This window comes from Choloepus didactylus, chromosome 5 (assembly GCF_015220235.1).
Source record: "Choloepus didactylus isolate mChoDid1 chromosome 5, mChoDid1.pri, whole genome shotgun sequence".
NCBI classification, from domain to species: domain Eukaryota; kingdom Metazoa; phylum Chordata; class Mammalia; order Pilosa; family Megalonychidae; genus Choloepus; species Choloepus didactylus.
In genome coordinates this window covers 40,335,209-40,437,743 of record NC_051311.1, presented here as the reverse complement: position 1 = coordinate 40,437,743, position 102,535 = coordinate 40,335,209, and the positions used below count along the sequence as shown (strand labels likewise).

The window sequence follows — 102,535 nt, the reverse complement described above, 5'->3', positions numbered from 1 at the left end:
AATCTTTTGAACTTTCCGTTTGGATCTTTTTTTCTGATGCCCAGGCCTCCTTGTCTTTTTTTTTTTTTTTTTTTTTTTTAAATCTTCATTTTATTGAGATATATTCACATACCACGCAGTCATACAAAACAAATCGTACTTTCGATTGTTTACAATACCATTACATAGTGGTACATTCAGCACCCAAATCAATCCCTGACACCTTCATTAGCACACACACAAAAATAACAAGAATAATAATTAGAGTGAAAAAGAGCAATTGAAGTAAAAAAGAACACTGGGTACCTTTGTCTGTTTGTTTCCTTCCCCTATTTTTCTACTCATCCATCCATAAACTAGACAAAGAGGAGTGTGGTCCTTATGGCTTTCCCAATCCCATTGTCACCCCTCATAAGCTACATTTTTATACAACTGTCTTCGAGATTCATGGGTTCTGGGTTGTAGTTTGATAGTTTCAGGTATCCACCACCAGCTACCCCAATTCTTTAGAACCTAAAAAGGGTTGTCTAAAGTGTGCATAAGAGTGCCCACCAGAGTGACCTCTCGGCTCCTTTTGGAATCTCTCTGCCACTGAAGCTTATTTCATTTCCTTTCACATCCCCCTTTTGGTCAAGAAGATGTTCTCCGTCCCACGATGCCAGGTCTGCATTCCTCCCCGGGAGTCATATTCCACGTTGCCAGGGAGATTCACTCCCCTGGGTGTCTGATCCCACGTAGGGGGGAGGGCAGTGATTTCACCTTTCAAGTTGGCTTAGCTAGAGAGACAGGGCCACATCTGAGCAACAAAGAGGCATTCGGGAGGAGGCTCTTAGGCACAACCATAGGGAGGCCTAGCCTCTCCTTTGCAGCAACCGTCTTCCCAAGGGTAAAACCTATGGTAGAGGGCTCAACCCATCAAACCACCAGTCCCCTATGTCTGTGGTCATGTTAGCAACCATGGAGGTGGAGTAGGCGAATACCCCTGCATTCTCCACAGGTTCCTCAAGGGGGCACTACATCTTTTTTTTTTCCTTGTTTTTCTTTCTTTTTTTTTTTTTTAACTTTCCCTTCTTTTTTAAATCAACTGTATGAAAAAAAAGTTAAAAAGAAAACAAACATACAATAAAAGAATATTTCAAAGAGACCATAACAAGGGAGTAAGAAAAAGACAACTAACCTAACTGCTTAAATTCCAACATGTTCCTACTTTACCCCAAGAAAGTTACATAATATAGCAACATTTCTGTGAACTTGTTCCTACTATATCCATCAGAAATTAACAGACCATAGTCATTCCTGGGCATCCCCAGAACGTTAAATAGCTTATCTGTTCTTCTTGGATTATTGTTCCCCCTTCTTAATTGCTCTCTATTGCTAGTTCCCCTACATTCTACATTATAAACCATTTGTTTTACATTTTTCAAAGTTCACATTAGTGGTAGCATATAATATTTCTCTTTTTGTGCCTGGCTTATTTCGCTCAGCATTATGTCTTCAAGGTTCATCCATGTTGTCATATGTTTCACGAGATCGTTCCTTCTTACTGCCGCGTAGTATTCCATCATGTGTATATACCACATTTTATTTATCCACTCATCTGTTGAAGGACATTTGGGTTGTTTCCATCTCTTGGCAATTGTGAATAATGCTGCTATGAACATTGGTGTGCAGATATCTGTTCGTGTCACTGCTTTCTGATCTTCCGGGTATATACCGAGAAGTGCAATCGCTGGATCGAATGGTAACTCTATATCTAGTTTTCTAAGGAACTGCCAGACTGACTTCCAGAGTGGCTGAAACATTATACAGTCCCACCAACAATGAATAAGAGTTCCAATTTCTCCACATCCCCTCCAGCATTTGTAGTTTCCTGTTTGTTTAATGGCAGCCATTCTAACTGGTGTTAGATGGTATCTCATTGTGGTCTTAATTTGCATCTCTCTAATAGCTAGTGAAGCTGAACATTTTTTCATGTGTTTCTTGGCCATTTGTATTTCCTCTTCAGAGAACTGTCTTTTCATATCTTTTGCCCATTTTATAATTGGGCCGACTGTACTACTGTCATTGAGTTGTAGGATTTCTTTATATATGCAAGATATCAGTCTTTTGTCAGATACATGGTTTCCAAAAATGTTTTCCCATTGAGTTGGCTGCCTCTTTACCTTTTTGAGAAATTCCTTTGAGGTGCAGAAACTTCTAAGCTTGAGGAGTTCCCATTTATCTATTTTCTCTCTTGTTGCTTGTGCTTTGGGTGTAAAGTCTAGGAAGTGGCCGCCTAATACAAGGTCTTGAAGATGTTTTCCTACATTATCTTCTAGGAGTTTTATGGTACTTTCTTTTTTTTTTTTTTTTTTTTATTGAGATATATTCACATACCACGCAGTCGTACAAAACAAATCGTACTTTCGATTGTTTACAGTACCATTACATAGTTGTACATTCATCACCTAAATCAATCCCTGACACCTTCATTAGCACACACACAAAAATAACAAGAATAATAATTAGAGTGAAAAAGAGCAATTGAAGTAAAAAAGAACACTGGGTACCTTTGTCTCTTTGTTTCCTTCCCCTATTTTTCTACTCATCCATCCATAAACTAGACAAAGTGGAGTGTGGTCCTTATGGCTTTCCCAATCCCATTGACACCCCTCATAAGCTACATTTTTATACAACTGTCTTCGAGATTCATGGGTTCTGGGTTGTAGTTTGATAGTTCCAGGTATCCACCACCAGCTATATGGTACTTTCTTTTATATTGAGATCTTTGGTCCATTTTGAGTTAATTTTTGTGTAGGAGGTGAGGTAGGGGTCCTCTTTCATTCTTTTGGATATGGATATCCAACTCTCCCAGCCCCATTTGTTGAAAAGACCATTATGACTCAGTTCAGTGACTTTGGGGGCCTTATCAAAGATCAGTCGGCCATAGATCTGAGGGTCTGTCTCCGAATTCTCAATTCGATTCCATTGATCTATATGTCTATCTTTGTGCCAGTACCATGCTGTTTTGGCAACTGTGGCTTTATAATAAGCTTCAAAGTCAGGGAGTGTAAGTCCTCCCACTTTGTTTTTCTTTTTTAGAGTGTCTTTAGCAATTCGAGGCATCTTCCTTTCCAAATAAATTTGATAACTAGCTTTTCCAAGTCTGCAAAGTAGGTTGTTGGAATTTTGATTGGGATTGCATTGAATCTGTAGATGAGTTTGGGTAGAATTGACATCTTAATGACATTTAGCCTTCCTATCCATGAACATGGAATATTTTTCCATCTTTTAAGGTCCCCTTCTATTTCTTTTAGTAGAGTTATGTAGTTTTCTTTGTATAGGTCTTTTACATCTTTGGTTAAGTTTATTCCTAGGTACTTGATTTTTTTAGTTGCTATTGAAAATGGTATCTTTTTCTTGAGTGTCTCTTCAGTTTGTTCATTTCTAGCATATAGAAACATTACTGACTTATGTGCATTAACCTTGTATCCCGCTACTTTGCTAAATTTGTTTATTAGCTCTAGTAGCTGTATCATCGATTTCTCAGGGTTTTCTAGATATAAGATCATATCATCTGCAAACAATGACAGTTTTACTTCTTCTTTTCCAATTTGGATGCCTTTTATTTCTTTGTCTTGCCGGATTGCCCTGGCTAGCACTTCCAGCACAATGTTGAATAACAGTGGTGACAGCGGGCATCCTTGTCTTGTTCCTGATCTTAGAGGGAAGGCTTTCAGTCTCTCACCATTGAGTACTATGCTGGCTGTGGGTTTTTCATATATGCTCTTTATCATGCTGAGGAAGTTTCCTTCAATTCCTACCTTTTGAAGTGTTTTTATCAAAAACAGATGTTGTATTTTGTCAAATGTTTTTTCAGCATCTATTGAGATGATCAATTGATTTTTCCCTTTTGACTTGTTAATGTGTTGTAATACATTGATTGATTTTCTTATGTTGAACCATCCTTGCATGCCTGGAATGAACCCCACTTGGTTATGGTGTATGATTTTTTTTAATGTGTCTTTGGATTTGATTTGCAAGTATTTTGTTGAGGATTTTTGCATCTATATTCATTAGGGAGATTGGCCGGTAGTTTTCCTTTTTTGTAGCATCTTTGCCTGGTTTTGGTATTAGATTGATGTTAGCTTCATAAAATGAGTTAGGTAGTGTTCCATTTTCTTCAATGTTTTGAAAGAGTTTGAGTAAGATTGGTGTCAGTTCTTTCTGGAAAGTTTGGTAGAATTCCCCTGTGAAGCCATCTGGCCCTGGGCATTTATTTGTGGGAAGATTTTTGATGACTGATTGGATCTCTTTGCTTGTGATGGGTTGGTTGAGGTCTTCTATTTCTTCTCTGGTCAGTCTAGGTTGTTCATATGTTTCCAGGAAATTGTCCACTTCCTCTACATTATCCAGTTTGTTGGCATACAGTTGTTCATAGTATCCTCTTATAATTTTTTTAATTTCTTCAGGATCTGCAGTTATGTCACCTTTTTCATTCATTATTTTGTTTATATGGCTCTTTTTGATTTTGTCAGTCTAGCTAGGGGCTTGTCAATCTTGTTGATCTTCTCAAAGAACCAACTTTTGGTCATATTTATCCTCTCTATTGTTTTTTTGTTCTCTATGTCATTTATTTCTGCTTTAATCCTTGTTATTTCTTTTCTTATACTTGGTTTAGGATTGGTTTGCTGTTCATTTTCTAGCTTCTTCAGTTGATCCATTAGTTCTTTGATTTTGGCTCTTTCTTCCTTTTTAATATATGCATTTAGTGCTATAAATTTCCCCCTTAGCACTGCTTTTGCTGCATCCCATAGGTTTTGGTATGTTGTGTTCTCATTTTCATTCGCCTCTATATATTTAGCAATTTCTCTTGCTATTTCTTCTTTAACCCACTGATTGTTTAGGAGTGTGTTGTTTAACCTCCAGGTATTTGTGAATTTTCTAAGTCTCTGATGGTTATTGACTTCTAATTGTATTCCATTGTGGTCAGAGAATGTGCTTTGAATAATTTCAATCTTTTTAAATTTATTGAGGCTTGTTTTATGTCCCAGCATATGATCTATTCTGGAGAAAGTTCCATGAGCACTAGAAAAGTATGTGTATCCTGGTGATTTGGGATGTAATGTCCTGTAGATGTCTGTTAAATCTAATTCATTTATCAGATTGTTTAGGTTTTCAATTTCCTTATTGGTCTTCTGTCTGGTTGATCTATCTATAGGAGAGAGTGATGTGTTGAAGTCTCCCACAATTATCGTGGAAAGATCAATTGCTTCCTTTAGTTTTTCCAGTGTTTCTCTCATGTATTTTGTGGCACCTTGGTTGGGTGCATAGACATTTACGATTGTTATCTCTTCTTGCTGAATTGCCCCTTTTATTAGTACGTAGTGGCCTTCTTTGTCTCTCAAAACATCCCTGCATTTGAAGTCTATTTTATCTGAGATTAATATTGCTACACCTGCTTTCTTTTGGCTGTAGCTTGCATGAAATATTTTTTTCCATCCTTTCACTTTCAGTTTCTTTGTGTCCCTGTGTCTAAGATGAGTCTCTTGTATGCAACATATTGATGGTTCATTTTTTTGGATCCATTCTGCGAATCTATTTCTTTTAATTGGGGAGTTTAATCCATTTACATTCAACGTTATAACCGTGAAGGCATTTCTTGAATCCGCCATCTTATCCTTTGGTTTATGTTTGTCATATTTTTCCCCTCTGTCTATTAATATCCTTTATTGTACCCATACCGAATCTCTTTAGTACTGAACCTTTCTCCAAGTCTCTCTGTCCTTTCTTTGTTTCTCTGTCTGTAGGGCTCCCTTGAGTATCTCCAGTAGGGCAGGTCTCTTGTTAGCAAATTCTCTCAGCATTTGTTTGTCTGTGAAAAATTTAAGCTCTCCCTCAAATTTGAAGGAGAGCTTTGCTGGATAAAGTATTCTTGGCTGGAAATTTTTCTCACTCAGAATTTTAAATATATCATGCCACTGCCTTCTCGCCTCCATGGTGGCTGCTGAGTAGTCACTACTTAGTCTTATGCTGTTTCCTTTGTGGTGAATTGCTTTTCTCTTGCTGCTTCCAGAACTTGCTCCTTCTCTTCTGTGTTTGACAGTGTGATCAGTATATGTCTCGGAGTGGGTTTATTTGGATTTATTCTATTTGGGGTTTGCTGAGCATTTATGATTTGTGTATTTATGTTGTTTAGAAGATTTGGGAAGTTTTCCCCAACAATTTCTTTGAATACTCTTCCTAGACCTTTACCCTTTTCTTCTCCTTCTGGGACACCAATGAGTCTTATATTTGGACGTTTCATATTATCTATCATATCCCTGAGGTCCATTTCGATTTTTTCAATTTTTTTCCCCATTCTTTCTTTTATGCTTTCATTTTCCATTCTGTCATCTTCGAGGTCACTGATTCGTTGTTCAACTTCCTCTAGTCTTGTACTATGAGTGTCCAGAATCTTTTTAATTTGGTCAACAGTTTCTTTAATTTCCATAAGATCATCCATTTTTTTATTTACTCTTGCAATGTCTTCTTTATGCTCTTCTAGGGTCTTCTTGATTTCCTTTGTCTCCCGTACTATGGTCTCATTGTTCATCTTTAGTTCTTTGAGTAGCTGCTCTAGGTGCTGTGTCTCTTCTGATGTTTTGATTTGGGTGCTTGGGCTTGGGTTATCCATATCGTCTGGTTTTTTCATATGCTTTATAATTTTCTGTTGTTTTTGGCCTCGTGGCATTTGCTGAACTTGATAGGGTTCTTTTAGGATTTGTAGACCAATTGAAGTCCTCATCTCTAATTTATCAGATCTACAGCTTCGTGGAGTACACTTTCTCTAACTAACCAGCAGGTGGCGTCCACGAGCCACCTGTTCTGCACAAGCCAGTTCTCCCCTGCTTAGCCTTTTTGGTGAGTGGGGGAGTGAGTCTTGTGGGGTCCAACTGGTGTACCAAGCTTGCGTGTGTAGTTGGTGTTGCCTGCCCTGTATATGGGGCATGTTTCTGGGCAGTCAGGGAGGGGGGGGTGGCTCTGACAATCAAATCTCCCTGGTGATCCTAGAGTTTTAAAGCTGCTGCAATAGTCTAATCCTTCAGTTCAGTCCTGCCACAGTTTGTCTCTGCCACTGACCCACAAGTCCTTGGTATTGGCGTATGGCTCCTGAGACTTGCAAGTGGGCCCCTCTTCCAGGCCGTGCACCCCGGGTCCTCTGTTGAGGGATGACTGTGCTATGTCACAGGTGAGTGCCGTCCCCCCAGGGCAGTTCTGGGCTGCTGGGCTGTGTAGGGAGGCTCCCAGTCTGCTGAAATGATGGCTGAATGGGGCTTTGTTAATTCACACTGCTCTACCTTCCCAACTCTGGGACAATCAGCTGAGGTTGCAGGGAAGGCTAATGTCCAAGCCCAGTTTTGTGGTGTGTGCCTGTTATTTGAAGCACTTCCGTCACACTGGGTTGTCTGGGGCAGTTCTGGGCTATGGGGCTGGCGATGGGCAGGAGTGTTTCCTGTCCACCAGGATGACGGCTGTGAGCGGACACCCCCCTTTTCTTGGGAAGTTGTGGTGTTTAGTGAATTTTCTCAGCCACTGGATTATTGCGTTTTGTCTCAGAGCTCTCCTAGTTGTGCTCTTGACTTGACCTGCCCAAATTGCAAGTCTTTGAAGCTTTCTGTATTGGGCTTCTTAGAGTAATTGTTTTAGAAAAAGAAAAAAGGATTAAAAAAAAAAAAAAAAAAAAAAAGGGCCCTCCTCAGAGATCTAATGGGTTATTGAAATGCTAAGAGACAAAGCAACCAGGGCCATTAAGGAAAGGTCCACAGGGCAGAGAGATCAGCTTTTCTTCGGGATTTGCATATGCGCCTCAGGGCCTGAGCTCGGGCCTGAGCTCTGCCCTTCCCCTTTCTATGTTCACCAGAACTCCAAAAATCCTCCGCTTTTATTTTGGAGTTTTTCGTGTTGTTTTTTTTCTATGCCTGTCTCCTCTCTGCTGGGCTGGCTGCTCTCAGATTCTCTGGTGTCTGGTCTCCGTCTATCTATGGTTGGAGTTTGGATCAGCAGAATGAGTTTCCGATAAGGGCTGCCACTGCAGTTCTCCCTTCTCCTTCCCGGAGCTGACAGCCCCTCTTCCCACGGGACTGAGCCTGGCAGGGAGGGGCGCGGGTACCCTGGCCACAAAAACTTACAGATTTCGCTGATCTCAGCAGTTCCACGTTTTCATGAGTGTTGTATGAAGTATGCCCAAAGTCAGATTGCTCTGTGGTGTCCAGTCCACGCAGTTCCTGGCTTTCTACCTACTTTCCTGGAGGAGTAACTAAAACATACATCTCACCAGTCTGCCATCTTGCCCCGCCTCCTCCTTGTCTTTTAATATTTACAGTTTTATTATTCCCTAGAGGGGTTCAATAGCAGATTGGAGCTGGCAAAAGAAGGAATCAGTAAATTGGAAGATAAGACAATTGAAGTCATACAGTCTGAGGAGCCAAAAGAGGAAAGAATAAAGAAAAGTAAACAGAGCTGGAGGAACCTGTGGGACTCTATCACAAGTAAGAAAGGGATAGCGAGAATATCTGAAGAAATAATGGCAGAAAACTTCCAAAATTTAATGAAAGAAATGAATATATACATCCAAGACACTCAGTGAGCTCCAAAGAGGACAAAACCAAACAGACCCACACTACACCGTGTGATAATCAAATGGTCAAATGCCAAAGATAAAGAGGGAAATCTGAAAGCCACAAGAGAAGCAATATGTCACATACAAGGGAGCCTCAATATAAGATTAAATGCTGATTTCTCATTGGAAATTAAGGAAACAAGAAGGCAGTGATGACATATTTAAAATGCTAAAAGGAAAAAATTGCCAGTTAAGAATTCCATATCTGGCAAAACTGTCTTAAAAATGAGGGAGGCAGGGGTGTAAATCTTCCTTGCAATGTGGGACATGACTCCCAGGGATGATCCTGGACCCGGCATTGTGGGGTTGAGAAAATCTTCCTGACCAAAAGGGGGAAGAGAAATGAAGCAAAGTTTCAGTGGCTGAGAGATTTCAAATGGAGTCAAGAGGTCATTCTGAAGGTTATTCTTATGCATTATATAGATATCCCTTTTTAGTTTTTAGTGTATCGGAAAAGCTAGAAGGAAATACCTGAATTTGTTGAACTACACCCCAGTAGCCTTGATTCTTGAAGACAATTGTATAACTATGTAGCTTACACAATGTGATTGTGTGACTGAAAACCTTGTGGCTCACACTCCCTTTACCCAGTGTATGGACAAAGGAATTGAAAAATGAGAGCAAATTTTAAATGAATAATAAGGGGGGATGGAGGGGGTGGGATGTTTTGGGGTTCTTCTTTACTTGTATTTTTATTATTTTTATTTTTTATTTTTGGAATAATGAAAATGTTCAAAAATTGATTTTGGTGATGAATGCACAACTAAATGATGGTACTGTGAATAACTGTACACTGTGAATGATTATAGGATATGTGAATATATCTCAATAAAAGAGAATTGGAAAAAAAAATGAGGGAGGAATTAAGACATTCCCAGATAAACAAAAACGGAGAGACTTTGTCAACACTAGAACAGTCCTACAAGAGAAGCTAAAGATTGTTCTGTAGTTTGAAAGGAAAGGGCACTAGACAAAAGACTGACAATAGATCTCTGTGAGTATAATGACATGGGTAAATATAAATGCCTATACTAATGTATTTTTTATTTGTAGCTCCATTTTTTACATCCTACAGGATCTAAAAGGCAACCATAAAATGTAATGATAAATCAGTGGTTTTGGACTAATATAAACAAGTAATTTGTGACAATAATTACATAAAAACGGGATGACAGGTTATAGAAACACAGCTTATGTATACTATTGAAGTTAATTTGGCATCTAAGCAAATGAGATTTTTATAGATTTAGGATGTTAAATTTAAGCCCCAAGGTTATCAGAAAGAAAATATCCATAGAATATGCAAGCTCATAAACACAGAAATTTAGAGTACAGATTAACAGGGGCAGGAGGCAGGATTTCTGTTTGGGAAGATGGGTAAGTTTTAGTAATAGAAGGTTGTGGATGTCATTAATCACACTGAATTGTGTGCTTGGTTGTTGTTGAGATGGAAAGTTTATGTTATATATATGTTCCCACAATTAAAAAGGAGAGAGAGAGACAGCAACTAAAGAGACAATGACAATTAAATGAAATACATGATCCTGAGCAGGATATAATAAGGGAGGAGAAAAAGTCTCAAAAGGATGTTATTGGGACATACGAAAAAATTAAAATATAGACTGTCAGTTTTATGTCAATGTTATATTTCTTGAACTTGATAACTGTACTTAAGGTGATTACATAAATGAATATCCTTGTTAGGAAATGTACATGACAGTATTAAGTGTTCAGGGAGCATGATGCATACAACCTATGCTCAATTGTTCAAAAATGGACTGATAGACAGATGGACAGAAAGATAGATGGATAGATATGCTACAGCAAATGTGGCAAAATGTTCAACTTGGTGGATCTGGGTAACTGGGGGCATAGGAGTATATTGGACTTCTCTCTATGGAGTTTGTATTATTTTTGTAACTGTCTGGTAAGTTTGAAAATATTTCAAAATTAAAAGTTTTTTTTTTTTTAAAGGGATATTTTTACTCATGCTTTTGTGAAAGTCTCTACCAGGCACTTTAAGGACACTGAGAAGTCTGAATAGATCATTTTCAAGGAGCTTGGAAGTGGAGATCAATTAAAAACACTTAACTAAGTAAATGTTTTTTGAACCCCTTTGAATTGGATGGCTAAACCCATAATTTTGTAGGGCAGAAAGACATTATGCAACTAACCTGACAAAGTATACACTGAGTGAATTATTACTGATCTAAGAATGTAGGACATCAAACAGTTCAAACATTTTAAAGAACCCTTCAAAAATATAGAACCTAGTCAGAATTTTTGCCTTTCTTGGTAGTTTCCTATGAGTCCTCATTAAATTGAGAGGAATGAGGACTCATTTTCCCAGATACGGGACAAGTACAACTGATTTCACAAAGGCCTTTCATTGATACACGGTATGGGAGGAAATCTCTCAAAATGTTGTATGTACGTATGTTATATATGTGCGTATGTTATATATATATGTATGTGTGTGTGTATGTAAGTATATACATATATATGAAACCAGTATTGTATTACTGAGGACCACTGTATTGAAGAGTCAATGGAGAGAGATGATACTTTTGTGACTATTTCCAAGTCCTCCATAAGTGGTTGTAAGCACAGAGAGCCTGACTGTTAAGAACTGGACACTAGCTTGGAAATTCATTCATATAAATGAACTTCCCTGTGGCTTATCCTCAGGTTTGAACATGTGTGTTCCTCTACTCCTACCATAGCACTTCCTGGAGAAGTGGCCTTTGGAGAGAGAATCCTCCCAATCTCGATAGTCTATAGATGGATCTTTGACAAGGTCATTATCAATCCTGGCACTTAGTAAGCCATCACAAGGAGAGAAAATATGGTCAGAAACCTGTCAACTGAGACCAGGCAGCCACGCAATCTGCTTGCTCTATGGGATTTTGAGGCTTTTGGGGAATTAGATTATGTGGGATGAAACTATTTCCTATATATTCTAGAGAAGTCAGGAATAGCCTGGACCACCTTCCCATGTTTCTGATATAGTTCAGGAGTTCATCATTAAGGGAAAGTACTGAAACCTTCAGAAATAAAGCAATTCCATTTCAGAAATCCCTGCCTCTTCAAGGCAAACATTATTATAGCCAGAGAGAGGTGTAATCAGGTGAAGATCTCTGCAAATAGAAGCCATTCCCCCCCCCCCCCCATCACTATCAGTCCTGCTCTGTTAGAAGAATGTTGGTTCCTCTCCCAGACTGTATGGTTCAAGAAATATGGCACTTCTGAAAGGACACAACCATTTGTTTTAGGAAATCTAGGAGTAGTACCATCATGTAAGTGATAACTGGGATAAGACGAGCCTAGTTCATCTGAATTGAGAAAAGTATGTCCAACCACAGTTCTTTGAGATGAGTAAAACAGCAGCGTTTCTCAGAATGAGCTCCTGTGGAGGGTCAGGGCTCCCTGTGAGAGAAGAATTACCGTACCTGGAGAAAGTCGTTCAACTGTGAGAAATAACCTGAAAGGGCAACCAAAGATCACAAATTTCTGGAGCTACGGGGCTCAATTTGGCCCCCAGACAAGTTGGGTTTGGCATGTATAGCTGCTTACCTGGGCAGTGGTTTCTTTCGGTTCTCTTGCTCATTTATCAGACTCCCAGATGCATCCCCATTTTGATTTCAAGTATAAGGTCCTCTAACAACTCCCTTAATCTCTTTGGCGTAGGCTAACCAGTGCTGTCATTTGTAGTCTTTCTCTATCTATGTAAGCACTCTATAATAAAATCTTTCTGTGCTTCTTCTCATCTATCTTTAGACTAGATGCACAGAATGTATATGAGCAGCTATTTATTGCTCCAAGGGCCAAGACTGATAGCTGTCAGCTGAGCTCACCCAGGGTAGGGCCCCCACTGATCAGCCTCAGGCCTGCCTTGGCTCACCTGTGCCAATTTGTAGGCTGTAGTTGGGAGCTCTGTAGCTCAGCCCCTGCAGCTGAAGTCTGGGCACTAGCAAAAACTATGGCTCCTGTCTGGCAGAACCTGAACGGGAAGCTTAGCTGCATGCTGCCCTCTCTAACCAAAAACAGGAAAAATATACCGGGCATTTCTTTGGGTTGATAAGAAGTTCCCCAGATTTCCTGCTAGACGGTAGCTGCTAGAAAGAGAAGCTACTTATTTTTCTAGTAATCTGAAAAATTAGTGTCAACCCCTAAGGATTGCCTGTTGAATGTTTAAGGGTCACCTTCCAACCCTTTTCTTCACAAAATATTGTTCTTTATAATTACAAATGTATAATTTCAATAAATTATATGTTCATTAAAGAAAATTTGGAAAGCAAAAAAAAGTAACGTTACTTCTAATACGGTTAGTAATGAATTTAATATTTACTATTATTAACTAAATACTGTATTTTAGTGTATTTATTTCCAGTATTTTTCCTACTGTAAAAGTATATGCATTTACAGATGCAAGCAAATTATAAATATCTTAAAATCTACATGTGATTTTATATATATTACATTTTTAACTTAATATCCCATTATAATCGTTTTCCCATGTTGTTACATGTTGTTACATGTCTTTTGATGGAACTTAGCTCTCTCTTGAAGAATCCACCTTGACTCATGAAGATGATTACAGACCAAAATAAGGTCCCAGGTCCAAACGCAGCACTCCTTCAGCAGCTCAGGCACCTGTCTACAAATGACTACCATCTTAAGGTAAAAATGGTAGGCGCTACAAAGAGGGGATAAAATAATGGGGACACTACATATATGAGTGCTCCATTTGGTCTACATTGTCTCTAATCCTTAGTATGGTCAGTGTTCTAGTTTGCTAATGCTGTGGGAATGCAAAACACCAGAAACGGATTGGCTTTTATAAAGGGAGTTTATTTGGTTACACAGTTACAGTCTTAAGGCCATAAAGCATCCAAGGTAAGTCATCAACAATTGGGTACCTTCACTGGAGTATGGCCAATGGCATTCGGAAAACCTCTGTTAGCTGGGAAGGCACGTGGCTGGCGTCTGCTCCAAAGATCCGGTTTCAAAATGGCTTTCTCCCAGGACATTCCTCCCTAGGATGCAGTTCATCAAAAATGCCACTCTTAGTTGCTCTTGGGGTGTTTGTCCTCTCTTAGCTTCTCTGGAGCAAGAGTCTGCTTTCAACAGCTGTCTTCAAACTGTCTCTCAGCTGCAGCTACTCTCAGCTTCTGTGCATTCTTCAAAGTGTCCCTCTTGGCTGTAGCTCCTCTTCAAAATGTCATTCTCAGTTGCTCATCAAAATGTCACTCACAGCTGTACTAAGTTCCTTCTGTTTGTCTGCTCATTTATATGGTTCCAATGATTTAATTTAGACTCACCCTGAATGGGTGGGGTAACACCTCCATGGAAATTATCCAATCAGAGTCATCACCCACAGTTGGGTGGGGTGCATTGCCATGGAAACACTTAAAGAATTACCATCTAATCAACACTGATATATCTGCCCACACAAGGTTACATCAAAGATAACGGTGGTTTGGGGGACATAATGCATTCAAACTGGCCCAGTCAGTATTTTTAATTTTAGGCATTTAAATAAATGTGTAGTGTTATCTCATAATAGTTTTAATCTGTGTTTCCCTAATAACTAACGATATTGAGCAACTTTTCATATGCCTTTTTACTATCTGCATATCTTCTTTGGTGATATGTCTGTTTGATCTTTTCTGTTTTTTTCACAAATTAATTTAGTTTTTAGGGTCCTCATTTTCTTATCATTGAATTTTACGAGTCCTCTATATATTCTGGACACAAGCTTTTCATCAGCTATGTGCCTTTCAAAGATTTTCTTCCAGTATGTGCCTTGTCTTTTCATTTGTCTTTTGAAGAGAAGTTTTTAATTTTTATGAAGTACACTTTATCTATTTGTTCTTTCATGGATCATGCTTTTGGTGCTATACCAAATTTTTGCCTAAGCCAAAGCCAGGCAAATTTTCTCCTATGTGGTCTTGAAGTTTTATAGTTTTATTTTACATATAGATCTATGACCCATTTTGAATTAATTTTTTATATGGTGTGAGGGAGCAAAGTTATTTTATTTTTTGCACATTGAAATTGAATTGTTCCAGCACCTTTTGTTGACCAGATGACTAGACTATCTTTTTTTACATGACACTTTTGTACCTTTGTCAAAAATCAATCGACCATATATGTGTGGATCTGTTTCTGGACTCTCAGTTTTGTTGCATGATATATTTGTCAATCTTTATGCCAATACCAAACTGGCTTGATCACAGTAGCTTTATAATATTGGTCATGAAGTCAGAAAGTGACTCCAACTTCATTCTTTTTCAAAGTCATTTTGGCTATTGTATATTTTTATTTCAATATTAATTTTAGAATCAGCTTGTCAATTTCTACAAAAAATTCTGTTAGGATTTTAATTGGTATCTCATTGAATCCATAAATCAATTTGGGGAGAACTGACAGACATCGTAACAATATTGTTAAGTCTTCTGATTTATGAAAATGGTATATATTTCCATTTATTTAGTGCTTTAATTTTTCTCAGCAATGTTTTATAGTTTTTGTTGTATAATTGTGCATATATTGTCATTTTATGCTATTTAAAGCTGTGTAAATTTCACATTCCCATTCATTGCAAGTATATGTGAGTATAATTGATTTTTGTATATTGCCCTTTTTTACTGCAGCTTTGCTAAACATAAATTTTAGTAGCTTTGTTTTATATCCCATTGGATTTTCTACATAAATCATGTCATCTGTGAATAAAGAAAGTGTACTTCTTTTCCATTCTGTATGCCTTTCATTTCCTTTTCTTTCCATTGTCCTGAACAGAACTTCCAGTACAATGTTGAAAAGAAGTGGTTAAGAGTGGATATCCTTGGCTCATTCTAATCTTAGGGGAAAGAATTCAGTCTTTCTCCATTATATATGATGTTAACTGTAGGTTTTTAGAAGATGCCCGTTATGAAAGTGAAGAAGTTTCCTCCTATTCCTAGTTTTCTGAGAGTTTTTTTTTTAAAGGAGGAGTGGATGTTGGATTTTATTAAGGCCTTTGTTTGAATCAATTGAAATGATCATCTGGTTTTTCTTTTTTAGTCTGTTAATAGGATTGACTGTATAGATTTATTTTTGAATGCTAACCCAACCTTGCATCCCTTACATAAACCCCACTTGGTCATGATGTGTCATACATTTTATATATGATGGAATTTGAATTGCTAAAACTTTGTTAAGAGTTTTGGCGTCTATTTTCACAAGGGATATTGGTCTTTAGTTTTCTTGTTATATCTTTGTTTGGTTTTGTTATTATAGAAATGCTGGCCTCATAGATTGTGTTGGGAAGTATTCTTTTTTAATCTTCTGGAAAAGTTGTGAATTGATATTTTTTTCCCTTAAATGTTTGGTAGAATTTTCTAGTGAAAATTTCATTATGGAAAATACTATAAATTCAATTTCTTTAAAAGATATAGGGCTATACAGCTTATCTATTTCTTCTTGAGTGAGCTTTGGTAGTTAGTGGGAATTTTCTCATTTCATGTAAGTTGTCAACTTTATCGGCATAAACTTGCTCATAATATTCTTTTATTACTTTGAATAACTGCAGACTGTAGTGATGTCCGTTTCTCCTTGTTGATACTGATAATTTATATCACCTATCTTTTTTTCTGATTAGTCTTTCTAGAGGTTTATACATTTTCTAGATCTTAAAAAAACCTAGCTTTTGGTTTCATTAATATTCTTTATTGTTTTCTGTTTTCTATTTTCATTGATTTCTGCTCTGATCTTTATTATTTACTTTCTTCTGCTTACTCTAGGTTTCATTTACTCTTTTTACTCCTAGTTTCTTAAAGAGAAGCTGAGGTAATTGATTTGTGACCTTTCTTCTGTTTATTCAGTGCTACAAACTTCCTTCAAAGTATGGCCTTAGACCTTGAATTAGGCGGGTGGAGGTGGTAGAGCCCATGCAAAAGGAATCCATGCAAAGAATTGGAATGTGGAGAATTCAGAGAAATGCAGGCTATTTAGTATAGGTGAGATATAGTAAAAGGAGGTGCAGCAAGGGATGAAGATAGAGAAGAAGGCACAGATACTAAAAGGCATTAGCCTAAGGGCAATAGGGAGTCAGTGAACTATTTTTTAAGCAGGCAAGTGACATGATACTATTTGCATCTATAAAGATCACTCTGTCTGCAGTGTGGAGGTGGAAGGTACTGGAGTCAGGAAGACCAGATAAAAGGTGGTCTCATTCTAATCTAGATAATAGATGGCAGTGGGGATGAAATAAAGTAGACAGACTAAAATAGTAAGAGCTAAAATCAATGTGGAAATTTGGTAATTGACAAACATGTGCCCCAAATTGGCAAATATATGGGGAACAGCAAAGAAATGTCAGTAGTGTAGCTAGTGGTGTCATTCAATGAGATAGGGAATACAAAAAGAGGTACACATTGGCATGCAGGGGATAGGGGAGGAGTAGGGTTGGGAACGATTTCAGTTTCGGGAATATTGAGTTCTGTGAGGCACCCAAGTGGAGACACATAAGCAGTTGGATGTGTGTTTGGAGCATATGAGAAATATCTAGTCAGGATATTTACAACCATCAATATATGAATGGCAAGTGAAGCTTTGTGAGTATGTTTGAGTGTGAAAGTGAAGAATGAAACTTTGGGAAACAACCTTTCAGAGCCTGATATAGGATGCAAGAGAGGTAGGAATGATAATTTCACCATGGAAAAGAAAAGTTTCATGAAAGAGAGATTAAGTAAGACAAGTAACAAAAACAACATCCATTAGATTTATCAACAGAGAACTACTATGAGCTTTTCTTGGAGTATTTAAAAATAGTAATACATGTTAACTGTAAAATATTTGGAAAATACAGAAAAGGATAAATAAATATAAGAAGAAAAAAGTCCATAGTCCCTGCATCCAAAGATGACTACCATTAATGTTAGGGATTATCTCTTTTTACTCTTTTTCCCCATATCTGTGTACATATCACACACACACACTTTATTTTTTTTAAAAGAAAACTGAGATACTCAGTATACAGTCTTGAGTACTGTTGTTGATTTTCTCCTATTAACATATTTTAAACATGTTCCAACTTTCATGGATACTTTAAAATAATTGGATATAATAGAAAAATAGGGACAAGATGTGATTTTCATTTTTGGAAAGGAAAAACAAAACAAAACAAATCTTCATTTTAAAGGAAAGCTTATTGAAAGATAAGATCCATCACCTTATCTTTATTTTATGGTGAATATCCATCTGAGTTAACCAGTCACTGACAGGATAGGAAGAGAACCTATGTGAGAATTCACACAATCATTTTCAATGAAGGGAAGCCTTTGGGAACTGGCAAAGCTAGATTTGAACCATTTGAATCCAGTAACGGGAGGTGTGCAATAAATTACTTGGCTTATTATGGTAGTATAAGAGCCACACATTTCTCTGAAATAGTGTGTGCAATCACACTAAGAAGAGTGTTTATTGAATGCCAACTGTGAGGCAGGCATTGAGTTAGGCCCAGGGATATAGTGGTGACCAAGTCAGTTATTGTCACTTCCCTTGTGAAATATGTAATCTTGGGAAATTAGTGACCCTTGAGTGTAGAAGGTGCACTTCCCAAATATGGGTTCCTTGCTCTGCATGGCCAACAGAAGTCACACAAGTAGGCTGAAGAAGAAAAGAGGGTTTTTATTTACCCCAGTGGGAGACAGAGGAAGTTTTCCCAAATCTGCCTCCCCGAGAAGTGTTTCTTCAATTGGTTTTCATATCCAGAGACAAAGAAAGTTAATTATTTAATTAACATGCAACAAGAGTGATAGAGGAAAGGCTTATCTATTTCTGGGAGGTTTCGGGCAATCTCCCCGAAATGATTCTTTAATTGGCTAAACCCATTAGAGACAAAGGGGGTTAATCATTTTAGTTAACATGTAACAGGTTTGGAGAACTTCAGTAATTTAGTTATTTCCTGTTTTTTTCAGGAACTAGGTGACACCTGTGAAAGGTGCAAACTTTACATTTTCATATTGGTGCAGACTTTACATCTTGCTCTTTTGTGAGACTAAAGGTCCTCACCCCCTGCCTACTTCCCGTTTTAAGATTACATTTAAAAGCTGCTTTAGGTTACATTTTAAGGTTAATTTACAATTTCCTGCTTGCTTACAATTTTAGATTATATTTAAAAGTCACTGTTACATGAGCACTATATGATAGGCACTCTGCTAAGAATTTCAATGTGCTTTTTATGCTTCTTTTTTTTTTTTCATTTTAACCCCACAACAATCCTTTAAAGTGAGCATTATCTATATCCTCATTTTACAGAGATCACACTGAGACCTGAGGAGCCTGATTAACTCTTCCTGGGTCCTACAGCTAGGAAATGAACCTTCCAACACCAGCACTCTTGTGTTTAACTTGAAACAAAGCAAAACAAAATAAAACAAAAAAGCCTTTCTGTGATTTCTGATACTTTTTAAATAAGTATGCCTAATCATCAACTTTGAAAATTTACAAAGATATCATGAAGAAACTTCAGTGTCAGTGTGCTGCACAACTCCAGGAAGGGAAGCACCCCTCACACTGGAATCCATGCGAATGGCAATCCCTGGATCACAACCACATAGAATACAACCTGAACCCTGTATTTTCTAAGATAAAGCAGAAAAGCAAGGCTCTCCATTAAAGGAACTGTTTTTGCAATCTTGGAGGCCATCTAGTGCTCAAACTTAATAATTGCATATTCTGTAGTCTGTATTTTTACATAATCCACAAAGAATTCCATTAAAAAATAAATTTATAGCCATGGATTTTGCAAACTAAACTTGCTCACTTGGGAATTAAATCCAACACCTTAATCTCATTACTTTGGTGAGATATCTAGTTAAGTATCCAGCTATTGATAGGAAATAAAGAAAACACATTTGAGGAACCCTTTTTGATGAGAGGAAGTCTAAGCATTTAGGTGAAATATATTAAATTGTCATAAAAGCCGACTTTATTACTATTGTTAGGAAAAGCCCTTAAAGGAGAGAAGGATTCTGTAGATTTAAGTTCTCTTGTGAATTATGTTTTCTCCAGTTGGTGAAGATGCTGTGAACATTGTTGAAAAAACAAACAAGAATTTAGAATGTTCCAGAAACTTAGTTGATAAAGCAGTGTTTGAGAGGATTGACTCCTGTTTTGAAAGAAGTTCTGTGGGTAAAATGCTTTTGCTAAAGGAAGAGTCAATCTATGCGGCAGACTTCATAGTTGTCTTATTTTAAGAAATTGCCACAGTCACCCCAACTTTCAGCAACCACCACCCTGGCCAGTCAGCAGGCATCAACATCAAGGCACAACCCTCTACCAGCAAAAAGATTACAACTCACTGAAGGTTCAGATGATGGTTAGAATCTTTTTAGCAATAAAGTATTTTTAATTAAGGTATACACATTGTTTTTTTAGACATAATACTATAGCACACTTAATAGACAACAGTATAGTATAAACATAACGTTTATATGCACTGGGCAATGAAAAAATTCACGTGACTTGCTTTTTGCAGTGGTCTAGAACCGAACCGGCAATATCCCTTCCAAGGTATGCCTATAGTTGATAATTTAACAGATTAGACTTCCTCCACTGCCTCATCTCCCCTGCAACTTACTGCAATGTGGTTTCTGCTCCCTACCAAACCTGAATTCTCAAAGATCACTAATGATATCTTTACCAAATTCATTGATCTCTTCTTTGATCTGTTATACAGGATGAGGGCTAACTGTGACCTATTACCTCACTGACTGCTAGAGAAGAGTTGACTAATCTGATTGTTTAGGCAGTTCTTTTCTTCTGAAAATGGTTCATGAACATTTCTCCTAAGTTTTGCGGCCATTTGAAGGAGACTTTCCTGGACGGAAGAGGTCAGTTCTGTGGTTAAGAGTTACTGAGTAGCCTTAACTCACCGAAAGTCTTCACATCCCTGACTTTGCAGCATCTACCACTACTACCCTCCTAACCCTTCTTTAAACTCTTATTTCCTTTGATTTTTGTAACATTTTCTCCTTCTTTCTTCCTGACTACATTTTTTTTTTTTCAGTCTTCTTCATTGGCTCCTCTTGTCCCTCAAAGTTTGTTGTACCTAAGCTCTGTTAGCAGTCATCTTTTTTTTCTCTAACCTCCGCACAGTTTCCACTATTTCCAAGTCTCTATTACCAGTTTCACCTTTTCTTCTGAGCTCTAGACTAGGGATCAACAAACGATGGCTTGTGGGCTAAAACCAGTACACTGCCTGTTTTGTATATCCTATGAATTTTTACATTTTAAAATGGTTGGGAAAAAAATAAAAAGAATATTTCTTGACATGTGAAAATTGTATAAATTTCAAATTTCAACATCCATAAATAAAGTTCTACTGGAACACAGCCATGCTCACTTGTTTACATAGTACCTGTGGCTGCTTTCATGCTATGATGGCCGAGTTGAGTAGTTGCAACAGAGACCGTGTGGCCCTCAGAGTCTAAAATATTACTTATCTAGCCCTTTACAGAAAGAGTTTGTTGACCCCTGTCTAGATCCATAGGTTCCCTTTCAAGACTGGTGTTTTGTAGAACATTCTTGGGAAAACACTGTCAAGAGTGCATTGTTCATATCCATTGTCTTTTTGAAAAGGTTTCTAAATTGGAGCTTTTGGCAGTCATCTTCCCCAGTTATATGGAAGAAACATTGTGCCGTAGGAGAAAATGAGACCAACACAGAAGGAAGTTAATCTATGAGGAGAGGGCATAAAGGGACCCTAAAACATGGACTGAGCCTCTGGACTTATATTGAACTTACAGATTTTTTTTTCCCTCAGCTTGTTGTACAACTCCTACAAATGACAATTTTCTGTCATTTGTAACCAAAAGAGCCCTAATAAAAGAAATATGTCTGTTAGTGGGTTATTTGCTCTTTGAGGAAAGGGACTATGTTTTTCTACTTACCCCTGAATCTGGCACATGGTAAGTATGCACTAAGTATTAATTGATTTATACTGACTTTTCTTGAATTAAATAAAGGAGTTAAAATTCTGAAAAGATGAGCAGTGATTTAATGGGCATCTACTCCTCTGACTCCTTTGTAGGTTGGGTTGAAAATTAATACAGCCAAGATGTAGAAATGCCAAGAATTGGTTGCAATAAAAGGGTTCATTTAACCCAAGGTATTGTAGACATGAACTGGGCACAGTATCAGGAAAATAATTTAAGTTTCACAGGGGATCCTACTGAGTCATATCAATAAAGAAGGCTGTTGTCTCTGTAAAGGCCAACCAAGCAGAAAACAGAAGGAATGGATGACTGTCCAAGACTTATCTTTAACTTTATGAATTACTGTCAAATTTTCAACAAAATCATATCCTACCTAAAGATATCAGAGTCTCATAAATATTCCAAATCACATACTTGTAAAGTTCCTTCTCCTGCATCCGGTATCCCACTCCTGTGCTAAGAAACAGATGGCCACATCATCAAGGGTCACAACAACTTGGAACCACAAATACATTTATTTGGTCTCAGAATGGCTTCACACCTGTCCTCATCAGTAATGTTCAAAAGCTCTTCTAACTTTGTTAGTATCAGAAAAGGAGTTTCTACACAGATCTAGAGAAGGCAGAATTTTCAATATGTAAGAGAGGCTTCTGCTTAGTTGATGTGACTCAAGGAAAAATTATTGGTTGCTCCTCTTTTCGAAATCTAACAAACGCTGCAAACAAAGCAGATTTATACCCTTACAGAGGCTGAACCTGAATACATAGGTTGTTGTTTTACAGGGATATTAGGGGGGAATCATAAAGGAGTCAGTCATTGTAACTGCTACAGACACTCATTTCTAACTGGAGAAAATGACACAAAACTAATAATTTGATTTAATTAATGAACATTTGAGTACTTACTATAAGACAGTCATGTAAACATACAGTGTGATAAAGTACACATAAAACCATTTCAACATTTTCTCTGACATGTCTTAAAAATACCCATGTGTCTATAAGCAAGAAATAGAGTTACATCTGCAGAGACTTCTACAATTGGTACTGTTTTGCTCCACTAAAGCTAAAAACCAGGAAACTGAGTTACTGTTACCCTTGGGGGCCTTTGAAAGACTTGAAACTAAAATAAGATTTGCAACCACTATTATACTTTTCTAAACAAGAATTGTACTTAAAATAACAGTCCCTATAATTAATTTTTACTAGTGTGCTTCCATATGTCCCCTTATGGAAATCCTTTCCTTTTTTCACTCTATTTCCTCTGGTCTTCTCTTTTTCCATTCTGTACCTCACCAAGAGAACTCCCAGCAGTTTCTTAGAATACAAACTTAGCTTCAGGAAACAGATACACTCAGAAAGCCATGGGTTGACAGTAAGATCAGTGACATATCTAGGACTCTTTCAGTCATTTATTCATTCGACAGCATTCATAGAGCCCCCACTTGGGGCCATACGCTGGCTTAACATAGATAAAAACCAAAGTATCTGCTTCAAGGAACTTCAGAGTCTAGTAGTGGGCCTAATGGATTCCCCATGGCCCTTCTCCAGACCCCACAGCTTGCGAGCTAGGGTTAGACTCCTGGCCTAGTGATGCAGATTTTACCATCTGCCCAAGTAACACCAGGACAGTGCCTCTTGCAGTCTTGCCTCCACTCCAGGCTGCAACAGCTTCCTGTGACCACAGACAGCCCCTCTTTCCCCACCTCCCGGCTGAGATGTCACCCCCTCATGCTCCAGCATCCTGTAGAACCAGCAGTTTCTGTGGATCCTGAGCAGTCGCGGGACTGCCCAGCCAGGGCCCGGAAACCCCGGCAGCCCTTTCTGGAGGCTGTGTGGTACCTAACTACCTGTATGGTTTTGATTTGCATTTCCCTAATGGCTAATGATGTTGAGCATCTTTTCATGGCTTACTGGCCATTTTTACACCTGCTTTGGAGAAATGTCTATCCAAGTCCTTTCCCCAATGTTTAACTGGTTTGTCTTTTTGTTGTTGAGTTGAGGAGTTCTTTATATATTCTGGACACTAAACCCTTATATGGTTTCCACTTAGTACCAAAGAGGTACTGAGTCTTTTTTGGGGAAGTCAAGGACACACTAAGTGGCTATCTCCCAGCCTTTGCCTATCTCCCTCCTTTTCACCTCTTGCTTGTTTGTGTGCAGCTGCAGCTGTTTTGTTACGCTTCCATTGATGTTTGCTTGCATGCAGGTGTTCTGTATGTTTCTACTTCACAAGAGATCGCAGACAGCTGGAGGAGATGTTAAACCTTAAACAGGCCTAGCTGCTTGTCAGGGCACAAAGGTTGCTCACTGGTAGAACTACCCTGCCCGCCAGTGTATAAAAATTGATCACTTAGTGCAAGTGTCCCTCATCTGTGACAGTAAGAGAGGTGTGCAAAGCTTCTGAGATATTGGTTTCCCTGGGAGATGGGCTGGGGGAGGATCTTTACCCCTGCTTTTTTGGACCCATTGTGCTGTGCAAGCAATAAAGCAGTCATTTGCTGGGAGTCTCTGTTGTTTAAGAGCCTGTGTTTCCATGATGCACTGTAGAGCAACTTGCTCCACACTCTCCTGTACAGGCAAATTGATGAGAGAGAACTCAGTTAGAAAAAGACTTACCTAATAGTCATTGAGTCCACATATGTGCAGTAGAGTTAGATATGACCAACTGATGCAACTGAGCTAAAACAACTGCCTTGCAACTGGGCCTGTTTAAGGTTTAACATCTCCTCATACGACTGTGAGGGACCCATGCAGCGAAGAACATATGCGTTTGACCCAAGCTTTTGTGTAGAGCTTTTGGGTGCCACTGGAGGCAGCCAGCTCTGAAAACAAGAATGTGAAGAAAGAAGGTCACCAAATCTCCCTCTGAAGAAGAGCAAGCCTCTCCATTTCTACATGTGTATGTGAGCGTCTCATTGCCAACAAGTTTTGGAAGCTCCTTTTTCACAGCCAGCCATTTGGTTCCTTTCCACAGAGGCATTCAAGACAGGGGAATGATGCATGTAACCATGTGGTCCTTACCTTGGAGAGGATCCAGCTAAACTACTCTGACCCACAAAGTCAGTGTACCCACAAGGTTAATTCTACAGCTGCCGGGGTGTCTAAGGAAACCCATAAAGCAGCACCCACGGTTTGGGAAACTTTGCTCCTTAATACTCCTAAGGCATTAGTCTTCTATTTTTAGGTAACTCAATCTCATAACTAAACAAAAGAACCCCTCTTCTTCTCAAGTAGTTACCACTGTACCCAGATTCTTATCTTTTCTTAGCTTAAATTATTTATTATTTTGAAATACACAGAAACTTATAGGACAGTTACAAAAATGATACAAGCCCCATACAGAGATTTGCAACATACTCGTATTACCCCAGATACCGAGATCTACCAATTTTAACATTTTGCCACTTTCCTCATATCATTCTATCTGTCTATCTACCTACCTACCTACCTACCTATCCATCTGTCTACTTATTTGTCTATCAATCTATTTTCTTAACATATGAGTGTAGGCTGTACACATCACGCTCCTTGAACACTTAATACTGCCATGTACATTTCCTAAGAAGGATATTCATCATATACCTAGTTTAAGTGCAGTTATCAAGTTCAAGAAATTTAACATTAGTATAAACTTACAGTCTATATTCCAATTTTTTTTATATGCCCCAGTGATGTCCGTTTGAGCCTTCTCTCCTCTCTTGTTAAATTCTGCTCAGGGTCATGAATTGCCTTTAATTATCTTTACCTCTTTACCTACCTGCCCTCCTTCCCTTCTTTCCTTCCTTTCATTTCTTCCCTCTCTTCCCTTCCCTCTCTCTCCTCCCTCCCTTCTTCCCTCTCCTCCCTTCGTTCCCTTCTTTCTTCCTTCCTTACAGTCCATAATCCAATTTTTAAAATACATACCAACAATGTCCCTTTAAGCCTTCTCTCCTCCCTTGTTAGATCCTGTCCAGGATCATGACTTGCCTTTAATTATCATTATCTCTTTACTTGTCCTTCCTTCCTTCCTCCCTCTCTACTCCCTCCCTTCCAACCTATCGCTCCCTCCCTTCTTTCATTCCCTCTTTGCTTCCTCCTTTCCTTTCTCCCTTCCTCTCTTTTTCACAAATAAAATAAATTTTCCCATATCAAACACTTCCAAGCATAGCATTCCATGGGATTAATCACATTTACTACATTGTCATACCTTCACCACCTTCCATTATTGAAACCTTGTCATCTCCCCAAACAGAAACTCTATACCCATTTTGCATTAATCCATATCCACCCCTCCCCCCACCACCCTTGGCATTCTGTACTCTAATTTCTGTCTCTATGAGCTTGCATATTCTCCAACATTTTCTTTGTAGCTACCATGAGGCTTAAATTTGACATCCTCAATCTATAACAATGTCATTCGCATTGATACCAAATTAACTTTGATAGTATACATAAACTATATTCCTATACCTTTCCATTCCCCCACCTTTATGTAGTTTTTGTCACAAGGTACATGTTTATACATTGAGCCACAAACCTCCAATTCATCATTGCATTTTATGCATTTGCCTTTTAAATCCTGCAGGAAATTAAAAATGGAGTTACACACCAAAAATACAATAATACTGGCAATTATATTTATCCCTGTCATTACCCTTACTGGAGATCTTTACTTCTTCACGCAGCTTCCGTCTGTTGTCTATTATCCTTTCCTTTCAACCTGTAGAACTTTGTGTAGCATCTCTTATAGGGCCACTCTACTGGTGACTAACTCACTTAGCTTTTGTAGATCTGAGAATGTCTTAATCATCCCCTCATTTTTGAAAGACAGTTTCGCCGGATAAAGAATTCTTGGTTGGAATGTATTTGCTTTCAGTACTTTAAATATGTCATCTTACTGCCTTCTTTCTTCTGCCAGCTACAATCTGCTCTTGAATCCCATTTCCTCATTCTTGAACTCCCAGCTACAATCTGTTCTTGAATCCCATTTCCTTATTCTTGAACTCCCTTCACCCTTGGTTCCCTTGACATCATGTATTGTACTTCTTCTCTGATTATTCTTCCTACTGTCTTGAATTAATTTTTATCCCAGACTCTTTAAGTGCTCACATGATTGGAATCTTCATACCAGCCTTGGTTTCTCCTATTCTGAGTATCAGGATTCTCTAGGACCAGGACCCTTCATTGCCCCCAAAAGGGTCCTAGAGCCACTCAAGGTGAAGATGTTAAGATCTGGGGAGGAGTGAAAGATGTAATCAGGCAGTTCTTATCTCAGGAAGAAGTCTTCATATGTGGGATCTTGTTGAGTACTCCATTAGATCTTTCAAAGGTGATAAATACCAAAGGCTTAAATGAATGAATCTGACATTGTAAGACTTCCTCTGACCACCAACACCCCTTGGCATTCCACACACAAACAAAATGAGGATGGCTTTGATTTCAGACAACTTATACAATAATGGCTCTAATTATATCCAGATGGTTCAGTTACCTTTTCTTTTTCTTGCAAGGTAAATATCTAGCTGGCAGACATTCTTCCTGGTGGTGGTGGTCTTAGTGGTAGTAGCAGTGGATGGAGTGGGGATTGTTTATTCAGTGTAGTAGACTTTCAGTTAATTGCCCTGTTTGCAGCCCTCCGTCCTACTTAGATTCCCCAAGTTTAGGTTCTACTGAGCATATTAATACCCTCCTCAGCTTTAGTTCCCTTCCTGCTTCTTCCAGGTTGTGGCTAATTCTGCTCCACTTCATTAGGTATCATTCTTCTAATAACTTTCCTTTTTTTTGAAATCTGTTGAAAGTTCTCACCTGCTGATGGCCCCCTCTGAATTCCTTACATTGTCATGTCTTATTATAATTTTAATGTGATATTGAAAGGTAGAAGGGACAGATATGTGCAAGTGCTTAGTTTTTAAACTGTTTTAGCTCCTATGTTGAATCAGATAGTAACTTTACTTTTGAGAACTGGATTTTATTTGCTACTTATAATATTTGTTAATTCTTGCTATGTTCCAGGAATACACTAATGTACTATAATCCATCCCATGTTAAATAATGACTCAAGCAGAGACCACTGTTTTCTTAACTTTAATGAAGTTCAGAGATTTCACCATAATATCTCAGAACTGGTTTTTCTTTTCAGAAATTTTGGAAAAGATAGGAAAGGAAGTTTGAGGAATCTGTGCTTATGACACCTTCTTTTCCAGAAGTCCCTCTAATCTTTAAACATTGCTGTTAGCTTTTTTTTTATTTTTAGTGTCAGCAGTTTGAGGCACTTTGCTTTAGTTGGAATTAACCTTTTCTCTGTCAACTTCCTTCAAAATGTTTCCAGTGTCTAACAAAACTCAAACACTCAGGGTCTTTTACTATGTCTAAGATCCTCCATTATAACAGGCAATATGTGAGAACACCAAACTAGAGACCATGGCATTTAGTCTCCTTCAAAGTCTATATTTCATTTCATTTCAACATCCTCCTACTCCATTTTCTTACTCCAGTGGTACTCATACGTAGCAGGGCCACCATCTCTTCTTGGCTTAAGTTGAGTTTAATCTATCTGTTTGCTTTGTGAGGTCTGCTACCCTCAGAACACAAGAGATATCCCCATGTGTCTCTGAGTATTTGTAAACCTGCCTCAATGATAGTCTCTTAATATTACCAGTGATCTTTGTTAGTGTTCCATCACTTGAGGCAAGAGGACACACCAACTACAATGGTCTGTTTTCTTTGCCACCTAAAAACTAGAGACCTTCCTTTCCTGGATTTCTTATTCTCCTTAACAGACTGAGGATACTTTCCTGGAGCAAAGATTATTCTTCAATGTTTTCCAAAATGAGTCCTGAAAAACTCTAGTTCTACAGGATGTACAGAAATACATTTCAGACACTGTGATCATGGTGGGAGAACTGTTTAAACTAATTGGTCATACAATTCTTTTCTTGCAGAATATCTTGGGAGATAATGTTCCAGAGGAAACCAGTTTTGAAATATTTTTGTATAGCAATATTTATTACCGCTTACGGACAATCTCATTTTCTGTCTTTTCTTAGAATTTCAATTCAGCCATTCTTTTTACATGAACATGAACCCTCTGAAAGTCAGGAGTTCTTTGTTTGGAGTACAATCCTGTCCAAAACTATAAACATTTGATACTTATACAATGTTCATCTTTTTTTCTGGACTTCTACTTATATCATGTTTATTTTTAACAGCTGCTTAAAAACTCTCCAGGACTAAGACAGGACAAAAAACTAGGACATGACTCCCAGGGATCATCATGCAACTGAGAATGCTGTTTTGACTAAAAAGGGGAAAAGAAATGAAACAAAATAAAGCTTCAGTGGCTGAGAAATCTCAAATAGAGTTGAGAGGTCTAGATTGTTGGAGGTTATTCTTACACATTATATAGATATTCTTTTTTTAGTGTGTAGTGTATTAGAACAGCTAGAAGGAAATACCTAAATCTGTTGAATGGTAATCCAGTAGACTTGATTCTTGGTGATTACTGTATAATCATATAGCTTTTATCATGTGACTGTGTAATAGTGAAAACCTGGTGACTGAAGCTTCCTTTAACCAGTGTATGGGCAGATGAGTACAGAATAATGACAAAAAATATATAAATAATCGGGGAGGGAGAGGGGATATGGGATGGTTTGGGTGTTCTTTTTAATTTTTTTATATATTTTTTCTTTATTTTGGAGTAATGAAAATGTTTGAAAATTGATTGTAGCAATTAATGCACAACTATATGATGATACTGTGAGCCACTGATTGTATACTTTGATGGATTATATGGTGTGTAAGTATATCTCAATAAAATTGCATAAAAAAAAGAAACTCATAAAACGGTTGCTTGTAATGCTCCCTGATAAAGCCATTTGTTGTCGTTATTTTGTCTTAACTCAGCTTTTAGATGTCTGCTTAGATATTCACTCTTGGGAATTTCATTCGCTTTCTTAGCGTCAAATAGCATCTGTATTATAGAACTCCCAACTCTATATCTGCTGCCACAATCTCTTGTCCAAGTTCTTACATACTTCTTAGCACCTTCAGTTTTATATTTGTTAATCTCAGATTAGCCAAATTTTGCTGCAATTGTCAGCTTTTCCTTATGGGAATGATGCAATATCACTATGGAATCTGCTGTGAAACTTCATTCACCTAAACAGACAAACTAAAATTCAGATAAATTATTTTATTGCTATCAGTTTTCAAAAATAAACCAATCAAAACCACATCCACTATTATATCAGCACCTGCAATGAAAACAACTGGATTTAAACCCACAATTTAGCATCACATTCGGGGGGGAAAAAAAAGTAAAACTGACATTTAACAGCCACCCTCATCTCTTCAACTTTGAGAATGTACTGGAGGGATTTCCTTCTGTCTTAATTCAAGCTGGAATTTCAGAGCCAGCTTAGAATTTGGGAGAAAATTACCATGTAAAATGGCAGAAAGAGCATATATCTCTTTTTATCTTGTTATAAAGGAGAAAATCTTTTGTGATTTCTCATATTCCTAACTAGTATTACATTCTTGCTAAAAAAAAAAAGGGGGACCCCTGCTCCTAAAATCTGTCTACCATGGGTTTGGGTATTCTTATGGATTCTCAGGCAATATAAGTTCTGTTCTATCCTTGGATGGCCCATGCTACCTCAGCTCCAATCAGCTTCTATCATTGCATACAGTTGGCTAAGCCTTTTCTTAATATCAGGCTCATTTGGAGCACTACAGGATTTTGTGTGCACCCTGAGGTGTTGCTCAAGTTTAGACTTATAAATGAAACCCTTGCCACAGTCTCCACAGGAAAATGGCCTCTCAGGCCTATGTATGCGCTGATGCCTAAGCATGTGCCCCCTTTCTCGGAAGTTTTTATTACACTCAGGGCAGTGGAAAGGTCTTTCTCCTGTGTGCAGGCCTTGGTGGCTGAGAAGCTGTGACTTCAAGCGGAATCTCTTGTCACATTTGGGACACTGAAAAGGCTTTTCCCCTGTGTGTGTTCTAATGTGTTCAGTGAGTTTAGACTGTTTAGTAAAGCCCTTACCACACTCACAAGAGAATGGCATTTCCTCACTGTGCAGAAGCTGGTGGGCCTTCATGTCGGCCTTCACACGATAGCTCTTGTCACACTCCGGGCACTGAAAGGGTCTCTCTCCTGTGTGCAGGCGCTGGTGACTAAGCAGCTGCCCCTTCAGGCGGAACCTCCTGTCACACTCACAGCACTGGAAGGGCCTCTCCCCACTGTGTACTCTGAAGTGTTCGGTGAGTTTAGACTGTCTGGTAAAGCCTTTGCCACACTCCCCACAAGAGAACGGCCTCTCTTTGCTGTGGGTACGCTGGTGAGCCTTCAGAATACCCTTCAGGCGGAAACTCTTGTCACACTCAGGGCACTGGAAAGGCTTTTCCCCACTGTGCAGTCTCAGGTGTTCGCGGAGCTTACACTGGTGGATGAAGCCTCGGCCACACTCACTGCAAGAAAATGGCTTCTCTCCAGTGTGTCTGAGCTGGTGGGCTTTCAGCATGCTCTTCAGACGGAAGCTCAAATCACCCTCTGGGCACTGAAAGTGCTTCTTGTCTGTATGCAGACGCTGGTGTCTCAGCAGTTGTCCCTTTAGGGAGAAGTTCCTGCCACATTCAGCACACCAGAAAGTCTCCTCCCCACTGTGTACTCTGATGTGTTCCATGAGTTGACATTGTTTGGTGAACCTCTTCTCATACTTCCTACAGGAAAATGGTCTCTCTTCGCTGTCTACACGCTGGTGGACCTTCAGCAAGCCATTCAGGAGGCAACTCTTGTTGCACTCTAGACACTGAAAGGACTCTTCTCCTGTGTGCACTCTGAAGTGACTGGTCAGCTGAGACCTTGTAGGGAAGCATGCATTGCACTCAGGACAAGAGAATGGCCTTTCCCCACAATGGTCATGCTGGAGCGCCTCTGTGCCCTCCTTCAGGAGGAAGCTCTCATCACAGTCAGGGGACTCAGATAGCTTCTCTCCTGGGAGCATGCTGGAGAGCTCAGACTTCTCAGACAAGGCCATATTGCATGTTGGACAAGAGATTGCCCCCTCTCCACTGTTTTGGCACTGAGGAGCTGGCATGTTATTCTGGAGAAAACTCTTTTCAAATTTGGGGTATTGGAAAGGCTTCTCCCCCTTGTGCATGAGGTGGTGATTGAGAAAGGTCCTCTTGTGGTGGAAGTACACTTTACATTCAGGACACTGGAAGGGGCTGGTCCCTGCATGTACAGCCAGATGTCTAAGCAAGTACTGCTTCAGGTGGAAGGTCTTATCACAGTCATTACACTGGAAGCACCTCTGACCCTGAGGGACAGTCCACTGATGCTGTGGATCAGCTTGTTTATTGAATTTCTTCCAAGACCTACGAGGCTGGTCCTTTAGGTGGCTCCTTTCATGTTTCACTAAGTGGATCTTTATCCAAAAGCTTTCCCCACAGACAGGGCAAGGGTAGTGGGTACTTTGCCAGAAGGAGACTTCCTGGAAGCCACGTAGATCTGAAGTTTTGTGACTTGGGATTCTTTCCCTTTGGCTAGATTCCCTGGAGCTGGGCAGCACTGGAATTAGAGCCTGTGTGTCATGTCTGTCTGGATTCATGAGGGTGACCCCTTGTTCAGGCCTAAAGGTAACTTCTTCACTTTTTCCTAATGAGGGTCCAAAGGAATACTGGCTAGGAAGAGAGTCTAATTGGAAATGGCATTTAATTTCTCCTTTATATACTGCTTTTTGGCTTCCTGAAATTAAAAACAAAATTGCTTTCAGTATTCCTGTTAATTCATGAATACCAGTAAAGTGAGCCATAACAGGAAATCAGCCATCACTTTCACTAAGCTACACAATCATATATATATCGTGTGGTTATATTTCATGACCAAAAGGAATTGGGGACAATCTGCTGAAACTAAACTGAACAGACATATCTTAGAATGATAATTTCTTGGAATCATGCTCCCATTTGGCTTTCTCATTCTCTACTTTAATATTTACCTTTAAGAATCCAAAAATCTGAGACTCTTTCATTAGGACCAGCAACAAAAGAGGTGAGCCAATTTTTAAGTATTCAAACAGAGGTGACAGTCTCCAGATAGGAAGGAAGCAATTTTGGTCACAAGGCTCTGTATAACTAGTCTCTGAGTTTGATCTTTTCCTAACTACTACTAAGAATACCTTACATTAATGGACTCTTACCGTGTGCCATATATTATTTTAACACTTTTACATACATAAACCCATTTAATCCTCATGACAATTCTATAATGTAGGTACTTTTACTGTTTTCATTTTATAGATCAAGAAACTGAAATACCAAGAGGTATTGAATAACTTGCCCAAGTTCACCCAGAAGATGCTCCAGAATCCATTCCTAACCACTATGCTCTCTGTGTTTCTCTGGAATACCAGGAGTCAAGCCTCAGCCTGGTCAAATATGAAGACATGATCAGAGACCTGAGAGTAACAAATTGGAGTGTTAATACTCACCCCCAAACAGCTGCCCCTCAATAACAGGATCAAAATGCTTATAAGTAGAGAAACAAATTATGTTTTCTGATATCTGTGATTCTTCGCAATTTCTGAAGAAATCTCCCCCTTGTTCAATCCAGGATATTAGTTCTGGTTTAGGAATTCCATCATCTGCATGGAGAAGTCAGACAAAGTAATTTGGTTCCCTTAAGCACTAAATTTAAAGCATACTGAGTTGTTTCAGATTTCTCAAAATTCATTCCTGGGGCAACATATGAGAAGAGATGCCAAAAAATGGTAGGTTACAGGTTTACACAAAGAGGGACAAAACTGACTATACACCATACCAGTGCTTCCTAGTTTATCTGCACCCATTAGGCCAGTTGTGCTGTTTTAATTTTGTCATGGTCTCCATTTATCCAACAAAGCCAATCACAAAAGGCCATGTATTATATGACACCATTTATATGAAATGTCTAGAATAGGTAAATCCCTAGAAACATAAAGGAGATGAGTAATATCAGGGGTGGGGAGGAGTCGGGGAATGGGGAGTGACTGCTAATGGGTACAGGGTTTCTTTTTGGGGTGATGAAGATATGTAGAAATTAGACAGTGGTGATGGTTGCACAACTCTATTAATATATGAAAAACCACTGAATTCTACATTTTAAACTGGTTAATTGTATGGTATGTGAATATCCCCATAAAGCTGTTATAAATATTTATTTTTATTAAAATAACAATTGTACAAAGTTTGGGGAAAAGGAAAAAACTAACCTCACCATCTTAATACAATAATGAATTCTACTTTTACATACTCCCTTCCAGTCTATTTTGCTATTTAAAAAAATTGAAAATAATTTAAATTGTACTATATTTGATATCATATAGGCTCATAATATATTTCCATGGAAAAAGAGCAAGCCACAAAACAAGTATTTAGATTATGATATAATTTTTGTAAATATATATACATACGATACAAACAAAATCTTGAAAGGGCTATACCATTATACTAATAATGGTTATCATTGGGGAGGAATTATGAGTTCTATTCACTTTCTTTTTAAATGTCTTATCTATTTTGTTTTATTAAGAATGAATTCCTTTTATAATCTAAAAAAGAACAAAGCAATTTTATTTTATATATACATTTTCTCATTTTGCTAGTCTTCTCACTTGTTTTTAATGCATCACAGTATCCTGTTAGAAAAAATTAATCAATCTTAGGTCACTTCAAATTCTTAACTATATGTATTGATTTGTAGCTATCAGCAACACAGCAATGAAAAACTTCCCACTTATTTATGTATCCCTCCATGTCCCACCCCCCAATATTCTTAAGAATCATAGCTAGTTCTTAGGGGTTCAACTTTAAATCAGTTGACTGAGGCAAAAATTCAGTCAGAAGAATTTTAAAAAACAATGTTTTTATTTTTTATTAAAAATATTTCTAGCATAGAGAAAAATGAGACTATTATACAAAAACCTGGGTTTCATCTATCTTTGTCAAATCTTACCATGTTGACATGCTTGCTTCAGACTTTTAAAAAAATTTTTTTTTCCTAAAATTTTATTTATTTGTGCTTAAAGTGGGAAAAAGGTCCATACTGTATAGGTCTATATTGTATTTTTTTTAAACTCAGTTTTACTGAGATATAGTCACATACCATACAATCATCCATGATGTACAATCAACTGTTCACAGTACCATCATACAGTTGTGCATTCATCACCCCAATCTATTTTTGAACATTTTCCTTATACCAGAAAGAATAAAAATAAGAATAAAAAATAAAAGTAAAAAAGAACTCCCAAATCATCTCCCCCATCCCACCCAATATATTTTTCATTTAGTTTTTGTTCCCATTTTTCTACTCATCCATCCATTTCAGATTTTTTTAAAGATATGAAACATTACAGGACCAGCTTAAGCCCCTCTATGCCCCTCTCCAGAGGTAATTACCACCCTGAATTTGAGTAGTGAACATTCCCATGCATGTTCATTTTTAAAATTCATATTCTGATTAATATTGTATGCTGGTTTTAAACTATGCACATACCATACTATATCATTCTACATCTTGCTTTTATCTCTTCAAATTATGTTTTCAAAATTTCTCCATTTTAAAGCAAATGACTCAGGTTCATTCATCTGAGAGTAGTGTATTATAAGAATATATCACAATTTATTTTGTCTTTTTTTTTTTTTCATTGACATGTTTACAATGAGCACATGCACAAGAGTTTGTATTTTTCCAAGTGAATTGCTCCAAGTGAATTGCTGGGTCACAGGGCAAACATGTCTTCGACTTTACTATATGTTAACAAATTGCTCTCTAAAGTGCTGTATTAATTTGTAATCTCACTAGCAGAGTGTAATGTTTGATAAAGAAGCAAAAAAGATATAAGCGAAAAAGACCAAAAAGAACATCTGTTACCATAACCACTTTGCCACAGTTAAACCCTCATTATATAGCTTTCCAAAATCTCATTCCAGGAAAGAATAACATGAGGTTTCTGAGAGATAGAGACCCACTGTAAAAATTGAGAGGTAAGCTTAAGATATACAGGGTATTATATGGATATAAGTTAGGTATGTTCCCACGTGGAAAATCACAGCAACCTGAGTGTATACAGTGACTAAAAGCCCCGGCATATATTATTTAGTCACCTCCAACCACCTTACATTACATGCTGTCTCAACTATTCTCATGTAACAATATCTACCCTTAAGTAAGGACTAGGCGTGCTTACAGAATATGCATTAGCAAAAGAATATGGGGGTAAAAATACCATTCTGGGTAATTCTGAGAGATCTTACTACCTGACATACAGGAGGATCAACTGACCAAGATCTCTTAAAGGATCTACATCCATCACTTATGTAAAGTTGAATATTTCTTACCTAGAAAAACAAGAGTCTCATAATTGGTTCTCATTACATGCTGGTAAAGCTCCTTCTGCCAAACCTCTAGATTCTGCCATTCCTGCTCCGTGAAATAAATGGCAACATCCTCAAAAGTAAGAGGTAGCTGAAATTATAAATATAATACATATACAATCATGATTGCTTCAAAATGACTCGGCTTCTTCTCAACATTAACTTAAAAGACTTTTGTGGCAGAAACTCTTTTTGTTCAGCAGTCTCCTGGGAGAATTGCTACTTTCTCTACTCAATCACAGGGTTCTGTTGTTTATCACCGCATCCCCCTCCATGTTTTTTTTCATGTATATTCAGACCACATTCATACCTACAGTATTGGGTTTATTTTCCTTTGTGTTTGTGTGTGAACTTCATCACTTAATGTGCCATGGACTTCTTTCTCGATCAATACAGGTAGGCAAACTATTTTTTTTGTTAGGTTGCATTACATTCCATGGGTGGATATACCACAGCTTAGACAGCTAGACCCACGGGGGGGCATAAAAGACTTTTTCTTTTCTTTAAAAAATTTTGAATTAGAGAAATTGTAGGTTTACAGAAAAGTCATGTAGAAAATAAACTGTTCCCATATACCCCCTCCCTCATTATTATCACTTTTCATTAGTGTGGTACCTTTGTTACAATTGATGAGAGAATATTATAATTGTAGTATTAACTATAGTCCATAGATTACATTAGGGTTTGTTTGTTTTTTTTCCCAAAATACCAACCTATTATGAATACCTTGCATTAGTATTGTGCATTTGCTATAATTCATGAAAGACCATGTTTATAATTGTTGTATTACCATCGTTTACAATAAGGTTCACTGTGTTGTACAGTCCTATGTTTTAACTTTTAATTTTTATTCTAGTAACATATATATGAGTAAAATTTCCCTTTTTAACCACATTCATGTATATAATTCAGTGCTGTCAATTACACTCACATTATGCCACCAATACCACCATTCATTTCCAAACCTTTACAATCAACGCAAATAGAAATTCTGTACAAATTCAGCATTAACTCCCTGTTCCCTACCCCCAACCCAGCCCCTGTTATTCTACAATCTAGATTCTAATTCCATGAGTTTGCTTATTCTAATTATTTCAAATTAGTGAAATCGTACAAAATTTTCCTCTTGTGTCTGGCTTATTTCACTCAACATAATGTCTTCAAGATTCATCTGCATTTTCATATGAACCAGAACCTCATTCCTTTTTAATGCTGTATAATATTCTATTGTGTGTATATACCACATTTTGTTTTTCCATTTAGGGTTTGAACCGACACTTGGGTTGCTTCCATTTTGGGCAACTGTGAATAATGCTGCCATAAACATCAGTGTGTAACTATATGTTTAAGTTCCTGCTTTCAATTCTTCTGTGTATATACCTAGTAGAGGGATTGCTGGGTCATATGGTAATTCTTTACTAGCTCTCTGAGGCCTTACCAAAGCACAGCAGCTGCACCATTTTTACATTCCCACATGCAGTGAATGAGTGTTCCTATTTCTCCACATTCTCTCCAACATTTTTGATTTTCTATTTTCTTAATAGTAGCTATTCTAGTGGGTATGAAACAGTATCTCATGCTTCTGATTTGCATTTCCTTAATAGCTCATGATGTTGAGCATCTTATGTGCTTTTGACCCATTTGCATTTCCTCTTTGGAAAAATGTCTATATATTTTGCCCATTTTAAAATTGGATTGTTTGTCTTTTTATTGTTGAGTTGTAGGATATCTTTATATATTCAGGATATTAAAACTTCATTGGATATGTGGTTTCCAAATATTTTCTCCCATTGAGCAAGTTGTCTTTCCACTTTCGCAATAAAGTCATTTGATGCACAAAAGTTTTTAGTTTTGATGAGTTTCCGTTTATCTACTTCTTCTTGTGCAGCTTGTGCTTTGAGTGTGAAGTCTAAGAAGCCATCACCTTACCCTATATCCTAAAGATGCTTCCCTACATTGTCTTCTAGGAACTTTATAGTCCTGGTTCATATATTTAGGTTTTTGATACAATTTGAGTTAATTTTTGTTTACGGTGTGAGTTAGGGGTCCTGTTTCATTCTTTTACATATGGATATTCAATCCTCCCAGCACCATTTGTTGAAAATAACCATTTGTTATTCTTTCCCAATAGACTGGACTTGGCAGCCTTGTCAAAAATCAGTTGGCTGTACCTAAGGGTACATTGATGAATGAACAGAGTGGCATACTGTGGTGTACACATACAATGGAATATTGAGTGGCTGCAAGAAGGGCAAAGTCGTGAACTATGCAACTGGGTGAATGAATCTTGAGGATGTTATGTTGAGTGCAATAAGCCAAAAATGAAGGGACAAATATTGTAAGTCCTCACTAATATAAACTAACTATAATGAGCAAATGCTGAGAATTGAATTTGAGAGCATAGGTTATCCAGGAATAGAATGGGAGCAGAGATTGGGCAATCGATGATTAAAGACAGAATGTTCAATAAGGTTTATTGCAAAGGTTCCTAAATTGTAAGGTCTCACAGCAGTCACATCTATTCCTGAGTTTTAACTGTTATTTCTAAATTCTGAGGTGCTGAGCTCTTTGTGTATAACCTGGTAGTTCCCTGGAAATTTGGGTATCTGTGTAACACCTGAGTCTCAGAGTTTGTGTTCGGCAGCTATGAAAGTCTGCATTACTCCATACAGCAACTGTTAAAGAAGCCGATCACACTACAATTAGAGATATGAATGAAATGGACTTGGTTAGGTCTAAAGTAAATTAGAATAACAGGGTAGAGTTGATATTGACTGTATATTAAAACTTCAACTTCCATTGAGACCAAGGGAAGAGAGGTTATTTGGCACAAAATTTATATTTTTTGTAGCACACTAATTTAACCTGTCTGGTCAGTTTATTTAAACAATATAATTACATGGAACCTAGAATAGGGAACAAGATCTTGTTATTCTGTACAGTCTAATGTAATACCCCAACACATCCCAGAATATTTTGGGCAGGAAATAAAAAAGTATTTGCAAAGTCCCCTTGAGGAACTGGGGAAAAATATGGAACTATTAAACTTCCCCACTTGGGGAATTCCTGCTATTTTCTTATGCATTGGGGGCTCCCAATTTAATAAGCCAAGCCCTCGATCTAGAGGCTTGCCTTTATGAAACTTATCTCTCCAATGGTGACGCTAAGCCTACCTAACTATGCCTAAGAGTCACCCCTAGAGAACCTCTTTTGTTGCTCAGATGTGGCCCGTATCTCTCAGCAAATTCTGCAAATTAACTCATGTCCCATGGGGACATGTCTCCTAGGGGGTGTAAGTCTCCCTGGAAACGTGGGACATGATTCCCAGGGATGAGCCTGACTCTGGCATCATGGGATTGAGAATGTTATCTTGACCAAAAGGGGGAAAAGAAATGCAACAAAACAGAGTTTTAGTGGCTAAGAGATTTCAAATAGAGTTGAGTAGTCATTCTGGAGGTTATTCTTATGCATTATATAGATATTCCTTTAAGTTTCTAGTATATTAGAATAGCTAGAAGGAAATACCTGAAACTGTTGAACTGTAATGCAGTAGCCTTGATTCTTGATAATGATTGTGTAACTATATAGCTTTTATCGCCTGACTGTGTGATTGTGAAAACCTAGTGACTGATATTCCCTGGATCCAGTGTAGGGGCAGATGAGTAATAAAATAAAGACAAAAATATATAAATAACATGGGGGGAATAAGGGGTATGGGATGTTTTGGGTGTTCTATTTTATTTTTATTATTTTTGGGGGGAGTAATGAAAATGTCCTAAAATTGACTGTGGTGATGAATGCACAACTATATGATGATACTGTGAGCCACTGATTGCGTACTTTGGATGGATTATATGGCGTGTGAATACATCTCAATAAAATTGCATTAAAAAAAGCCAGTTGGACATAGATGTGAGGGTCTATTTCTGAACTCTCAATTCAATTCCATTGACCTTTATGTCTATCCTTGTGCTAGTACCATGCTGTTTTGACCACTTTAAAGTCAGGAACTGTGAGTCCTCCAACTTTATTCTTCTTTTCAGGATGGTTTTGGCTATGTGGGGCCCCTTACCCTTCCAAATAAATATGTCAAACTGGTTTCTCCATTTCTGCAAAGTAAGCTGTTGGAATTTTGATTGGAATTGTATTGAATCTGTAGATCATTTTGGGTAGAATTGACATCTTAACAATATTTAGTCCTTCAATCCATGAGCCTGGAATGTCCTTCCACTTATTTAGACATTTTTGATTTCTCTTAGCAAAGTTTTATAGTTTTTTGGGTTTACATCCTTTATATCCTTGGTTAAATTTATTTCTAGATATTCTATTCTTTTTATTGCTAATGTAAATGGAATTCTGTTTTAGTTAGCTAATGCTGCAGAATGCAAAACACCAGAGGTGGACTGGCTTTTATAAAAGGGGTTTATTTGGTTACACAGTTACGGTCTTAAGGCCATAAAGCGTCCAAGGTAACACATCAGTACCTTCACCGGAGGATGGCCAATGGCGTCCGGAAAACCTCTGTTAGCTGGGAAGTCACGTGGCTGGAGTCTGCTCCAAAGTTCTGGTTTCAAAATGGCTTTTTCCCAGGACGTTCCTCTCTAACAAGCTTCCTCCTCTACAAAACGTCACTCACAGCTGCACTGAGTTTCCTCTCCTTGAGCCAGCTCATTAATATGGCTCCACTGATCAAGGCCCACCCCGAATGGGTGGGGCCATGCCTCCATGGAAATATCCCATCAGTTATCATCTACAGTTAGGTGGGGCACATCTCCATGCAAACAACCCAATCCAAACGTTCCAACTTAATCCCCACTATTATGTCTGCCCCACAAGATTGCATCAAAGAATATGGCTTTTTCTGGGGGACATAATACATTCAAACCGGCACAAATTCTTTCCTTGATTTCCTCCTCAGATTTCTCATTACTAGTGTATAGTAACTCTACTGACTTTTGCATGTTGATCTCATACCCTCCTGCTTTGCTGAATTTGTTTATTAGCTTTAGTAGATTTGTTGTAGATTTTTAGGGACTTTCTATATATGGATTTGTGGCATCTGCAAACAGTGAAAAAAACCCTCTTGTTTAGGGTTTTATTGTTGGTTGGCTTTGTGTTAAGTTCTTCTTTGATGCTGGATCCAACTTATTCTGGACCTTTAGAGTAGCTCATGTTTAACTGTTCAGATTTACACAGCTCTTCTTCATGTGTTTCTTGCCCTGGATGCCTGGATGGGTGGTACAATTTTTAGGTTTGCAATTTTTGTGCAGTTGTTTCACCTCCAGAAGAAAGTTTCCTTTCCTCTGTTCCTTCTCTGGGAATCTTGATCTGGTCTGTTTGTTTCTGTGAAGAATTTTCTCCTTAGTTCCAAAGATTTGTTTAAATTGTCTGCATCACTCAACGCCCACTTTTCCTTACACTTTTCTGTTTTGGGATTGTGATACCAGGAGAGTGGAGTGTTGCTTTTGCAAATACCAAAAAATATGGAAACTGGTTTGGAATTGGGTAATGGGTAGAGGCTGGAAGAATTGTGAGGTGCTTGATAGAACAGGCCTATATTGCTTTGAAGAGACTGTGCTGGTTTGAATCTATTATGCCCCCCACAAAACCATGTTCTTTAATGCAATTTTGTGGGGGCAGACTTATTAGTCTTTTGATTAGGGTGGAACTTTTGATTAGGTTGTTTCCATGGAGATGTGACCCACCTAACTATAGGTAAGACATTTTGATTAGATCATTTCCATGGAGGTGTGGACCCCACCCATTCAGGGTGGGTCTTAATTAGATCACTGGAGTCCTTTAAGAGTTCAAGAAGAGAGAGAAGCTGAGAGAGAGATTTTGGAGAGAAGCTAAAATATGTAATCCAGAGTTTGTCCCAGAAGAAGCTAAGAGCCGACACAGACCCAGATGTTTGGAGATGCTGGGAGATGCAGATAGAAAGATGCTTGGAGATGCTAAGCTAAGAGATGAAACCCAGAGTTTGCTCTGGAGAATCTAAGAGGGGACTCCCAGGTGCTTAGAGAGAAATGCCCCAGGAGAACCAAGCAGAGAGCTGAGAGAAGCTAAGAGAGACAGAAGCCCAGAGACATTTTGGAGAAAGCCATTTTGAAACACAACCTGGGAGCAAAGGACCAGCAGATGCCAGCCACATGCCTTCCCAGCAGACAGGGGTGTTCCAGGCACCATTAGCCTTTTTTCAGTGAAGGTATCCTCTTGTTGATGCCTTAGTTTGGGCACTTTCTTGGCCTTAGAACTACAAATTTGCAACCTAGTAAACCCCCTTTATAAAAGCCAATCCATTTCTGGTATTTTGTGTATTGGCAGCATTAGCAAACTGGAACATTGTTGGTAGAAATATGAATATGAAAGGTATTTTAGATGAGGCCTTAGAAATGATGGTGCCATTGAAAACTGGAAGAATGGTAATCAATGTTTTAAAGTGGCAAAGAACTTGGCAAAATTGAACTCTGATATTGGATGGAAGGCAGAATTTGCAATTGATGAAGTTGGATATTTAGCTGTGGATATTTTGAAGCTAAATGTGTAAAGTGCAGCCTGGCTTCTCCTTGCAGCTTATAGCAAAATGTGAGAGGAAAGGGATATGCTGAGAACTGCACTTCTGGGCACAAAGAAACCAGAAATTGATGGTCTGGAACATTCTGAGCTTCTGGAAAGCGAGTCCTCAGAGAATAATGCTCCATGTGAGTGTTTAACTGAACATGGATCCAGTCAGTCATTTTAGTGCAAGTCAGGATTTGAAATGCAGTTATTCAGAAAGAATTGTGGAAAGTATTTTATCTGATGGTTTGGACCCTTGTGCACTACATGCAAAATAGACAGGTTTTTTTGCAAGATCTGTATAAATGGAACCACTGCCTGACTGGACTAAAAGGGACAGGTAAGGGACAGATTGAAAGAAAAGTCACGTTGTGGGCAGGACCATGGAGGCTTGAGGTCTCAACTGAAGGTACCTTTTCAGGACAAGAGAGCAAGCCCACCCATGTTTGTGAAATAGGTGAGTCTGTCCTGAAGCCTGCAGAGGGTGGGCCTTCCACCCTGTTGTTCAGGAAGAGTGCTATCACTCCAGTGTTCACAGAGGTTGGAGTCTATTCCCCAGGGACTGTGGAGTGCTGGCTGCCACTTCAATGCCTGAAGAGGGTGGAGCCTTCATCCTAGTGTTTCAGGAGACCATGGAACAAATAATTGAGAAGTCAGGATTTAAGGGATGATGATTACTGAATTAGTATATAGATATCTCTTTTTATTTCCTGTTATGTTAGAGTAGACAAAGGGAAATACCTGAAATCTCTGAACTGTAATTCAGCTGCCTTGATATCTGATAATGGTTGTATAGTCTTTATCTTGTGCCCTTGTGATTGTAAAAACCTGGTGACTAACCTTCACTTGTACCCATTTTATCCAGTTTTTCAACTTTAGAGTCTCATGATCACCAAAGACAATCCCTAATGTTTATTAATGAAGGGTCTTGAGTCAGAACTAATCCACCCCAAATCCAGTTATCTTGATAATCGAAGTAGGATCTAACCAAAATGGGCCCACCTGACATTCACAGTAGCTTACTCTTTAACTTACATGTCACCTACACCTCATTATAATATTAAAAATCATGCCCGTATCAAGGCCCCCATTTTCTTACATATGTTCTGTGACTAAGCATGTAATCAATCTGTTCATGCTCAATAATTAAATCACCTCTAATTACATCATCTGGAGCCATTGTGTTCATTATCCTAAAACCTGCCCATCTTTTGATACTATAAAACTATCAGAATTACTGCAGTTCAGGGAGACAGATTTTTGGGCCAATAGGCCATCTGATTTCCTGCTTCATGCCTAGCAATAAACTCTTTCTCTCTTTGAAACCCTGGTGTCTCAGGAATTGGTCATTTGAGCGCATTGGGCAAAGAAACCACTGCCTTGGTCTGGTAACAAAAGGGTGGGGCTGTGTAAGCAACTGGAAAGGGTAGTACTGCCATTCCATCAGGACTGGAAGACAAAATGTCATTTCATAGTTGACTCTGAGACCTTGAAATCTAACGGAGTATGTCCTGCAGGGTTTCAGAAACATTTGAGACCCCTGACCCATTTTCCTTCTAATTTCTCTCTATGGGAATGGAAATGTTTATCCTATGCCTGTCCCTCTTTTGTATATTGGAAGTGGATAATGGGTTCTCTAGGTTTTACTGGTCCTCAGAGTGAGGGGAATTGTGCTCCAGAACAGACCACACCTATAACTGATTTTGATCAGACTTTGCACTAATCATTTTTACTGAAATAACTTTAGGACTTTGGAATTTTGTAATGGAATGAATGTATTTGCATATGGAAAGAATTTGTCTTTTGGGGATCCAGAGGGTGGAGTGTGGTAATTTGAAGTTGTATGTACCCCAGAAAAAAATGTTCTTAAATCTAATCCATTCCTATGGGTATCAACCCATTGTAAGTAGGACCTTTTGACAAGGCAACTTCAGTTGGTGTGACTCACCTCATACAGGAGGGGTCTTAATCCTCTTACTGTAGTCCTTTATAAATGGAATGACTACAGACAGAAAGAAAAGAAAGCCATAGAAGCAAGAAGCTGAGATCAATGAAAGCCAAAGAGAAGGCAGAGACCAGAAGACACCACCATTTTGCCTTGCCACGTGACAGAGGAGGCAAGGGTCAGTGGCAGATGGTCTTTAGGAAGAAAGCTTTGCCTTGATTTGGAAAGTTTCTTGGCCTCAAACTATACGCTAATAAATTCCCATTGTTTAAGCCAACCCATTTCTTGGCATCTACATTGAGCAACCCAGGAAATTAAAATAGTGGGTCAATCCAGAAACGTCCTTTTGTATTTAGGTGGTCCAGTGAACAGAGACTGGATTGAGTGGGCATACCTCTTGCTAACAGCCCTGCTGTGATTTCTTCCCCTTCCCACCTTGCGGGCCCTATTGTACACAGCTCTGGGCCTCTGTGGACTTACATACTTGTATCTGGAGACTGTGGGGTTCTAACTTGCTATGAATGGGTCTATGGTCTGGATCCATGATGGGAGGGACCTGGGCCATGGGGCCTCTGTGTGACTCCCAATCTGCATGGGATCTAGTGAGGTGGAGGAATCCACAGTGGGGGTTCCAGGAAGACAATCTCCTACCTGATCTTTGATATTACTTTCTTTTTTTCCAGTTCAGCATTTATAGAATCCTCCAGTCTCTATCATCTTCCAGAATTCTAAGCAACTCTTTTCATTAGTTGATTCTGTGGGAAGACTTTTCCATGGGATGTCTTATTTTGCCATGTTGGCAGCATCACCCATCTCCATTTCTTTTTCGAATTATAAACAATGCTCTGATATGCTTTCCTATGTATTAGTACTTTTACTTCTGTAGGATAAAGTCTAAAAAGGACAACTACTGAATCATACAGTAGAAACATCTCCAGTTTTAACATATACCACTGGGATTGCCTTACAAAAAGAAGGCAGCACTTTATACCATTGCTAGTAAAGTAAGATGAATGCCTGTTCATTTACATTCTTTCCTTAGGGTTCTAGTGGGCTCTTGTAATTTGAATGAAGTCTTCTCATATTCGGTTAATAAACCTATGACTGAGTGCCAAACATTTTCTCCCAGTTTATCATTTGTCTTTTGATTTTGTCTTTTGCCAAATAGAAATTTTTAAAATGCAACTTTACTGAGTTATAGTCACACACCATACAATTCATACAAAATATACAAACCATGTGTCACAGTATCATCACATAGTTGCTCATTCATCACTGCAATCAATTTTAGAATGCTTTAATTATTCCAAAAAGAAAAATAAAACATAAAAATACAAAAGAAAAACTGAAACATCCCATACCGCATACCACCCCTCAATTGTTGACCCTTAGTATAGGTGTGGTACATTTGTTACTGTTGATGAGAGGATAGTAAGATATTACTGTTAACTATAGTACATAATTTGCAATAGGTACTTTTTTCTACACACCACTCTTACTAACTCCTTGCAAAAGTATCATACATTTGTTCTGATTTATGTAAAAATTTATTTATATTTGTAGTGTTAACCACATTCATCATTCACCACAAGGTTCACTGTGTTATACATTCCCATATTTTAGCCTCTAGCTTTCCTTCTGGTGACATACATGCCTCTAAACTACCCCTTTCAACCACATTCACATATAATTTGGCACTATTAATTATATTCACAATAACATGCTCCTGTCACCTCTATCCATTTCCAAACATTTAAGTTCAACCTAGCTAAAAATTCTGCACATATTAAGCAACCATTCCCCATTCTCTAGCCTCATTCTATCTCCTGGTAACTTATATTCTAGATTTTATGATTATGAGTTTACAGATTATAATTAGTTCATATTAGTGAAATCATACAATATTTGTTCTTTTATGTCTGACTTACTTCACTCAGCATAATATCCTCAAGATTCATCCATGTTGTCATGTGCTTCTGGACTTCATTCCTTCTTACTATTGAAAAATAGTCCATGGTAAGTATATACCACATTTTGTTTATTCATTCTTCAGTTGACGGACACTTCGGTTTTTCCATCTTTTGGCAATTGTTAATACAATGTCTCCATGAACATTGGTGCGCTAATGTCTGTTCTCATCCTTGCTGTTCTAGTTTGCTAATGCCGCTGGAATGCAAAACACCAGAAATGATTGGCTTTTATAAAAGGGGGTTTATTTGTTTACACAGTTACAGTTTTAAGGCCATAAAGTGTCCATGAACAAAGGGTACCTTCAGTGGAGAAAGGCCATTGCATCCAGAAAACCTTTGTTAGCTGGGAAGGCACGCAGCTGGCGTCTGCTTGCTCCAAGGTTGCATTTCACAATGGCATTCTCCAAAATGTCTGCATCAGCTTCCAACGGCCATCTTCAAAATGTCTATCTCAGCTCCAGCTCAGGCTCCTTCTGTCTGAGCTTGTATATAGTGCTCCACTAAACTAAACAAGGCACACTCTGAATGGGAGGGGGCAACGCCTCCATGGAAATGATCCAATCAGAGTTATCACCTATAGTTGGGTGGGTCACATCTCCATGGACACTGAACCAATAGGTTCCAACCCAATCCGTGCTAATACATCTGCCCCCACAAGAATGCATTAAAGAATATGGCTTTTTTCTGGGGGACATAAACATACAAACTAGCACACTTGCTTTCAGATCTTCTGGGTATATACTAAGTAGTGAGATTGCCAGATTGTAAGGCAACTCTATAATTAGTTTTCTGAGGAACTGCCAAAGTGTCTTCCATAGCAGCTGTACCATTTTACATTCCTACTAGCAGTGTATAAGTGTTCCTCTTTCTCCACATCCTCTCCAACACTTGTAGTTTCCTGTTTGTTTCATAGTCGCCATTCTAGTGCGTGTGAAATGATATCTCATTGTGGTTTTGATTTGCATTTCCCTAATAGCCAGTGAAGAGGAGCATCTTTTCATGTGCCTTTTACCTATTTGTATTTCTTCTTTGGAAAAATGTCTATTCATGTCTTTTGCCCATTTTTCAGTTGGGCTGCCTTTTTATTGTTGGGTTGTAGGATTTCTTTATATGTTCTGGATATCAAAGCCTTATCAGATATGTGGTTTCCAAATACTTCTCTCATCAAGTTGGCTACCGTTTCACCCTTTTGATGAAGGTCTTTGACACACTGAAATATTCAGCTTTAAGGAGGTCCAATTTATCTATTTTTTTCTTTTGTTGTTTGTGCTTTGGGTGTAAGGTCTAAGAAATAACCTCTTATCACTTGGCATTAAAGATATTTCCAGAAGATATTTCTAGATAAAGATAAATAAAGATATTTCTAGAAGCTTTATAGTACTGGCTCTTATATTTAGATCTTTGATCCATTTTGAGTTAATTTTTGTATTTTTGTATATCATTCTTCTGTGTATGGATATCTACTTCTCCTAACACCATTTATTGAAGAGACTGTTCTGTCCCAGTTGAGTGGATCTGGGAGCCTTATCAAAAATCAATTGACCATAACTCTAAGGGTCTATTTCTTAACTCTATTTGATTCCTTTGGTCTTGATGTCTATCCTTGTGCCAGTATTGCAGAGATGTTCCTGAAACCACCTCCTGCTCTGCCGCTGTCAGGGGTGCAGAGCTGAGACATCAGTGCCAGCGCCAAGCACCACCCTGCCAGCTCACCTCCCCTGCTCAGTTCCACCACTGAGCCCCCTTCTTGGGCCATGTGGGCAGCATATCACCTCAGGAGAGTGGGAAGAGGGCTCCTGGGAGATGGCCTACCCTTCTGCCATAGGGAGGGACGGTAGGGCATACCCTATCCTGCCCCATGGAGCCCGGAGCAGCGAGGTTGGGCTGTGAGAGGTGCAGTTGTCCGGGGTGATGCAGCACCTGGAGAGGCAGAGGAGGAGGAGAGGCAGTGACCGGCCACTCCTCACCTGGCCGCCTTGGTGCAACGAGCCCATGGCCCTAGTGCGGGCCGAGGGGAGGAGGCCGCAGGGACGGGAGTCAAGGGGGCCAGACCCTGGCAGCCATGAAGAAAGCACACACAAAGAAGGTGGAAGAGTTTCTGGGCCACTTTGGCAGGTCAAGAAGCTCAAGGAAAGATGGAGCTTCAAAGAGTTGCCGGCTGAGAAAGAAAAAATGTTGCTGAACCTGTGACTGAGTAGTTTGAAGAATTACTAGTTAGAATTTTATTGTTGGCAGCATGTGTATATCTTATTTTGGCTTGGTTTGAAGAAGATGAAGAAACAGTAACAGCGTTTGTAGAGCCCTTTGTAATTTTATTCATATTGGTAGCCAATGCAATTGTGGGTGTGTGGCAAGAAAGCAATGCTAAAAAATGCAATTGAAGCCTTGAAGACGTATGAGTCTGAAACGGGCAAAGTGTAGGACAGGTGAGAAACAGTGTACAGCAGATTAAAGCTAAAGACTTTGTTCCTGCTGAAATTGTAGAAATTGCTGGTAAGTTGGGTTTGTCATTTGTCTTATTCTAGATTGTATTTTTTAATGCAGTTTTATTGAGATATATTCACACACCCTTAGATGGTTTTTTTAAAGGTTGTCATTTTCTCAAGGCTCATAATTTAAAATAATTGTCCTCATATGTATAAATTATATTAACAGATTGTAGTGCCATCCAAAAAAAAGACAGTAGGAAAGCATAAAAAATTTGAAAGAATACATAGAAAGATAACAGATCTTATGTAAATGAAAGATACCATGGACGATATTAAAAATATACTAGAGATATGCTGCAGATTTGAAGAGGCAGAAGGGAAGATCAGCAAACTGGAGGAAATAGCAATTCGAACACACCAAATTCCAACACACAAAAGAACAAATAGAGAAAAACATGGAAAAATTTGAGCTGGGTCTCAGAGAGACGAGTTGCAACATGAAGTACACAAATCCACAAATCATAGGTGTCCCAGAAAGAGAACAGAAGGATACAGGGCCAGAAAGAACATTTGAGGAAATAATGGCTGAAAATTTCCCAACCCTTATGTTCCAGTGTGCTAATGCTGCTGCTATGCAAAATACCAGAAATGGATTGGCTTTTATAAAGGGGATTTTTATTTGGTTACAGAGTTACAATCCTAGGGCCATAAAAGTGTCCAAAGGCATCAACAGTTGGGTACCTTCACTGAAGAACACCAATGGCATCTGGAAAACCTTCATCAGCTGGGAAGGCATGTGGCTGGTGTCTGCTCTGGGGTTCTGGTTTCAAAATGGCTTTCTCCAAAATGTGTCTAGGCTGGTCTCTCTTTGCTTCTCTGGAGCAAATTCTGGGTTAGCATCTCCAAAGTGTCTGGGGATATTCTCTTAGTTTCTCCCAGACAAACTCTGGGCTAGCAAAAGCCTGCTTTCAACAACCATCTCCAAAATGTCTCTCTCAGCTGCAGCCCTGAGCAACTTCTGTCTGAGCTCTCACAGGGCTCTAGTGTTTTATTTAAGACCCACACTGAATGGGTGGGGTAACACCTCCATTGAAATAATCTAATCAAAATTATCACCTCCAGTTGGATGAGTCACATCTCCATGGAAACAATCTAATCCAAATATCCTACAAGACTGGATTAAAAGATCATGGCTTTTTCTTGGGGGACATAATATATCCAAACCAGCACATCTTATAAAAGATACAAATAGAAATTTTGACCCTTTTTAAAATCAAACCTGTCAATCTTTCTGAAAGTGTTTACAGGTTTCACTTTCACTTAAGACAATGTTCCTCACAGAGTTTTACACATAATCTACTAATTTTATTTTATATTTAGATTTGCAACTTAACTGTATATATGCTATTGGCATCTTTCTTTATTTATATCATATGGATAGCCAGTCATGCAACACTAGTAAATACACCACCCTTTTTCCTCTAAATTGAAATGCCAGCCTTTAAACTTTGCATATAGAGTTTAATATATATTTGAATCTTTATATCCTGAACTTTCTATTCTGGTACACTATCTACATGTATTTGATTATAGTACTATGCAATGTTGTAACACCTGGAGGGCAAATTTCCCCACCCCTTCTTCTACAACCTATTGTTGTCAATTACCTGGAATATTTATGCTTTCTTATAAATTTCAAAATCATTTTGTCCAGTAAAAAAAAACAAAAAGTGCATTGAGATTCATTTTGAATTGCGTTGAATTTGTGTATATTATCTAGGTAAGATTAATCTTTTTTAAGAACAGGATCTATCACTCCATTTATTTAGATCTTGCTTCCTATCCTTTAATAAATTTAATGATTTTCCTCATAAATGTTCTGAGTTTTTAAAACTAACTTTTTCTTCTGGTATTGTGTGGTTTTTGTAACAACTGTAAGTGGTACTGCCACATCATACTATTATTACTAGAATTAAAAATTTATTGATATTTGTAGCTTATTTTGAATCCAATTAATGCACCATATTTGCTCATCAATCTTAATAATATTAAACTTTTTGTGGAATACAATCATATAATTTTCAAATAAAGAAAATCTCCCCTTTCTTTTCTCAGGGCATGCTGCTTTCATTTCTTATTTTATTGCATTTATTAGAACCTCTTTTTATGGCTTCAGGGTTGAGTGTCCCCATTCTAAGATTATAAAAGATATTTTCCTGAATTTTTGATAACAGTTTTATAGTTTTGCTTATTAGAATAAGCTCTTTATTCCATCTGGAACTTATTTCTGCTTATTGTATGAGGAAGGAACATAATTTTTTACAAATGTATATTGAATTATCATAAAACTTGTTGGAATTGTTTTACCATTGACATGGAATTGTATATTCATAAACTAGATTCCTATTTATGTTCGGTTATTTTTTTGTTCCATTGATGAATTTGTATATTCTTGCCCCAATACTTCACTAATTCCCATAGTTTTATAAAATGTTCCGCTATCTGAGAGAGCATGGCCATCCATTTTTATCTGAAATTGCCTGACAAATTATATTGGGATTCTGATAGAACTACATCGAATGTATTGATTAATTTGGGGAGGATGGGATCCAAAAAATATGGGATCTTCCCACCTAGAAACATGGTATATCTCTTTCATTTATTCTGATATTTTTATATGCTTTAGTAAAATTCAGTTTTCTTCATATAGATCTTAATAATTTCTGAAAAGTCATTCCTATGTAATTTAGAGTTTTAGTTTCTACTATTATTAAGAATTGTTTACTTCCTCATTAAAATTTCTAATTATGAAAGCATGGATATGTTTACCAATTACTTTACTTGTTGGCTAACACTTGCAGTTGATGGTTTTGGACTTTATGTGTAAAAAATCAAATCTGCAAATAACAACACTTCTCTATTTTAACTATGGAAGCCTGTCATTTCTTATTTTTCTTATCTTGTTGCACTGGTTGGAATAAGGCTGAATAATAGCAGTGACAGTAGTAGGCATCTCCATCTTATTCTTTACTCTAATGGAAATGTCTCTAATGGTTTACCTTTAAAAATAATGTTTGCTGGTTTCCTTTTCCTGATTAACCAAGATTCTTCTTGTTCCTTTGATATTAAGAGCTTATTAGGAAATGTTTTTTAATTTCATTGCTTTATTTAAACTGCATTAGGAAAAATATAACATGTGAAAATGTATTACATTGTTTAATATTTTATTATTACGGTTGACTTGGATAGATTGAAGGCTTTCTGAGGTTCACAATTAGAAGTATATAAACTATATACATCTGTTTATTTTAAACACTACATTAAACATACTTCTCTACCTTTTAATGCTGTTTTCTTTAAAGACAGTTTTAACTCCAATTGTTATTGTTACACATTTATTTTCTATGGGTAGTAAAGTATATTTTGTTTCAAACTTTAAATCTACATTTATCTTTTTACAAGAAACATGAAACTGATTCTTTTACATTTAAATCAGATTAATTATTTAAGTTTAATGAAATACAGCCAGCTCTGCTATAATGCTTATTTTGAAAAGGTGAATTTGTTCCAATGAGATTGATTTATTAGGGAACAATTTGAACATAAAAAAAAATCACATTTGCTTAAGTGTCATTTTGTCTGAGAACAATACGGGGGCAGATTTGCCCCCCAGGGGACATCTGGCAATATCTTGAGACACTTATGACTGTTGTGACTGGTGAGGGGGGTGCTACTGGCATCTAGTGGTAGACATCAGGGATGCTGTTAATCATCCTGCAATACACAGGATATTCTCCCACAACAAAGGATTATCTGGTCCAAAATGTTAACAGTGCCGAGGCTGACAAAACTTGTAGTAGGTAATGCAGAAAATGGCACCCAGCTGAACTGAGCAGTGTTAGGATAAAATAAAATGCACATGTGCACATCCTGCAAGCATCTATCAGGTATCTCAGTTTATGAGATAGCTGAATGTTATGAGACTTACCCATCCACATTTGGTATTACAACTTTCTGATTTCAGATAACCTTCCTTCCACCACTTCACAATACCTTACAATCCTTTCTACCCTCACTTCCATAAGCAAACTTCAGGTCTCTTTCAAGCAAAGTGCTATATTTATTGTAGTAGTTATGTATTTCTTAGCCAACAGTGCTACTGTTTTTATTAGGTTCCTATCTTATTTTTTAATGTATCACTCATTAGAATGTTGTACCCTAATCATTTTCCCCACAAACTCTGTGGTTTATATTGCACAACTTTGCATAGCATTGTGAGTTTTAGAAATGCATACAATGCTTATCACAGAACTGACTGTACATTGTTATTTGTTAAATGTATTTGTTCTCTTCTTTCTCTAATTAAATTCCTTTCTTTTTAAATGTCAAAAAACCCTTCATGCATATTAATTATTTTTTTAATTTTAGAAGTTTAAAAGATATAGAAAATAACAGAGGATATTTGAATAAGTATTCCTGAACTCACCACTGATTTAACAAATTTAACATTTTTGCTTCAGATTTCCTTTTCATAAAATAGAATTTGACAGATGAAACTGAAGCCCCCTTGGTCCCTTTCTTCAATCCTGTATTTATACTTACTCTTATTCTCCTACCTTCCCAAAGGCAAACTTTATTATGAATGTGGTTAAGTATCTTTTCAGTTGATTTTTGTAATCTTTTAATACACATCTGTGCAGTCACAAACAATATATAGTTTTGCCTTGTTTCTTTTATATATGCTTTATCATTCTGCAACTTGCTTTTTCACTCAATATTGTTTTTGATAACTATCATGTTGATACATAAATAACTATTTTAATTTTGTACAGTGTTCCATTGTATGGTCACAATTTTATAATTGATACTTTTATATTGACTCTTTGTGTTTTAAGTTTTGTGAATTACTTGTTCATATCTGTCTATTTTTTATTGTGTTCCTTGTCCTTTTCATTTGTAGGATTTCTTTATATAATTTGTATATTAATGGTTTGTTGACAATATAGGTTGCAAATATTTTCTCTTAGACTGTGGCTAATCTTTCAATTTTATTTATGTTATCTTATGTTGTATAGAAAATTTCAATTTTGGTGCAACTATATGAATCTTTTCTTAGGTCTTCTTACTTTTTTTGTGTCTTGTTTAAAGAAATTATTTTCTACACTGATGTCACAAAGATATTTTACATTGTCTTTTTTTCTATTTTTCCCTCTTTATTCAAATTATTTTCAGAATTATTAGTTGTTTTTTTTTTTTTTTTTCCCAAAGAAAGAGTTTTATTTCTAGGCAAAAAGCAGGAAAGCAGATGGCCTATTGGCCCAAAATCTGTCTCCCCAAACTGCAGTAATTTTGATAGTTTTATAGCATCAAAAGATGGGCAGATTTTAGGATAATGAACACAATGGCCCAGATGATGTAATTAGAGGTGATTTAATTATTGAGCATGAACAGACTGATTACATGCTTAGTCACAGAACGCATGTAAGAAAATGGCAGCCTTGATATGATGATGGACATCATTTTTAGCATTATAATGAGGTCGACTTCTGTCTGTCTATTCTAATATACCAGAAAGTAAAAAGGAATATCTGTATAATGATTCAGTAATCATAATCAGCCCTTAAATCCTAACTTCTCAGTTACAACCCCTCCCACTCATTTGATAATTTTCTCTCAATCTTGAGGGATATCTGGGTGAGGACTCTTCTAACTTCTTCATGCTGAGAAAAGGGGCATCGACATTATGGGGCAGAGGGATGAAACTGGTTGTTGTTCTTAGAAAGACTGGTACTTCTGGGTTTTACAGCACATCTAGCATAGGAACAATCTGGAGGCTTCAAGTCTAAAACAGGAGATATACCGATCACAGGTGGGGAGAGTGAAGTCAGCTTTCTGCCATTCCATAGAGAGGGCTATATTATCTTTTAAAAGACAAAATTTTGCTTTTTAAGATTTTTAATTTATCTGTAATTTTCAAATGTTATACATAGTGACCTACCTTATTTTTTTTTTCCACATGGAAACTGAATTGTACCAACATCATTTATGAATGGTCTATTCTTTGCCTATTAATTTGTAATGCCACTTGTGTGGTATATCAAGGTCCCTTTCAATCTCGGGTCTGTTTCTGGGTTTACCATTCTGTTTCCACTGCTCTGTGTTACTATCCCTGCACAAAACAACACTGCATTAATTCTAGAGATTTATAATAAGTCTTGTCATATGGTAGGGCACTTCTCCCTTTTTCTTTTCGCAGAATCATGTTACTCATTTTTTGCCCATTCTTTTTAAGAAATGAACTTTAAAATCTGTTAATCTAAATTCATAAAAATATGACTGTGATGTTAATGAAACTCCAGTGAATTTACATATTAACTTGGAGGAAAAGTATCACTATAACTACATTTAGTCTTCCTATCAATGGGCACGGTGTATCTCCCATTTACAATTTTATCAATAAAGCTGTTGCACGACTTTCGTAGATTTAATCCTAGGAAATTATAGTTTTGATAAGATTGTGTTTTTTTTATTCACGACCTCATTAATTTGTTAATAATCAGCAAAAATGCTCGATATAAAAATTTTATGAAGTATAGGAAAATATTAAAGAAGCAGAGGCAAATCATGGCCACTTCCTCGAACCCTCAAATTTCCCCACTTTCCAACAAAATACTGAATAAATAACCAAATAATGTGAATACTACTTAGGTTTTTATATCCTCCTTTTCTACACTCAATACAAACGTTATCACGTTAGCGGCAATGCTCTGCCATTTCATCTGCCGCCGTCTATCATTTCGGCCATTCAAATTCTTAAGTCTTTCTAAAATTTGCTCTAACTTAAGTAACTCTATGATATAAGTCGGCCGTTGAGATGCAAAACATTCCCAGCCTCCAGACTCATTTCTATTCCTCCCCTAGCCGGTCCCCCGTCACACCCCGGGCGTCCCTCGCCGAGGCTCGGCGGCAATCCGGGGTCGGCCACAGCCCAGGGTCGTCCTCGTCAGGGCTTTCCCCACCGACGAGCCCCTGGACGTTCCGCGGCCACCGGCGCCACCCACAGCCCGGGTCCCCCACGCAGAGCCTGACGCGAGTACAGACTCCGCCCTACCCGTCCACCCCCGCCAGACTGCAGGCCCGCCGGGAGCACGAAGACACGCCCTCGCCCGAAATCAGGGCGTCCACGCGGAGGAGCCCCTCTTACCCGAGGCCGATCGGCCGTGGCCATTCGCGGTCCTGCCCGGCCCCTGCCGGGAGAGGCCACAGTCCCTGCTCTACTCACAGGAACCTTCCCCGCCGCGCGTCGCCTCTGCCTCCGCCCCGAATTTCAGGCCATTCCCGGAGAGCCCCCAAACCTCCGCGGTTGCCCTGAGGACACGCGATGCACCCTGGGATCCGCAACCTGGATCTCCCTGGAAAGCAGCGGCCGCTCAGCTCTCACTGCGCCTCCTCCGGGAAGGAGGAGCAAGAGCAGGTTGAAGTATCTAACACCTGCTTAGCGGCAGCAGGCTTCTCTGTCAGTTCTCAAAGAACGGCCCCCTTGCGTCCAGGACTCTCCGACTAGAGTCAACCTTAATTTGGGACAGATCCTTGAACTATCTTGTGATCTCCAAGAGACTTCAGGATGGGTCAAGAACAGTTTTTCCCAAGTCTGGCCTCCTAAGCAAAGAAAGAGTTGGAGACGGAGGAAGAGGGGAACAGACAGAAACAGGTGAGGACAGAGAAAGAGAGAGAAACAGAGAGGGAGAGACAAGGAGGGAACAGAGTCAGACTGAAAGAGCGCAAGAGAGAGACATAAAGATTGAGAAAAGACAGAGACAAGAAGAGTCAAACGTATGTTACAGAAGCGGAATGAGAGATATGATTTATTTTAGTTTTACCTAGAGCAAATTCCTTTTCTGATTTTGTTGTGGCTGGCTTGCATAGAATTAATCTTTTTGGATTTTGGAATCTTGGTTTGCAGGACCATTTTGTGCAGACTGTGCATTAAATCTTCCCTGTCTAGCTGTTTTGTACTTGGTTCCCTGGGACTCTGGGTCCATAACCAAGTTTTGTTTCTGCGGTTCAGTGCCTGTCCCCATCAGTGATATTGGGAATATCACAGATCCAGGCATTAAACCAGAGAATGGCTTGGTTTGGTTAAATAATACTTGATCATCATCAGTCTGCATATTACATTCTTCTTTCTCCCTAGGTTCGCAGTTTCACTTAAGTCATAGCCAAAGGCAGCCGTTGACACATTTTCTTCATCCTTCTTTTGAGTGGCCCTCCATTTTAAGTGGTATGTCTGGATCTACTTATCTGTCACTCATAGAACTCCTTTAGTCTCTATTAACTGTAGCAACCAGACCTAAAACCCACTTACCTCTTTGCATTTTGCTTACATTTCCTGACTATGTTGATGTTTCTCTTATTGGATTGACCGTGGATTTTAATTTTCTTTTCATATATTATTGTTTTATGATTGGTAGGGAGGTTATGTTTAAAAGCAATCTTGGTCAGAAGCCCCCTCCTGATTTCCTCTTGTATAACTGTAGTTATACAATATAATATATATATTTATATTATAAAGTTATAAAAATAATGATTGCATATAAGTTTCATATTTTTTAAATTTTGTACGTACTTTTCCATGCATCTCCATGATCTTCATATTGAACATTTTAATTGCTGTATAACATTACATCTAGTTGATTTCACTTAATTTCTCTAGGTTAAACATTTGCTTTGTTTCTGTTTTACTACTATAAAGAGGCTTATATTGTTGTTGTTTTTTTTACCAAAAGGCATTTTTTTCTTATTTTGTGTTACTCCCATAGGATGAATTCATAAGAGGAAACACTGAGCTAAAAACATGATTATTTTTAAAACTTGTTTTCAGATTGCCCATCAAGAGGCATGAGCCCTTGGCACTGAAAAGAGCAGTTTACAAGTATATTCTTTTCCTGTAGCCTCACTAGCAATGTTATAATTCTTTGTTTTTACAAATATGATAATGGAGAAATAATATTTTCCATCTGATTAAATTATCGTGATGGAACTACTTTTCTAATATTAATTTAATATGATTCCCCTTATTTGAATTTTGTTTGTAGTCTTTGCCCAACTCATCCTTAGAGGCTCATGTTTGAGATGAAATAAACTGTTTGGTTCATGTCTTCATCCAAGCACAGTATGAACCAGTCTATCTCACTTCAGCAGAATTCATAAAGCTCATTAGCAATCTTATTACTGATTCCTCAAAAATTGTAGCAAATTGGACATTCTCCTTTTTAAATCCTTCTCTTTTTCACAGTTCTGCCTTCTTCCACTCAAATACCCATTACAAAGGTGAAGACCTCACTTAAAAAAAAATCACAACTACCACTTGCAAATAAACCATTTTTGCAAGAGAGAAATGAGATTTAAAGAAGTAGGGCAATTGTGAAAGCAAGCAAAGAAAATAAAAAAAAAGTTTTAGAGAATGCATTTATAGAGGAAGGGCCACCCTGTTCCCTTTGCCTTATCAACATAGAGATTTATGGGCTAGAGGTATATGCTTCAGTGTTAGGATGTTTTTATTTTTAATCAATGTTAAACCAATTCTTCCTTTCCCATGTGATTTCTTGGTCAGTAGCATAGGAAAAAGCAAAAGGATCAGAACTGGGATTAGCACCTCATTCTGTACATTCAATTTTGTCTGTTTATTCCCCCCATTCTTAGGAGATGACCCCAATTCCTATATACTAAGCTGGAGACCATCTGACCTCAGCTCCCTCAACCACATCCACTCCATTCTGTTCATGTCTCTCTCTACTCATATATATATATTTATCTTCATTTTATTGAGATATATTCACATACCACAGAGTCATACAAAACAAATCGTACATTCGATTGTTCACAGTACCATTACATAGTTGTACATTCATCACCTAAATCAATCCCTGACACCTTCATTAGCACACACACAAAAATAACAAGAATAATAATTAAAGTGAAAAAGAGCAATTGAAGTAAAAAAGAACACTGGGTACCTTTGTCTGTTTGTTTGTTTGTTTCCTTCCCCTATTTTTCTACTCATCCATCCATAAACTAGACAAAGTGGAGTGTGGTCCTTATGGCTTTCCCAATCCCATTGTCACCCCTCATAAGCTACATTTTTATACAATTGTCTTTGAGATTCATGGGTTCTGGGTTGTAGTTTGATAGTTTCAGGTATCCACCACCAGCTACCCCAATTCTTTAGAACCTAAAATGGTTGTCTAAATTGTGCGTAAGAGTGCCCACCAGAGTGACCTCTTGGCTCCTTTTGGAATCTCTCTGCCACTGAAGCTTATTTCATTTCCTTTCACATCCCCCTTTTGGTCAAGAAGATGTTCTCTGTCCCACGATGCCAGGTCTACATTCCTCCCCGGGAGTCATATTCCACGTTGCCAAGGAGATTCACTCCCCTGGGTGTCTGATCCCATGTAGGGGGGAGGGCAGTGATTTCACCTTTCAAGTTGGCTTAGCTAGAGAGTACTCATGTATTTTTAACTGTTCTACCTGTTTCAATAGAATAAGTTCAACTTCTTACTAAGATTGTTTTTGAGAAAGTTCTAATCCCCTTTCTCTTGCACTACCTCTATGGCATCTCCTCAGATTATCTTTTCTCCCTTTGGCATCTTCAATTTCCTAGTTCAAATCCTCTGCCATCAAACAACATTCGTCATGAAAAACTTAGTTTGAGTTGTTCCTCTCAAATTCAGTGTTTGAAAAAATGGGAGGGTATGAGTACTGATAAAATATTTGTGTCAGGATCATCTGAAAGGGCTTTGAAAACATCTACGTACATTCTTTACCTCATATACCAGGATTCAGAACCAGTGGATCAAGCATGTTTGATTTCTCCCTCCTCATGGACTCTACTCACAAAACCCTTCCAGTACTTTATACTGCTCTCTGATCCAACAGTTTTCCTTTTCTTATTTCTCCAAATCCAATTCATCCTTCCATTTGACCATTCATCAAGGAGTTATAGAATGTCTTCTATATCAGGCATGTGCTAGATAAAGGAAATAAAGTGTTAGAAAAAAAAATGCAAAAGCAAAACCAAATTCCCGCCCTCCAGGGGTTCAGTCTATGACAAGAAGCAGAGAGGTTATACCTTATTGTGAAGGGTGTATTTAGATGGTGCTTTAAGGACAGATGAGAGCACAGCTAAATTGTTCATGGTGTCTGCTCTGAATATGTGGAATATGGAGGCTGAGTATGAGATAGCATGTAGAGGACATAGTAAAGCGTCATACTAGGAAAGCACATGATTTAGAGACTGACAAGCATGTGGATCCTGGCTCTACTACCTGTGGTCTTGGGCAAGATACTAGAATTCCCAAACTTTAGTATCTCCATTTAATATAATGGTGGGGGTGAAAGACACATGGTTTTTAGACAAAGTTCTGGTTTCTAGAGGTCAAAAAAGGAGAGAGTACCTGTGTGAGAATCAGCCACATCTACACATAAATGCCCAATTTTAGAGACTGTGGAAGGTTGAATTATGTACCCCAACAAAAGGCATTCTTAATCTTAATCCAAGTTCATGTGGTGTGAATTTATTTGTAAATATGACCCTTTGAAGATATTATTTGTCAAGGTGTGGCCAACTGAACCAGAGTGGGTCTTAATCCATATACTGGAGACGTTATAAAGAGAATAAGCCAGAAGCCAGGAGCCAGAAGTTGCAGGAAACCAGAAGTCAGCAGAAACTGGAAGAGCAGATGTGAGGATGACACTAGGTGATGGGAGGCAGAGATGTAAGCCACAGAACCACAAGATTCCTAGCAGCCAACATCAGAACACTTCAGACTCTGGGAGAAAGCTAGCTTTGCCACTATTTTGATTTTGGACCTTAATACCATGAGCCAATAAATTCCTTTTGTTAAGCTAAAACCATTTGTAGTATTTGTAATACCACAGCTTAGCAGCTCTGGCAAACTAAAACAGAGACACACTGGTAACACAAAAATTCACTTAGTGTGCAGTAGGTGAAGGATTTCACTATATGGATAATCTATAGGCTCAATTCAATCTCCTTGAAATATTAATGTGAGACTAGCAATGAATTAGAAACTTTAGTTTCCACAAGATCTCCTGAGAAGATTCTCCCTAAGTACATGTGGGGAGGGATTCAAGAGTCTGAATTTTTAACATGTATCCCAGGCAAAGGCACAAATATAGTTGTCCATAGGTACAGATGTAAAGATGCCTGGTGAAGAGGGCAGTAAATACTGAAATCTGGCCCATTCACTCTCTGAGTTACATGCCGTGGTCAGGCTAGAGGGAACTGTGGTGTTTGCTTTACACAAGGCACCATAGACTCACCAAATCTTGCAACCTGACTGTATCCAATCAGGGGTGGCATCTTCTTCTTTCTATAGACACTATGATTCTTGGAGTGGCTTTGATCCCAAATTTTTTAATTCAAGTGATTTCAGACCACATTTTGAGAACTTATGCAATATAAATTTTATTAAAACACCTGTTAATCACATCACTCCTGTGTTCAAAAATATTTGAGCATTTGACCTATTACTGACACAAAAAAGTCCAAACCCCTTAAGTTGGTATCCAAGATTCTCCATTACCTTAAAACTAGAAGGGAAAACAGACAAAACCAGAATAATTATGGGCTATAAAGACCTAAAAATTTATTTAGTTTCCAAAGATTTCTAAAGGAGGTAAACTTAACGAAGTTTTCTTGGGAATACTATTAAAACTGAGTTTGAGAGACCAGTGAGGTTCTGTTAGAATAGGGTGGAAAATTACCTTATAATGATAGATTAGGCCAGAGAGCAAATAAAAGGAGTGATATCAGCCCCCAATGACAATGTGTTCCTTTAGTATTTACCTCAGAGATCCTAATGTTAAGGCAACTATATTTACTTGACAATTAACACATACCATTGAAAATGCAGAACAATTACATAAATAACATTGCTTGTTACTGACAAAAGAGTGGAGTTTTAGGAGATTCAAATCAATCCAGAAGGAAATAATAAAACACTTATGAGGGTGATCATTTTTTAAAAAATTTTGTTGAGATTGTTCATATACCATACAATTATCCAAAGATCCAAAGTGCAGAATTGACCACAGTACCATCATACAGCTGTGCATCCATCACCACTATGAATTTTTTTTTCAATTTTTAGAACATTTTCATTACTCCAGAAAAGAAATAAAGACAAAAAAGAAAACTCAAATCCTCACATACCCCTAACCACCCCTCCTCCATTATTCACTCATAGTATTGGTATAGTATATTTGTTACTGTTGCTGAAAGAATGTTAAAATACTACTACTAACTGTAGTACATAGTTTGCAATAGGTATATTTTTTCCCTATATACCCCTCTATTATTAACTTCTAGTTATAGTGTCATACTTTTGTTCTAGTTCATGAAAGAGATTTCTCATATCTGTACAGTTAATAATGGATGTTGTCCACCACAAGATTCACTGTTTTATACATTCCCATCTTTTAACCTCCAACTTTCCTTCTGGTGACATAAATGACTATAAGCTTCTCCTTTCCACCACATTCACACACCATTCAGCACTATTAGTTATTCTCACAATAACGTGTTACCATCATCTCTGTCCATTTCCAAACACTGAAGTTCAACCTAGTTAAACATTCTGCTCATGATAAGCAACTGCTCCCCATTCTTTAGCCTCATTCCATATCCTGGTAACCTGTATTTCATGTCTATGAGTTTACATATTATAATTAGTTCATATCAGTGACACCATACAATATTTGTCCTTATGTGTCTGATTTATTTCACTAAATATAGTGCCCTCAAGGTTTCTTCATCAACCCGCATTTTTTTTAAGATGATTTTTCTCACCCTCCATACATTCCGTCCCAGGTCAGCAGTTGATAGTTCCCTGTATAATCATGTGTTTATGCATTCACCACCATCACCACTATCTATATAATGACATCTCCATTTCTTCCACAAGGAGGAAGAGTCAAAGAAGGTAGAGAGACAAAAGAAAAAGAAAAAGAAAGAAAAAAAAGACAGCTAAAAAGCAACAAAAGGAAAGACTGAATTAAACTAAAGTAGAATAAAAGAGTCAGACAACATCACCAATGCCAAGAGTCCCATACCCCTCCCTTAAGTCCCCCTCTTACAGGCATTTAGTTTTGGTATATTGCCTTTGTTACATTAAAGGAAGCATAATACAATGTTTCTGTTAATTATAGTCTCTAGTTCACATTGATTGTATTTTTCCCCCAATACCACCCTATTTTCAACACCTTGCAAGGTTGACATTCATTTGTTCTCCCTCATGTAACAACATATTTGTACATTTTATCACAATTGTTGAGCACTTTAGGTTTCACTGAGTTATACAGTCCCAGCCTTTATCTTTCCTCCTTCCTTCTAGTGTTCCAGATGTTCCTAACCTTCCTCTTTCAACCACACTCACAGTCATCTTTGCCTTGCTACCATCATCGAAAACTGTGTTCCACACCTCTCACTCCTGTCTTTTCCTATCTGTCTGTGGTGTTCCCTTTAGTATTTCCTGTAGAACAGGTATCTTGTTCAAAACTCTCTCACTGTCTGTTTGTCAGAGAATATTTTAAACTCTCCCTCATATTTGAAGGACAGTTTTGCTGGATATAGGATTCTTGGTTGGCGGTTTTTCTCTTTCACTATCTTAAATATATCACACCAGTTCCTTCTTGCCTCCATGGTTTCTACTGAGAAATCCACACAGAGTCTTATCAAGCTTCTTGCTGCTTTCAGGATTCTTTGTCTTTGATGTTTGATAATCTGATTATTAAGTGTACAGGTGTCTGTTCAAGCAAGCACTGGTCTAACAATTACTGTAAGGACATTCGTGGCTGGTTGATAAACCAGAAGACTTGTTTATTAAATCATCAGTCAATTCACTGCAACTGTGCCTGATTGTATCAATGAAGGGCATGTCTTCCTCAATGAGAGAATTCAGTCAGCTGGATTTAATCCAATCGGTTGAAGACTTTTAAGGAAGAGAGGGAGAGGACCTTCATTTCTTCTTTGGCTAGCCAGTGAAGCATTTCCTGAGGAGTTCATTGAAAACCTTCATTGGAGTTGCCAGTTCACTGCCTGAGGAGTTCATCAAACACCTTCATCGGAATTGCCAATTCACTGCCTGCCCTACTGAATTTGGACTCGTGCATCCCCACAGTCGCATGACACGCTTATAAAGTCTTATATTTGCAGATATCTCTTGATGATTTTGTTTCCCTAGAGAAGCCTAACTAATACAATAAGAGATGGGATTTTCATTGATTATTTCCTCTATTATTGCTTCTGCCCATTTTCCCTTCTCTTTTCTTTCTGGGACACCCATGACATGTACATTCACATGCTTCATGTTGTCATCAGTTACCTGAGACATTGCTCATATTTTTCCATTCTTTCCTCTATCCGTTCTTATGTGTATAGAATTTCAGGTGTCTTGTTCTCCAGTTCCTGAGTGTGTTGTTCTGCCTCTTGAGATCTGCTGTTGTATGTCTCCATTGCATTTTTCATCTCTTGTGTTGTGTCTTTCATTTCTATAGATTCTGCCAGTTGTTTTTTCAAACTTTTGATTTCTACCTTATGTTCATCCAGTGTTTTCTTTATAGCCTTCGTCTCTTTTGCCGTATCTTCCCTGAATTTGTTAATTTGGTTTTTTATTTGATTTAGCATATTTCTTTGAAAATGTTTAATAGATCGTCTCATTAAAGTGAAACAATATCTCAACTGTATCTTGACCGAGGTGTAAGTTTGTTCCTTTGACTGGGTCATATCTTTGTTTTTCCTAGTGAAGATTGTAGTTTTCTGTTGTCTAGGCATCTGGTTTCCTTGGCTATGCCAATCAGATTTTCCCAGACCAGAATGGGTTCAGATCTCAGAATGGGGTTATATTCAGTTTCAAATCTCCCTGTTCGTGTGTCTTAGAGATAGATTGACAGACTTTCCTGTGAGGTCTCTAGCTGCTGTGCTTTTCCTAACCTGCCCAGCAGGTGGTGCCTGTCAACCTGTTGCTCCTGACTGGTGTAAGGAGGTGTGGCCCCTTTAGTTCTCAGCTTATGTTGTTTTGGTTTGATTGTTTCCCCCAGGGCCTGGGGTCTGAGTTCTGAAGGGAAGGCCAGCACTAAAGCTGGTCCCCACCTCCTTCCTCTTAGGAAAGTTATGCTCCCTGGGGAGTTATAATCTGCATTTGAATAGCTCCTTTGTCTCTCTGACTTTGTTATCTCCACCCCTCTCTTGGTCAGAGCACTGCAAACTGAAAATGATTGAGGCTCTCTCCACTGAGCCCCCCAGTTGAAAGAGAGAAAAAGGGAAAGAAAGCCCCCTTTCAGAGCCAGTTCACAGCCCCCCAGTTTTGCCCATTGGTCAGAGAGAGCACCTGGTCTTCTGGACTCCCTTTCCTGGGACACAGGCATTTTCTGTCTCTTTAAGGTCAGTCATCTGTAAAGCCTGACTGCTTGTTAGGAGTTTGTCTATGTTTGTAGTTTCTATTCAGCAGTCCACATTTGTTAATTAAAATCTCTGTTGGAACTGGGCTGAGCTATATTTGCTTGCTCTTGGACTGCTGCTTTCTCCCATAGCAAGGTCTTGTAGCTCAGCCTGTCATGGGGGGAGGGGGATCCCAGCACAGTTCCACAGTTTTACTTACAGACTTCATGCTGTGATCTCAGCCATTCCACCCAATCCAGGTTGGTGTACGATGTGTGGACAGTCACGGTTGTCCTCCAGCAGTTGTTCCAGATTATTTACTAGTTGTTCCTGGTTGTTTATTAGTTGCTCCAGGGGACTAACTTAATTCTACTCTTCTCTATGCTGCCATCTTGCCCCTCCTGCTTATCTGTTCTTTACTTAAGCTATATACTTATTTATTTAATTTAAAAATTTTCATCATGAAATACATTCAAACTTACAGGACAGTTACAAAAATAATACAAACCCCATACAGAGAACTCCAACATACTCCTAATCCCTCAGATACCCAGATCCACCAATTTTAGCATTTTCTGTATCATTTTAGCTATTTGTCCTTCTTTCTATCTACCTATCCATCCATCTATCAGTTTATTTTCTGAGCACTTGAGCATATATTGTATATATTATGCTCCTTTAACACATAATACTGCCATGTACATTTCCTAAGTAGAAGGATATTCATTATGTACCTACCTAAGTGCAGTTATCAAGTTCAAGAAGTTTAACATTGATATAAAGCTTGCAGTCTATATTCCAATTTTTTCATATGTACCAGTAATGTCCCTTTAGGACTTCTCTCCTCCCTGTTAGAGTCTGTTCAGGTCATGAATTGCCTTTAATTATTATTACCTCATATTTGCTTTTTATTTTTCCCTCCCTACTCCCTCTCTTTCTCTTCTTTCCTTCTTTCCTTTTTCCTTCCTTTCTTTCCTTCTTTCTCTCTTTTCTTTCCCTTTCTGCTTCCCCTTTCCCCTTCTCTTCCTATTTTCCCTCCATTCCTGTACTTCTTCCCTTCTTACTTCCTCCCTCCTCTTTCTCTCTTTTTTTCATATATAAGAGAAACTTTCCCATTTCAGCCACTTCCAAGCATAGTATTTGGTGGTATTAATCACATTCATTATGTTGTGGTATTGTGCTGGTTTGAATGTATTATGTCCCCCCAAATGCCATTATCTTTGATGTAATCTTGTGTGGGCAGACGTATCAGTGTTGATTAGATTGTAATTCTTTGAGTGTTTCCATGGAGATGTGCCTCACCCCACTGTGGGTGATGACTCTGATTGGACAATTTCCATGGAGGTGTTGCCCTACCCATTCAGGGTGGGTCTCAGTGAAATCACTGGAGCCATATAAATGAGCTGACAAACAGAAGGAACTCAGTGCAGCTGAGAGTGACATTTTCAAAAGGAGCTACAGCCAAGAAGAACATTTTGAAGAATGCACAGGAACTGAAAGAGGAACTGTAGTTTACAGAGACATTTTGGAGATGGCCTTTGAAAGCAGACTTTTGCTCCAGAGAAACTAAGAGAGGACAAATGTCCCAAGAACAACTGAGAGTGACATTTTGGAAAGAACTGAAGCCTAGAGAGGAATGTCCTGGGAGAAAGCCGTTTTGAAACCAGAATTTTGGAGCAGGCGCCAGCCACGTGCCTTCCCAGCTAACAGAGGTTTTCCGGACACCATTGGCCATCCTCCAGTGAAGGTACCCAATTGTTGGTGACTTACCTTGGACACTTTATGGCCTTAAGACTGTAACTGTGTAACCAAATAAACCCCCTTTTATAAAAGCCTCAATTTCTGGTGTTTTGCATTCTGGCAGCATTAGCAAACTAGAATAAGTATCTTCACCACTTTCCATTAAAAACCTTCTCAAATCTCCCCCAAAAATCCTACACCCATTTTTTACTAATTCCTGTCTTCCCCCACCCATCCTTGGCAATCTCTACTTTCATTTCTGTCTCTATGAGCTTACATATTCTCCAGTTTTTTCTTTGTCATTATCATGGGGTTTAACTTTAACATCCTAAATGTATAACAATGTTGTATATTTTGATACCAAAATAACTTTGATAGTATACACAAGCTATGTTCCTGTACATCTCCATCTCTCCACCTTAATGAGATCTTGTCACAAAGAACATTTTTATACATTGACTCCCAAACCACTGATTTATCATTGCATTTTATGCATTTGCCTTTTAAATCTGATAGTGTGCTGGTTTGAAATGTTCTGGACCCCCAAAAAGCCATGATCTTTTAATCCAATCTTTTTTGGGTAGAATCTTTTGATTGAGTGTTCCCATGGAGAAGTGACTCATCCAACTGTGGGTGAGACCTTTGATTAAATTATTTCCATTGAGATGTGATGGTGCCCATTCTGGGTAGGTATTAATTACATCACTGGAGTACTTTAAGAGAGCTTATGGATGATGGGACTGTATAATGGTACAGCTGCTGTGGAAGACAGTTTGGCCATTCCTCAGAAAACTAGATATCGAGTTACACTACAATCCAGCAATTTTACCTCTCAGTATATACCCAGAAGATCTGGAAGCAGTGACATGACAGACATTTGCACTGATGTTCATAGCAGCATTGTTCACAATTGCCAAGAAATGGAAACAATTCAAGTGTCCTTCAACAGATAAGTGGATAAGCAAATGTGGTATATACATACAATGGAATACTACCCAGCAGCAAGAAGGAACAAGGTCTTGAAACATAAGACAACATGAATGAACCTTGAAGACATAATGCTGAGTGAAATAAGCCAGACACAAAAGGATAGATATTGTATGTTACCACTGATACTGTATGTTACCACTAATGTGAACTCTGTGAACAATGTAAAATAAATGTCTTATAAGGAAAAAAAAAAAAAAGGAGAGGTCACAGAGAGGAGAAACTCAGAGAATCTGAGAGAGACATTTTGGAGAGAAGCTAAGATTTGTAATCCAGAGTTTGCCCCTGGAAGAAGCTAAGAGCTGACAGAGACACAGACACTTGGAGATGCTTCGAGACATTTGGAGATGCTAAGGAAAAAGCAGAGTTTGCCCCTGGAGAAGCTAAGAGAGGACCCCCAGATGCTTAAAGAGAAATGCCCTGGGAGAACAAAGCAGAGAGCTGACAGAAGCTAAGAGAGACTGGAGCCAAGAGACATTTTGGAGAAAGCCATTTTAGAAACACAACCTGGGGGCAAAGGACCCGCAGTCACGAGCCATGAGCCTTTCCAGTTGACATCGGTGTTCCAGACACCATTAGCCTTCCTTCAGTGAAGGTATTCTTGTTAATGCTTTAGTCTGGACACTTTTATGGCCTTAGAATTGTAAATATGTAACTTAATAAATCCTGTTTATTAAAGCCAGTCCATTTCTGGTGTTTTGCATAATGGCAGCTTTAGCAAACTGGAACAGAAAGGAAGTTAAAAGTGGAGTTACACACAAAAAATACAATAATACTGACATTCATACTAATCCTTGTCATTACCCTTACTGGAGATCTTTATGTCTTCATGCAGCTTTCATCTGTTGTCTATTGTCCTTCCTTTTCAACTTGCAAAACTTTCTGTAGCATCTTTTAAAGAGCCAGTCTAATGATGACAAACTCTTCCAGCTTTTGTAGATCTGGGTGTGTCTTAATTGCTCCTTCATTTTTGAAAGACAGTTTTTCTGGATATAGAATCCTTAGAATTTATTTGATTTCAGCACTTTAAATATGTCGTCTTACTGCCTTCTAGTCTCCATGGTTTCCAATCAGAAATCAGCACTCAATCTTATTGAAGCTCCCTTGTATGTGACGTGTTGCTCCTCTCATGTGGCTTTCAGAATTCTCTTATCTTTGGCACTTAACAGTTTTATTATAATATTCTGTGGCATGTTTCTATTTGGGTTTATCTTGTTTGGAGTTTGTTAGCATCTAGGATGTGTATATCCATGTTTTTCATCATATTTGGGAAGCTTTCTGTGATTATTTCTTTGAATATTCTGTTTTAGTTTCCTCATTGCTAAAGCAAATATTATCCAATGGGTGGGCTTAAACAGTGGGAATTTATTGGCTCATGGTTTTGAGGGTAGGAGAAGTCCAAAATCAAGGTGTCATCAATGTGATGCTTTATTCCAGAAGACTGGCATTACGGTGCTGGCTGCCAGAGATTCTTGGTCTTTTGCTTTCCTGTCACATGGAAACGCACATGTTGGGCTCTCTGGCTTCTCTCTTCTCTTCTGGGTTCTCTTGACATTCAGATTCTGGCTACTCCCTCTGGCTTTCTGTTTGTGATCTTTACTATAAGGCCTTCAGTAATAGGATGAAGACCCATTCTGATTCAGCTGGGCCTCACCTTAACTGAAGTAACTTAATCAAAAGATCCTTTTTTAAAGACTTCACAATGACAGGAATGGATTAAGTTTAAGACATGTTCTCTGTATCTTCAAACTACCACAATCTCTCTGCCTCTTTCTCTCCTTTTTCACCTTCTGGGACTTCCACAATGCATATAGTGGTCCAGTTGATGGTGGCCCTCAGGTTCCTCATATTCTGTTCACTTTTCTTCATTCTTTCTTCTTTCTGTTCCTCAGACTGAATGGTTTTGATTGTCTTATCTTAAAGTTTATTGACTCTTCTACCAGTTCCAATCAGCTCTTGAATCTCTCTAGGGAATTCCCATTTCCTTATTCTTGTTCTCCCTTCTCCCTTGATTCCCTTGACATGATGCAATGTGTGTTTCTTCTCTGATTACTCTTTCCATTGTCTTGAATTACTTTTTATCCCAGACACTTATTTTGAGTGTTCACATGATAGGATTACCAGCCTTGGTTTCTCCTATTCTGGATGGCAGGATTCTTTAGGACTAGGACCCTTCATTGCCCCAAAAGGGACTTTGAGCCACTCAAGGTAACGATTTCTTTTTAAAATCTGGGGAGGAGTGAATGATGCAGTCAGGCAGTTATCTCAGGAAAAACTCTTTGATATGTCAGAGCTTGCTGAGTATTCCTTTGGATCTATCAAAGGGGATGGATGCCAAAGTTTTAAATGAATAAGCCTGACCTTTTAAGACTTTCTTTGACTACCACCACCCTTTGGTATTCCACACACATGTTTAGAACGAGAGGCATTTTGATTTCAGCCAACATATACAACTATTGCTCTATTTATGGCCAAATAGCTCAATTTCCTCTTTTATTTTTGCAAGGTAAATATCTAGCTGCCAGGCATTCTTCCTGGTGGTGGTGGTGTAGGTGGTAATAGTAGCAGATGGACTGGGGGTTGACTTAGACTCTCAGTTAATTGCCCTGTTTTCATAACTCCACACTATCTGGCTAACCCAAGTTTAGATCCTACTGAGTAAATTAATATCTTCTGTTTAGTTAGCTAAAGCTGATGCAATGCAATATACCAGAAATGGGTTGGGTTTCTTAAATGCAATTTTATGGAGATATATTTACATACCATATAGTCATCCAAAGTATAGAATCAATTGATCACACTATCATCATAGAGTTGTGCATTTATCTACACAATCAATTTTTGAACATTTTAAGTACTTCAAGAAATAAAAATAAGAATAAAAATTAAAGTAAAAAAGAACACCCAAAACATCTCATAGCCCTCCTCCCCCTATTACTCATTTAATTTTTGTCCCCATTTTTCTACTCATATGTCCATCCATACACTGGATAAAGGGAGTGTGAGCCACCAGGTTCTCACAATCACATGGTCACACCATGTAAGCTATATGGTTATATGACTGTCTTCAAGAATCAAGGATACTGGGTTGCAGTTCAACAGTTTCAGGTATTTTCTTCTAGCTATTCTAATACACTAACAACTAAAAAGGGGTATCCATATAATGTATAAGAATAACATCCAAAATGTACTCTTGACTCCATTTGAAATCTCTCAGCCACTGAAACTTTATTTTGTTTCTTTTCTCTTCCCCCTTTCAGTCAAGAAGTCTTTCTCAATCCTATGATGCTGGGTCCAGGCTCATCACTGGGAGTCACGTCCCATGTTGCCAGGGAGATTTACAACCCTGGGAGTCATGTCCCATGTAGGAGTGGGGGTAGTGAGTTTACCTGCAGAGATGGGTTAGAGAGAGAGGCCACATCTGAGCAACAAAAGAGGTTGCCTGAGGGCACAATTATAAGTAGTCTTAGCCGCTTCTTTACTGAAACAAGCTTCATAAGGGGAAGCCCCACAATCAAGGTCTCAGCCTATTAAACTGGTGGACCCAAATGCTTGCAAGAATATCAGGAATTCCCCAGGTAGGGAAGTTTAATATTACCACATTTTCCCCCAATCCTTCAATGGGGCTTTGTAAATACTTTTTATTCTCTGTCCAAATTACTCTGGGATGTATCGGGGCTTCATGCCAACCTGTAGAAACCAATCAGATCTCACCCCCTATTCAAGGTTCCATATAATTATGGTGTTTGAATAAACTGACCATACAAATTAAATTATATAGTGTGCTACAGAAAATGTAGATTTTGCACCAAATAAACATCTCTTCCTTTAGTTTCACATAGAAGTTGAAGTTTTAAAACATAGTCAATGTCATCCTTTACCCTTTATTCTGATTTACCTTGTTCCCAACCAGGTCCATTTCATTCCTATCTCTAATTGCAGTTAGATCTCTTTTACAGCTTTTTAAACAGTTGCTGAATGGGGTAATGCTGATGTTCATAGGTGCTGAACTCTAGCTCTGATTCTCAGGTGTCACACAGATACCTGAAGTTATAGGGACTGACTAGGTTATACACAAACAGCTCAGCATCTCAGAATTCAGAAATAACCATTACAACTTGTGAATGGATGTGACTGCTGTAAGAGGTTACAATCTAGGAACCTTTACAATAAGCTTCCCTGTGATAACCTATGCTCTCAGATTCAATTCTCAGAGTTTGCACATTACAGTTACTCCATATAAGTGAGGTGTTATAATGCTTGTCTTTTCAGTTCTGGCTTTTTTCACGCAACATATTGTCCTCAGTGTCCATTCACCTAGTTGTACACTTCATTCCTTCTTGCTACTGCTCAGTATTCCATTGTATGTATACACCACAGTTCACCATTCTATTTATCAGTCTATGTACCAGTAGGCTACCTCCATCCATTGAAAATCATGAATATTGCCACCATAAACACCAGTGTGCAAATGTCACTTCATGCCCCTGCTCTCAGTTCTTTTAAGTATATACCCAATGATAAGGTTGCAGGACCACATGGCAACCCCATTCTTAGCTTCCTGTGGAACCATCACACTTCCTTCTAAAAGGTCTGCACCATTCTACTTCACCACAGATAATAGGTACATACCTCTCTCCACATTTTCTCCAGCACTTGTATCACTCTGTTTATTTTTTAAAGTTTTATTCACATACTACACAACCCATCTGTTCTAGTTTGCTAATGCTGCCAGATTTCAAAACACCAAAAATTGATTGGGGCATATTTGGTTACAAAGTTACAGTCTTAAGGCCAAAAAGCGTCCAAGGTAAGTCATCAACAGTTGGGTACCTTCACTGGAGGATGGCCAGTGGTGTCCAGAAAACCTCTGTTAGCTGGGAAGGCATGTGGCTGGTGCCTGCTCCAGAGTTCTGGTTTCAAAATGGCTTTCTCCCAGGATGCTCCTCTCTAGGCTTCAGTTCCTAAAAAATGTCACTCTCAGTTGCTCTCTGGGTGTTTGTCCTCTCTTAGCTCTCTGGAGCAAGAGTCTGCTTTCAATGGCCATCTCCAAAATGTCTCTGTAAACTGCAGTTCCTCTCTCAGCTCCCTTGCGTTCTTCAAAGTGTCCCTCTTGGCTGTAGCAAGCTCGCTTCTTCTGTCTGAGCCTATATAGTGCTCCAATAAACTAATCAAGGCCCATGCTGAATGGGCAGGACCACAACTCCATGGAAATTATCCAATAAAAGATCTCACTCACAGTTGAATGATCACATCTCCACAGAAACATCCAACCAAAAGTATCCAACCCAATCAACACCAATATGTTTCCAGCCCACACAAGACCATATCAAAGATAATAGCATTTTGGGGGACATAATACATCAAAACCAGCACACCATCCTAAGCAAATAATCTATGGCTCCAAGGAGAAACTAAGATGGCGGCTAGGTGAGACAGGGCAAAAAAACAACTCCATGAAAAACACTAGATAAAAACCAGAAAGTGACCCAGAATATCAGTTACAGCGATGCGCCAGCTGGACGAGGTCTGCTAGTACCACAGGGGCTGTACACTTGGTGAAACCAGGAGTCTGCATTCTGAAACGAGTGAGTAAGCTGGCTGGAAGACCCGCAGCCGCGTGGCAGTGTGGAAAAGCCAGGGCTTGGCATTTGGAGACCGACTGGTTCTTTTAAAAAAAAAAAAAGGGAAAAACCCAGGAGTGGCTGCAGTTGTGACAGTGGGAACCATGCAGTAAAACACAGCAAGAGGGGGCTGGGCCGGCCTCTCGGTGTCTGGCCTGGAGGATAGCCCGCTGCAGATACCCTCGGGACTAGGGGAGTGGATGGGAGAGCTAGAAGCTGAGAGAAACCCCGTGGCTTGCAGCTGGCTCCCCGGAGGGCTGGAGACACTCCTGCCCGGGGCCGTGCCCACAGCCCAGAGCCCTGCCAGTTGTCCCGGAGCTGGGAAGGAGGAATTGTGCGAGGGGGGCGGGGGTTGAGATGCCCCGTTCAGCCATCTTTGCATCAGGCTGAGAGTGCCCCTGCACAGCCCGGCAGCCTGGGGCTTCCCTTGAGGGACGGCGTGCACTGGTGACATAGCATGGCATTCCCTTGGCAGAGGTCCTGGAGGATCATGGCTGGGGGGGGGGGCCCGCTCAGAGAACCCAGGGATGCTATGCCAAGTCCAGTGGTTTGTGGGACAGTGAGAGAGAGAGGGTCTGGGGCTGAACTGAAATGAAGGCTTAGACTCTTGTGGTGGCCTTGAATCTCCAGGAACCTGTGGGATTTGAACATTAAAGCTGCCCTTCCTCCCTGGCCACCCAGACACATGCCCCACATTTAGGGTGGACGGCTCCAGCAGCGCACCCAAACTGAGTTCTCCAACTGAACCCCACAAGGATCATTTCTCCACACACCGTGGGGACAAGGTTGAGAACTGACTTGAGGGGTATAGATGACTCACAGACACCATCTGCTGGTTAGTTAGAGAAAGTGTACACCACCAAACTGTGTTTCTGAAAAATTAGATTGGTATCTTTTTTTTACAACTTGAAAGAACCCTATCAAGCAAAGCAAATGCCAAGAGGCCAAAAACAACAGAATATCTTAATGCATATGATAAAACCAGACGATATGGAGAATCCAGTTCCAAACACCCAAATCAAAATATCGGAAGAAACACAGTACTTGGCACAATTAATCAAAGAACTACAATTGAGGAATGAAAACATGGCAAAGGATTTAAAGAACATAAAGAAGACCATGGCCCAGGATATAAGCGACATAAAGAAGACCCTAGAAGAGCATAAAGAAGAAATTGCAAGAGTAAATAAAAAAAATAGAAGATCTTATGGAAATAAAAGAAACTGTTAGCCAAATTAAAAAGACTCTGAATATTCACAATACAAGATTAGAGGAAGTTGAACAACGTCTCAGTGTCCTAGAAGTCCACAGAACAGAAAATGAAAGAATGAAAGAAAGAATGGAGAAAAAATCGAAATGAATCTCAGGGATATATATGATAGGTAAAATAAAATGCCCAAACTTAAGACTCATTGGTGTCCCAGAAGGGGAAAAGAAGGGTAAAGGTCTAGAAAGAGTATTCAAAGAAATTGTTGGGGAAAACTTTCCCAACCTTCTACACAATATAAATACACAAAGCAGAAATGCCCAGTGAACTCCAAATAGAATAAATGCAAATAAACCCACTCTGAGACATATTCTGATCAGACTGTCAAATACTGAAGAGAAGGAGGAAGTTCTGAAAGCAGCAAGAGAAAAGCAATTCACCACATACAAAGGAAACAACATAAGACTAAGGAGTGACTACTCAGCAGCCACCATGGAGGTGAGAAGTCAGTGGCATGACATATTTACAATTCTGAGAGAGAAAAATTTCCAACCAAGAATACTTTATCCAGCAAAACTCTCCTTCAAATTTGAGGGAGAGCTTAAATTTTTCACAAACAAATGCTGAGAGAGTTTGCCAATAAAAGACCTGCCCTACTTCAGATACTAAAGGGAGCCCCACCAACAGAGAAACAAAGAAAGGAGAAAGAGATATAGAGAATTTTAACAGACATATATAGAACCTTACATCCCAAATCACCAGGACACTCATTTTTCTCTAGTGATCATGGATCTTTCTCCAGAAGGGACCATAAGCTGGGACATAAAACAAGCCTCAAGAAAAAAAAAAAAATTGAATACACTCAACGCACATTCTCCAACCACAATGGAATACAAATAGAAGTCAATAATTTTTTAATTGTAACTCCACTATTTATTTCCTACATGATATAAAATACACAAACTCTAATGACAAATCAGTGGTTTTGAAGTCAATGTAAAATATGTAATTTTAGACAACTATATAAAGGTGGGGGAATGGAGGAGTATAGGAACATAGTTTATATGTCCTATTGAAGTAAAGGTGGTATCAAAGAAAAACAAGATTGTTATGGATTTAAGAGGTTAATTTTAAGCCCCACAATAAACACAAAGAAATTATCAGAGAATATGACCATAGAGATGAAAAGTAGAGTATGGGTTAAGAGAAATGGGGGAAGGGGCAATGGGGAGTTAAGAAATGAGTGTAGGGTTGCTGTTTGAGGTGAAGGGAAATTTCTAGTAATGAATGGTGGGAAAGAGCATTACAACATTCTAAAGGTGATTAATCCCACTAATGGAATGCTAGGGAGGGGGTGGAATGGGAAGATTTAGGCTGCATGTATGTTTCCACAATTGAAAAAAAAAAAAAAAGGGCAGTCTAAATAAATGACAATTGAATGCCAAGGATGAACCTGGATGGGATTGGAGGATGGAGGACAGGGGGCTCAAAGGGACACAGTTGAGACATAAGGAAAAGGAAATATAGAATGTAAGCTTTGTATCATTGTTGAATCTCTTATACTTCTTAGCTGTGCTAAATGGGATTGCATAAAAGAATGTTCTTGTTCATGGGAAGTGTATATGTGAATTATAGTGTTTGCTCAAGGATGTGTGCAGCTAGCTCTCATATATTCAGAAGACCGAGCAATAGATGATGGATGATAGGGAGGGATGGAAAGAAATAGCGATGTGACAGCATGTTAAAGTTGGTGGATTGGGCTATCGGGAGAGGGGGGTCATGGTATGATGGAGTTCTGTGTATGGGGTTAGTATTGTTTTTGCAACTCTTCCTATAATTTTGAATTTATTTCAAAATAAAAAAAAAAAGAAAAAAGTAATCTATGGTTCCAAGTATAATCACATGGTTATGCATTCAGAACCACAATCTATATGAGGAAATTTCCATTTCTATCACAAAGAAATGGGAAGAGGAGAAAAAAGAATAAAAAATAAAAGTTAGAAGAAAAAATAAAATAAAATACAATGAAAAAGTCAGACAAAACCAACAATACCAAGAATCCCATGCCGCTCCCTTCAATCCCCCTCTAATAGACATTTAACCATAGTATATTACCTTTTTTACATTTAATGAAAGCATCTTACAATGCTATTGTTAACTATAGACTTGAGTTTGCATTGATTGCATTTTTCTCCATACCATCCTATTTTCAACACCTTGTAATGTTGACATTCATTTGTTCTCCCTCATGTAAAAGCATTCTTATTTGTGTGCATTTAATCATCATGATTGACTACTTTAGGTTTCTCTAAGTTATATAATCCCATTATTTATCTTCTGTCTTTCCTTCTGGTGTCATACATGCCCCTTGCCTTCCTCTTTCAACCATACTCACACTCATCTTTGTTCAGAGTACTTACAATATTGTGCTACTGTCACACAGTATTGTACTATCCATTTCTGGATCTATACAATCAATCCTGTTGAACCTTCTGTATGCTTCAGCACCAAATGCCCAAGCTGTAACCTCTTTTTATCTCCTGACAACCTGTGTTCTCAACTTTAAATCTCAAAGTTTGCTCATTAATATTAGTTCATATTAGTGAGACCATACAGTATTTGTCCTTTTTTTTCCTGGCTAATTTCACTCAACATAGTGTCTCCTGCCTACCAGTTTGTCTTTTGGATTTTATACGTCATATCCAATTTTTTTCCCCCTCTTGTTCTTTTTACCCTTACTGATAGTCTTCATTTCTACACTTTTCTCCCAACCTCCCTCTCCTTGCTTTTCCTATCTGCCTGTAGTGCTCACTTTAGTATTTCTTGTAGCACAGTTATATTGTTCACAAACTCTTTCAGTGTCTGCTTGTCTGTAAATGTTTTAAACTCTCCATTTTTGGAGGACAGTTTTGCTGGATATAGAATTCTTGGCTGGTAGTTTTCCTCTTTCAGTATCTTAAATATATCATACCACTGCCTTCTCACCTTCCTGGTTTCTACTGAGAAATCTGCACGCACTGTTATCAAGCTTCCCTTGTATGTGATGGATTGATTTTCTCTTGCTGCTTTAAGAATTCTCTTTATCTTTGACAGTTGATAGTCTGATTATTAAGTGTCTTGAAGTAGGTCTATTTAGATCTCTTTTGTTTGGGGTTTGCTGCATTTCTTGGCTCTGTAATTTTATGTCCTTCATAAGAGATGGGAAATTTTCAGTGATTATTTCCTCTATTATTCTTTCTGTCCCCTTTCCCTTCCCTTCTCCTTCTGTGACACCCATGGAATGTATATTCATGTGCTTCATGTTGTCCTTCAATTCCCTGAGATACTGCTCATATTTTTCCATTCTTTTCTTTATCTGTTCTTTTGTGTGTAGGATTTCTGATGATCAGTCCTCTAGTTCATGAATCCTTTCTTCTGCCTCTTCAAATCTGCCTTTATATATCTCTGTTGTGTTTTTCATCTCTTCTGTTGTGCCTTTCATTCCCATAAGTTCTGCCATTTGTTTTTGCAAGCTTACATATTCTTCTTTATGGTTATCCAGCATCTTCTTTATAGCCTTCATCTTTTGCCACATTTTCCTTCAGCTTGTTTATTTGATTTAGGAATTTTTTTTTGAATATCTTCAGTTAGGTGTTTCAACTCCTTTGTCTTTCTTGAAGTGTAAGTTTCTTCCTTTGACTGGGCTATATCATCATTTTTCCTTCTTTGTATCATAACTTTTTTGTTGTCTAGGCATCTAGTTTCCTTGATTACCGCAATCAGATTTTCCCAGACCAGATGTTACTAGGTCTCAGGAGGAGGGTGTAAGCAGTAATAAGTTTCCCTGAGTATGAGCCCCAGAAGACTGTTAGACTTTCCAGTGAGTCCTCTAGACATTGTGCTTCTCCCAGCCTGCCCAGCAGGTGGTGCCTGTAAGCCTACAGCCCCCCCCCCCCCCCGCCAGTGTAAAGAGATGTGGTGCCTTTAATTCTTAGCTGACCCTGTCCCTTCCAGGCATCAAGGGTGAATCAAAAGCAATTTTTCCCTTTTTTCTCCAGACCCTGGGATCTGAATTCTCTGTGGGAGGGCAGCCACTTGAGCTGGGCCCCACCCCCTTTTTCTTAGGGAAGATAAGCTGTTTAGGGAATTATCTCCTTCACTTGAATTCTTCCTTTGTCCCTTTAACTATGTTAATTCTACCCTTGCCTAGGTCAGAGCCAGTCCCCAGTCCCTCAGTTTTGCCAGTCAGCTGGAGTTGGTACATGATTCTATGTGCCCCTTTTCTGGGGACACAGTCCCTTTCCAGTATTCTGAGCTCAGCGGACTCCAAAAGCCTCTGTTTTTATTATTTTTTTTTGCATCAGCCCTGCATTCTCTCTGGCAGAAGAGACCTCAGGGTTCCTTTCCTGCTTGCTCCAGGTTTATCTGTGCTTGTAGCTTGAATTCAGTAGTCCAAATTTGTTAATTAAAACTGCAATTAGAGCTTGATTGAGCTACCTTCCCTTGGTCCTAGTAGACTGCTTCTTTTTCCCACAGGGAAGTGTTCCAACTCAGCCTACTGTGCAGGTGGGGGAGGGGCACAAGCTCCACAGTTTGGGGAGCTTTACTTATAGTTCTATGCTACGATCTCAGCCATTCCACCCATTCCAGACTGGTGTATGTGTGTCCAGTCATGGATGTTCCCCAGTTGTCCCAGACTATTTTCAAGTTAACCCTGGCTATTTACTAGTTGCTGTTGGGGACTAACTAAATTCCACACCTCCCTATGCTGCCATCTTGCCAAGCCTCCCTTGGGTTGGGTCTTACAGTGGGGATTTATTAGCTTAAAGTTTATAGTTCTGAGTACATTTAAGTGTCCAAATCAAGCTGTCAACAGGACAATACCTTCTCCCTGAAGATCAGCTAGTGGCAATCCTCTTCTCTTTTGTCACATGGTCAGGCACATGGTGATGTCTGCTGGTCTCTCCCTTCTCTCCTGGGTTTCATTGCTTCAAGCTTCTGGGTGCAGTGGCTTTCTCTCTGAGCTTCTGCATGTGTCCTTTTATCTGAGCTTCTCTGGCTCTTTGGTGCTTTTTACTACATCTTCTCTCCGTCTTTTTTACTCTTATAAATTACTCCAGTAAGAGGATTAAGACCCACCTGGGGCATGCATCAACTGAAATATCCTGTGCCAGTTTGAATGTATTATGTCCCCCCAAATGCCATTATCTTTGACGTAATCTTGTGTGGGCAGACCTATCAGTGTTAATTAGATTGTAATTCTTTGAGTGTTTCCATGGAGATGTGCCCCACCCAACTGTGGGTGATGACTCTGATTGGATAATTTCCATGGAGGTGTTGGGGGTGGGTCTAAGTTGAGTCACTGGAGCCATATAAATGAGCTGACGGACAGGGGGATCTCAGTGCAGCTGTGAATGATGTTTTGAAGAGGAGCTACAGCCAAGAGGGACACTTTGAAGAATGCACAGGAGCTGCAGATGAGAGACAGTTTGAAGATGGCCATTGAAAGCGGACTCTTGCTCCGCAGAAGCTGAGAGAGGACAAATATCCCAAGTGCAACTAAGAGTGACATTTTTGACGAACTGCAACCTAGAGAGGAACGTCCTGGGAGAAAGCCATTTTGAAACCAGAGCTTTGGAGCAGACACCAGCCACGTGCCTTCCCAGCTAACAGAGGTTTTCAGGACACCGGCCATTCTCTAGTGAATGTACCCAATTGTTGATGACTTATCTTGGATATTTTGTGGCCTTAAGACTGTGACTTTGTAACCAAATAAACCCCCTTTATAAATGCCAATCCATTTCTGGTGTTTTGCATTCTAGCAGCATTAGCAAACTAGAACATACACTAATCCAAAGGTCCCACCCTTAATAGTTCCACATCCATGGGCATGGATTTAAATTAAAGAATATGATTTTTCTGGGGTACATACAGGTCCAAACCATCATACCCTCCTCAGCTTTCATTCCCTTTTTGTTTCTTCCAGGTTGTGGATAACTCTGCTTTACTGCATTAGATCTCTTCTTCAGAAAATCTTCTTCTTTCTGACATCTGTTGAAATATCCCATGTGTTGATGTCCCTCTCTGAATTCTAGACATTGTTGTGGATTTATAGGCTTATAAATCTCTTTATTATAATTTTAATATGATTAAAAGGCAGAAGAGAAATACATGTACATGTGCTCAGTTAAAAAAAAAAATTAGCTCCTATCTTGAGTTAAGATAGTAACCACTTTTCCTAATGGGATATTTTTCCTACTTATAATAGTTACCTGATTCTCTTGGATGCTCCAGGTATACAGTAATGTAATATAATGCATTGCATATTAAATAATGACTCAATCAGAGACCATTGTCTTATCTTGAATGGGAATGTATATATTTTTTCCATTCTGTCCATTTAATGTAATATTTGCTGTTGAGACAGTCAGATTTTTATTCCTTTGTAGGTGATAAGATTCTTCATTTTGAATGCTTGAAGGATAATTCCTTTTTCTTAAAGCTCAGGAATTTCACCAGGATATCTCAGCATTGGTTTTCTTTTCTGAAATTTTGGAAAAGAATGGAAGTTTGATGAATCTCTGCTTATGACACTTTCTTTCCCAGAAGTCACTCTATACTTTAAACATCACTGTTAACTTTCTTCATTTTTAGTGTCAGCAGCCTGGAACACTTTGGTTTAGTTGGAATTAACCCTTTCTCTGTCATTTTCCCACATTTTCCCACAAAATGCTTCCAGTGTCTAACAAAAGTCAAACAGTCTGGATTTCTTACTATGTCTAAGATCCTCATTTTTAACAGGCAATATGTGAAAACACCAAAGTGGAGACCATGGCATTTAGTCTACCTCAAAGTTTATTTTTGGGTTCATTATAACATCCTCCTACTCCATTTTCACACACTAATGGTACTCATATGTAGCAGGGCCACCATCTCTTCTTTGCTTAAGTTGAGTTTAATCACTCTATATGCTTTGTGAAGTCTGCTACTCATAGAACACAACAGAAATCCCTGTGTGCCTCTAAGTAATTATAAACCTGACTAAAAGATAGTCTCTTAATATTACCAGTGACCTTTGTTAGTGTCCCATCACTTGAGGCAAGTTGACAAGCCATCTATAAAGGTCTGTTTTCTTTGTCACCTAAAACTGAAGACCTTCAGTCCCTGAAATTCTCAATGTTCTTTAGAGACTGAGGGCTACTTTGGTGGAGCAAAGACTATTCTTCAATGTTTTCCCAATTGAGTTCTGAAAAACTGTAGTTCTTCAGGATGTAGTAAGTGTTTTCTTTTTTGGGAAAAAAAAAATCCCAAGGTCAAGAATATTCAGAATATACTGCACATTATATCTCATCCGTGGATATTTGCAACATACAGAAATATATTTCAGACACCGTGGTGGTGGTGGAATTGTTTAAATTAATTGGTCATATAATTTTTTGCTTACAGGATAATTTGGGAGATAATATTCCAGAGAAAACCAGTTTTGAAATGTTATATAGAAATCTTTATTACACCTTACTGACAATCTCATTTTCTGTCTTCCTTCAGATTTTCAATTCAGCCATTCTTTTTACATGAACATGAACCATCTGAGAGTCAGGAGTTGTTTGGAGTACTGCTCTACATCAAGACTATAAACATTTGGTGCTTGCACATTGTTCATCTTTTTTCTGGACTTCTATTTGTATGATGTTTACTTTTAACATTTACTTAGGAACTTTCCATGTTATGCTGTTGTTTCCTGTAATACTCTGTGATAAAGCCATTTATCTTCATTATTTTGTCTTGACTCAGCTTTCAGTTGTCTGCTTAGATATTTACTCTTGGGAATTTCATTCACTCTCTCAGCTTCAAATAGCATCTGTATTCTAGAACTCGCATATCCATATCTGCTGTCACAATCTCTTGTCCAAGTTCTAGTTCCAAACTTCTTAGCACCTGCAGTTTTTTGTCTGTTGATCTCAGATTAACTAAATTTTTTTTTTGTCAGATTTTCCTCAGGTGAAACTATGCAAAGGCACTTTGGAACCTGCTGTGAAACTTCAGCATTCACATAAACAGACAAACTAAAATTCAGAAAAATTATTTTATTGCTATCAGTTTCAAAATAAACCAATCAAAACCAACAGCCACTATTACATCAGCACCTGCAATGAAAATGAATAGATTTTTACCCACAGTTTAGCATCACAGTATGGGAGGAGTGGGGAGGAAGTAGAAATGACATTTAACCGCCATACTCATCTCTTCAATTTTGGTACTGAAGGGATTTCCTTCTGTCTTAATGCAAGCTGGAATTTCAGAGCTGGCTTAGCATTTGTGGGAAAATTACCACTTAAGAGGGTAGAAAGAGCATAAATGTCTTTTTATCAATGGATAGGAAATATAATTCATTGTTTAAAAGAGAAAATTCTTTGTGGTTTTCATTCTTGCTTGAAAATGGGCCCCTGTTCCTAAAATCTGTCTGCCATGGGTTTGGGTACTGTTGTGAATTCTCAGGCAATACAAGTTCTATTCCATCTTTGGATGTCGTACTCTACCTCAACTCCAATCATCCTCTACCATTACATATGGTCGGCTAAGCCTTTTCTTAATATCAGGCTCATTTGGAGCACTAGGGGACTTTCTGTGCACTGTGATGTGGTCATCAAGTTGACACTTAAAAATGAAACGCTTGCCACACTTCCCACAACACAACCCCTTCTCCTTGCGGTGAATGTACTGGTGATTCTTCAGAGTGCCCTTTAGGCTGAAGCACTTGTTACAGTCGGGGCATTGGAAAGGCTTCTCCCCACTGTGCACTCTCATGTGATCACGGAGTGCACAAGGGTAGATGAAGGCTTGGCCACATTCACTGCAAGAAAATCGCTTCTTTCTGATGTATCTGCGTGGTTGGGCTTTTGGCTTGTTCTTCAAGTGAAATCTCTTTTCACGGTCAGTATATTGGAAGGGCCTCTGTCCAAAATGGATATCCTGCTGAGGGACTAATTGGAAATGGCACTTAATGTCTTCTGAATGTACAGCTTTTTGACTTCCTGAAATTGAAAAAAAATTTCAGTCAGTATTACTGTTAAGGCTATCGTATCATAAGGATTTATGTCACCAGTTAAGTGAGCAATAACAGGAACCAATGATGGCCTGGAAATCAGCCATCACTTTCACTTAGCTACACAATCATATACATATTAGTGTGGTTACATTTCATGACCAAAAGCAATCTGGTGACAGTCTGCTGAAACTAAATTGAACAGACATATCTTACAATAATAATTTCTTGGAATGATGATGCCATTTGGCTTTCTCATTCTCTACTTTATTACTTACCTTTAACTATCCAAAAATCTGAGATTCTCCCATTATGGAAGCAACAAAAGAGGTGGGCCATATATTAAGTATTCATATAGAGTTGAAGTCATTTTGGTCACAAGGCTCTGTATAACCAGTTTGATCTTTTCTCAATTTGTAATAATACCTTACATTTACTGAGCTCTTACTGTGTGCATGTATGATTTCAACAATTTACATCCATAAACCCATTTATCCTCATGGCAATCCTACAATGCAGGTACTTTTATTGTTTTCATTTTATAGATCAAGAAATTGAAATACCAAGAAATTGAAATACCAAGAGTTACTGAATAACTTGCCCCTGGTCACCCAGAAGAAGCTCCAGAATCCATTCCAACAACTGCGCTTACTGCCTTTCTCTGGAATAAGGTCATGGCCCTCATTTCTTAATACTTACCCCCAAACAGCTGCCCCTCAATAACTGGGTCAAAATGCAAAGACCAGTTAGCAGAAGAACAAATTTTGTTTTCTGATGTCTGTGATTCTTCCCAATTTCTGAAGGGTCGTCCCCCTTGTTCAAACCAGGATATTAGTTCCGGTTTGGGAATTCTATCATCTGCACAGAGAAGTCAGAATAATTTGGTTTCCTTGAGCACTATATTTAAAGCACACTGAGTTGTTTCTAAATTCCACAAAATTCACTCCTGGGGCAACATATGAGAAGAGATGTCAAAAAATAGTGGGTTATAGGTTTATATAAACAGGGATAAAACTGACTATACACCATAACAGTACTTCATAGTTTATCTGGACCCGTTAGGCCAGTTGTATTGTTTTGATTTTGTCATGGTCTCCATTTATCTAACAAAACCAATCACAAAAGGCCACGCATTATATAATGTCAATTATATGAAATGCCTAGAATAGGTGAGTTCATAGACACATAAAGGAGATTAATAATTGCAGGGGTGGGGAGCAAGGGGGAAATGAGGAGTGACTGCTAATGGGTACAAGGTTTCTTTTTGGAGTAATGAAGATGTGATGAAATTAGCTAGTGGTGACAGCTGCAGACTCTGTTCATATACAAAAATCCACTGAATTCTACGTTTTGAATTGCTTAATTATATGGCATGTGAGATACAGCTCAATAAAGGTGTTACAAACATTTATTTTTATTAAAATATCAATTTTAGAAAATTTCGGCAAAAGGGACAAAACTAGCCTCACCATATTAATAAAATAATGAGTACATCTTTTATATATTCTCTCCAGTCTATTTTACTATATAAAAATTAAGTCATATAAATTTTACTATATATGTTATGGTATATACTCATAACATATACTAATGAATATACTAATGGTGGTTATCTCTGGGGAGGAATTATGAGAAATTTTCTCTTTCTTTTTATATGCCTTATCTATTTACCTATTTTGTTTTATTAAGCATGAATTCCTTTTATAATCTGAAAAAGAACAAAGCAATTTTATTATATTTCATATAAATCAAATATACAGTTTCTCATCTTGCTAGTGTTCCCACTTGTTTTTAATGCATGATAGTATTCTATTAGAATAAATTAATCAATCAATAAATGTTGGCGAGTTTGGTCACTTTGAATTTTTAACTATATGTATTGAATTCTAGCTATCAGTAACAAAGCAATGAAAAACTTCATGCTTGCTTATGCATACCTCTGTCTCCCCTCTCCCACAAATATTCTTAAGAGTAACATATTAACAGCCAGTTTTAGGGTTTCAACTTCAAAGCAAGTTGGCTGACATAAAAATTCAGTCAGAAGAATTTCAAAAAACAATGCTTTATTAAAAATATTCCTAGCACAGAGGAAAATAAGAATATTATACAAAAACCTGGGTTTCACCTAAATTTGTCAAATCTTACCATGTTGACATACTTGCTTCAGATTATTTTAAAGATATGAAACATTACAGGCCTAGCTTAAGTCCTTGTGTGCCCCTCTGCAGAGATAATCACTACCCTGATTTGGGTAGTGAACATTCCCATGCATGTTTTCATTTTTAAGATACACATATATGAGTAAAGAAAGAAAATACCATATGCTGGTTTTACAGTCTGCACAAACCATTTGGCATCAAATTGTTTTTTTCACTTTAAATTCTGTTTTCAAAATTTTTCCATTTTGAAGCAAATAACTCAAGTTCATTCATCTGAGAGTAGTCTTATACGAATATATGATAGCTTATTTTGTCTTTTTTGTGTTTGTTGACATGCCTCAATAAGCATAAGCACAAAACTTTATATTTCTCCAAGTGAACTGCTGGGTCACAGGGCAAATGTGTCTTTGACCTTACTATATGTTACCAGATTGCTCTGCAAAGTGGTTGTACTAATTTGTAATCTCACTAGGAGAGTATAACATTTGATAAATAAGTGAAGATAAAGACAAGTATAAAGACCAGGTAGGCAAAAGGACTTAAAAGAACATCTGTTACTATAACCACTTAGAGATAGCCACAAACAGCTTATTATAAGTTTTCCAAAATCTCATTCCAGGAAAGAATAACATGAGCTTTCTGCGGTATAGAGACTTCATTGTAAAAGATGAGAGGTAGGCTTATGGAGATGAGCTAGGCATGTTCCTATGTGGAAAACCACAGCAATCTGAGCATATATAGTGACTAAAAGCCCTGGCATGTGTTTATTTAGTCACCTCTAAACACCTTACATTAATTATATGCTGTTTCAAATATTCTCATATAACAATATCTACCCTTGAGTAAGGACTAGGCATGCTTTCAGAATGTGTATTAACAAAAGAATATGGGGGTAAAAATAACTTTCTGGGTAACTGTGAGAAATCTTGCTACCTGACATAAGAGGATCAAGCAACTGAGACCTCTTAAAGAATCTATAACTTACACAAAGTTGAATATTTCTTACCTAGAGAAATAAGAGTCTCATAATTGGTTCTCATTACATGCTGGTAAAGCTTCTTCTGCCACGCCTCTAGATTCTGCCATTCCTGCTCCGTGAAATAAATGGCAACATCCTCAAAAGTAATAGGTACCTGAAATTATAAACATAATACATATAGAATCATGATTGCTTCAAAATGACTTCCAGCTTCTTGTCATCATTAGTTTAAAAGACTTTTGAGGTAGACACTGTTTTGACCTGTTCAACTGTCTCCTCTTTGGGAAACTATTCCTTTCCCCACTCAGTCATATAGTTCTTTGTTAATCACTGCATCCCCCTCCATGTGTTTTTTCATGCTCATTCAAACTACATATACATATCTATAGTATGGGTTTATTTTCCTTTGTGTGTGTGTGTGTATGAATTTCACTCACTTAATATGCCATGGTCAATAGAGGAAACTACTTTTTTTGTTAATTTGCATTAAATTCCTTGGGTGGATATACTACAGCTTAGGCAGCCACACCTGCTGGTGGGGCTTGAAAGATTTCTCTATTTCTTTTATTAAAATTTTTTTTTTATTAGAAAAATGTAGGTCTATAGAAAAATCAGGTAGAACATACACTTCCCATAAGCAACCCTCCCTCCCATTATTAACACTTTGGCTCTAGTGTAGTACCTTTGTTCCAACTGATAAAAGAATGTTATACTTGCAGTCTTAACTATAGTTAATAAGCATAGTTTACATTAGTGTGTATTTTTTTCCAATATAATACCCTATGATTAACACTTTGCATTAGTGTGGTACATTTGTTATAATTCATGAAAGAACATTTTTATAATTGTACTATTACCTACAGTCCATTGTTTAAAATAAGGTTCACTATGTTGTAGAGTCAATTTTAGTTTGCTAAATCTGACGAAATTCAATATACCAAAAATGGGTTGGCTTTTACAATGGGGATTATTAACATACAAATTTACAATTCAGAGATTGTTAAAATGTCCAAATTGTTAAAATGTCCAGTTAGTATCAATCATCAGCTCCTCTGTCTCATAGACAAGTACATGGTGAAGTCTACAGGTCTCTCCCCTCACTCCCAGGTTTCGTTGCTTTCAGCTTCTGGCTTCAGTGGCTTCCTCTCTGGGACTTTTTTCTGTGTCTTTTATCCACTTACAAAAGAATCCAGTAAGAGGATTAAGGCCCACCCTGAATGAGGTGGATCACAACTCAACTTATTGTTAAGCTCCTACTGACCAAGAGATCACAGTTACAATGGGTTCACGGCCACAGGAATGGACTAGCTTTAAAAACATAATCTTTTCTCAGGTACATACAGCTTCAAGTCATCACAGAGTCCTATGTTTTATCTTTTAATTTTTATTCTAGTAATATATATATGAGATAAAATTTCCCCCTTTAACCACATTCACATATATAATTCAGTGCTATAAATTACATTCAAATGTTCTCCAATCAAAACCACCATTTATTTCCAAAACTTTACAACTAATGTAAATAGAAATTCTACACAAATTGAGCATTAACTCCCCATTCCCTACCCCCAACCCAGCACCACGTAACCTATATTCTAGATCCTAACTTTATGAGTTTGCTTATTCTAAGATTTCCTAATCAGTGAGATCATACAAAATTTTCCTTATCAGCATGGCTTACATTACTCAAGATGTCTTCAAGATTCATCCATGTTGTCACATGAACCAGAACTTCATTCCTTTTTAATGCTAAATAATATTCCATTGTATGTATATACCACGTTTTGTTTATCCGTTCATCAGCTGATGGACACTTGGGTTGCTTCTATTTTTGGCAACTGTGAATATGCTGCTGTAAACATCAATGTGCACATATCTGTTAGAGTCCGGGCTTTCAGTTCTTCTGGGTATATACTTAGTAGAGGGACTGTGACTGTGGGGTCATATAGTCATTATATACGTAGCACTCTGAGGAACTACCAAACTGTCTTCCACAGCAGCTGCATTTTACATTCCCACAAGCAATGAATGAGTGTTCCTATTTCTCCTCATCCTCTCCAAGATTAGTAATTTTCTGTTTTATTAGCAGTAGCCATTCTAGATGGTGTGAAATGTTAGCTCACTGTGGTTTTGATTTGCATTTCTCTCATAGCTAGTGATGTTGAGCATCTTATCATGTACTTTTTAGCCATTTGTCTTTCCTCTTTGGATAAATGTCTTTTTAAGTCTTTGGCCCATTTTTTAATTGGGTTGTTGGTCTTTTTATTGTTGAGTTGTAGGATATTGTTATATATTCTGGATATTAAAACTGTATTGGATATACAGTTTCCAAGTATTTTCCCTCATTATGTTATCTTTTCATTTTCGTAATAAAGTCCTTTGATGCACAAAAGTTTTTAATTTTGATGACTTCCCATTTATCTGTTTTTTCCTATGTAGCTTGTGCTTTGGGTATAAAGTCTAAGATGCCATTGCCAAAGACAAGATAAAGAAGATTCCCCCCTTCATTTTGTTCTAGGAGCTTTATATTCATGGTTCTTATATTTAGGACTTTGACCATTTTGGGTTAATTTTTGTATACAGTGTGAGATAGGGGTCCTCTTTCATTGTTTTACATATGTATATTCAGTTTTATAAGCAACATTATTTGAGGAGACTATTCTTTCCCAACTGAGTAGACATGGCAACCTTGTCAAAAATCAATTGGCCATAGATGTGAGGGACTTTTCTGAACTCTCAATTCCATTCCATTGGTTTTTATGTCTATCCTTATGCCAGTACCATGCTGTGGTGACCACATTAGAGTCAGGAAGTATGAATCCTCCAACTTTGTTCCTCTCTTTCAAGATGGTTTGGCTATTCGGAGCCCCTTACTCTTCCAAATTAATCTGGTAATTGGCTTTTCAATTTCTGCAAAGTATCTGTTGTAATTATGATTGGGATTGCATCAAATCTGTAAATCAATTTTGGTAAAATTGACAATTTAACATTATTTAGTGTTCCAATCCATGAGCATGGAATGTCCTTCCATTTATTTTGATCTTCTTTGATTTCTCTTAGCAAAGTTTTGTAGTTTTTCATGTTTAAGTCCTTTACACCCTTGGTTAAATTTACTCCTAGATATTTGATTCTTTTAGTTACTGTGCCGGTTTTAATCTATTATGTCCCCCACAAAAGCCAATCTTGTGAGTGCAGACTTATTACGGGTGGACCTTTTGATTAGGTTGTTTCCATGGAGTTATGACCCAGCCAACTGTTGGTGAAACCTTTTGATGAGATTATTTCCATGGAGGTGTGACTCCAGCCATTCAAGGTGGGTCTCTGATTAGTTTACTGGAGTCCTTAAGAGAGCTGAGAGACTCCACAGACCTATACGCTTGGAGATGCAGACAGAAAAATGATTTGAGATGCTAAACTAAGAGATGAAGCCCAGAGTTTGCCCTGGAGAAGCTAAAAGAGGTCCTCCAGATGCTTAGAGAGAAATGCCCTGGGAGAACAATCAAGGATGCACAGGAGCTGAGAGAGAGAAGCTAAGAGAGACAGAAGCCCAGAGACATTTTGGAGAAGGCCATTTTGCAGAACCTGGGAGAAAAGGACCAGTAGCCACCAGCCACATGCCTTCCTAGCTGACAGAAGTGTTCCAGATACCACTGGCCTTTTTTCAGTGAAGGTATCTTCTTCCTGATGCCTTAGTTTGGACACTTCCATGATTTTAGAACTGTAAATTTGCAACTTAATAAATCCCCTTTATAAAAGCCAATCCATTTCTGTTATTTTGCATAATGGCAGCTTTAGCAAACCAAAACAGCTACTAATGTAAATGGATATTTTTTTTCTTGATTTCCTCCTTGGATGCTCATACTAATGTATAGAAACAGTTTTGCATGTTAATTGTGTATTCTGTCACTTCGCTCAATTTGTTGTCTCTAGTAGCTTTGTTGTAGATGTTTTGGGATTTTCTATTTATAGGATCATGGTATCTGCAAATCAAAGAAACATCTTGACTAGGGTTTTACTGATGGTTGGTTTTGTTAGGCTCTTTATTGATGCTGGGTCCAACTTATTTTGGAAATTTACAGTGGCCCATGTTTAATTGTTCAGATTTACTCAGCCCTTCTTCATCTGTTTCTTACCCTGGTTAGGCAGTAAAAATTTTATGTCTGTACTTTTTGTGTATGCAATGTTGTAACACCTGGAGGGCAAGTTCTCCCACCCCTTCTTTTCCAAAGTATTGTTGTCAATATTGTGGAATATTTATTCTTTTTTATAAATTTCAAAATCATTTTGTCCAGTAAAAAATGTGCTTTGAGATTCATTTCTGAACTGAATTTATATATGTATCTAGGAAAGATTAATCTTATATAAGAACAGGGTCCATCACCCCATTTATTTAGGTCTTGCTTCCTATTCTTTAATAAATTTAGTGATTTTCCTCATAAATGTTTTGAATTTTTAAAACTTATTTCTGTTATCCTGTCACTTTTGTAAGAATTAGTAAATGGTACTGTCAGTTCAAACTAGTATTACTAGTATTGAATAAATATATTGATTTTTTTAACTTATTTTATATCCATATCATCCATCATATTTGCTTATCAATCTTAATAGTATTAAGATTTTGGTGGGATACAATCATATACTTCTCAAGTAAAGATAATTCCCCCTTTCTTTTCTCAGGAAATGTTGCTTTCATCTCTTATGCTATTGCATGTATTAGAAACTCTTTTTATGGCTTCAGGGATTGTGTCTTGATTTGGAAGGCTTTTCTCATTCTAAGATTATAAAGGATAAGTCTCCTGAATTTTTGATAACAGTTTATAGTTTTGCTTACTAGAATGAGCTTTTTATTCCATCTGGAACTTATTTCTGTATATCATATGAGGAAGAAACATAGTTCTTTTACAAATGGATGTTCAATTGTCACAAAACCTGTTTGAATTGTCTGTTTTACATTGACATGGCATTGTATTTTTATAAACTAGATTCCCATTTATACTCAGGTATATTTTGTTCCATTGATGAATATATCCATTCCTCCCCCAATAGTCACTAATTCCTATAGTTTTATAAAATGTTTCACTATCTGTGAGAACATGGCCATCCCCATCATCTTTACCTGAAATTACCTGGCAAATTATACTGGGATTCTGATAGGACTACATTGAATTTATTGGTTAATTTTGGGAGAATGGGATCCCTAAAATATGGGATCTCCCCACCCAGAAACTTGGTATATCTCTTTCATTCATTTCGATATTTTTATGTGCTTTAGTAAAATTTATAGTTTTATTCAAATAGATTTTAATAATTCCTGATAGGTCATTCCTAGGTATTTTACAGTTTTCCTTGCTGCTATGATAGAGGGCTTGTTTTTTGTCTTTATTAAAATTTCTAATTATGAAAGCTGCAGATATGTTTATTTTGATATTGGTATGTTTATTTTATCAAGTACTTATTGGCTAAAACTTGCAGTTGATTGTCTTAAACATTCTATGTATAAAATGAAATCTGCAAATGACACTTCTCTATTTTAACTACAAAAGCCTATTATTTCTTATTTTTCTTATCTTGTTGCATTGGCTGGAATAATGTTGAATAATAGCAGTGATGGTAGCAGGCATCTCCATCTTATTTACTCTAATGAGAATGTTTCTAATTGCTTCCCTTTAAACATAATGTTTGCTGGTTTCCTTTTAATGATTAATTGAGATTCTGCCTGTTTCTATGATACCAAGAGTTTATTGGGAAATGATTTTAAATTTCATTGCTTTTTCTAAACTGTATCAGAAAAAATATAAAAATGTGAAATATATTGAATTTTTTAACATTTTATTATTTCTATGAGTTGGATAAATTGAAAACTCTGAGGTTCACAATTAGAAGTATATACACTATTTACACCCCTTCATTTTAAACACTCATACATTAAGTGTACATCAACCTTTTAATGAATTGTTTTCTTTAAAGTCAGGTTTACCTCCAATTGTGCTTGCTACATGTTTATTTTATATGGTTAGTAAAGTATATTTTGTTTCATACTTTTAATCTATATGCATCTTTTTCATTAAATATGAAACTGATTCTTTTACAATGAAATCAGATTCATTATTTTAAGTTTAATGAAATACAGACAATTCTGCTATAATGCTTATTTTGAAAACATGAATTTCTCCCTCTGTCATTGACTGATTAGGGAACAATTTGAACATAACATAAAATCCCTTTTGATTAGGTGTGATTTTGTCTATGAGAAACACTACTGGGGCACTTTTGCCCCCGGGGGGATATCTGGCAACGTCTTGACAAATTTCTGATTGTCGTGACTGGCGAGTGGGGTGCCGCTGGAATCTACTGGGTAGAACCCCAGGGATATTGCTAACCATCCTGCAACACACAGGATAGTCTCCTCAAACAAAGAATTTTCTGGTCCAAAAAGTCAACAGTGCTAAAGTTGAAAAATTGCTCCAGGTAGATGCAGAAAATGGCACCCAGCTACACTGAGCCATGTAGGATAAAACAAAATGCACACATGCACAGCCTTCAAACATCTACCAGCTATTGCAGTTTACCTTGCGTCATATGAGCCTTACCCATCTACATCTGGTATTACAACTTTCTGATTTCAGATAACCTTCTACCACTTCAAAATACCTTAGAATCCTTTTTCTGCCCACTTCCACAAGCAAAGTTCAAGTCTCTTTAATGGCAAAGTATCATATCTATTGTATTTATGTATTGCCTAACCATTTAACATGTGTAAACAGCACTACAGTCTTTTTTAGGTTCCTATCTTATTTTTTCATGCACCACCGAATACAGTTTTGAGTGTTATATCCTAACCACATTTTTCACACAAGCTCTGTGGTTTTTGTTGCACAATTTGCATAGCATTGTGATTTTCATTAATGCTTATAACTGTTACAGCAGAACTGAGTAGCTTTTATTATTTCTTTGTTAAGAACTCATTATCCGTTTTTATTTCTTGGTTATATGTATTGCTTCTGTCCTTTTTTCTAATTAAATTCCTTCCTTTTTAATTGTCAAAAAACTTCATAGTTTATTAGTTTCTTTTTCAGATTTCAGAAGTTTAAAAGATACAGAGGATATTATAACAAGTATTCTTGTACAAGCATACTTGTGCACTGATTTAACAATATAAGATTTTTGCTTCAACGTTCCATTTAATATTAAAAAATAAATTGAATTAGACAGATGAAACTGAAGTCCTCTTGGTCCCTTTCTTCAATTCGGTTTATACTCGGGCCTATTCTCCTACCTTCCCAAAGGCAAACTTCATTATGAATGTGGTGAGTATCTTCTCAGTTGATGACTGTAATCTGTTAATAAACATATCTGCAGTCACAAACAATATATATTCTTGCCTTGTTTCTTTTAAACATACGTGCTTTATTATTCTGCCACTTGCTTTTTCACTTAATATTGTTTTTGAGATCTATCCATGTTGATACACAGAGAACTAATTTATTTTAATTTAATACAGTGTTCCATTGTCTGATGTCACAATTTCTTAACTGATTTTTTTACATTCATTGGCCATCTGTATTTTAAGTTCTGTGAATTGCCTGTTCATATCTTTTGTGTATTTTTTTTAATTGGGCTGCTTCACCTTTTCATTTGTATGATTTCTTTATATAATTTCTATATTAATGGTTGACTATATAGGTTGCAAGTAATTTCTCTTAGACCGTGGCTCTCTTTCCATTATATTTATGCTATCTTATATTGCACAGAAAATTTCAATTTTGATGCAACTATATCAATCTTTTCTTAGGTCTTTTTACTTTTTTGTGTCTTGTTGAAAGAAATTATTTTCTACACTGAGGTCAGAAAGGTATGTTATGTGCTCTTCTAAAAGTTGAAATTTTAGTTTTTAGATTTAGATTTTAAATTTACCTAGAATGTAATTTTTAAATGTTATAGTGATCTACCTTAACTTTTTTTCCATATGGAAACTCAATTGTGCCAACATCATTTTTTTTTTTGCAAATTTAATTGATATATTCACATATCATATAATCCATCCAAAGTATACAGTGTCTCACAGTGTCATCACCTAGTTGTGCATTCATCATCCCATTCAATTTTAAACCATTTTCATTGCTCAAAAAGAAAACTAACAAATACACATAAAAAAAGAAAACCCCAAACAGGCCATATTCCTTATCTCCCCCCACCCCCATTACTGATTGTGTATTTGTATATTGGTGTGGTACACCTGTTACCGCTGATGAGAAGATATTAACATACTACTGTTAAACATAGTCTGTAGCTTGTAATAGGTACTCCCCCCCATACACCAATCTTAACTCTTGGTACAAATGTCATACTAGTTCACCAACATCATTTTTGAACAGTCTATTCTTTGTCTTTTAATTTGTAAGGCCATCCCAGTTGTTTACCAAAGTCCCTGTGACCTCGTATCTGTTTCCACTACCCTATCTGACTATCCCTGCATAAAACACCGCATTAATTCTAGAGATTTATACTAAGTCTTCTTTTTGGTGTGGCAATTTCCCCTTCTTTTTCTTTTTTTCAGATCACTTTACTCACTTTTTGACTTTTATTTTTCCCAAATGAGCTTTAAATTATGTTAATCTAAATTCATAAAAATTTGATTATGATGTTGATGAAACCCCTAGTAAATTTACATATTAACTAGGAGGAAAAGTATCATTTTTAGTATATTTAGTCTTCCTATCTATGGGCATGGTGTATCTCCCATTATTTTATAATTTTCTCAATAAAGCTGTTGGACTTTTGTACATTTAATCTTAGGAAATCATAGTTTTCATAAGACTGTTTTTTAAAAAATTTATGACCTCATTAATTCGTTAATAAGCTGTAAAAATGCTCAATATTAAAATTTTATAAAATATATAAACACATTAATGAAGAAATAAAAAATCATGGCCACTCCCTAGAAACTTCAACTTCCGCATTCTTCAACAAAACACTAAATAATCAAATAGTGTGTACACTATTTAGGTTTTTATATCCTCCTCTATTTCATCGTACATCCACTCCTTATACCCAATACAAACTGTATCATGTTAGCGGCAACGCTCTGACATCTAATCTGCCGCCGTCTATCATTTCGGCCATTCAAATTCACATATTTTTCCAAAATTTTGTTCTGAATTAAGTAACTCTATCATATAAATCTGTAGCTGAGAAGTAAAACACATTTCCGGCCTCCATTTCTATTCCTCCCCTAGCTCGTCCGACGCCACACCCCGGGCGTCCGTCTCCGAGGTTCGGCCGCGCTCCGGGGTCGGCCACAGCCCGGGCTCGGCTTTCTAAAGGATCTGCCCACCGTTGAGCCCTTGGACGTTGCGCGACCACCGGCGCCAACCACAGCCCGGGCCCGACACGCAGAGCCTGACGCGAGTACAGACTCCGCCCTACCCGTCCACCCCCGCCAGACTGCAGGCCCGCCGGGAACACGAAGACACGTCCCCGCCCGAATCAGGGCGTCCACGCGAGGAACCCCGCTTACCCGAGCCCAGTCCGCCGTGGCCATTCGCGGACCTGCCCGGCCCCTGCCGGGAGAGGCCAGAGTCCCTGCTCTACTCACCGGAATGTCCCAAGTCGCGCGCCGCCTCAGGCTCCGCCCCGAATCCCAGGCCCAGCGCGCAGCGCCCGGATATCCCCGCGGTTTTCCTGAGGACACGCGATGCACCCTGGGATTCGCCTCTGGATCTCCCTGGAAAGCAGTGGCAGCTCAGCTCTTGCTGGGCCTCCTCCTGGAAGGGTGAGCCAAAGTAGCATGTGTTATCCAAGGTCATCTTATCAGGACCAGGCTTCTGTGTCAGTTCTCAAAGAAGGGTCTTCTGGAGGCCGGGACTCCGAGGCTAGAGCCGACCTTAATTTGGGATAGATCTTTAGACTATCTTGTGATCTCCAAGAGACTTCAGGATGGGGAGAACCATGGCAGGACTCATTTCCAAAATATGGCCTCCTAAGCAAAGAAAGAGGTGGAGAGGGAGGGAGAAAGCGACGGAAAGAGATGAGGACAGTGGACGAGGGACGTAGAGAGACAGAAAGGGAGAGACAAGGAGGAAACACAGAGTAATACTGAAAGACCTGGAGACACAGAGACAGAAAGACAGAGACAAGGAGAGGGTCACACTCATACACAGAAAGACACAGAGAGATACGGAGAGAGAGGGAGTGGCTTGTATGTTTTCTTCCAAAAGCAGACCAGGAGTCAAGGATTTGGTTGAAGGGGTTCATTTGTGAAGTTGTTCCAGGAATTAAGTGAGGGAGTTGGGAAATGAGACTGGGAAGAGGAAGAAGACAATGAAGAACTCAAACTTGATTGGGATTCAAGCTGGCTGCTCGCTCTGCGCTGCAGAGAAACTGTAGAACACACTCAGAATTATCCCACCAAGGGGTGAGAAGGCTGGGGTATTTATCCACCAACTCCTGTCCTTCACTGGTTGACAGCACTTCTTGGCAATAGGCCAAGAGACCTACTGTGGCCAGAGAATACCCTCAGGCTGAATTGGTCCCTGCCTTAGTCAAGTGTAGAGGAAGGGTTAGGGGTTAGGCAACAGCAGAATCTATTGCGAGAGAGAGACACAGAGGTGAAAAAGAAGACAGAAAGAGGGGAATGGAAACATGAAGATAGAAAAACAAAGAGGCAAAAAAAAAGTAGGAAGGAAGATGGAGGGAGAGGATTGAAGAAAGACACAGAAACACAAGCAAGAAAAGATACAGAGAAATAGACATTAAAGGGGAGAGAGAGAGAGGAGGGGGAGGAGGAAATGGGTGGCAAGAGATTGGTCCTAAAATGATCAATCTCAAATTATACCCCAATAATATTTTAGGTGACAGGTTAAAGTAAACATAAAGAAAAAGTGTGCAGCCTAGGGGAGGGAACACATAAGATAAATAAAATATTACCTGTGTAGGCATCATGAATGTGTGCATATATGTGTCAACTATGGAACAGTGCAATGTACATAAACGTTACTGTTTACATTTTTTTTATTTTAAATAGTATATCTTAGCATTGTGTATACTTCAGTGAATTTTAAAACATGCTTAAACACATCAATCCACCACCCTAATTAGGCTATTGAAAGTTTCATATCCTCAAAATGCCTTCATGCTACCCCTTTATGGTAACCTACTCTCCACATCTGTAATACCTAGCAAGGACTATGTTCTTTGTCCCAATAGCTTTATCTTTTTAAGAATGTGACATAAGACATATACAGTAGAAACTTTTGTAAACTTTGGAGACTAGCTTCTGTGCTTGTTTGAAGTTGTAGGTGCCCCAGAAAAGGCCGTTTAATCCATTCCTGTGGGTGTGGGCCTGTTGTGGGTGGGAACTTTTGGTACAGTGCAGGATACTGAAAACCAAACCTGTCAAATGGGCGCCTTTGAAACACTTCATCCAGCAAAAATGATGAGAATGAAACAGTCTTTAGTTTTAGAAAGAGGACATAAATCTTAAATGTGATGAAGAAGTTAGAGGAACCAGAGGAAATGCAAACTACCATTTCTCCCTTTAATTCTCTGGTGTGGCAAATCTAGAAAAACAGAAAGGCTATAGTGATTAACTGTTGATTTCAGAGAACTAAATGAAGTTAATAGTCGATGCTGTATCTGGTTTTCCTATATTGCTTGATCCTTCTAAATCATCCCTTTATTGTATGGTTGTTAATCTGGTAAGTGAATTCTTTTTGATACTTGTTCACCTTGGCCACCAAACAGTTTGTTTTTACTTACCAGAAATCAAAATTTTCTTTCATTCTCTTGCCACAGAAACACTTCATTTCTCCTTCCTGTGTCCATAATGTATGAAGCTAATTTTCCTATTGACCTCATATTGATTGGTATGATTCAGAAGCAGTTGTACCTGTCTTATTCATGTTTTGCTTCCAAAGGAAAAGCCTATTAAACAGGAAAAATTTGTGGGCCCTTCCAAATATTAATCTTCAAGGGTTAGCGTTCTAGAGTAAATAGAGTAATTTAAAGTAAGCATCAGAGTTTTGTTCTGGGATCCCCCACCAAAAAGGAGACTAAGAACTTAATGGGCGTATTTGAATAAGATGCAAAACAGCCTATACTCATACTGTAGCCTTATCATTAGATTGCTAAAGAAAAAAAAAAGCATCACAGTTTGTGTGATGCCAAGCAAATAAGGATATAGGAGACTATATGTCAACTATACATGCCAAATTTCTTTTTGGTTTATCACACTTAATTGAATTTATGACCCTTCAGGCAGATATTCTTGGAAACATGGTAGCTTTAGCTGTTTTTTTTTCTTTCTTTTTTTATTAAATTTTATTGAGATATATTCACAAACCATACAGTCATCCCCAGTGCACATCAGTTGTTCAAAATACCATTATATAGTTGTGCATTCATCACCACAGTCAAATTTTGGACATTTTCATTACCACACACAAAAAAATAAGAATAAAAATTAAAGTAAAAAAGAGCACCTGAAATATTCTTTATTGCACATTCCTTGCTATAATTCATTTACTTTTTGTCCTCATTTTCTACTCACCTGTCCATACACTGAGTAAAGGGAATGGGAACCAAAAGGTTTTCACAATCACATGGTCACACAGTGTAAACTGTATAGTCATACAATCATCTTCAAGAATCAAGGGTTGTAGTTCATCAGTTTCAGGTATTTCCTTCTAGCTATATCAATACACTAAAAACTAAAAATGGATATCTATATAACACAAAAGAATAACCTCCAGAATAACCCCTCGACTCCTTTTGAGATTTGTCAGCCACTGAAACTTTTCTTGATCCCACAATGCCAGGACCAAGGTCATCCCCATGAGTCATATCCCATGTTGCCTGGGAGATTTATATCCCTGGGAGCCATGTCGCATGTAGTGAGTAGGGCAGTGAGTTTACCTGCTGAGTTGGCTTGGCGAGAGAGAGGCCACATCTGAGTAACAAAAGAGGTTCTCTGGGGGTGACTCTTAGGCACAATTTTAGGGAAGCTTAGCCTCTCCTTTGCAGTAACAAACTTCATAAGGGGAAGCCCTAAGATCGAGGGCTTTCTAAATTGGTAGTCCCCAATACTTGTGAGAATATCAGTAATTCCCCATGTGGGGAAGTTTAATATTACCACATTTCCCCCAGTACCTCAAGGGGGCTTTGCAAATACATTTTTATTCCCTGCCAAAATTACTCTGGGATATATTGGGGCTTCACACTAACTTGTACAAACAAGTAGATTTCACTCCCTATTCAAAGTTCCATGTAATTAGGGTGTTTGAGTAAACTGACTATACAAGTTAAATTACACAGTGTGTTACAAAAAATATAGGTTTTATATCAAATAAATATCTCTTCCTTTGGTCTCCCACAGAAGTTGAGGTTTTTAAACACCATCATTATTGTCCTTTACCCTTTAGTCTGATTTACCTTAGTCCAAACCAATTCCATTTCATTCATATTGCTACTTGAAGTCTGATTTCTTTTTCAGACTCTTTAACATTTGTTGTATGGGGTAATGCTGATATTATAGCTGCTGGATACTGGCTGTGAATCTCAGGTGTCACGCAGATACCCAAAGTTCCAGAGACTGACCAGGTTATACACAAAGAGCCCAGCATCTCAGAATTTAGAACTAGCCATTACAACTCAGGAGTAGACATAACTGCTGCAAGAGCTTACAATCTAGGAACCTTTACACTAAGCCTTCCCTGGATAACCTGTGTTCTCAGATTCAGTTCTCAGAGTTTGCACCTTATAGTTAGTGCATATCAGTGAGGCATTATAATGTTTGTCTTTTCCTTTCTGGTTTACTCACTCAACATATTGTCCTCAATGTCCATTCACCTAGTTGCATACCTTACAACTTCATTCCTTCTTGTAGCTGCTCAGTATTCCATTGTATGTATATACCACAGTTTGCCATTCCATTCATCAGACGATGTACCCTTACACCACCTCTATCCACTGCAAATCGTAAATACTGCCACCATAATCCCACTGAACAAATGACCATTCTTGTTCTTCTTTTCAATTCTTCCAAGTATATACCCAATAACATGGTTGCAGGACCATATTCTTAGCTTCCTGTGGAGCCAGCCCATTCTTAACTTCCTGTGGAGCCACCACACTACCCTCCACTGATGCACCAACAGTGATTAGGTACATCCCTTTCTCCACGTTTTCTCCAATGCTTGTATTCCTCTTATTTATTTTTAAACAGTTTTATGCACACACCGTGCATTCCCTCCTAAGTAAGCAATCAAAGGTTCCTGGTCTAATCACATATGCATTCACCACCACTATCTTTATGAGGACCTTTTCATTTCTTCCAAAAAGAAAGGAAGAGGAGAGAAAAGAAAAAAAGGAAAATAGAAAAAAAAAAGACAAATGCAAAGCAATAAAAGAAAAAATAAAATTAAAATAAAGCACAATAAAAAGGTCAGACAACAACACCAATGCCAAGAATCCCACACCCCTCCCTTATATCACCCTCTTATAAACATTTAGCTTTAGTCTATTGCCTTTGTTACAATTAATGGAAGCATGTTACATTGTTACTGTTAACTATAGACTCTAGTTTGCATTGACTGTATTTTTTCCCTGATAAATGTCATTTTCAACATCTCACAAAGTTGACATTCATTTGTTCTCCATCATGTAAAAACATTGTTATATTTGTACATTTAATCACAATCATTGAGCACTCTAGGTTTCACTAAGTTATACTGTCCTAGTGTTTATCTTTTATCTTTCCTTCTGGTTTCCTACATTCCCTTAACCTTCCTCTTTCAACTGTAGTCAGTCTTCTTTGTTCAGTGTACTTACAATATTGTGCTACCATAACCCAGTATTGTGCCATCCATTTCTGGATCTATATAATCAATCCTGATGAACATTCTGTACTCCTTCAGCATCAAATGCCTGATCTTCACCCTCTTTCTATCTGCTGTATCTTCATTTTTACACTCTTCTCAAAACTCTCTCTCCTTTGTTTTCCTATCTGTCTGTAGCACTCCTGTATTAGTTAGGGTTCTCTAGGGAAACAGAATCAACAAGAGAGATCTAAATAAAAGATTTCATAAAAGTGTCTCATGCGACTGTGGGGATGCATGAGTCCAAATTCCGTAGGGCAGGCAGCAAACTGGCAACTCCAGTGAAGGTGTTCGATGAACTCCTCAGGCAGCGAACTGTCAACTCCAGTGAACTCCTCAGGAAATGCTTTGCTGGCTAGCTAAAGAAGAAGTGAAGGTCCTATATCTGTCTTGCTTAAAAGTCTTTGACTGATTGGATTAAATCCAGCTGATTGCATTCTCCCATTGTGGAAGATACATCCTTCATTGATGTAACAGTCATAGCTGCAGCTGATTGACTGATGATTTAATAAACCAGCCTTCTGGTTTATTAATCAGCCACAAATATCCTTGCAGCAATGGTTAGGCCAGTGCTT

General features: G+C 38.1%; 2 protein-coding genes across 3 annotated transcripts; both read right to left on the bottom strand.

Moving 5' to 3' along the window:
• Positions 1-29,320: 29,320 nt before the first annotated feature.
• Positions 29,321-56,282, bottom strand: ZNF786 (zinc finger protein 786). 2 transcript variants are annotated; one of them, XM_037835906.1, is made up of 5 exons: positions 56,112-56,218; positions 46,437-46,504; positions 35,970-36,096; positions 33,080-33,232; positions 29,321-32,334 (listed from the first exon to the last, which is right to left on the bottom strand). In XM_037835906.1, the coding sequence occupies exons 2-5, from the start codon at positions 46,476-46,478 to the stop codon at positions 30,242-30,244; spliced, it is 2,415 nt and encodes an 804-aa protein (XP_037691834.1). In that variant the 5' UTR covers positions 46,479-46,504; positions 56,112-56,218; the 3' UTR covers positions 29,321-30,241. The 2 variants fall into 2 exon arrangements, with proteins under 2 accessions (XP_037691834.1, XP_037691835.1); XM_037835907.1 differs by lacking the exon at positions 46,437-46,504 and having other exon boundaries at positions 56,112-56,282.
• Positions 56,283-82,975: 26,693 nt separating this feature from the next.
• LOC119533946 (zinc finger protein 786-like) lies at positions 82,976-96,679 on the bottom strand. The gene is made up of 4 exons (XM_037835915.1): positions 96,605-96,679; positions 87,115-87,241; positions 84,649-84,807; positions 82,976-83,938 (listed from the first exon to the last, which is right to left on the bottom strand). The coding sequence occupies exons 1-4, from the start codon at positions 96,626-96,628 to the stop codon at positions 83,445-83,447; spliced, it is 804 nt and encodes a 267-aa protein (XP_037691843.1). The 5' UTR covers positions 96,629-96,679; the 3' UTR covers positions 82,976-83,444.
• Between the last annotated feature and the right edge of the window lie 5,856 nt (positions 96,680-102,535).

Bases quoted from the DNA above. Each gene is read 5' to 3' on its own strand.
- ZNF786 (XM_037835906.1), bottom strand. From the start codon at position 46,478: ATGACAACATGGATGAATCTTGAGGATATTATGCTGAGTGAA. The intron at 33,233-35,969 runs GTAAGAAATATT...TTCTCCATGCAG, and splicing joins TGAGACTCTTGTTTTTCTAG to ATGATGGAATTCCTAAACCA. The intron at 32,335-33,079 runs GTGAGTATTAAC...TTTTAATTTCAG, and splicing joins TGAGGGGCAGCTGTTTGGGG to GAAGCCAAAAAGCAGTATAT.
- LOC119533946 (XM_037835915.1), bottom strand. From the start codon at position 96,628: ATGGCCACGGCGGACTGGGCTCGG. The intron at 84,808-87,114 runs GTAAGAAATATT...TTCTCTGTGCAG, and splicing joins TGAGACTCTTATTTCTCTAG to ATGATAGAATTCCCAAACCG. The intron at 83,939-84,648 runs GTAAGTATTAAG...TTTCAATTTCAG, and splicing joins TGAGGGGCAGCTGTTTGGGG to GAAGTCAAAAAGCTGTACAT.